Here is a 126,604-nt window from a genome sequence, read left to right as displayed (position 1 = left end):
GTCATGAATGTCATGAAAATAATATGAAGTTAATAACTCCTTTCATCAAAATGGTGCCAGTGAGCAGTGCTGTTGTTATACTTTAATAAAATGATATGTTGCAATGACTTTAATGCACAAACTTCCTGACAATATAAGTGACAAAACCTGAAAGACGAATCAATCTCTGCTTCTAGCCGAGTACAAATATAATTACACATAAAAATCGACTCCCTTTTAAATTAAGTAGACCAGCCACGTATTAAAACAAAATTCTCACCATTAACTAGTAAAATGGTCTCTCAAACGTTTCAAAGTAACTTGGTCACTCAACTGTCACTGAAAAGAAAGAAACAAAAAACAAAAGAAAAGAAAGTGGCAATTGCAAAATTCTGAAAAACACTATTTCATGGAAAGATGACCAAGTCTGCGACTGCAGAGGAGCACCCACAGGAAAGAAGTGATATTCAGAGGAGTAGAAACCCCTGGGGGTGGCAGATAAAATTAAATAGTGGACTGTAGTGTTGTGGGCCAGGTAGGAAAGGTCATTATGAGACAAAACTTGCTCAAGGGATTTCACTGACCAAAACAGAAGGTCATGTAAGTAACTAGGAGGCAGTGGTGCTGAAGAACGTTCTTCATCTGATGACTGCTAGTTTCTTGCTCATGACCGTCATGACACCTGCGCAAGAAGCCAGACATACAAGCAGCTTTTGGAACAAGAAAATGAATCATTTGGCTTTGTTTCTAAAACATTTTGGACCAAAAGAAAAGAGGTAGTTACAGTAATATCACTACCCTTTTTCCTGAGGTGCTTCCCCTCTACAAATATTGTAAATGTATAGGTAAGATGTCACAATCTAAACAATGAAAACTTAACTATAAAATAAATTTAAAAAATCTGACAAAAACTGGACTATCCTGTACTTTTGAAGTAATCTGACTCTTAAGAGCTTTAAAGTGAACTCAGCACACACACACACACACACACACACACACACACACACACACACACACACACACACACACACACACACACACACACACACACACACACACACACACACACACACACACACTAGATTAGGTTGTCTGCGCATAATGCCTGAAAATTTTAAACACACCAAAACTTGGCCAGAGCATGGAGGTACAAAGCAGATGTTCTCTGCTCCCATCAGCTGCTTTGGAGAACTTTGGAGAAGCTGGATATCATTGTGTATTAGTGTTACATATTCATTGCAAGCAGTTGGTGAAACAATCAACAGTATTGCAAAAAATGTTCCTAAAATATATTCAGAAACAATGTCAGAATCAGTTTTACGAGGGGTTAAACACGATGTTCATGTTGTAGAACTAAACACTTCTACAGAATTTACAAATTGCTTCAGGTAATTTCTCAGAACACTTAATTCAACTTCCAAAGAAACTTTCATAATTTCATGCCAGTAGCTATTAATGAAGTCTGCCAGGCACATTAGCTCATTAATAATATTACAGATTAAACTATGATGAATTGGTAGACAGTACAATGGACTGTTCTGGCCCTGGTGTGACCAGTCTCTTATCTGACCTTTACAGATACAAGCTGTGGAAAACACGGGAGACACAGAGATCCTCGTGGGGCAGGACTAAGATAGCAGATGTACAGAAGCCTTCTTAATAATGCAGAGGTCCATGGACCTTTTTACAATGTGTCAGTATCCAATAATAGATTATTTTAATTTCTACAGACACTTTAGGGAATATGGGTCTTGAAACACGTAATGACTGAAAAGATAGATTTCTTTAGGCTTGTGAAACTGACTTAAATGACTGGCTTGTTTCCTCTACACTGTGTTTTTGCATAGTGCAGACATGATGAGACATACAGTATATTCTGTAAATGTGCATTTGAGGTGTTGGCTTTTGCATCTTGAGCACTACGCAGGACAAATGTGTAGCAACAGTTATCTTACAATATTTTGAATGTTAAATTCAGTAACAAGTGAGTGAATAATTAGAATTATTAAGACATTTCCTGGAACAATTAACTAGAGGGAGACTTCTCTGCAGATTAGATTAAAAAGGATCATGTTATGATTATATATGGAGGAAGCTGTAATGATATAGATGATCATGTCAAAAAAGAAAAAGAATGTTGAAGTTTTAGAGTATATATAAATAAACAATGAACAGTGAATATACTGAATATACTGTCCTTACCGACAGATATTACTGATTTAACTGTCCAGCTACAAAGCAATAGCTGAGTCTAAATGTCAGTTTCCCTTTTTTTTAAATTGAGCAGCCCTCACGCATGTCATGAGATCTCCTAACCCATATTATTGATATCCACGGCTAATAAACCACACACTTTGATGCCCTCTTACTAATGGCAAGAGCCAATTAGGCAAAATATCAGGCCACTTGTAGACAGCGTTTCTCTCAACAGGCAGAAACTCTCACCCTCCGAACAAAAGAGGCAAAGCCATCCAACCTCTTCTCCCTCCCACTGGCATTGAATAAACAACAGGGTAAACAGCAACGTGGGGAGAAAGATGAATGATCCTGTCTGGCACAGAGGACCCTTCAGAATCTTAAAGGGAAAATCCACCCTAAAGCACAATTTAGTGTATGGATCATTTGTAGGAAGTTAGACTATTCACAAATAAATGAAACATGGAGACATTTTTTCTCTAAAATTTGAAATAAGTCAAGTCCCAAATCTATGACATCATTAGGACACAAAACTGAATTGATTAACAAAGTCTATACAGCCACGCCAGTGGCTCAATTAAGCTATTCTTAGGCAAAGCCACGTTTGGACTGAATGCTAACATGTTCACAATGTTCTCTCTGTGACTTTAGTATGTTAGGGGATCAAAGTGATTACAATTGATCCTGAAGGGAGCATGAATGTCTCATGGCAATCCATCCCATAATTTTTTAGATAGAGGTTGAAGGTTTGTTTTCCTAACCCTCAACAACTTTACTATAAACATCAACTAAGAAAGAACAGGTTAAAACACTTTTGCACAATTGGATAAATTAATCTTTGATTAATGCCTATATTTCTGATTGGGGAATGTTCTGTGTATTATATCTTAATTAAATTATCCACCATGATTGGTCTTCATGAGTTAAAGATTTTGTTCAGGTGAGCTGTTTAAAGCAATTGTGAACTTTAGTCATTCTGTGTTAGGATACATTTCACCTTAAACACAGCATGATATGACATTGCTACTGACACCCGCTGAGCTGAGCTCTGTATGGGACCAAGAGCGGAACTGGTTCTCTTATAAAAGCACAAATGGAGCAATGATTTAAGGCTATTTATCTAAGTCAAGAGAATAAATAAAGCTAGTTAGGATGAGACAAATTAGAAAGTCATGCTACGCCAGCAGGATCATGAGTTGACAAAGAATAATGATTTTGAGTGTTGTGTTGTCCGTTACTTCTTACTTCGTCTTCACACACACACAAACATACACACAGGCTACAGCACATTTGCTCAGTTATGCATCAGCTGTTCTCAGCACACACTTGGACAGTACAAATTTAAAAATTAGAAATCAATGTATAGACGCATACAACAACAATAATACCTCTCAATCATCACTAATGACCCACTAGAAGTGTGTGGCTGTGTATATATCTGCAGAGAGTGCCCTCTGCCTGTATATTTTAATTGTATTATTATTTTGCTGCGTTCGGGACGTTTTTGGCCATCAACTTTTGGGCAGTGGGTTTGTAGCCCCCAGCCAATAACAGCATGCAGGGTGTGAGGTCGGGACTATAAAAAATTTAGGGACCAGGTTACATCACTGTCTCAATCTCTCTCTTCTGCTCTGCTCTGCTCTGCTCTCTGTCTGTGTCATGGATGTATGAACAAAACAGGTCTGTGTCTGTTTGACCGAGGGCAGGGCCGAGCTACGCACACACACAAGCATGCACTTTGGCTGCATTCACACCAAATTGGGCATTGCGGCACCTTTCCACAGGGTTGTGTTGACGTGTGAGCGTGTTTAATTGTGCTTTAGAACGTAACTGTCATGAAACAATCACACAATAACATTTTATTTGTCTTATTCACTCACTAGCTCGCTCAACCACCGCTGCTCTCTCGCTCGCTCTGGTGTCGTTGAGCTGGGGAGGAGGGGCCAACTTTGAATGTTGTGTTTAAAAACAGCAAATGACAAATCCTGTATAGTATGCCTTTAAGTTGTGGTGGTCATGGGTAATAATCAATTTATGCTGTTTCACAAAAAGGATTAACATAGTGCTCTGTATATATGTAAAACGGACGCTCTATAGTCGGCATTGTGCATGTGTGTTTGTGTGCATCTGCATGTCAGTGTGCGTCTGTGTTCAGCATTCAGAGTGACCAGGGTCAGAGCCACCTCAACGCTAGCAGTGTCTGAGTGAATAAAGATCATTATTGTAGAAATGGAGACAGAAATCAAGGAAGCAGCAAAACACAATTCTTACTGAAATGAGAAAATATCTAAATAGAAAAGGCATGAACAGGAATGAAGTGTAATGTACAGAGTATATGTCCTACAAACTGTTTAGTTCTTCACTGAGCTTCCTTATTGAAACTATGAATTTCTGGCATGTGGAAATCCAATCAAGGCTGATCAGATCAGTGTTGTAAACTCTACTTACTCAGCATTAGCCATGTTGCTGGGTGATGGAGAGGAGCGATGTAGCTGTAGTGGTGGTTATCACAAGGTTTCCACTCAGTTCTGCCTGTTTTAGTGCTGCACTTCACCTTTTCACCCGATAGATGCTGCTTTCATGTTGAACCTGGGAAGAACATGGTCAGGAATGTAAGGGATGAATTTATAAAGTAATTTGGTCATTACATAGTGGCACAAATATGCTCATTTGCCAGTTGGGTCATTTGGGTACAGCTACTTTACATTAAACTAATGTCTAAATACAACCCTGCAATAAATCCTACGTTCATGAAGGCTGTAATGTTCCGTTTTTGATGAACATCTTTTAGAGAGGTGTTGATTCATATCATTTGGGAGGCTGTGGTTTGTAATGGTGTTGAAATGTATCAATCACTATCAATTGAAGCCGCCTGCTGACTTTTGAAACACAATGTGACAACTTCAATTAGGGACATTTGATGGAGTAGTTTTAAGAAAACTGGCCACCCAGGTGAAGCTTCTTCACAGCTGCAGCTCATAAATAAGCCTTCCAAGTGGATTGATCTAGTTTATTCAGTTATGACAAATATGAGCAAGGCTTACAGCTTTCTTCACACCTTGTCCTCATATTGTTCAAAGTAAAGTGACTGTAACACACATCAAACTTAAAGAAACCCCACACTACAGTTTCCCAAGTTTTGTCACGTTTTGAAAAGTCTAACTCAATGAAAATGTAAGACAATGGACTAAACTGAAAAGAATAACTAAGTATGGAGCCTTTTCTCCAAGTAGTCACCAAAAGGCTGTAACCCCACGTACAAACTGACTTTTACAACCAAAACTTTTAATCACACCACTAAAACATGGAACTGCTCATGGTTGTAAGAGTCAGCACTCTGCTGACTTTGACATCACTACCATCAAAGTAATAATCGCACTGGGGGAATACAATACTTGCTGTTCTATCCGATTCCTGAGTAGTGAAACTAAATTAAAGTTGTGGGTGAAACTGCTGAGAGCTCCTTGCTGCACATAGAGTAGAATGAATTATTTATTAGGAGCAAAACACCTACCTGTGTGAGATTTACATTGTTGACGGGTAATTGTGCTTTCCGCTGCCCCCTGGCTGATAGTAATGTCTCCCTCGGTGGTGATCAGAGTAAGTGAAGCAGCAGCAGGCTCGCAGTGTGTGTGTAGGCTGCAGCTATCCTTAGCACTTTTGCATTGAACGAGCACCACTACCACCACCACCGCCGCCGACGCCGCTGCTGTTGCTTGGATTTCAGTACAAAACCAAACGAGGGGATGGAGTTCAAATGCAAGAAGCATCGTCACTGGGCAAGATCATATTAGCCTCTAAGTGTATCAGAGCGATCAAACGGCGACCTCTCAGTGCAATCTCCTCCTTTCTGGCTGAAGGGGTTGAGTGGGAGCTGCTCCAGATCCAGATCCAGGTCCGCTCCTCAGCAGAGGGCTTCCCCGGCGAGCGCAGCGGGGAACCCGAGCGAGAGGAGCTGTCCAGGTGCTGAAACGAGCCCGACGAAGCCTCTGCTCTCCAGCGGAGCCCTTTCCACAGCAGCAGCCGGGCAACACAGGGCCAGTTTCAGCCAAACGCCATAAAAACATTGACGTTTTCGTGCCGGAGACTGACAGTAGCCAATGAATCGTGTGACATTTGCATCGCTCCGGTCACGACATAGCAGTATAAAAAATGTTGGCCGTGGGGTGGACGCGCGCGCGTGTTTGTGTGTGTGTGTGATAGAGAGAGAGAGAGAGAGTGAGAGTGGAAGAGAGAGAGAGGGAGAAACAGAGAGAGAGAAAAAGCCAGTGAATAGATTTCTCAGTTATTGATTGAGGCCAATTTGAGAGCAGATTATCGCCACAGATGATTTTATTAGCTTTACGCCTGGTAGGTCGTCCCTCTCCGTGTCATGAGCGTTTTTTATTGTTTCCCAAAATAAAGATACTATGGGAATATTGCCTTTACAGCAATTGGCTTAACCGTTTGTCATTCATCGGGATTAGCCAGTCGATGGTTACAGCGTACATCAATCAATCTCAAGCGTCTCTTCCTTCATTTAAACACGCCTGGACGTGGGCTGCTGAGGATGTTATAGGCTGAGGATCAGATTTCAGAGTTTGCACAAATAACGAATAGTGGTGATGTGAATTAGCTGGAGTGGGCCTGTAGTTACAACCGAGTAAGTATGCGTAACGCCCAGTGGGTACAGGGACAGCGCGCGGGGGGGGGGGGGGGGGGGGGGGGGACGCTACTGTAGTGGACTTCAGTTGTGGGCTTTGAAAAAACAAACTGTAAAAGTAAAGTCAAGCACATACGAATCTACATATTGAAAGCTTTTGATTTATTGATGAAAAGGAGCAAAGTAGATATGATTTGGCACATCCTGTAGAAAAGTGCATTAGCACAACAATTTTGCTCAATGAGCCATAAACAATACTAACTTAAAATACAGGTAGCCTACATTTCCTCTTTAGTAACTATAAAGGGACATGTGTGTAATATGATTACGATACAAAGGAGGAAGATACTCTTGGCAAATAACGTCTAATTAATTCCTTAGAAAGAAAAATATTGGAGCTTTCAAGAAAAGAAAACAGCCTTGCAACAACTACTGTTGCACCTTTTATATAAAAGCTGAAATTACATCAGCTATTTTTAACATAACTGCAACTACATGACCAATAAACATACATATGCTGGAAATGTTACCTTTATCATATCAGGATATTCTTGATAGTAAGGAAAAAAACAAATGTGAATGAATGACAGGGCCATCTAGAAAATAATCTAAATATGAACTGTAGCATTCAATGGATTTGGTCAGACACAGATTCACAAAAGGCATCTGTTAGGTTTTGTTAGAGACATGTGTGCAACTACGTAGTTAGTCTCAGACAATACTATCAAGATTTCAAATAAAACCTTTCCTATTTATGACTTCAGGAAAGAATACCAAGAACTTATTCTTTAATATCAAATCAAAATTTTCAGATCTTGGACGGTTCATCTTCAGTTTCCAAATACTAACAACTGTCTCCTAAATTCAGTCAATTGTAGAAAAGCTGAGTAAGGTGGGTGAAACAGAGGTTCTAGTTTTTAGAATGAATGTTGTTTTTTTCTTTTTAAGCTGGAGAAGCTACAGAGATGAAGTGACCATTAAGCCCAACCATTTAACAGTTAGTAGGTAGTAGTAGATAAATCATGTGAATAAAAAGAGGCACTCTAAAATTCTGACTGGCTACCCTGTGCCCAACTGAAAAAAGGTAGATAGACATGTTGCCTAATGTTATTAATTTGCAGGCTAACAAGGTTTATTTTTTACAATGGTAAGACAAAAGTGTAAAAACACCTCAAGTGTAAAACTTATATTACCATTATATTACCATTCATCATTTAAATCAAGATCGCCTTGATTCTGTGGAAAAAGGACCTCACTCCTCTTACTTACATGAATAAAAAGTGCCTTTGCTGAATCAACAACTTTAACAATAGCTTGGGACACAAGTGTGTATAATTTACTAATCTGCAAAGCAACCAGACCAAAAGGTTGATGTCAGGGGGTAAGATATGCCTTAAATGTGTGCGGAAATTGGGGAAAAATATATACACATATTTTACAAGAGCGCTATATCACAATTGAATGTTAAAAGAGATGATCAGTATTGTCCTATCTTTACTTTGTGAGACGCACTAGTTTTAATATAAATCTGTGTTTACACACAGGCTCCAACAGATATAATTTCCCTAATCTTGCCATTATATTAATGGCTGAAGGGATCATTTTCCTGCTTTAGGAGCAGAAATGACAGCAATATTCTGAGTCGTGATTCGAGTAACACGCTGCACAGAATATCTGTAGTTCCTGACTGCTGTTCCAAAGAGGATCATGATGGGTCTTCTTTGTTCCTGCCATTGTCATTGTGGATCAGTCAACCTAGGTGGACCAAGGTCATGACTGTCGTGTACTCATGCTGCAGACCGTCAATGTCAGAGTCGCACAGCGTGTAGTCATCTTTAACAATTCGGTCGCAGCCGATTTCACCGTTGCCAAACAGGCCAAAGAGCGGGGTGTTAGGGAACACCTTGCGGAAGGCGTCAGCCTCCACGTTGGACTGGTTGTTGTAGTAATGCTGGCCTCTCCCCACACAAGCGAACATGAACCCTAAGGTGTTCCTCTCAGGAATTTTGGCTGCCTTCAGCCTCCGGATCATGGCTTCAGCCGTCTTTGAGTTGCTTACGTCTTGTTCCAAGAGCACAGATGCCCCCTGCACCTTAGGGCCACTCAGGGCCAGGCCCACCACGCCGTATGCACCTTGGCTACAGCTACAGAGAGATGATGGAAAAAGCAACATTGCGTCAGAGTGAGCAGTAACATATCCACCAATATTTCAACTCTGAACATATTGGGGACATATTGGTGGTGACATGAGTGGCACAAGTTACAGAGAAATGCAGGAATTCAATTTAAATATGAAGTGAGGTTAAACTAAAAGGTTCAGTTTTAAATGCTTATTTTCAGAAGCCAGAGTTTACCCTCAAAGTTATGCTCAAAGCAAATACTGGGTTGAATCTGACTCAAACCCTTTAAACAGGATGTTTCTTATTGTCTATGAAAACTTCTCAAAACTATAATTAAGAAAGCCTCAAAATATTTGCAGGAAATCACTTACAACTATTAACTATGTATTAAACAACCCTCCTTTCATAGATTGCTGATCATTAACCTTGATTTAAGCACAGGATCCTAACTCACCAGTGTCTGGCAGGAGAAAAGACACTTTCTACCAGTCCTCCAGCGATGAGAGCTTTGCTCTTGGCCAGAGGCTCCAGTATCTGGTTGAGGAAAGGTCCAGATTTATATGCCTCATAGACAAACAATAGTACCACACGCAGCTCTGGGTTGTCAACAAGTCCTGTAGAGAGAAAGCACAATGAATGAGGGTCTGATACGAGAGCAAGTTCTGGAGGAAATTACAAGCATTGCATCTTTCAGTTTAGATAACTGAATAATTGTTGTGGGCCTTCACTCGCCTGCTTCTTTCAGTGCTGTTGGGGAGATGGACTTCTTGCAAAAATGAAAGGGCTTGATGTGGACACCATCCATGCTGGGGAACATGATTGCAAAGCCTGCCTCCCCTTCCTGGTACTCCTGGGGAGGGCTGGAGCAAGAGCCACTGGGAGTCACTGCACAGAGAGACAATCATGAAGTATCAGTATCATAGGATGGTAAGTTACATGCAGTCACATGAGGAGTCTTCTCTTGATTTTGACATATTAAGTTTCCAGGAGTCAGCATCTAGTGGCCATTAGAGGAACTGCAGCTCAAAGTACTGGGCACTTTATCCACCAGTCAACAGTGGTGGTGGCTGCTGCTGGGTTGGGACTTAACAAATCTTGGCAGAATAAAATAACTTTTTATCACAAGAGGACCCACAACATTGACCTGAACATTTGACATGGTATTTGCACAACATCACAAATTGCAGCCTTAGAAAAGAGCAGCAAATTACATAAACATTAGAGAAATCACCACAAAAGTATAATTTCACTTCTCTCAGTCAAGGGCATAATCATAGGCGCTTATTCATGCTTTGTATGTACATAGTTTAGCAGATGATTGTGCTACTATGCAAATGAAAGAACATGAAGCTGTGTCATCATAAATATACAGGATCTTAAGACAGGCAGCCCCTCATTAACCACTTCCACATTTAACATTTCAGGGTTTAAATTTTTTTCTGTGCTAAACCCCCGTTGTGCAACAGAATTGAAACATCACAAAAAAACCTTTCATAGTATTCAAAATGAGCAAATAGTGCACATAAGTATCTCATTTATTCCCATCCTGCACTGCGTGTCTGTTTATGGAATTCATGCAGGATTATGCAGGAAAAAAACAACTATGTCTTGTAATACTGTGCAGTCCACTGCCAACATGCATAAATAACTAGTTGTACTCTAGGCTGCATGAAAACCTGTTACAAGTAATCAATACATTTCACCCTTATCCAATCAAAGATTTCATTCAATTGAATTAGAGCTGCATGGTGACCCTGTGGTGACCCTCAGCTGCAATATCACAAAATGAGTGTTATAACAAACAGCATAGGCTGCCATTAAACCTGATAGATGATGGGAGGCTTGACAAGCCATCATCTTGAGGAAAGGGAACATGGCTGATGGAGAGTCACTCCTCTAGAGGGTTGTGATTATACAGAGAAATGGGGAGCACAGCACCAGGAAGACTAGGCAATATATCAGAGGGAGAGGCAGGGGGGGGGGGGGGGTGCCAGCCACCAGTAGTGCTTTCCAACGAGGCAGCAACGGTGGGGATTAATGCAAAGCCCTGTCTGTTGAAAAGTGAACTACTCCTCTTAGATATGCTCAAGACACCTGGTTCGCTTTTATTTTCTCTACAGCATCTGAGTAGTTCTATATGTTAAACATGCATATTCATTACCGTTGGAGCTGTAGTTTTAAGGCTCTATTAAAAAATGTTTTTTATGATAGTATTTAACTAAGTGACTCCTGTAATGTGAAATCGCTGTGGCTTATTTTGGATGATGAGGGGATTCATTTTTAATATATTGTATATAAATGAGGAATAGAAGTGAGACATGAAAGAGGAAAACTTACAGACTATGCCTGGTGTAGTAATGCCCATGATGTCACAGCCTTTGGGGAAAAGCAGGTTTATTTCTTCAGTGTCTGGACTGTTGCGACTCTTCTTTGCTTTGGAGTTAAAACAAAAAAAAGCAAAAAAACATGTTAACCCTTTGCATGGTCATCATTTTAATCATAAACTAAGAATATATTACCAGGATTATGTTACAATTTTAGATTCAGATACTTTATACCAACAACGTACAATTCTATTAGCAATGAGACTTACTTACTTTTCTTAGAGTTGCAAAAAACTTCAAACACTTTGTGCACATAGTGAATATCAAAATGTAAGTGAAATCTATATAAAAGCCTGAATTTCATGTTTTTCATTGGCTGGCAGAGTCTGTTAGTTCTAGTCAATTGTTTAACCACAGTTCTAAACTGCAGGTAAGCCTTGCAATTTTGATTATGTTTTACACTATGTTATAAAACAATTCTCAGTGCGTCACTAGTGAAATAAACCAAATAAACCAACTGATTAAACACATTTGAACATATCCGGCTTCGCTTTTATCTAAGTACTGGCCATGCTAATTGTGCAATAATACTATGAGATGTCCTGATTTTTTTTAAAAGGTCACAAGCTCTAAAGTGCAAGTGGCCAGTCAAAACAAAAATAAAAATGACAGAATTGATTGTGCAGTGACAAGAGAAACTTCACCCACAAGTTGAAACAGACCAACAAGGAAAAGATAGGTTAAAATTAATGCTAACTGGCCTGCAACCTCATATGACCCAATTCTGCATGCTTGGTGTTTAAAATGATTAACATAGTTTTCAATGCTTTACTATACTTGGTCAACTTTGCCCATATGAATATAATAAACTAGCAGGTAGTGTGAGGTAGTTTGCAGTTAATAGGGTAGTACCTGTATTTTTAATTATACATTTTTCATCAAATAAGCAAAGGTTGGAGTCTAACAACACACGGATTAGTAGCACAAATGCATCTTACACAAAGTCGCTTGTTTTGTAACAGCAACTATACCATCTGTTTGATTTACTTGTTCAAAATGCTAGAAGAGGTCAAAAGGACCTAATAAGCATTCTTCTAAAAAAAAAAAAAAGGTCACCTAAGCATATATTGTAATGTTTACACCTTTTATTCTTCAACAAAAAACATTGCACATAGACTTACTAGTATAACTAGTTCAGGCTGCCTCTGTTTCAGTTATATTAACTCAAACTTTTTACAACATTCCTTTTAAAGATTACTTGTAGATCATCTTACACCAATTTCCTAATACAGGATATGTCTCTCTGCTACCACGATCATAGCAATAATGTATGAGATATACATTATAATGAACATAACACACTTAAGTACAAAAGCAATGTGTTATAATATCTATTACCAACCTTTATTTTGCCTGTTGCAATAAGCTCCCCAGAAGGTCTCACAGTCTACCATTGCTAGAACGGTTTTGGGCAGGAGAAATACTTTCTGCAAATAATCAACAGCAAAGCGCATGTGTTAAAACAGTGTTAAAACATGCAGTTGGTGATTTCTAATCTGATTTCTAAGTGGCTACAACACATTGTACAATAGTATACCACATTTTTATTGCCGGGTTTCTCACAAGATGTGTCTGAATGGCGAAAAACATGGACTTTTGCAAGTAACTTTAAACTGTTAAAATAATCATATTCCTAATATCTGCATTACAGTATCATATACACTCACCACCACTTCATTAGTACACCTATACAATACAACAGCTCTGCCATAAATTTTGAAGTGTATAGATTTTCAGGTTTAGTCAGAAAGGTAGGTCTATGTATTTTATTGAGGTCATAGTGGGTGGTTGTGGTGTAATGGGGTGCGTTATAATGAAAAGTCTTCCTAATATTTTGCCCCCATAAAGTATGTTAATGGAGTGGACAAAATATTAGGAACACCATTCAATGCATTAATGCATTCCAACACACTACCAGCAGCTGTATTGGTTTGCATTAGATTGCACAGGTGTAACTAATGAAGTTGCCAGAGGGTGTATATTGTTCCAGCTCTGTATTGAAGCTTTAAAGTTTATTTTTCAGTTCCTAGTGACACATATTTCAGATTTTCGCTTGAAAAACATATCTAGCTGGGTGTGTGTATTACAGAACTCACCCTACAATTACTACTTAAGAGGATTTTTGCCATAAATGGCATTATGTTCTATTTGTTCTTGTTCTATTTACCATTATCCAATGTGTATTTTTCAAACAGCATCCTCCTAGACAAAGTTCCTCTACATTTGACTGTCCAAAACAGACCCTTTTTGCCCACTATTTACCTCCACCTCCTCGGCCAAGATGCTGCAGAGAGCATGGACCTCACTGTTGGAAAACCCACTGGCTGACACCCAGGTCAGCTGCTGCTGAGTCCTCAGCACCCTGCGGGCACAGTTCCTCCACAGCCTGCACACACTAGAGAGACACACAAACACATTCAGCATCACCTGCTATTACCAACTTAGCACAATAATACGTTCGCGCTACTATCAAATAACACGACTGAGCACCTGCAAACTATCACACACTAAGTACGCGGACTATAGAACTACTCGAGCTGGGACATTAACTTCCTATCTTCCCTGAATGTCTTTTAAGAGCAGTTTCACTTCTGCTCGACAGCCATTAGCGTTAGCCGAGCTCACTGTTTAGCAGACAAACACACCTTGCGATCCGTAGAAGTGATTTGGTCGGTACGAAGGTGAGAATCCGCTCAACCACTTCAGCGACATTGCTGAGCACATACGCAGCTTTGCTGTCTTGTAAAGACATGTCAAAAACCGAATTTTCACACATATTTCCCTCTCTGGTCGTGGGTTTCCTAGCACGGCTGCCCAGCTGCGAACTTTCACCTCTGTACCTCCTCTGCTGCAGATGATCTGCGCTGAGTTTACACACTGCCCCCTGTGGCGAGGAAAGGCTACAGCAGGTACAGCCTCTGCGGGTGAAGTGCCCCTCATAATCCATTAATACACACAACCCTGTAATTTATACTATATGAAATGTGGCTTACACTAAAATGTGATACTATTGCCTTTTAAATTCACTCATGTGCAGTAACTTAAAAGAAAAAAATATGTAAAATACTCTTTTTAAAAAAGAAAAAAAATTAAGCCACTGTCACTGTCCTTAATCAACAAAGGGTGGATTTTTTTCTTCTTCTTTAAAGTCTAACCAATTAGCCTCTTCCATCCACCCCCTTTTAAAGCCTCACCAAGTGGTTCCCAACCCTGAGTCAGAATATTCTAAGATATTCCTATCAAACAAAGCGCTTATTTCACATTTGCCATCATACATTTTCCTCCCTACTCTCTTTCGCACTACTGACTGGTACCAAGGAGCCATTTTCAAAATCATTATTCTATCAGAGCACGGGGAACCTTTTTAATAAAGACAGTCATTGAGTAAATTATACTTGATTCAACCATTTATTTATGATCTTTACATTTCCATGATAAAATGGGAGACAAAAATCAAATGCATTTTATGAGGAAAAAGAAAATCTAAATGATGAACAGAAGAGTACAGTGTGCAAACATTTCTTTCACTTAGCTGGAACAATACAGTACATTCAAGCAACAGTGCCAAGAATTACTTCCTTGCTAAACTGGAAGTAAACATAATTGACTGAAAAAATGTTAATACAGGAGAAACAAAGACATACAAGCAACTTTACAAAAGTACACATAATAAAAGTCCCTTTTTATATAACATTGGCTTAACTTACAGTATGGCTTTGTTCATGATGATTATATGCAGTATTTTTCCCAAAAAAGTGCAAATTTTCCCAACATATACAAACAAACTTATTAAAGTTATACAGTGAATTGTATCCGCATTTTGGTTATAGTGTATAACAAAACAGTGTAGTTTAACTACCTTTTATAGAGCTTGTTTCTTCAGGACAAGGTCAGAGGAGACATGAACACAAAGTCCTACATTATTTGTAGCACCCATGTATAGGAGCCGGCCATATTCAGAGCAGATGAGGCAATGTGGGAAGAGGATCAGAGCTGAGTCAAAGGTTACACAAATCCGTTAGAGTCTGATCCAGCATCTGCTTTACGCGCAGGTTCTCTTCTTTAGTACGTGTGAGTTTATCTGTTAATATATCATTGCATTGGTTAAAATCATAAAAACAAAACAGCGTAGAGATGCACAGAATATAAAAAAACAGACAAAGCTCTAGTCCAGGTTAGGAAAGAGTGTTAGACATGTGCTGGATATTGTTACAAACCTTATAAGTGTTGGAAATTTTGCTGTGCTGTACTTTTTGATAACAGAAGTTGACATTCATTAGGTAAGCACATATCCTACATTAAGATACTGTCTGAGCCAACTTTTACAAACTCAAGTTTCATTTTGATATTTAACATTTAGAATCAGACCGTAAATATTATACTCAAGCTATAGACAGAGCTGTAGTCACCACTGAATGAGCTGGGTTTAGCATTAAAAAAATGGGTCTAGACAAGACAAGGCAAATAATTTAAATTATGCTTATGACCTACAGTAATCAAGTCTAAGTGAACCCTCCAAGCAGCTTCAGGTCGATCAATAATAATTTGGCCTAAAAACACAAAAGTGAGCACCAATTTCACCTCAAATTAGACACCCACATGAAAAACTCTCCTCTTTCACGTCACCAAAACTGTCCCCAACATGATCCTGAAAGTCTTGCATAAGGTAACAGATTTTTGTTTGCAACAGTCCTTTTTATTTATCTTCAAAGCTCTAAATTAGTTTGGTTTTCCCTTTACAAAAACTGCACTAAGTGACAGTATTCAGAAATTGAGCCTTGCAGTGGTTCAGGCAAGAATCTCTGTCATTTAACAAGCAGATGTTCTCCCCAACATGACCAAAATCAAAAACCTATAAACAACTCCATATGGGAAGATTTGGTACAAATTCTCCCTGCATGCACGAATAGTCAGAGCCATATCATTACCAAATTTTACTCCCTTCCTTTATATCTAAGTGAACTCAGAAGATTTGTTTATTTAAAGTTTACACTAATTGAGAATGTTACTCATTATGTTATTTATGGTCCAAACAGTGATACAAGTGTCTTGACTGAACTGAAAAAACTCCAATTGCAAAAAACCAGAGCAAATCAAGCCTGCATTAAAACTAAAATAATTGGTAGTTTGATTATTTCTGTTGAAACTTGTCCTTCTGCCTTAGTCGCCATTACAAGATTAGAGGTGGAGTCAGGAGTGAAGGGAGTTCTAGACCCCATGCAGCATTTCATGAGCCTGTGGGCCACAAGACTCATCACCGGCTTTCATCCAATGAGAAACAGCACCATGTAGAATTCAATGAATTTGTGCTACAGCCCTGACAATAACCAAGAAAAAATATCAGATGATTTTGATGTTTCATGACCTAGAGTTGTCTGACCATCCATCCGAAACTGTAGTTTGAGCATGCATAATGTTGAAAGTCTTACAGTTTGGCTCCTGTTTGTTGAAAGCATTACTTGGTTTAAGTTGTGTCATAGACACAGTTGCCTATACTCTTTACACATCACAGCATTAGACAATATGTCTGGACATTTGAGTTACAGAAGAATGAAAGCATACAAGAGGCCATTCCAGTTCACGCCTCATTTAAGGCTACTCTCAGTTCATTGGTCAGAAGACGGTTTTTCTCAAGCTGCTTGTATAGATGATCTTGACCGTCAGAAAGCGGGTAAGAGAAAAGGAAAAGAGGCAGTTAGTACAGAAGACAAAGAGCAACTGTTGCTTTGAAGCGAATCATGAACTGCTGACCTCAGGAACATATCAAACTAAAGCAATAACTATCATTCAGTAACATTTCCGAAAAGATCTAACAAGCTGTTGCCAATACTTGCTGTCCTTGTTAGCCATAGCAACAGCACTCATACTTTTGTTGGTATGAAAATTGTTTTTTCCCCCGGAGCCACTTCGAACAGCATGAAATGACCCTATACGATCATAAATGCTTAATTCAGAAGAAGCATCCATGGCTTTTAGTACCTAACACAGCACAGTACCCAACATACACACTGATACTTCTTTAAAAAAGGAGGCCAGAGACCTTAAAGATGATTGTTTCAATACTTTTCAAATTAAAATCTCTAGTGATGCAGTAGATCCTCTTTAGCGGCAACAACACAAACAGTTGAATAAACTGACTATCAAAGCAGGTAACCTGTCATGAATATTATATTCCAGTATTCTTCTAGTTGAAGTGGAAAATGGAGAACTATGCATTTTATGTGAGGACTAGTTCATTAAGTAGAATGAATTAGCACCCAGAAATACTGTTGTATCAAATAATTGTCCTCCCAAACAGAAAAAGCAACAGTAAATGGGAGAGGAGCTTTAGAGTTTATTCGAAAGCTACTCGACAAAATAAATTAAACACATAGAAGACAAACATCAACAACAAAAAAAAGAAGACAAAGAAAAAAAAAAAAAAAGGATGGGATAAATGGAAATGAAGAAACATCTCAGGAGAAAGGGGGAAGGGTTGACATAGTTGGAAGAATGTTTATTTTACAGAGAGCAATATGGCTCCGAGGTCTAGACGAGAGATGAACAAAACGATGACGGCAGCAATGGTCCAATGTGCAGTAGTGGAAAGGTAGTAAAGAAACACAGAGACAGAGCAGACAGAAAATTGGGCAGTGCTGCACAGGAAAGAGATGAAGACGCTCAACCAGCGGGTGGCTTCTGGGGGTGAAGGGGTGTAAAAATTTAGCTGTGAAAAAAGGAGAAAATAAAAAATGTTGGATGGAGAAATTAAAAGAAGAATGGAAGATAAATGACATGCAGAAGCAAAAAGGGAAATACAGGATGAATCTCTAAGCCAGAAAAGCTAAAAGATGAGAATGAAATTGATGCAATGTGGCTGTGGTGCGAAAAATTATCCAACTATTATTGAATGCTGTTTCCTACATAAAGAGATTTGTGAAATGTAGCCTTAAATGTTGTTAAAAATACCTACAAATACTTCATTCACACACAAACCAAGCAGTGGAAGGATTAAAAAACTCAAACATGCCACAAGAGGGAGCTATGCTACTATTGTGAGAGTTAGGGATGCTGAAGGCTAAGGCACAAAGCAAACACAAGGGTGTGGTGAATTACATGGAAGTCATGTCGTTGAGGGCGTGGTCCAGCTCCTCGCTGATGGCCTTGTACTTCAGTTTCTGGGCATACAGCTCATCTATTGTATGGTAGTTATTATGGAGGTGGCAGTGAAGGATTTGCAATTTTAAAAAATGGGAAGACAAAAGAAAACATAAGGAGTCAGAACATAAGAAGGTAAAATGCAAACAGAGAAATTGAAAAAAGCAGGCAGGACAGAAATAGGAAGGGTGCAAGCAACAGCTGCCGATATTGTGTCAAATTCCAAAGGAGTCACTGAGAAACTGCCTCACATGTTCCATGACCATGAGGAGGGCTGATTGGGACTAGCTGGCCCTTGAAAACTCAGTGTACAGGAATGCCAAAAAGCATTGTGGTGAGAAATGTTGCTGCTAATGTGAATATTATCACGCCAGCCTCTGTGGATCGCTGCTTTGCCCCCCCCCCCCCCCGTAGATAACTGACAGTGCAGATATTTGTCCTGAGGACTATTGAACACCTTGCTGACCAGATAAATAAGCAAAGACTGTGCAAATGTTTACATAAAAGAGGTACTCCCTTTTAGGATTTTGAGAAATTTGGGAAAAGCGGTGTACATCACAGTTGCTCTGTTACGAACAGGTGCTTACATTTTGTGAAACAAACTCTGCTGTTCCTTAAAAAGCAAATGTAAAAGATTCATACCCTCCAAGTCATCAATAGTCTTCTCAAGCTTGGCGACTGATCTCTCAGCAAACTCAGCACGAGTCTCAGCCTAAGTGGAAGAATGCAGTCAAACATTTAGCAGCTTACATTATGAGGTTAAGAGAACATGAATGTGTTTCTGGACAGGGCCCCACTGGACATTTAAAGCACTCAAGTGCAGTAAAGGAAAACTAAGTATCCTTTCTAATTAATAAATACAGTCAATTCAGTTCTTTGAAGTAACTGATGAGTCAAAATTCAATCAAAAAGCTTATTAAAAAATGCAACAGGATGGATAACTCATATTTAAAATGAGTCACTGGAGATTTAGGCAACTCACCTCCTTCAGCTTGTCTGTAAGAACCTTGATCTCCTCCTCGTACTTGTCCTCCTTCTGTGAATACTGTAGTCACATACAAAGGCCAGAGTTAGGCAAATATCACTACTGTGTTAACACAAGATAGTTTCAAACAGATTTCCAGGGTTTATTTATGTGGATTATCTGTTGTGCATCATCTTCGGTTTTACCTTCTCTGCCTGAGCCTCCAGAGACTTCAGGTTGTTCTGCACGGTTTTCAGCTCCTCCTCAAGCTCAGAGCATTTGCTGATGTGTTACATTTTGGTTCACCAAGCGGGAAGAGACATGAGACAAAACAATATATTATAACAGATTACAATGGAACGTGTAGTCGTTTCAAGTTGTGAGTTGGTGGAGCAATTGAAGGGGAAGGGAAGAATGACAAAAAAGGAAGGAAGTTCTTACCTCTCAGACAGCTCAGCACGTTCCTCTGTACGTTCCAGATCACTCTCAATGATCACCAGCTTACGGGCCACCTGAAGTCACAACGTACTGACGTTTAGTCCCACACAGCACACTAGTTGGATACATCAATGCACATACCTAAAGTAAACATCTAACAGAAAGTGGACATTGATGTCATCTGTCACATTAAAAGGAAAAGAGCTAAGAAACTCGCCTCTTCGTATTTGCGGTCAGCCTCCTCAGCAATGTGTTTGGCCTCCTTCAGCTGGATCTCCTGAAGCTCCATCTTCTCCTCATCCTTCATCGCTCTGTTCTCAATAACCTTCATGCCTCTGGAGGGGGAGGAAATTACCATTGGTGGAAGAAAACGAACTAGGCTTCCACGTGTGCTTTATTTGACTATCCAGACAAACATCCGAGTACTTCAAATTCACTTGAATACTATGGTGGACAGCACACTCAGTAGAAAATTATGTCCTTGTAATACTAAAAAAACAATAATTTAAGCTTTAAGTAAAACGCTACAGGTGTGCCACTTGTACTTTTGGTCATGAATGAAATTTGCATTCAAAACAATCTGTGAAAAATGATTTTCTATCAGTATTCTATGTGTTACACACTTCTCTTCTTAACACTGTTGCAATATAACTTCCAGCCACCAGTGGCAGCATTAAGGTAAATGTTGAGGAGTGGTACTCTAACTCTAACAGCATGGATTATGACTAATCCTCTTTTTATGCAGGAACTCTAGACTTATGGCATAGAAGTTTAAAAAAAAAAAAAAAAAAAAAAAATCATACTGCACTCATTTCAGCCACTGCATAAACCCCAGACTAAAAGCATGGATGTATGAGTGGAGTATGCCCACCTCTCGCTCTCATCAGCAGCCTTCTCAGCCTCCTCCAGCTTGGTCAGAGCTGTGGCCAGACGTTCCTGAGCACGGTCCAACTCCTCCTCAACCAGCTGGATACGTCTGTTCAGGGAAGCTACATCGCTCTCAGCCTAGAGGAGTACAAACACTGCATTAAGTTTATTTGTAGGACCGGCCATAATATACCAGCCATTACAGCATCTTCAACCAGACTCTCTGAGGAGCTTGGTCTGGGGTTAGGAACACACCCTAGGGAGGGAGGGAGGTTGGAATGTAGTCTGTAAAGTCAGACCTGCCATATCCTGCCTAACGACCATTTAATCATCTTGCACCAAAAATGAGCTACAGACACATGGCAATAAACTATTAAGTTATTTTGGAAGGGGAAAAGCAGCTCTATTGTGCTCCACTTAGGGGAATTGAACACAGGAGAGGATTTTCTCTCAGAGCACCCGTACTGCTACTGTCGCTGCTGTAACGATAGCCTAGCCTACTTGTTACAAGAGTGCTTGTTTATCCGGGATGAGTCGGGTGGAGTCTTTTCATCTCTCCATCATTACGCACGTCTACAGTGTGCTCATTTCAAACACATGCACCTGCTACCTGTCTTTAGCTATTCGAGCACAAACCGCCGCTGTCTGGGCCTAGCAGCCACGCTTTTTGACCAGATTTGCGCCTCTAATTCCGCCGGCAATCTGCGGACTAATTGCCTTAAGCCATTAGCAGCAGCTTACTGCTTCCCTGGAGCTCCTCTCCAGGTTCAGGTCCCGCTGCAGTGCCGCCGCCCGGTCCTCCGCCTCGTCGGCCTGCTCCTGCAACGACTTGATTTTCTTCTTCACAGCTTCCAGAGAGCTCCCACCGGCCATTTTTTGCTCTTTTCTTTCTTTCTTTTTTTTTTACCCCCCTTTCTATCTCTCTCACTCTCTCTCAGCTAGGCTAGTTTCCTCTCAGCACCGTGCAGGCAGCCTCCGTGCAAACACACACCGACACACATACACTCTTTGATCCCTGCCCCCACCGCCTTTAATCAAGCGCTGATGAGGATTGGGATGTGCCATCAAGTCCGGAAGTCACGCGTTGGGCACGCAAATAATAAAATGTATCAACTGGATATAAAAAAAACGAATTATATTGGTTTACAATGTTCTTTCCCATTACAAATGGTCGTTTAAAGAAAATACTTTTTAGAAGACATACAACCTACCCAACTCATAAATTGTTTTAAGTGCATCCCCTACTGGTAAATTGAGCTCACCCAATAAAATCACAGCAGCAATATAAACAACCTGGTACAAATAATTAATATTAGGCTAATTAAAGCACTAAATGATGACTTGCTATTATTATTAGTCTTAATAGTATTTTTATTACCATTATACTCTTCAACTTTATAAACTTCTGCACCTTGGGGCTTCCACTAATTAGACCTTACCATTTTTGTTTCACTGCTACAAGTGCAATATCTATTAGACTATATGCTGTTAACACCCTCATGCAAGCTCAAGACATGTGTTGTTTGTGTTTGTTTTGTATGTATTCATTGTGATTAACTGTGTCGTGATTTTATGTTGTGATTTTCTGTTATTCACAAATACACACTACTTTAGTTGTGTATGGTGTAGCCTAAAAACCACCAGAGTAGGGGCCTCCCTCTCTGTCTTTAAGAAGCACTTGAAGACCCAGCTCTTCAGAGGGTACCTCCTCTCTTAACTTACAATTACTTAGCACTCTTAACTTACAACTACTTAACACTACTTAGCACTACTTAGCAGAATTTATTTATTGTCACACTAATGTCTCTGTTGCAATGTAGCTTGAATGTTATTCTCCCTTGTAAGTCGCTTTGGATAAAAGCGTCTGCTAAATGACTAAATGTAAATGTAAATGTAAATGTAACCTTATAAAAAGCGTCTATTTATTGTTTTCACATATTGTATAACAATCTCATGTATGTATTCGTATGTTTTAGGCTACTTCCCTTCTGGGGATGAAGGTTATCTAATCTTATATCATCCTTACTTATGTACCTTCTTGTTGATGTCGCTGACTGTGACGTCATCAATTGGGCTTAATTGGTGTGACATTTAATACTGGCAGTAATTTAATCGGGGTTTTGACATAACTGCAGACAGAGAACCAACTGAAACCAACCAGAACAAGCACAAATCTGTTGAAGATTGTACTGGTAAAAATATGCCTGTAAAATGCGCGACTGAAACCCTACACTGGTCCTCAGAATGCATCAGTAAGCCTGTAAGCGGTGGCCTTACCATATACAGCACGTGTTAAATGTAACTCTTTGATATATTCATCCTATATAACTCAAGAGTCTCTTCTGCTTTACTGACTAATTATTGCATAACTTGATCATTAGAGTAAGTCATTAAGTAATCAAGTAATGGGTGGGAGAAGGGGGGGGGGGTAATCTCGCCCTGCTAAGGAGATCAGAGGGGGTGGTTCAAGGTCAAACCATTAGGCAATGGGCGTCTGGGGTGCTGTCAGCTTAAACTCACATCTGTGGCTTTCTTCTCAGCAAGCTCCAGTTTCTCCTGGGCATCCTTCAGGGATTCAGAGTACTTGTCCAACTCATCCTCAGTTCCCTTCAGCTTCTTCTGCAGTGCCACCAGGTCATCCTCAAGCTGGCACACAGAGAAGCGAGAGATTTATTTACACTGAAAGCAGACACCATCGGGATGTATTATGTACAGCATCAAGTACTCGACACCTCGTAGTGTCTGCAAACAGACATAATAATAAACAGAACATCAACCATTTAGAAACGATGACAGCTAGGCTACTATTAACTACTACTACATTTACTATTAAATTCAACAGTAAATGGTAATGTTCCTCATTGTTGCCAACTTCAACTTTTTCCCTTATTTTGTTTCATATAAAGCACAATGAGGGAAAAAGCAAAGACATTATGATTCGTCAAAACTTTTTCGATCCTATGAAATACACATTAATCCTCACTGTCAGAACAATGGGCAGTGCCGTGCAATTGGCACCGGTGCGTAAAAGCACCAGAGTGAAATTCACACTGGATGCCGACCTGTTTGCTCCTGTCCTCGGCTGCCTTCTTGTCTGACTCGGCCTGCTCAGCTCTGTCCAAGGCGGTCTCCTTGTCGAGCTTGAGCATCTGCATCTTCTTCTTGATGGCATCCATGGCTGCTTATTGTCCGGGGGGCGGGTCCGTGCAAGCCAAAAACAAAAGCAATTGTAGGGAAAGGATCGGAGCGTCTGGACCACACTGTTCGCCCAAGCTGGAGTGCGAGCTCGTCCAAGCTGTGGTGAGTCAAATAAGTATTTTGGCAATGCAGTACTGGATACCCATTACTTTTTTGGAAACAACTGCAGCTGTTTGCCAACCCTTCTTTTTTCTGAATCTCTTCAGTGATTCGCTCTTCCAAGACATTTGACCGCTTCTGTGACTATACATGGGATATAGACGTCAGAAAGGCACTCCCTCCTTCACACCAAGACGTCTACTCCTATTTCTAACACCCTCCAAGTGAGAGCCAGGTAGCCCCAAGCAGGGGGAGTTATTTGGGAAGAACATGCTGATAATGATGAATTGGCTAATTATCACCCAGAAACCACGAGAAAAGACAAAAAAGACAGTATGACACATATTGTGAAACCCCACTGTGCTTTTAACATCTAGCTGTGCCAAAAGAAGAAAATTGTTTAATGAACTGTGACCTCAGGGGTAATACATTTATTGTTCTTTTTTCTATAAACCCAGCAATATTTCAACAGAGATCAGCAAAAGAATGCATTTTTACAGCAAAAAGTAAATATGTGTGATTGAATAAGCCCCTGTGAAAGTTCCTCTCCCTTCAAGGGGTGTCATGTTAGCCAGCACAGCTTGTTTGTCTTCCAGGGATCATTTCAGCAGCTCCCTCACGGCATAGTTCAACATCCGAACAGCAATCAGATAGGCTTTGCTCTCTGTAGAGGTATATCATCAAGCTTGTCCAACTCCTCTCTCAGCTAATACATGCCTGAGAGTTATATCTCAAATGGGCCGCAGTGGATACTGTGGCGTGTACAGTGGAGGATACAGAGGCTTTGGCATTTCAACAGCCCCCTCTGTGCCTCTGTGATAATTCACAGGGCCATTGGCACAGACACAGCTGTCACACACAAACCTGTGGTCTGGACTGGAGGAGGGTTGAGTATTAAAGGTTTACTGTCAACTACAGTAATTAATTTTTGTACATGCCAGGGAAATTAGACCTAGAGAATAATAAGAAATCTCAAAATATTGTGAAATGTTAGATGAATGGGTGGAATTAGGAACTAGTGTCGTAGTATGGGTATTGGATATATATTGCTGTTATGTAATACTATACTGCATACTGTATGTAATACTATATAAACAGCACTGTCTTGTTGGCCTAAAGCCAGATCGACCGCAATAAGCCTTTGGACTTAATCCTCCTCTCTTTCCCCCCTTGTCCCCAATGTTCTGCTTGTGTTTTGTTGAGTGTATATTTTTGGGGTCTTACTCCTTGAATAGCAACTGCTTGACTCTGTCCTCTCGGCCCTTTGTGAATACGCTTACTGAGCCTGACTTTTAGAACAAAGGCCATTCGATCCCCTTTAAACTGGATTTTGGTGCCTTTGTGAAAGGAAGTGGTAACCAAAAAAGTCAATAATGAGTCATACCAAAAAACTCTTGTTTTGGTAAATACTGTATATAGAGGGCTGGATAAATCTTGATAGTATTAGTGTAAATGCTTCTTGGTTTGAACAGGTGAAGAGAAAAAAGTTTGCAGAGGATTCAACAAACTGGTACTTTTAGCTGAATTTTTTACCCCTATATTTTGTCACTTTGGTGGTCCACCCTGATGGGATGCTGGACTTTTTTAGGGCGGTCAGCTGTCACTGTGTTGTCATCCCACCATGTGTTTTGTGGACTGTAGCAGCCAGCCAGGCATGCCTGTCATATACAGAGATCAGAGAGGCTCATGGTGCAATCCATGTCACCCTAGCACTGCGGACAGATAGAGACGAATATTACCACCCTGTACCTGTCCAACAATTAATGATTTACTCATGTCAAGTTAGGGGCTCTATTCAGGGGTCTGAAAAAAAGTCCAAATTACTTTAAAAGTTCAGATAGATGTATTTTTGACACAACACTGTTTGAGAAATGTATACTTGCAGCAAAACTGTGAATTTTATATATATAAATTTTTGCCTTCTGCAACAATGAAGTGTCATCTTCACAATTCTGTGGAACATGTCACGTTGTTTTATTCACACCAGTGCTACAGACCTTCACAATATAAAGTATATTTAAAATGTACACACATTTTCTTTCACTGCGCTATTCCTGACCTGTGTACATATGCTAAAAAGATCTTATTTCTCAAATATAGAGGTCTCAAACCACACTTCTTCTTGATTATTCAATGGAAATCAACATCTTATTTTTACACAAAACGTCTCCTGTAATTGGTATGTTTGCCAAAAAAATATTTATATCAAATTACTGCTAAAATATAAAGATAAAGTCTTTCAAAGTCTTTCATCCTTTCAAAGTCTTTCATCCTGGCAGTGGAGAAAATGTTTCATTGTGTGGCAGAGACTCTGCTAAAGCCATCAGTCAGACAGCTGTCATAAATGAAACACCCCACAGTATTCCAACAATTCCCATCATGCATGGAAGCATGTAGGCCTATAACAATGATGTTATGGCTTTTTAAGAGATGAATGTGAAGTTTAAAGACCTCTGGATTTGATTAGGTGACCATTGTCACCATTGTATGCATCACTGATTTACTGTTGTAAAAACTCATAAATCTAAACACTGAGTCTTTGTAATCTCCTCTGTAAATGGGGGCCTTCTATAATGTTGTACTGCCAAGAAGAATTTAACAATTTGTGGGTGTGATGGGAAAATGGCCATCGGCAAGCAAGCAAAAGCAGTTTAATCAGACTACAGTGTGAGCCAGACATACTCATACAGTTCATCATAGATGAGGGGAGACAGCTGGTGAGCTACTCGTGGACAAAAAAAGAGAGTATGACGATGATTTCATAGTGAGCGTCTAGACTGGAATTTCTCACTTCCTCCTCAGTTAAAAGTATTGAGAGAATACATTTGTGTTCTACTCAACCCCTCTGAGTCACCCTCATCTCTTGCTGTGATTTAAACTAATTAAGCTTGTCATATCGGTGTAGATGTGCAGGGTTCATGTGTGAGGTCATGTTAATATATCAGTGTGATGAGTGTGTTTACCTTTGTGTGAACAGTCTGTAGGCTCCCGGCCCTGTGGCTCATTACAGTAATGTCATTGGTGTGTCATTTTCGTCAGTGGAGTAACAGCAGCCAATAACCTGATATGACACTGATCATTTCATTGAGAGGAAAATGTAAAATAATAAGCTGTGGCTGAGACAAATAAATAAATTAAGAAACTGTTTGTGCCTGTGATACTTTCAAATCAGGGCAGGTAATCTTAGAGTGAAAACAACTGTCTTCAGTTGATGAAGCTTTTAACCTTGCTATATAGAATGCTGCAGTCATCAGTAACTGTACCCGCGTTCTGACTTTTATTATAATTAGATTTAGGACAAAAATAATTGATGAGCTCTCTTCTATCAGCTGCTTGGCCACATTAGGTTCAATGCTCTTAATCCTTAAGCCAAGCTCTCTGACACAGGGGTTTTGTTGTCTCTTTCTCAGCCAAGTCAGTTTAACAGGGCCTCTTGTTACATAGCAGATGCTACAGAAAAAAGAAAGAAGAAAAAGAGCCACTGAATGTTTGTTTCTGTGACTTGCATAGGCAGTAGTGTTTAAGAAGTGACTTAAGGAGAATGTGGCAGAAAACGGATTCCAGGACTTAAAAGAAGTGCTGTGAGCAGCTGTGCCACTGTAATTGACATTGCCTCCTCATATTGTAGAGCTGGACAAATTTAGCATGGGTCTCACTGCATAGCCTGGACTCAATTTAGCTTCAGGTTTTTTGCTGACTTAGAAATACCATTCTGATTCCTGACACTAAACTAACAGACACTTAGAGGACCTTGTTCGTTTGCCAGAACTCATCACTGTTATTCGCTTACGTACAGTTGTGGTTGTGCATTGTGTTAGTACTGCTTTTGAAACAGTGTGCAGACATGAAGAAAATATACAGAATGATGTTTTCAACTCTGTATGACTTACTATTGACGTGCAGGATGTGAAGAAGGGTGAGATGATTACAGAGCTGAATAATTTTGATTAATTTATGTGGTGTATTAAAAAAAATACATTTTTAATTGAGTATGCTAACTGGTCCAGATTTTCAATTGGAGCAATGAAAGTCTCATTTTTTCCCTTGCTCAAGCTTATTTCAGAAAATTTCTTCAAAGCCAGGTTGGATGCAAATAGTTTTATAGTCAGATGCTAAAATGTGAGAGACTACCACACCTCTCAAATCTGAAAAATGTGTGTTCGTACACCTGAAGGTGAGGATATGAAGCATAAAATCAAATAGCACACACAAAATAAACCATGAGAAAATTAAGAAACACTTACATTGAAATGCTTTATTTTCAGTGAATACAAAAAATAGTTGTATCGAGGCCAGATAAATATCTTTTATATTGTATGTTATCTTTATTGTAGTAACTCTAGTAATTTTTTAATTTCTGTTTAGGGTAAAACATACGGAACAACTTCACTTACTCCACATCTTTGAAATGCGTCACAACATCTTAATGGTGACAGATATATCGAAAAGTTCAAATCACATTTATCTTTCATAGAAGCTTAAGAGCACGAGGAGAAAAAAAAGCCCATTCATAAAATTTCTGTGACTTCACAACATACAATAAATCAGTTGACAGGCCCAAATTTCCAGTCTGTTGTAGTTTAGAAGCACTGTGGTACATGCCCATGGAATGCAGTACAAAACATATTCATATATATATATATATATATATATATATATATATATATATATATATATATATATATACATACATACTGATGGCAAACTCTAACCAGCAACACATTTTGTGATTGGCGAACAGTTCCTCTGTCATCCCCAAAAGGCCTTACATGTGGCTGAGAGATAAAGAGAGAAGGTAGAGGGGATGCAGCTGGTTCAGCACTTGGAGGAACAGTGTGTTAACAAATGTTAGAAAACCCACAGACATGAACCTCCATTCCCAAACAATTGCTTGTCAATACCTTCTATTAACTGATGAGGTGAAGCTGTCACTTGAGCAGACCAGACACTGTATGGGCTACGGACTAAGGCACTAATAATAACACTACAGACTTGACTGATGAGCAGTGGACCCCCCCCCCCCCCCCCCTCCCTTCACACAAAATACAATGCCAGAAAACACTTCTTAATTCCAGACCTGACTAAAAAGTGACGGTCTGTCTGTAGCTATTTGCAGCTGTATACTGTCTGTACTGTATGTGGAGGTCACAATCAATCACTCAATGCATCCTTAAAAGTTTCATTCTATGGCCGTATGAGCAGAGATGCATCTGAAGCGCAAAGCCATGCATTTTCACAGCAGGACCTAATCTTACAACATACTGTAGTTTAATATTGAAAGACAGCCCGTATAATAAGACAAAGGAACCAAACGCACTACAATCAAATTCGGTAAACAAAAGGTTCTTCTATTGCAGCAAGTAGTATATTCAGTAAAGTCGCACCGAAGAAGCACCCTTAAATTCAAAGACTGGGGGACGACAAAAAAGGATAGACATGATTAGTGTCACAGTCATTTCATTTCAAATGTACCATGGATCTGCAAATTGCAAAACCTCAAGTTTGTCATTTTCTATTTTTTTAGAATGAGATTATTGCTATACTTATTATTTTAATATTTTTGAATTTTGATTTTGGTTCCTGAATTGGACAGATTGGAGGTGAATTGACTCACATTAATCGTTGGCAATGATTGAGTATTGCTGAAAACATGTGGTCAGGTTAATGAAGAGCAGGGCCAAAGTAAATCTGCTTGGAGACAAAGCACACAGAGTGCATATAATCAAAGAATTCAAGATGTCTGAGGTATTTCCAGGTATTCCTATCTTGCATGTTGTTGTAGCCAAATTCAACCTGCCTGGTTACCCAAAACTATACTTTATACTGAAAGCAAGCACCCAATTATACAATATCTCCTACTCTTACTTTGGATTGTGCATGGTATAAGAGAAACCAATACTGCCCCCTAAAGCACCATCCATGTAATTGCATCATGGTCAAATTCAGTTTATACTGTTTGTATGCATGTCTCAATACCTGAAATGTTCAGAGAAAAAAAAGAAAGAAAAAAAAGAGGCCTTAAGGATTGGGATTGGTTTTCGAGCCTGGAAGCTACCTGTAGCACCACAGCCTCTGCTAGTGACAGTAATTAACTGCCCCTGAAAGACCCCTCTCTGCTAAAAATACTCTGAAGTAATAAATATTCCTTCTATGGTAATATGTTGTCCTGTGTAGAAAAGCATTCACATGATAACGTAAATTAACGCATCCTGCAGGGGTCTCAGCAGCTGCACACAATGACTGACTATATTCAAGGGCTTTTTAGACCAATATAAAGAATTGGTTGTATCTTAAAAAAACCGATGGTGATTTAGCATGTAGAGCCTGTCGATAACAGCATAAAAAAGTCAAATAAGAAAGTTTGATGCTCATATTACTGTCTACATTTCAGATATTTCCAAAAAAACTAACTTCCATTATTGAAAATTACAGTATGGTCCAAGAAACACCAGTATGCAAAACATCTTTCATATTAGGGTTAATGACCACTGAATTACAGTCAACAAGACACACCACAGTCATGTGATTTACACGATTCAAACAGATATTAAGGTGCCGGACTGGACGTGAACACGTTTCACAGGCCCACATTCATACAATATCAGAGTACCGAGCTGAAATGCTTTTGCTATGTGACAAGGACAGCGATACAATCAGTTCTTCATCTTAAAGAGTTTATGAACTACAGCTGCAATTTGTAAAACAAAGGAGTAGCTTCTGTGCAAACATGAGAGCATATGAGCTGTACTGTTTGTCCCAAGCATGTCACATTCTCTTTCAGGTTAGTCAAAGCAGTTTATGTTGAGTTGTTTCCTTGAAGTAGTCAGTTCCACGCAGTAGTATTTCGACCTTTGCAGCAGTTGACTTTTAGTCCTCCCCATATGATGTGGACGGCGTTCACTGCAGACTTGGGCATTCCTGGTTTGTTAAAAATCAGTTACAACATATCTGAAGTTGCTGTACTGTAGGCAACATACCTGTCCACATGCGTTATTAAAAAGGACGCAAATCTGCACACAAACACAGCTGTGCTCCTCACACTGAGTTCAAGCATACGCAGCAGAGAGGGCTGCTTTGCTTCGTTAGTTGTTGTCTTCTCGTAGCTCGCTGGGCAGGAACTTGTACTGCTGCTGCCTGATCTGAGCCAGTTTCTTCCTGGCTTCTTCCAGCTCTCTCTCCTTCCTTAGCATCTCCTCCTGGGCTGCAATGATCTGGACAAACAGACAGGAAAGAGGAAACATTTACTTTACTTCACCGCATGTAAACATTTCAACCGTTGGATTTTTTGTTCAAAACCAAACACATCGATTATAGTAAATATTGACACATGCACATTTTTTCAAATTTTAACCAATTCCCTATCAAGTTCACTCATTCCTCACCTATGGTACTAAAAAAAAAAAAGGTCAATAGGGGCAGAATGTGCAAGTCATTGCAGGTATAGAAGTTTGTTTTAGAGGATTGGAATAGATCTGTAATTAGCTAACAGAAAACTTAATGACACACTGTCACTAAGTGAAAAAAGAGACAAATTCCTATCTTGACAGCAGAAGTTTATAAAATTCCCTGCTGTTTACCTGTGCAATTCCACCCACAAACTTCGTCTTGACCACCACGCTGTCTTCATCTGATTTGTCGAATGCTGCCTTTTGAGCCGCTCGCACCAGGTTGTCTGATGCCTTCTTAACTGCATTCCCGGCAATCTGTTGGAAGAAGAGAACATCAGCAAAGAACAGTATGAAAAGGCAAAGAACACCTATGATTATGACCTGATTGATATAATTGTGCAGCCTAAAAGATAGCTATAGTAGATATGAACACTGTCTCTCTCCATGTTCACAGGTGACTGCTACAGGAAGTGAACTATACTGTGGTCTTGTTTGGAGCGTGTCAGTACCTGCAGTCTCCTCATGGCCTCAGAGTCTTGGTCAGCTTTCACCTTACAGGCCACCAGCAGCTGTGCAGTGGAGGCCGCCACCTGTTTTGCTGAGGAGATGAGTTTCTCCTCGCTGGCGTGGCCTTGCACAGAGGCGTTGGCTGCCTCGCACAGGTTGCTGGTTGCTGCTGCGACCATACGAGCCTGACACACAGAAAAGCAGGCGAAAAAAGTTTAAGTTATCTTTCTGGCAAAATTATGAATGCATGAAATGGACTTTCATACTTACAGCAGAGATAAGCCCCTGGGACCACTGTCCATCATCCACAGCATTGGCTGGGATGGAGCCCACTTTGCCCTGAGCCACCAGCTCTCGCTGGGCAGCTGAAGCCGATTTGACCAAAGCGCTAGTGGCTGCAGCGATGGATTTGGCTGCTTCCAGAATCTGCTCCTCAAAGTTCAACGTCTCATCTGCTAGCTGTGGGAGAAGGAGACCAATCAGTTAAACAGACTTGAGTTTGCGCGTTTTACTGACAAACATGAATCTAGTGTATTTACATTCATTTCAGTGAGTCACACTTGAAGTCATGAAGGTAAATATACTACTCAAGTGAAATGTAACCATAGTCCAATACACTATCAATTTATCACTAAAATGATGAGTGCAAAAGTTTATACTTTCCAAAAAAACAGGTAAGTCTGGATTTTTGCATTGAAATGAAATTGATTTGATTCAGAACCTTTATGAACCATCGCCCATTTAAGAGCGACTTTTGTTTGTGGTAGAACATTTTACATCTGATTTGTTTTCTTATTAATACTGATGCTGTTTGTGACCAAGAAAAACAAGGATGGTCCCCAAAAGCTTCATTTGACCAAATACAAAACATCTAATTAACAAGCAACAGCTGATAAGAAGCTACTGTAGGTGCAAACAAAGAAGAAGAAACAAGACTCAGTATTACTGTACACATCCAATTCTACTCAAGTCTGCCACACACACACACACACACACACACACACACACACACACACACACACACACACACACACACACACACACACACACACACACACACACACACACACACACACACACACACACACACACACACACACACACACACACACACACACACACACACACACAGTCTGTAGACAGAGCGGGACACTGTAGGAATATGTTTGATATATAGTTGGGACTGAATAACAACCTAATATATCAAACATATCAGACAGAGCCCTGCAGAGAAGGCCTCCGGTGCTGGGGGCAGGCAGGGAGGGAAGGAGGGAGGGAGGGAAGGGGTTAACTGGGAGCCAGAGAACATACAGTTAACTGGGACAGGCTTTGGCTAGCACTACCACACATGGATGGATGAGTGGAGGAGGAGACGGGGTGGCCGATGTGTTGTATGGAAGAAGATATGACCAAAGATAATCTAATGTGGATGTGTTGCAGGAGGTGGGGTTTCAATTTGAAACACATAACTATCAGCTACAATGAGAAAAATGAAAAGGGTAAAATTTTGATGGACAAAACTGATGGTAAAAAAAGTGAACATTTTAGATCATTATGGGAAGTTCAAATTAAGAGACTCTGATCAAGTCGGTCTGAAATTGAGGTCATAGAAACTTGAGTAAGTGAACAAGGAGGAGACAGCACAAGAGACAGAGCACTCTTTCTGTGAATGTCACAACAAAACGTGTCATTTTGTTAGTGTGAAATCACACTAGCTCCCAAAATTAACACTGAAACTTAAAGGTGCCCTGCAGATGTTTCTAGTAAACAAAACCAAAAAAAAAAAAATACATTCAGTGTCACTCACCGAAACACATTGTCTGTATATTAAAAAGCCATAAAAAACGTATAGTTTAAACTAATTTTTACTAGTTTGCAGTGATCGTAGTCCCTGCCTTTGCTGACATGTTGCGTTGTATCTTGACGCTTGACTGTTGATCAATGGAATAATGTGTGGGCATTAGCAGGACTATGTATTGTGTCACTGAACGAGGAGCCGTTCATGAAAACCTGCTCCATTGTGTTACTAGAGGTCAAAAACTCCACAGGGTACCTTTAAATTAACCACAGAAAACAACACGGATGCTAACACACAGGCATAGAATGGGTTAAAAAAGAAAAGACTGCTTGTAAACTTTGCTCAGAAAATGTTTAGTCTCAAATTATAAAATGAGAAAAAGTGACATTGCCCACTTTAAATGCCATGTGAATTTTTTATTGGCTATCTAGGCATTGTGACATATATAAAGCATTGCTGTGAAAAATCCTGTTTTTTAAAGTCATACTGTCCTGTGTCTGATTTAACTAGAAAAACCTCTCACACAGGCCTGGTAACATGAAAACATAACATAGAAACCAGTACAAAACCATCTTTTCTACGGTGCTGTAGCTGTGCTAGAATAACTCCCTGGTGATAAAATTATCTCTGTATTCACCTCTCCATACACTGAAAAAGTCCTAGTGACATGTCATCCATCTAGTCACTCACCTTGGGCTTGGCTCGAGGTTTGAGCTGCTCCAGCTTCTTAGCTGCCGCTTCGATGGATGCTGCCGCTCCGAGCAGCTCAGTTTCTGCAATCACAGTCGGGTCCTCGGGGTCCACCCACTCCGAACCTGAAGCATGCATGCACACACATGCAATTAAGTTACAACATTTTAAAAAAATATGATTTTGGAAAAATACTTCGAAAAGCAGTCTATCAAAAGATCATGCCTCAAAACAACAACAGCACCAACACTGTGATCACACAGAAAAATGAGTGCCACGTATCACCACATCCCATGCATAGCCATTCGCTGCAACAAAGATGGAGTGATGTTTCTTATTAAATAAGATGGCAAGTAAAAACAAAGCGTGATGGATGGTGCTGGTTGTATGTGCTCGATATGAAGCTGGATTCCAAGATGGGATTAAATGGTTTGATGTTAGCGCTGAGAAGAGAAGGTGTTGAGCAGCTCACAACTGGTGAAATCAGTCACAGTACAGAAAACAATGCTAACTTACCTCCATCTGTGGCAAGAGAAGGATGACAGGGATATTACCAAAAGTTTCTTTAAAGGAATGTATCTGTTTCTTAGTTGTTTGGGAAATTAAAATGTTTGTCTTTGGCACAAAGAATGATCTGGCAAAGAAAATAGACGTAGCAGCCTCCTACTGAGGAATATAAGCAATTTGTACCTCCACATTCACTAAATGAACCACAAATCAACCTATACGACTAAATATGGTTTGACACATTTTGTTGGAAGCAAGGAAATAAAAGTTACCACATTACATGTAACATTGTAAAATGAGTCAGTATGCTCATTGTGTGTGTGCATGTGTGTGTTCTGGCCATTACCTTTCATGGCCTCCGCGGTCTGGATTAGCTCTGTGACGGCTCCTGCCACACATTTAGAGCGTGCCGCCAGATGCTGCTTCTGGTCTGCAGTGGGCTTCTGCAGCACCTGCATGCACACATTAAACACTGTAACACTTGAAAGGAAACCACATTGTCCTGGTTGCAACCATAACCCTCTACCAAAAATTAGCTAATGGTCTTCAATGAATTTTTTAAAATCATGTGAATTATGGCGCCGCAAAAAACAATGTGCAACCTACCATTAGCACTTGTTCCAGTAGATCAATGTATCCAGTTGTGCACTCTGATCCATATGACAGCGCTCTCTTCTTCACCTCAGCACTGACCTCTGGATGATAGGCTGCTTGCTGAAAGACAGCAAGACGAGGAATATTTACCTTTATTTTTATAAGTAAATCGCTGAGGCAAAACACTTTGACAGATAATTTACAAGTTTAAATTCTGGTTAAAAACTTTTACAGGGAATAACCAAGGCAAGTCAGTTCATATTTACACACAGTATCTTGTATCATAACAACATTAAGAAATTATAGATAAGGTTAAAAAGAGAACCTTGCAGGTAGTAAGCATGTCTGAAATAGCTTTGCGGCTGAGGTTGGCTGTATGGATGATGTCCTCCTGCCGGGCAGAGTTCCCTGCAGCCACTGCCTTAGCCGTTGCCATGGTGATGCCTTTAGTCATGCGAATGAACTCCTCAGGTGTGGTAGTCTGGTTGGGAGCATCCTTGGATTGAAACACCTGGAAGGAACAAGGACAACTTTTATTGGGATACTGATAAAAGCTGAATCCCCTCCTTATTACAAAACAAACAGAGTGTTCGACTGTGTCTGCCCCTTAACGCTACCAAGGGCACATGGGAAAGTGTTTGTTTTAATATACTGAGCAAGTATTATCTGTGTTCACCGTATAGATATAGGTGATTGTATACACAGACATTAAACTGATATGACAGTCACATATCACTGTTGTGCAACATCCATCCATGTACATGCTTTCTCACCGCCAATTCCTGTTTGATACACTCAATTGTGGCCTCCAGTGCTCTGGTGCCTCGCGTGGCCTCATCCTCCACAGCCTTGACTGTCTTCAGCAAGGAGGTCACATTTGTTACCATCACCTGGCAGAAAAACACAACACAAAATATGGAGAATCAACAGTCATTTAGTCAAATCTATATTTCTTAACAGCACTAAAACATTGTTTTTATGTCATAACTGACAAATATTAAGAGGTTCAATGACAAACCACATCTGGGTCTCTCAGCCTGTACACACATAATATAATTTGATGCATCTCAACTAAATAGAAATAATGAAAATTTAAATAAAGGATTGACATAACTAAGAGTAAAAAGTTATGATATCAGTCATGATTCACTGTACAATCTCTGACCGCTTGCATTATACATGACTTAGCCCTACTTCTACATTACAATATTGTACATGCTTTACATTATAAGTATATATTGCCCTGTATTTATGATCATGTGTAAGGGAGCTCAATAGAAGTGGCTTCTAACTGTGAGGGTGTACTACATCAAGCTTAAAGATAGAGGGCGCACAGCACCCATATATTCCTACAAGACTTTTTTACCTCAGGACCTAGAACTGCATGCGAGATATGTTATTATCTAAAAGACTCCATGACACACTTTGCTGTCACAGACTGTGAACTCTCAGCTCGAGGTGATAATGAGCAGTGAACAGTCATGAGGAGACTATAAACTCCGGCTCTGAAAATCTTCACAGTGTATGTGTTGAAGCCGAGCATTCAGCTGATTTATCTGGGTTAGAAATATCCCACTTTCCTGTTATCCGGAGCATCCATTCACTGGCTATTTACATTACTGACACAGTCTTAAGCTGAACTTGCGTGAAGACAGTTTCATAATAGCAGGAGGGGTGTTGGGACTGATTAATGGCAACACCTGTAGAAGGAGGATGTCTGCTACAGTATAAAATACATATGTACAACATATCTTCCACTTGGAATTCGGCATTAAATCTTACAGGCCAAGGCTGGATTAGTACCCATAGGGGCCCCTGGGTACTGAACCTCATGTACCCTGCTGGGTTACTGCTGTCGCTGTCCACTTTATACTAGTTGAATTTTTCCCACACACTCGCCGCTACAACCTAACAACAGTGTAATGTGGCTTGCTAACCAATCATCACTTGCCCAGTCATCAAACTGACAAATAAAACAGTCAATCATGAGACTTCATTTTCTTGAAAACTTTTATTTTATTCCAATTGGATAATGTTGCTGTCGGGTGGAAACCTTGTAACTCCATATTTCGTTTTGGACATACATTTCCAACAGCGACAATAATTATCAACATCAAAAGAATGGGTCAGTCCTTTCTATGGAGCCTGACAAAAAGAAAAAAAGTGCACACGTTTTTTTCTCCCATCACGGAAGGCCCCTTTCTACTCAAGGACCTGATTGCCCATATGGTAGATCTGGCCATGTTAGAGGCACATATTAGTGATAATATTGTATTTCAGGTTCTTATGTTGGACAGTGCAAATTTGCAGGATGGGCAGGGGAATAAAGACAGGGTACTGGTAATGGAAAATAAGCCACTGATAAAAGACAATGTGTTTCTGTAACTGGTTTGATTTCTTACAAAAACACAATACCAAGAAATCTCAGCATTTTACCCTCTATAATATGTCAAACCAAATAAAGACATAAAGTCAATTGTATATTTAACTATATTAAAGCTGGTTTCAGGACTTGCAGCCACCCTGGTCCCCTCACCTTGGCAGCGCTCTTCAGCTGGTACATAGATGGATCATCTGCTGCCTTGCCAGAGGCACACTTGGTGGCACTAATAAGCTCAGCCAGTGCCTTGGCCACATCTTTCACAGCATTTATCAGGACCACCTAGAGAAAGGACAACGTTAGACAAAGATTTATCAGCGAGCAGCCTGGGTAAAGGACAAAACAATGAAAGGTTATTACCATTCACAACTAAGTTTTCCATTTCTTTTTGATAACAGACACACTGAATAATAGGACAAACACAACAGAGGAAAATAATTAGATTTAAAAATTAGTATATTATGGCACTTCTAATGGCACCGGAACCACCTGAGGTGTAGTTTGGACCATCCAACTTGCAGTAGAAACACTAAAACAAATGCACTAAAGTGACTTTTTAGTTTTAAGTGCATTCAGACTATTTAGTCAAAAAGACCCACTAGATTCCCGCCTGACTAACCTGTGTCTCAGGGTCATCAGAACCAATGCTGGTAGCTCCCAGTTTGACCACATCTGTGAGCTGTGTAATAGTCTTGGCAGAAGATTGTGCAGCCTGAGCCAACTTGTCCTGACCTGAAGCCGCACCAGACACCAACATCTTTGTGTCTTCAACCAGAGCTTTGGCTGTCTTTAAAATGTTTTCCCTGAGAAAGAAGATTACGAGGTAGTAATAGAAGGAAGGGAAGAATGATATGAGAGAGAAAGAAAGTAATTATTTAAACGGAAAGACACAAGCAAAGCTGACAATGATCAATAATTCACCGGAGCTCGTATGTGCCAAAGCTTATTGTAGAAGAAAGTGTACAATGATTGAAGCTGATCTAGAAGTCTTCAGCAGAGATTAAATGTACATATGCTTGAACTGCAAGCATCAAATGCTGCACACTGGCACACATATCTTTTCAAATCAAAGGCATTTGTACATCAAAGCTGGTGCAAACACAAGGAGAATAGGTAAAATTATGTCACGAGTCAAGACAGCAATTGTTCTAAAATTGACAAGGGAATCTGTAGGAAGCTACTCTAACGTTTTTTCTTGATTTGTCAGGGAGCTGCATGAAATAAATTGAGTTAAAAAGTGATTCCATTCCCTTTCATCCTACCCTGACAGGGCTTATCTACATTCTCTACAATTTCACTAACCATTATCTGTAAAATGTAGTTTATTAATCATTTTTAGTCATCACATGTAACATGGCAGGTCCTGCCTTGGATCATTAAATAGCTCTCTCTTTGAAGTCCACGCCTATGAAAACATGTTTAACACAAGCCAAACCCTTGAATAACACATGTTCACAACAATGAGGCATTTCATAGAAAGTTACCAGAATAACTGCTAACTTTTAAATAGTGTTTTTTATGTCAGCACCACCGCAACTCTTCAAGTGGAGCCTTTAGACTGAGAGCAAGAACAGTGAGAAATGTGACACTTCCTCCATCTTTCAAACCCTGAGGGGTAATTTGTAGTCTCTAGCTCAAGAGATTTCCTCTCCTTGTTCACCAGCTAATATGTCATCCTGTCAGTTTCAGATGAAAGATAACCGGAGGGAGGACTTTAGACTCCAGTCAGGTCTTGTACTTGTAGACTTAGTGATGTCTTGACACACTTGGATATGCATACAGACACAATCAGGCACATTTCCAACTCTCACCTGTGGTCGGCGAAGGACTCTTCGTTCTCTGCATTGAGGGTGCCGGCAGAGGCAAACATGATGGTGGTGTCCAGATCTGCGATAATGCCGGACACAGCGCTGGCCGCTGTGATGCAGGCCTGTGTGCCCTTGTTGCCTGCCTGGAGGGCAGAGAGCACCAAGGACACCTGAGGATACACAAAGACATCACAACCTTTAATCAAAAGAGATGAGGGGGTGAAGATGTCTGGACATTTGGCAGAAACTGGATGTAGCTGAACACACCTTTGCTGGTCCAAACAGCACAGAAAAAAAGCACTGATAAGAATTCTGGTGAACACTTCCAGTTCGGGTTGCTTGTCATATACATCTCTTTAGAAAATTATAAATAATGCCTTCAAGTGAGGAGCCCAAAACAGTATTCACAGAGAGTTTAAAAATGTATGTGACAGCAAAATGCCGTGCTGGCGCAAAGGCAGCATGCAACATCACTCACTCAGTTAAATGAGCACATGTCAAACTAGTTCCGGCTTCATTTATTTGCCTGAGTGACATTGTAAATGAATTAACCGATGTTTTCTGGACTCTTGCTACAACAAAAAGGTTACTGACACTTTCTTACATTAAAGACATGATAGATGTGGGGGTTAAAGTTAAGGTGATCAAATCAAAGAACAGAAGAGAACAAGCGTAACATGTTGCAGAGAGAAATCACTTCTTTACTTATAATAAATATGGTCATCAAAAGAATAAACTAACAATATAACATACCTTTAGAATCAAAATGATTTAAATGGTCATAATTTTGGGAGCACATAGGACTTTGTTTGCTTTTACAGGCCACAGCTGCACATCTGTACATTGTTGCTGGACTGGTTCAATATGATCTGTACAATACTCAAGCTTGAATTATTAAACCAGACTGCAGAGAAATGTATTCTGCCAAGGAATATCAATTAAACAGTCGGCCTTTGAAGCATAAACATGCCTGTAGCAAAGGCTTTCTTCAAAAATTCTCTAATTTAGGAGGCATGTGATAAAATGGTTTATAGCACCAACTCTCTTAAATTGTTGATACTGTGACATCAGAATAACTTGGCTGAACTACACAGCTAGAAAATAATACATTATTATTACAATAAAGAACAATCCATTGTGTTGATTTGGCCCCAGAGATAGCCTAATGTGGATCAAAGAAAATCAGAAAGATCTGTAGTCCTGAATGACTTCATGACATAATTAACACTGATGTACTTGATGAAGGAAGTAGAAAAGTGATCACCTGGGTTAATGTACAGGGCAACTTACATAAACAATAAAACTTGAGTAGTAGTGTGGGTCCTTAATGAGATGATGTCGTACCTTCTCCGTAACTGCGCGGGCACAGTCGATGAGCTCTCGTTTGGTGATGCTGTCAGAAGGAGTGATCTGCAGTGCTCCGGCCTTCTGGACTAGGAAAATACAGCCATGACCAAGCTCCTGCACTCGATTCTTAATCTGGAAACCAATCTGGATAACACAGAGCACAATAACAGAACAATAGAAACGTGCTGAGTAATTGTATTATATGCAGAAAATTCATACTAGACAGGTAGAAGACAATTTGGATAAAAATAGGAGTATGTAAATGATCTGTTTCCTGGATACTAGTTGTTCATGCACTGCTTTTTACATGCTTGCAGGTAGCAGTGTTCCTCCAGGCAGTAGACAGAAAAAAAAAATACATCTGTCACACTGATAGGGCAAAATTGTGTTATGAATGTGATGATTTGTCACCTCTTCTGGCTCAGCTGTGTGAGCAGCCAGTCGCCCCTCAACAGCCAGTTGGCTGTAGTCCACAGTCACCTGAGAGGCCAGGGTGCCAAGGTCGTCTGGACATGTCACCGATTTGGTCATCTGATTGGAAAAAACAAAAAAACAAAAAAAACACACACTGACTCAATCCAAACTAAAGAGACAAGTTTACCTCACATCAGAGAGGTGAATAGTGGAACATTCTTTGCAGGGACTTTTCTTTTTCAGCTCACTTGAATAGCTTGGAGCTGTTGGTACACAGAAAACACTGCCTATTATGCTGTTCCATTACGAAACAGAATATGTGTTTTCTTTTAAATATAAATTGAAGAATAATTAGGGAATATCTCCATCATTTAACATCTAACTTCAAATTCAACAGGATAAACTCAAACCTAGACTGAAGATTTAGATATTTCAGAGAGTTTGAAATACGTTAATTCCATTTCATGATATCAAGTGGAGTTACAATAAGGGAGTTATTACGTAATGTTTACATTAAATTTAGTTGTAACCTGGAAAGCTATGCCATAGTTAAGTTGTGCTGACATAAGAAAGAGAAGTCTTCATCAAAGCAGGAGATAATGAACAAAATTAACCATTAACTTAATAAGATATACTGTATTATATAAGCGTGCAAGTATGATTGTGTCTATATACTAAGTATAATTAGCATCAATCAACAGCCAAATGTACCAGGCATTAGATTTTCTAGTTGCTGCTAACCACATTTCAGAATCAGAATACTCTTAATTGTCGTTGTACATGTACAACGGAATTGAAATTTTAAAAAAGAAGAAAGGAGGTGCTTGTAAAGGAATAGATTAGTACTAAAATTAACTAAAGCGTAAACTAACTGAAACACATAATACACACACACACAAGACATTCCACTCGCTGCCATCAGTATTGCACAATTCCCCCTAATATTACACTCAAAAATTGCTGTTGCAGTTAAAACAGGATCAGGTTTTTGGAGCATTTATTGCTCTAGAATAAAAACTGTTTTTTAACCTGCTTGCCCTTTTTTTAACTGTCCTGTAACGTCACAGTTCAAACAGAGTGCGACCCGGGTGGGATGGGTCTTTGGGGATGGAGTACGCCTTATTGAAACAGTGGGAGCTGAAGAAATCTTCCAGGGAGGGGAGAGGGCACCCGACCCTTTCTGCTACTGTGCAGCTAGCAAACCACACACAGATACCGTAGGTCAGAACGCTCTTCACGGAGCAGCGATAGAAGGACACAAGAAGTTCCTGAGTGAGGTGGTTCTTTCTAAGGATCTTCAGGAAGTAGAGTCTATGCTGTGCCTTTTTAACCAATGCTGAAGTGTTAGCGCTCCAGGTCAGGTCGTCCTCTATTTGGATGCCCAGAAAGCGGAAGTCTGAGAAGCTCTCCACACACAGACACCACTGATGTGTAACGGCTGAATGTCTTTTATTTTTTCCTCCTATAGTTGATGATCAGCTTCTTGGTCTTGGTGGTGCTGAGGACCAGGTTGTTGTCCTTACACCACACATAAAGCCGCTCCACCTCTTCCCAGTATGCAGACTCACCCCCCCAGAGATGAGCCCCACCACCGTTGTATAGTCAGCAAACTGGACAATGGTGTTGTTGGAGTGGACGGGGTTGCAGTCGTGGATGTAGAAGCTGTAGAGTAGGGGGCTCAGGACACAGCCCTGTGGGCAGCCGTTGCTGAGGCTGAGAGCTGTGGAGATGTGGGGGCTTACTCTAACCCTCTGTGAGCGATCCGACAGGAAGTCTTTAATCCAGAGGCAGGTGGAATGTGAAAGTATTTCCAACTATTCAACAGTAATGAATTCACATTTCACAGTCACATTTCCACAATGGTTCACCATTTAAGCATAGTTATTGTGAAGTCTTACCATTTCCTGAGCAGTGACAGCAATAGCCTTGGAGTATTTCACCATACTAGTCTGGTAATCCACAAATGATCCCTCAGGTTCAGATGGTGTACCCTCATCCAGCTAAGGAAAGAGCACATGATTGCACACAAACACAGTCTGTTAGGATGGCACAGCAATTTTCATTTTAGGCGTGATTGGTTTGCCCTTTAAAAAAGCTACAAAAATCAGCAAACATGAAAACAATCATTCAGCTCCTTAGTTGCACTGACATGTTAAATCAAATCTACCCTTCAATTAAAATAATCTTCCAGGTGCGCAAGCAGCATTTAATCTGCAAACCAACATAATGCAATTTTATATTCAGATAAACACTCATTGTAAATTATCCACCACATCTAGTCTGTGATTACAGGTTTAAAATAACTACAAAAAAACATTTCATCAGCAGCTTGCAATGAATTCATTACGATTCTGGCATTTCTGATAAATTAGACCGTGCTCAACACATCATGGCAAAGCCTTTAGAAACAAGAGAGAGATGGCACCATGTGGGAAAAGCGTGCTGGTGCTGAAATGAATCTGTAATCGCAAGTACATGATGTTCACTCTGCCCGCTGAACGAAGCAACACCTTAAAATCTGCAGTCTGCGACTAAGTGAGTAAAAATTGAGCCTTTAAAAAACCTCAGCTAAAGCCACAGCAGAGAGTGACCATCATGTTGATTGATCATCTAAGAGGATTATTTCCATTTAATCACTACCGACATGCACCTATAAAATTAACCACTTTCATGAATTATTCACAACATGCACGAACAACACTACCGTGGGGCAAAGATGCTGTGGCCTACTGTGAACTTTTTCACCTTTGTAATTACTCTCTCTCACAAATGCAAGCAGGGATGTTAATTAGTTGATGCTATTCTCTGTCTGTATTTGAGATAAAAGGATTCTTGCTTTGCACCTTATGTGTTACTTAACAGTTTGACTATTAATTGGAAAGATAGTCCAAATCCCAAACACTGGCTGAGATAGGATGTGTCAACAGTCAGTGCTGCTCTGCTTAAGAGGCTTGTATTTTCTAATATGTTAATCTGTGCCTTTTTTTTGGTTCCTAGGAGATGCAGGGGTTTTAATCAAGATGTTACATGCAGTACAGGAAAACGTGGGTCAAAACAGAAGAAAAGGAAATCGCAATTAGAAAATGATGTCAGAATACCAGAACATTCTGGAAAAATGTTTAAAAAGTATACTATAAAGGATTTTCCTAAAAAACAATATATACTCTACTACAAAAATAATCCCTTTCAATCATCACTTATGACCCACAACAAGTGTGTGACAGAGAGACCACAGCAGACAGGATGAAGCTCTGCATTCACACTAAATCCGGCAACGTGACACCTTCCCACAGGGTTGTGCAGATATGTGCTGAGGTGTGGGTGTCATTATTTGTGCTTTAGAACATAACCACCATGAAATGATCACAAAATAACATTTTAGTTATCTGATTCAAGGCTTTGTTCTCACCAGTGCTGCTCACTTCAATCACTCTCCAACCCTGCCTCCCTCCCTCCCTTAGTATAGATAAGAACATTTTCTTTACTGCCAGTTCTCCTACACTTACTATTGACTTGTTTTCTTTGCACCACTTTGGCTTTTACCATTGTGATTCTTGTCCAAACAACATATTTTCCACTATAATATTTTGATCACAGATTATGCTGAAATGGCAATTTGTTGTGTAGTGTCAGGCAGCCACATTAGAGTTGCATTAGATCAAGTTGTAACCAAACTCCCTGTCCTTTAGCAGAGGTGTTCAGGGTGAGAAGTATTGGAATAGGGTGCAAAACACCATTATGACCCCTTGATTCAGTGGGGCCATCATGATCACCTTAGGGTAAAGACAGACATTCCTTTTATCAGATTTGTGGTCATGATGTCTTTAGTCTCATGATACCAGATAATCGCAGATCTCTGCCTCAAAGTCTAGGTTTTTAAAAATACTGTCCCAATAAAAAGGGTCACTCTCAAAACTCTTGTTTCCACCCAGTTTCAACAATGAAACATGGGGATTGTCCTCAGTCTCTATGAGTGAAGCGTTTAGCAATGTCTGCTTACTGCTGATGGATGAGGGCTGGAGAAAAAGTTCAGAAAGGAGTGGACTGTCTTTAGCTGCTTTAAAGATTCAGAGTGTCAATTTAAGTAACTAATCACATTTCAAGCATCCAGGCAAAATTAAATCAGATAAAAATTGTACTGTGTGTTATAATCACCACTTTTTAGCAAACATCAAACATCTTGTAAGCCCCACCATGCACAGCAGCACTCACCTTGGCCATGGCATCTGCGATAGAGTCCACCATACCTCCAACCATGCCGACTTCACTGGCAGCCTCATTCAGTGTCACCATAATGTCATCTACTGCCTCTTTCATGAGCTGAGCTGCCTCTGCTATGGCATCATGGGTATGGGATGCCTGTGAGCAGAGACAAAAAAGATAAACATTAATAGATGGATTTGTGCAGCAAAAAAAAACACCTTTAAAATTTAAAATGAGTCATAGTTGTGGTGGCATCCCAGTGTCTGGCACATGCACAGTAGCGTGTCATTACTGAGCCATGTGAGAGATTACATAATACTGCTTTCCAGGGGTGGAGAAGCAAGGAAAGAGCATGTAAAGTACAACAGTCTTACCTTTGGGTTTCCTCCACCCTCCTTGGCAGCGTAGAGCATCTGCAGAGCAGACTCAGCCAGGGTCTTGGTCTGGTCCAAGAAAGTCATCTGCTGCTGGTGGTCATTTAGCTTCGATGCCACACCCACTGAGGCCTTGATCAGTGGTTCAAAGTATCGAGCCAACTGAGTTACCTGAGATGAAGGGTACACATTTTTTTGAGTTCTGTGACAAAAGTAAAAAAAATTGGATCTTTTTCCTCAATTAAAGTGAATGCCATATTTTCAAGCTGATAAGAAGAGTTACAGTGAGTGAAGTGGAGAAAGCGAATATAATAACATTGTAAGATATTGAAAGAAATGATGTTAATTGTATTCATATCACCCACTCCTAACATTTGTAAATATGTTACATTGCTACCCTTTTTTTAAATAAAAAAGTACTACTTTGTTGCTCCACAATAACAGTATTAAAATAAAGTCATTAACTCCCTGCCCCACATACCTTGTGTCCTAGTTGGGAAGCTTCGCCTCTAGCAGCGGTAGAAACAGGGTCAATTAAGTGGCCAATTTCCTGCACGGTGGACGTCAGCTGCTCTTGTAGGGCCTGGAGAGAGGAAATAAAAAGAACTTTGTTTTTTGTGTTGCTATTTTATGGGAGACAGAGGTCCATTCAAATGAAGTCAGCTGGAACCTGCTAAAGAGCACTACGCAGGGGACTTAAAGATATTTGCCCCAAGCGATTGTAGGTTCTGCTATGTAGACTTAAATTCTTCATGATTCAACAAAACTAGCCCCAGCGCCAACACCTGTTTTATAATGAGTTCTGCCCCAAAATGTATAATAAATTCCTGATTTACCTCATTAAAATCACAGATATTACATATTTAATGTAACAAAAAGGCACAAAAAGCAACAGAAGGACAAGCAAAAAAAAAACCAACAACAAAAAACAAAAAAAACTGAAATATGACAATAAAGCTGACAGAGAGACAGAAAGTGAGTGATGGAGATAAACAACCAGAAAAGGATAAAGCAAGTAAAAACAGATGCAAAAAAAGAAAAAAAAAACAAAAAAAAAAAACAACACATCAGTCATTGTCTGTGGTTAATGCGGTTTCTGATGGTTACTTACCTCCAGTGAGATGTCGTCCCTGCTGGGTAAGTTCTGGCTGACTGCTGCCAGAGAGGCCTGCTCAATGTCCCGGATACATTTGTTGATGTTATCAATTGACGAGTCGCACTCCCGCTGGCCTGGGGCCTTGTCCCTGAGAATAAATCGGGAACAGGAAAATAGCAGCAACAGAAAGCAATAAAATGGTGGAAACAAAAAAATGATAGCAAAGTAGAAAGATGATGTATAGGGAGGAAAAAAGGACAGAGAGGACGAGGAAGAAAGGATAAAAACAGAAAGACATCACAAGACAGGAAGAGAGAATTGCAAATGTTAACATAACTAACACTTATTACAACATAGACAGGTTCCAGGATGTCTTTGTAACATCTTTTCTCCTGGATCCCTCATCTCATTGCTGCTCAGCTCACATCTACTGAATTGGGGCCTGGGGGGTCTCGCCACTACACAGGGAGATCAAGCTGAGCAGCCAAATTAGATTTGAAGCCTCTGAGTGGTCTGGGGCACAGGCCACACGGGCAGAGTAAGTTAGTTAAACATCAATTTCCATGCATGATGGCACTCTGAAAGTGAAACTAAAATAAATCCCTCATTTTTGCATGTAATGAGAACAACAAAGTAATGAGGTTGGGTTTTAGAGAATGGTGTCCATTCCTGTTTGTGTTCTTTGGTGTATCACTGAATACTATTAAAAGCCTGCGCTAAACTCCCAGCACTCAATTTGCAGTCTGAAAAGGAATACTGTGATAAGGGCATTAGAATTGAAAGAGATGCTAAGCCGGCAGCGCATGAATGCTAATGTGCAGATGTTCTGAGCCGAGCGAGAACCTTAAAATTCAGAGCATTTGACACTGGGAATTGGTTCCTCATGGGCATCGGTTTTGTTCTGATCAAGGTCAGGTACAAAAGGTGTGAAAGAGGAGATTAAAAATGAAAGCTGTTGAGGTGTGAGAACAAGTATTTGTCAAACTGTAGTATGCCATTTGGGCAATGTTTCTCAAGGATGCTGCATTAGTCTCACAGGTGCTTTAAAGAGCTATGTATGAAGGAGTATTTGATAAATGGAAGAAAAGGCTGTACACTGAAAAATGAATTCTGCTTTCCTTTAACCTATGTTGTAAATTTAACAACATCTCTGCAGAGAAATAGAGTACAGAGGTGTAAAATAAACTGTTTTCTGTCTGCTTTTCTGTTCGGGGTCTTGTGTATTCTCTCACTCACCGGATGGCTGTGATGAGACTCTTGATGGAGTCCGAGACTGTGCGAGAGTGACCAGCCAAAACAGACCAGGTGGGTGGGTCTTTAGGGTTGATAACCAATGAGCGTGCGGTCTTGAGAAGGTGGGTCGAGCTGTCGAGCATAGATCGTGCTGATTGGAGGATGGGCTCCTGTGCTGCAGAGCCCTACAAAAAAAGTAAATTGAACTTTAGTCCCAATGTATTTACCAGCATTCATTATAACATCCATCTTAGACAGTATAATGCACAACTTGTTATAATAAAGTACTTGAATACAACAAACACTAATGTTCAAATGGCCGTACTTCGTTGCTGATTTGAGCGGGGATGCTGGCAAACTCTGGGTTGGAAGCAAACGTTGTCAGATTTTCCACCGCCTCGATTAGCGGAGCTGTGGCGACTCGACACTTGTTCCTGTTCTCATCTGAGAAATCCCCATCTAGAGCCTAGAGAGGCAGAGAGACAGAACATCAAATCTGAGAAGAGTGTACAAAGTAATCTAACCAAGAATCAAGAATGAAACTAATCACTGACAGAAGTTTGAAGAAAACTACATTTTTTGGAACAACTATGAGCTGATATGAATGAATCAAAAAATGTTTCAGAATTGCATGACATTAGAAAGAAAGGACATTACTGTCAGTAATAAATCCGCATTCACACTGTTTAATGCCACCTACCTTGATGGTTTTGACCAGGTTGGCAGTGCTGTTGGCTACCTCCTTGGCAGACTGGACAAAGTGCCTCTTGGCAACTGGATTGGTTGTTTTAGAGGAAGCCAAACGGCAGGCGTTGCACAGTGCTGAGGTGTGCTTAGCAACAATTGTGGCTGCTGAGAGAACCTGCAGCATTATAAAAAATGAAAATGTTCACTGAGGTTTGAGTATTTCAAAGAACATCTCTGCAGCACTCATCAAAGTTGGAGGACTGTAGTTGTTATTCTACAAGCTTGCATCACCCCTCAAAACCTTTGCTATAGACTGGAGTACTAGAAACCTAACAGTTCTGTGGAGGGCAACCACCAGGCAACAAAACAGTTGAATACATGATAAAATTATACAACCATGCAAGCTATAAAAATATCTCTTTTCTGTATAAAAACTCAATGAGGTTCTTGATGATATGACTGAAATTGCCTTTTTTTCCTGAAGATGGCTTTGTTTAAACATAAAAAATATCAACATACTGTAAGCATTCAGGAATATTTTTTCAATGTGAGCAGTAAAACAACCAATAATTGAAGCCATATTTTAAAAAAATGTAACGCTCATTTATGCGCTCATTCTGTGACAGTGATTCTGTGATTGCAGTAAAGCGAAGATATCCTTCATGTTTCTAACACCTAAGGGTGCTATAATGAATGGACAGTACTCATAAATGGACTGTACTTATATAGCGCTTTTCTAGTCGTTATGACCACTCAAAGTGCTTTTACACTATGTCTCATTCACCCATTCACACACATTCATACACTGATGACAGGGGCTACCACGCAGGCTGCCAACCTGCTCATCAGAGGGAAACTAACCATTCACACACCGTTGGCACAGCAACGGTTGCAATTTGGGGTTAAGTGTCTTGCCCAAGGACACATCGACATGTGGACCAATTGGTGGACGACCGCTCTACCTCCTGAGCCACAGCCGTCCCTATTATATATTGTAGGTGTATGTACCTGGGAGGGGCTGCTGTCAGGGTCAACAAGATTCTGGCAGGCCATCTGGATTGCCTGGTTGGCTTTGGCAAACTGAATGGGATCCACCAACCCCTGGTGCCCTGCGTGACTGTTTGGATCAGACACACCCACCAGGTAAGAGGACTGTGGAGAGAAAAAACCCACCATCAACCTTCAGCACCATCACTAAAAGACAAAATGACCCATTTAAGAGCTCCTATAGAATCATAGATGTATATCTCCAAATGCTGTACCTGTCCAGCAGCTTCAGTAAGGCCACACAGGGCCTTTGAGGCTGATCCCACACAGTCTCCAAATGCGGTCACATCTCCCGTCTTACAGTTCTGAGAAATACCGGCCATGGACTCTCCCAGGACCTGGACAGGGCACCAAAAAGAAACAATAAGGGAAGAAGTAGAGGAATGCTAAGCTCTGTCTGTGTGGACAGGTCTTGGGGTTTTGATCGGTCTGTTGGTTGATTTGAAGGTCTACCTTGGAGTTCTCCATCACACTCTCGATGCAGTCGAAGTACGAGAGGTCACTGACTGGCTCGTTGGGGTTGTCTAGCATTCCTCTGACAGCCTGAGAGACAAATGAGCAGCATCACTCTTAGATCAGCAATTTATTTTCACGACATTTGCTCTGGTTGATGCCAGAGAGAATAACTATATTAAAACGTATTTTTCTTGTTGGCTACGACTCAGCTGGACCATGGTATATAAACCTAGATTACAACTCCCATCAAGCCTTTGTTGATATGAATGTTGCTGCTCCATCACAAGATGGTTATGTTTTGTTTACCTCCAACTCTCTCAGGGCGTTGTCACACTCCTTCTGGCCAGGAGCCTGCTGTGTACACAGCGTGATCAACTGGTTGATACTGTCAGTCACAGCTCTGAAACACAGAAATAAACAGAAGGAAAAAAAATCACAAATTAATCCTCGATGTGTGTGGTAATAAGTGTTTGTGAGCATTCTGGCTTTCACATGCATGAGTATATTTACTGTAGGTTTGTGTGTGTGTAAATAAAGCCTATGAATGCATTTGAATTTGAAACCCCAAATATTTATTTCACCATGTCTTTAGAAGGTTTGTTATTTTTATTTTTTGAATTACAAGTGAGATTGGCAGCTACAATCAGCAACATTAAAGCCTTTTATGACTAAGGTATGACTTTAATGCTGAGCAGATGTCTGAATGCATTTTGGATATTATAAAGAATCAGACTTGGATAATTAACCATGTTGTAAGAAGTTGAATAGTAACTGACTGCTTAGTGATTTGAAAACAACAATATCAAACATTAGGGTTCAAATATAATGTTAAGATTGTCTTAGCAAAGCAAATCAGTAGCTTGTTTTTCATACTGAAAGGAATAATTCTGCCTTGATTTGGACAGCAATTTCAATAACTATTGTTTTGCTACCAGGTCTAGGATGCTCAGACCTTAAGATATGTCATAAAAAAATTTAAAAGGCAACAACATCACACTGGCTGAATCAAGATTAGTAATTACTCCCTTTCTTGAGAAGACAAAATGAACATAATTCAATTAAATGCTTATTATGCAATCAGACTGCATCTTAACAATTTAAAAAAGAAATAGTAACACATAGAGCTTATACGAAAATATTATAACAATATATAAACACTTTGACTATTAGCATTAACCAAACACTATGTTTAAATGTGTGGTGGCTATTTGTGGTACCGTGCAGCAGCTGCTAGCAGGTTCTTGGCATTTGCTGCTGCAGGGTCTACAGATAGACTCTTAGCAGCCAGCAGCAGCTTGCTAGAAGCCATGGAAATGTTCTTCAGGTTACCGATCACCTGCACCTGGTCATCCTTCTTCTGTAATGGTAAGTCATAACATCAAAACACACATCAACATGTGGAAATGTTTCCAAAATAATGTAAACTTCCAATGTGCCCAGTGATATATATTTTAAAAGTGCTACATTTAGAATATCTCAACTGAATGAAAACATCTAGGTATATATTCTAAAGATTTTGATATTCATGTGAAACTGATACACAGTACAACAAGACTAACCTGAGTGTGCCCAGCCATCTCGATGCCAGCATCAAGGAACTCATCAAAGTCATGGCTGAACTTCCCAGAGGCCACCGCCAGCTGGCTGCTGGAACCTCTAGAGGCGTGGACCACATCGCCTGCTGACTGGTTCAGGTCTGCTGCTGTTTGGTTCAGCTCACTCTGAGCCTCCTGAAATGATTTGGAGGCTAGAGGGATCTGAATGGAGGACACAGAGAAGAGGTTAGCTGACAGAACATCTGAATGATCACACATCATATCAAAGAAACAACTAATATTTCTTGAACCTCTAAGCTGTAATATATCAGTATGATGGCCCATGTGTGATGTAATTTTATACTGGCAGAGCGCTGGTGAGTCACAGTACTCACAGTTTCTATCAGAAGCTTCTTGCTGGCCTCCCCGATGCTCTTGAGAGCCATGTCCACATCCTTCTGGCCAGGCAGACAGTTGACGCAGTTATTCAGGGAATGAGACACAGCCTTGGCCACCTGGAACACACAGCAGGTTCAAGAGAAATTGGGTTAGAAAGTGTTAACTATACACAAGAGCGTGTACAGGTGACCAGGTGTAGCAATACATCTGAATTTAAAATGTAAATTAGCAAGGCAGTCATGCAGATGAACTGATGTCACTATTTGGAAGTTTACTTTATCTCTTCTTTCACAAATATGAACAAATATGTCTGTGTGTTCAACGAAATGCAAACTGGGCTGTCATATCATGGAGGCCAAAACAGATGCACATGACAATTAGAAATGGAGCAGAGAGAGGCAGTTTATGTTCAATTTCAGATGACAAAATATTATTATATTAGACACATTTTTCAAGACGGCCTCATCTATCTTTTTGCTTATTTATCTATCTGTACTATTATGTCTATTGAAAAACATAGTTTATTTATTTTGTGGAGAAGATACGAGAGGGACAAGGCATAAATAATTAAGCTACTGGGTCTATAAATATGGCACCAGGTTTATTATAGGGGTCCCTTGCTATAATTGACAGGTGGTCCGTTCCATGTGTTACTGAGCAGATGGAGATATTTACCTGGCTCAGACCATAAGAAAATATAGCAAAAGGAAAAAGTACTGTAGGGCAAAAAATAGCTGATATTGTTTTCAGTTCTACATGGCTGCATGTTTCATTTCTCACAAATAAACAGATTTTGTTTAGCCATCTTTAAGAGTCATGTTCATTGGGTAATGTAAAACACAAGTTCAAAGAAATAAAACAACAACAATATGTATAATAATAAATATTGTCTAATAATTGTCTTTGCTGTGACATGTAGTGCATTTAGCTTGCTGACACAAGTGCTGTAGTCTGACAGAAAGATGCTAGATGATGATGCTTGCACTGAATCTTCCAGCATGCAGCTTCAGGAGTCACTCGTGGTGTTAAGCACAGACAAGCACACCCCTAACCCTCCATACCCTCCAGCAATCCCACAACATCTCACCTGCGCCAGTCTCTGCTGACTCTCAGCATCTCCCGGGGAAATCAGTGCCTGCTTGGCCTCATGAATCAGAAGTGCTGAGCCCTCCATGACATCACGAGCAGAGTCCAGCATGGCGGCAGCCGCCTTGGGGTCCGTGGTGGAGGCAGCCACGCCGCGGGCTGCCTGGGCCAGTGTTTTCAGGGCCTGCGCTGTCTCCCTGGCTGCTATTCCTACACATAGTTAAGATTTGACAGACGACAGCTACAGTCGGACAAAGTATTGCAAAAGCATTGCAGATTATTTATACAGCTATCATACTTCATGACAAGATAATGTCACTATCAAGCATTCATTTGCCAATCTGGCTACTTTTTGGTACAGATTGTTTGAAAAAAGTATGAAACATAATTTCTCTGTCTGGACAAATGTTTTGCAGCCAGCAAGACAAGCAATTTGGTCCAAGAGTTATTTGCTTCATAGGCATGAACAATACGACTCTCAGTCCCATATCATATAGTTAACAAGATTGCTTAAGGGAAGAAAACAGGTTCCAGCCAAAAGGAGCATTTATCCTCAGGCTCTATGGAGAACTATAGGAACACTAAAACAGAGGGACACTGTAAGGGTAAAGAAAAGTCTCCTGGAAATACTTAAGAGACCAAACATAAGCTAAGATTAGTATGTTTTAAGAACATCTTTACCCCACTGCTTCATACAAAGCAGTAAAACACTACCTGAGATCAGTCAAAATACTAATTTACTTGTAATGGTGTATTATTGTGTAATTGGATTGAATTATTCAATCATATCTCATTCAGTTTAATATTTTAAAGTCATGTGAAAAAAAGAAAGTAGCCTGTGGTACAAACAGTGCTGGTAACTGCAAAGAAAACCAGTCAAGCCCATACAAGTTTATCATTAATTGACAATGGCATTAATTCTCATGGTAATACCAGGTCACCAAAATGTATATGTTTTCTGATGGAATGAGGGGATTAAATAACATCCACTCCTCCACGCACATTTTTGCAGAAGTAAGCAGTACCAACCTGTGTAGTGTTCATTTCCTTGTGCAGCGCAGGTGAGCAGCTGAGCCATAGAGGATCCTACTGACTTGGAGGTGCTGCCCAGATCCTGAGCACACTTCTCCAACTGAAAAACAAAAACAGCAGCATCATGAATAAAGCAACTAGAAACTATATATTAGGATGTGAAACCGCTGCTTGTGGTCTATACCTTTCGTATGTCTAGATCAAACTTTATACGAGTCAAAATCAAGCTTAGGGGTGTAAAAGTTCTCTTACGGATTCTCCAGGTAGTGGTTTCAGTTGGGCATTAACAGCAGCTTGCATGGCATCTTGCAGCTCACTCCTCAAGGTCTGGACGGCAGTAAGGGCAGAGTCGATCTCCATGGGGCCGCAAGCTTCATGAGCCTGGAAAATAAAGTAGGTCTTGCTGTACTTTTGCTCACAGTTCACTTGGTTTCAAAGGTTATTACTCACAGTATGTTTTGCTCCTGTAAGTAGTCACCCTTTGACAAAGATATATTCTGTTGTTAGTTTCTGTTATAATGTCTCTACTTCGGTCCGTTTCATGATTTTATGCATTAAGCTTATTATAAATGATCCAGACAGGTAAAGTATATTTCTGGAATTATGCAAGAGTGTCAAGTTTTTGCATGCAAGCTATTGTGTCTAACTGGCAGTGACTTCCTGCATGCCCTGTTTTAAGTATGATATCTTCTATGCCTCCGAGTATTTGTACCTTCTGTGCAGACGTCCTCAGCTCAGCCAGGCAGGTGGCCAGGTTCTTGGCACACTGACCCAGTTGCATGGCCGCAGCCTGATCAGTCACTGTGGGAACAGACGACTTGGCCGAGGTCACCATTTTACTACCAGGCTGCAGAGAGGGGAAAAAAGTAAAATGGCTAAAATGTTCAATAAAAACATATTTATTCCTTGGACCAGTAAGGGACCATTTAGAAAACCAAATGTTGCTCCAGGTAGCAGTGAACATTGTAAATTATATGGTGGCAATTTCACCAATAGGTACATGTATTTATGCTCCTGCATCAGCTGTAAAGTGCTACTGAGACTCATAAATTCACCACCACAGTGTGTCTTTAGCTGTTACACCAAATGGGTCCCCACATGGAAGAAACACTATTTATACTTTATTCAGCCTCATTCTCAAGGCAGGAGAGTTATTAAGTTTGAGTATAGGGACATAAAAGTTTCACCAATCCCTTCACAAAGGTAAGAAATGGTGTGGACATTGTGTGTTTTTGTATGTGTGTGTGTGTGTTTTTGTACCTGTAGGAAGTTCTGGCTGGCGATGATAAGGGCTAGTTGTGCACAGAGGTCTTCTGGTTTGGCCTGACTGCCACGCACCCCCTGGACAAGCTGTGGGATGTGGTCAGCCACTGCCTATACACACAAAAAACACATACACAAGCATAAATACACAGTCAAGACTGAGACTGTATCCTTTTTTTTTTATCATACTGGCCTATGAACAAGTAAGCAATTAAGATTTGCATGCTATAGTGACAATAACTTGCTGATAAGGATATGGAAAAGTGGTGTGAGAAAAACGGTTTCATTAATATATAAAGGAAACCTAAAACACCTTACCTTACAGCTCTGCACCAGCTGCTGGTGAGCAGCAGTGTTCTTGTTGGAGGCGGCAGCATTCTGAGCAGCAGCGATGGTCTGTGTGGCTGCAGCTGCAGCCTGCTTGGCAGCATTCTGATGAATATTAAGACATGTACACATTTAAACTATAGTAACTATCGTGCTTGTATCAGTTCATTTTCAAGCATCTATTCAAATACCTCTAAGGTCACATCTCTTTATGGATGTTAAAAGATTTGTTTGTATTTGCTTACTACACAATGGTAAACTAAAAGCATGTCTGGCTATACAAGCTGCACTAAATACTTAAATTATTAAACATCCATGCATTAGAGTGTAAATGCAGCACAGTAAAAGGGTCTGTTCTTAAAGACTAATGTTCAAATTAATGTCTCATACCTTGTTTATTCAAAACTAAGAAGTTATTGAGGATGTTGATAATAAAAATCCCAATATTACATATGGGTCAATGACGTATAAGGATTTAGAACAACTCAATTGTAGAATAATAAAAACAAGCATATCTAATGCAGTAGTTCAAACATTCAGAATGTTGTGTACCTGAAGGTCCATATTATACATTTGAAATTAAGTGATTTTAGTGGGTTTTTCAAGATTAATTGGCACTGGCCTTTAAAAAGAGTCATGTGGTGCGACCATGATTCATCTTGAAATAAATTAATTTACTTAACACGCTTCACATCTTTTTTTACAAGTTTTCAGTAATATAAAGTGTTTGGAAACAAAGTATTTGCATTTTTTTTTTAAATCTTTGTAAATGATGGTCTTTTATTTATATAAGACATTTCAAGATGAATCATGGTCGCACCAAATGACTTTTTTTTCAGGCCAGTGCCAATTAATCTTGAAAAACCCACTAAAATCACTTTCAAATTGTAATATGAATTGTCAGGTACACAACATTCTGAATGTTTGAACTACTGCATTAGATATGCTTGTTTTTATTATTTAAAATTGAGTTGTTGAAAATCCTTATACGTCATTGACCCATATAACTCATAACAATGAAGTAAAATATGTACACCACTGCAAATTGTAACAGAATATGAAGTGATGAGGGATGACCCAGCCTGTAAATTTAGTAACAAACACTGTGAAAGTCTGTTAATGAGTTAAATTTGAATCAACGAGCATCACCATTTTTCCAAGGAGTGTTTTAAAAAGTGACAAACCTAAATTAAAGGTTCATTCTAAGGTAACGAAATCATGATTCTTATTTTCAGGTGATTATATACTGATTAAAACATATTTTTGAATATCATATTCCTCTTCTCCCAAGTCTGTTCTGCCACATACCACCAAATTCTACACACTGCACCTTTAAATTCAGTGGGGGGGTGGAAATCGCCTCTTTCTGAAGTTGGCATTTCACTCAGGTCAAAGTGTGGTAAAGCAGATGTAGCAAAAAAGTGTTTGCAAGTCATCACTGACCTCCAATCTGTTGATCAGCTTCTTCTTTATTGCATTCTGAGCAGCAGCGTTGGTGGCCACACGGAGCCCCTCTGCAGCTTCCCTCAGTCTCTGCTGCTGATCCTCGTTTTCTGGGTATGCTGCTGCACCCTGAGAACCCACACGCACATATGAACATTGATCAGCACATACAACTTGTGAGCCGGCTGGACCAACAGCTGTTATAACGCAGGGAAGACAAAAACAAATACATTCAGCTATATTCTTCAATAATCCAATTCCAATATTCCCTGAGTTTTAAAAAAGCTATTTCATGGTGATTTTTAAATCACTCCTTATTTTAGAAAAGCATTAACATTTCTGACTGTTTGCATTACACACACACGCACGCACGCGCACGCACACACACGCACACACACGCACGCACACACACACACACACACACACACACACACACACACACACACACACACACACACACACACACACACACACACACACACACACACACACACACACACACACACACACACACACACACACACACACACACACACACACACCAATGAGTTCAGCTGCAGCTCCTCTTTGCTTGAACAATCCGTGCTTTGTTAATGGCTCCCCGTGTCAAGAGATGCTTGTTAATTCACATTAGCAAGCAGACCTTTTTCATCTTGCTGTTTATATATCTAGCAGTACCAGAGTTAACTGGGTTGTGTGTGTGGACGCCAATATCACTTAGCACCTCGGTGTCTCCCGCTGTTGGAGAGAAAGCTAAGCCTGATGCCATTAGGTTAATTAACTGGGAACTCGGTAGCTTCACCTGCAGCTACACAGAGAGGTGGGTGTTTATGCAACTGAAAATCCATGTCATTAAGGTTATTTTTAACCCCACAGCTGCTGGTGGCAGAAGTCACACAGGTATTGCTATCAACAAGGCACACAAGTGGGCAAACAGAAAAAAAGGTTGTTTTCCTGTTAATTAGTTGCATATTTTGTAAAATGATGTTAGTGACCAGCTTCAAGTCAGTGGAGTCTGCAGCTGTCATCTGCCTGTTGGCAACAGTTGACACCACTTAAATAGAACAGCTATTTTGCATAATTATTAAAAAAGAGCTGATTGCCAAAGGGACTAACAAGATATCACATGTGAGAATTCATCATAGGACACTAGCCTTCAAAAAGCAGGGTCTGTTTTACACTGATACAGTACATGCACAAGAAGTAAACTAAAGCAAATCATTCCCCAATTTAAACACCATCCGTACATACACAACACAAGCTCAATTAATCAGTTACCAAGGCAACAACTGGCTAAGATCTCAGCATCCACTGACACAGATAAATATACAGCTGTGTGACGGGTGATAAGTCTGGCATCGAAGTCGACTAACCAGCTGGAAGGCGTCATTTAATTTTCATGGTGGAAGTGGAGAGCTATTAATATCAGTCTGAGATTCGGTAGACAGATAATGAGAGTGATAGGAGATAAAGAGTTGGGATAGAGGAAGATGGGGGTCAGTGGCAAAGCTAAACCTCCTCTGGAGCAGTCTGGGATGGAAAAGTTTGATGTTGTCTTAGTCTTAATCATGTTTCACTGAAAACTTACGCATAAAGACTAAATTGATGATAGATCTCAATGCTGCTCTAACATATTATCGTACAGTTCAAACCAAAGAGTCATATCAGACCCTGCATAAATAAATGTTTTAAAAAAAAATGTGCAGGTTGTCGAGCTTCAGTTCATTAAAATGCATTCAGTGTTGAAGGTTTAACATATTTCATAATGTGAGTAAATTGGTATTGCGATTTTGTCATCAGGTTTCACTTATTTTACTGAGAGAAATTATTGCCTGAGGGGACAACATGTTGCCTTCATTATCTACTAGTTTTACTGTAACTCTACAGTAATTATTGTGGAAAACAAACGGCATCAGAGCCACATTAAATCTAGTTCAGGAACAGAGTCACAAAGCCTAAACAAAATGCTGGAGCTGCTGAATAGAGGTGAAGACAAAATGAGAGCACATCTGTTTTTTGCAGATTCATAATTTAAATTGCATATTTGAAACTTAAATTCTACACACCCACAAATTTAGTCAGAAATTTCAACTTTCCATTTTGGAAGGATGTTTGTATATTTTGACTTTACCAAATAAGAACAATTATAAGTACTAAGTACTATAAGTATTAAAAGTACTTTCAGAAACACAAACTGAGATTCAGGTGTTTAAATATGAAAGATCAGGCCATGCATTCAGTTATTATTAAAGGAAGTTTTAAAGGTTTTTTTTCAGTAAAAAAGCACCTAACAAAGAAAGCTGAGCAGAATCATTTCCCACACTGTCATCCTTTCTCTTTTTTGCAAACACACACACACATACACACACCAGCCTGCACGCACACCACTCTTTCCCCTCTGCTGTCATCGAAAAGGTCACCTTGTAGTGCAGTGAAACCCAGCGCTGTAGATCTTTATCTGTTCTTAAACGTTTTAAGCTTTAAATTGGTAAACTATACTGCACTACACTGCCAACTACATGACATACTGGTTTTTATTGTTTAAAGTGGCGCTGTGAATGAAAAATAATCAAAAACCAAGCCCCGGAAATATGATATCCTTTATGTTTCATAGCCTGGTTACCTTTGCTGCCTCCACCATCCTTGCAGTTGCGTCAGCCAGAAGTTTTGCAGCTGCCAACAGCTTCTTAGAATTGTCAACATCCACCTCAGCTTCAGCATCAGACCTCATGGCGTTCACCAGGTCTGAGGTGGCCTGAGCCAACACCCGAGCCTGACGGACCATCTCTCCTGAGATGAAGAACAGTGAGTGAGACAAGACAAAGTTGGGGAGGGGTGAGAGGAAGGAGGCACAGAGACAGAGAGAGAGATGAGTAAAGTGTGAATATATGAGTCATGCTCATTAGAGATTATTCAGGTGACACCAGTAAATTTAAAACTTCTGAAAGTAATTGCTTAACACTTTCATTTTGTAGCATATTCTCCTGAGTCGATAGTCAAGAACAATTCAGACTAAAAATAAGGAATCATAAATCCATCTTCATTTCCTCATCTACTTGTAATATAGGACACAATAATGTATTGTTGATAACCTTTTTAGAAATAATGATGCAAGTAATAAGAGTGCCGGCAAACCTTAATGAAGCAGATAAATATTTTAACAAGACTGCACTGACTTTAATTTGATACCCTTTAATTTTGTATCAGTAAGATAAATTCACAATTTACTTGTTGAAAAGGCTAACAGTGTGTTGACTCATAGTGGGACTGTTAGAAGCAGTAAGCAAAAGCTAGCAGTTAAACATGAAGGGTTTGAATGTCACCTGGTGACAAGAAAAGGAAACAAGACACAAAAGAAACAAACAATGTGGCTGAATGTCTCACACTGTTGTAATGGCCACCCTGATTAGACCAGTATGACACCAGTAGCTGACTGACAGAAACAATTGGATGTAGCTATTCCGCCAGCTGCAGTGTGTTGACTCCTTCTGAAAATGTTCTTTGAATCAGACTAATGAGGTAAGACAAAAGGGATGTAAAGACACAGTGTCTAATATCTCTCTGTCAAAGCAGAACACAAAACCTATTCAGCAGCATGCTGCTATAATTCATGTTAATATTTCAGCTGATGTGCCAACGCTCAACTACAGAACTCACTCTTTAATTCCTCTAGTCATTTTTGTGCCCGACAGCCTGGTGTGACCTAACCTGACAAATCTGACACCAGTTCAAAGGCAGTATTCTCCAACTAGCTGTGTGTATTCAGCCCTCAGCAGAGCAAACAGTTATTCTATGTGTCTATCAAACCAATTAATCCAGCCGAGCTGACTACTGGGCCGGGACATCCTCTCTGCATCTCTTTCTATCTACCTGTCTTTCACTGCTGTCAGACTTGTTAACATCACTGTCAGCTTCTCTCTGTGGCTGCACCAGAGCTGACAGCTGTCCATTCAAACCAACATCATACCAGTCTTACAGAGGAGAAGATGGGATGAAACAGATACTGATAACACAATAGACATACTGAGAATCTAAAACTTTAGAGCTGTAGTGGAATGCAAGTTTTGTGGCTTAGATATAGTTTGTGCTTTTTTTAAAATCACTTTTTAAACCACAATATATGGATAAGATTGGTTAAATTTAGCTAGTTTTTATTTAATTTCCAAGCACAACTGGGGCTAAAATTATACCATGTTTAAATTAATTGGATTTTAATTTTGTCCAGATTATTGTTAATTCTTTAAATCATTTGTTTGTGAATACCAGATGAGTTTAAAACTATGCTAGCGGGTTTGTTAGGCTGTACTTAACCAAAAGAGGCGCTTTCAGCTAAATGCTAACATCAGCATGCTAACAAAGACAATGCTACAATGCTGAGGTTGAGCAGGTTATGTTTACCATGTTCGGTTAAGCATGTTAGTGTGCTAATATTTATAACATGCTGTATTTTATAACTATAATTATTATTAAAGTAGTATTGGACAAATTGTTTACCAAATGTCAGGACAAATGATACAGTAGTAAAGACATTTCACTCAAAACTAGAAATGTAAACCTCTGATGTCCTCTGGAGACCATGATTATCAGTACTGTAGTGTATGGAATTTCATGCAATAGGTGCTGAAATAATATAAATATAATAATTCAGTCTGAACCAAAGTGGAAGACCAATTGACTGACTGACCAAAACAAACATTAAAACCTCACTGAAAGTAGCTGGCTGCAGGTTGTGCTTTCCTGCTCAAAAATACATTTTCTCTAAAAGGGAAATGCATTCAGCTGTTCCACAACCTAAGTACCTTACATCATTACTTAATAACAAACAAAAACGCATTAAGTCAAATTCAGTACTGGATTCACCTGCGTCTCCCATTGAGCTGAAGATACTCTCAGTGACGGTCATAATGGTGTCTGTGGCCTGATCGTAGCGCCCGATTGGCTCTCCTCTTGAGGTGTACTGCCGGACGTGTTGCAGGAGATCTCCCAGAGCCTGACTCACCACGCTGGCTGCTGCGCTCACCTTCAACACAGGAGATGCACATCATCCACATTAGTGCTGTGTTTCTTAAGCTGCCTTATTCCCTACTTCTTATTCCAGCAGGTTGGGGAGAGGCACACTTGACTCATTATCTTCATTGCTTCTTAAGCTGTGTGTTTGTACACAAACAGAATCCCATTAATAAACTAGAACTACTGCCTTGTGGTTGTATGCCCCCCGACTTCAGTATTCTAGAAAACACACCAGTCAATTCATTTGCTCTTAGATAATGTTTTCTGTTCTGTACTCGTCACAATTTGTTACAGTATTATCTGAAAAAAAACCCAACAAAAATCATACATGGAAGACCACATAAAATGCTTCATTGGTCCACACAGCAGTCAAATTTACCTGTTTTAGGAGCTCACCATCCTCTGTGGCTGACAGGCAGGCCTGGACACAGCTCTCTACTGAGCGATCCACCAGCTTTCCAGCTTCAATTAATTGCTCCTGGCAAACAGGGGAACTGATAGTGGGACTCACCACCTACAACAACATGGAGAGAAATGAAGGTGAAGAGTTGAAGAAAAAAAAAACCCAAAGAAAAATAATAATGGCATCATATGGGATAAAAATGATCCAACTTGAAAAACCCCAAACTATGCAGTTAACTATCATAGAAGACAAATAAAAAACCTTTAAAATTACTCAATATCATTAATCTAATATAATGAATATAACCTAAAATTATTAATTGTTGCAGATTAATTTAGTCAATTTACAAATGCATTAATCAGTTAATCATTTCAGCTCTAGTAATCTGCATTTAACTTGGCTAATGTGACTCAAACACAAACCATAAATACACTGCTATAACAGTGTTAAACACTCTTTTCATCAATCAATTACAGATCACATTTCCCAAAGATCAGAGGAAACAAAGATTAGAGAAAAGTCTATTTGAAAGGGATTCAGCAGATGGTTTTTAGAGGTGAGGATTTATTTAGCAAATGCAACTATTCAGATTGGGAGCCAGGAGGGCATTTTAACTAATTAGCAGCATGTTGGTTTTACAATTACGGATGCACGAATATGACTGGGTATTACCAGTGCCTTAGTGCATCCCGATATATTCACACAGAAGCTACAGACAAGTCTTAGGTTATTCAATTGAGGAAATAAATCTCTCTTTACCAAACCTCACTGCACTGTCTGCTAATGAGAAATGGTGAAATTATTGTAATGCCCTTAACCAAATAGCTTCCCAACTAATATATTCAAATTCGAGACAGATCTGAAATAGTGAATTTAAAAAACGCAGTACATCGTTTCTAGGTATTTGCAGATATGCTACATTTATCTTTTTCAGAGTGGATAGCATATTATATATACTGTATACTCATGTGATGTGAGCCATTTAGTACAATGAGCCTCACATTTCATGCTTGGCAGCATTGGTAAATGCTCAGCATTAAACGGTTATTCCCAATCACTCTTGTTTTATGTTCCTGTACCTTGGCGCATGCCACCAGCTGGGAGGTGGACAGGGCACACTGGGTGGCTGCAGCAATGACTCGGTTTTGAAGAACTGTGTCCTCTGCAACTTGGGCCACGTTCTTTGCCTTCAGCACCAACATGGCTGCAGCGTTGGCCACCGCTTTGGCCAGATTCATCAGGATATCCTGCACAACACATTACAAAGCAGGAAGAAAAGAAAAACACTAAACACAAAACATCTCATCAGCAACTTTATACACCATATATATATATATTTTTTTTTTGTATATCACGCTCAGATTAAGCACAATTATGGAATTAGCATTTGGATAGAGCAGGTCAAGATAAATGATCTATACCACAGGGTTATATTTGCAGTTCAATACTCTATTCAAACGAAGACATCCTGGCTAAATAATGAAAAACATTTACTAGCATTCATTCCATATTCCTCTAGTAGTTCCTAGATACTCAGCTTTTCTCTGAACATTACACTAAGAGCAGTGATTATGACAAATGGATGAAGTGCAGTGTTACCTGGAACCTCTCATCTGTCTCGCTCTCTCCAATCTGGCGCAGGAGGTCTCCACTGGCCTGGCCGATGCTGCCCGCTGCCGTCAGCACAGTCTGTCTGGGCTGTGCGAACGCACACACACACACACACACACACACACACACACACACACACACACACAAAAAGTCATAAGGATCCGAGACTGCATTGAGATGCCTGGTTTGAAACAGCATCATCTTGCATCTTGAGATGGGTGGGTTCTACTTAACCTGCAAAGTGTTTTAATGTGCTGTATACTGCATAAGCGCTGGTATGATTCATAATATTCCATACAAAAAGACACAGCAAATACAAAGAACCTACATGTCTTCATCTAAGGAGCCTACAGCCTACATATTATCTGTCCAACAACCAGTATCCATAATGCACATGTTAATAAAGCTCAGGATTCTCTCTATGTTAGATAAACCTGTACATAATGCAGATTACCAGCCCAACACTGTACAGTTCATTAACTCCTGAATGTTTCTTTCACATAAAAAAACAAACAAACTCTTCATGGACAACAGTGAGAACATTAAAGTACTGCAACAAAAGCAGATACAGAGACTGTGCAGAAGTGTGCTTTGCAGTATATTTAAGCTAGCTGTGTTTCCATTAAAAACAGAACATGCCTGCCAATCAGCTCACCCTCAGTCAGAGGACAATTCGGTTAGCTGAAGTTGGCCAGCAGTGCAGGATGTTAATATAATTAGGTGTAGTTCAGAAGACCAAGAGAGATACTGTATTATTAAGAGACGATACATTGTTTCAGGGTAGAGCTGCTCCGTGGCAAATTTAATTAACTTTTAGGTTGTCGTTGTCAATTTGAAAGAACAAAGTATTTTGTGTGAGGGCAACATAATACACACTAAATCTGGCAAATCTAAATCTGGCTCAAATCCAAAGTCAGGCTCTTCATTTTCTGACTCTCAACAATTGACTCAGTCTATCCACCTCTGCTCCATTAGGTTTGGGTTCAATATATATTATTTCACATTTCAGTTTCTACTCTAATATCTCCCTTAATGTCCTTAACACTTTTTTTGCTGTGTTGGACTTGAACATGATTAAACTGCATCATTCATATGTCAGACCTGCAACATCTGTCCTGTCAGATGTGCAGATGGACACAGAAGGAGGAAAAGGTATGAATACACTTCTAAATGGACATTTTCAAGAGCAAAATGGGGAAGTATAACGACAAACTGATCATTTTAAGTTTGCTGTGTACTGTGCATCTATTAAGAAAGTGAATGTGACATGTCTGACTCATGAACTGATATTATAATCTCCTTTGCTCACCTCTCCAGAGGCTGGCTCCACAGCCTTCAGTAGGTCAGACACGGCCCCTGCTAGCGTCCGGGCAGCCTTCATCAGGTCGTTACCTCCGCCCACCTCATCCTCCATCAATGCAGCCAACAGCTTCACACCCTTTGACATTTCTGTCAGGTTGGAGGAGATGGTGGTGATGGCGCAGCCTACTGCTGTGTAGTCTGTGTCGGTCGGGTCGCCTGTTGAGGAGAGTAGGAGGAGGAATAAGAATAAGGAAGGCCACCAGAGAGACAGAGCCCTTTAATTCAAACCCCAGGAACCCCAGTGAGTCTTCTTAATTCACTAACACATATAAACGGACTCATCACTCAACCAAGGGTCAACATTTTGCTTTCAAGTATAATTAGAGACTCATAAATACATCAGTCTACCTAAGCACTGAGAAATACACTTGAGAAAGTACAGAAATTAGGCACAAGCTGTTATCCGTCTAAGATAAACACAAATAAACTGAAAGAACAACAAGTGAACTTTGAATGGTTCAGAATTCACTGTTCCATATTCACCAAAGCAAAGCAGGAGATGAGGGAACCATTAGACTTCATACAGGATCTACGATGCTGTTAATGAGTGACAGACTGATGGAAAGATTCTGCTTTAAAGTTGTTAATTGGCCAGATAATTTTACCTCTGCTAGAAAATGTCTCGTAAAAACTGTGAGCACAAGTCTTAAGACTTTCAATAGCTTCATTAAGGGCTCCTGAAAGACTTAAACCATTTTATTTACAATAAATGCCACAAAGGCTACGAGAATGCATAAAGTACTGCAGCCTTGCTCCACTGTCATGCTGTCAGAGTTTGATCACATTCTGCTGAGTCATGCCAGTGCCACTGACCAGCTGTGAGGTTGACGACAGAGGCTGTTCCTGCGGTGATGGCATCGACCTGAGAGTGAATCTCGTGTTTTGATTTGTCCATCTTGTTCTGGATCCACACCTTGGATGCCTGTGCACAAAGACAACAAACAACGAAAGTCATTATACTACATAAATAAAATGCACCAAAGTGATATATTACCATAATGTGTGTAAAGTATGAGTGTGTTCTTGTTGGTTTGATATTCATTGTCAGCCATGTGTAGCTTACCATGTCCTGTCCCAGTGGTGGCAGGTTGTCAACCTCGCCCAGGTCAATCTGAGCCTTCTGCACAGCTTGCATACTGGTGTTAATGGTTCCCATAAGAGCCTGCTGTGCTGAACTCTACACATACAGGAAAATAAAGAGACTGAGTTTCTTACACAATGTAGTCTGGAGTGATTTTAGAAGAAACCTCGCAAAAGAAGATTCTTATCCTTTGTGAAACTGTTAACATATGGAGAGAGCAGCCACAAGAAGGGTAAAAAGGTGACATAATGGAGGATGGATTTCTGTCCAGTTTTACCACCTGGACTTACTCGTGAAAGTGTAAGTGAAATATACTGAGAGCCATTCTTCTGTACTGTTCTTACCAGTGGTGGCATGTGTCCACGGTGCATCTGACCCATTGTGATCTGCTGCTGAGCAGATGGCATGGTGCCCATGGTGAGCGACTCTGTGCCAATGGAGCCAGATCGGATCACGCCTGGCAGCGCCACAGAGCCGTGCTCCACCCGACCCACGCGGTTAAACTGCTGCTGAAGGATGGTAGACCTGCACGTACAGGCAGACATTTAATATAGCAGACAATTAATAGAGCTGCTAAAAAGGTTTAGGGATGATCACGGTGTCACACAGTATGAGAACAATTCTGGAGTCGTGTTTTAAAGAGAAAATGTGGCAAGTTATATTCACTTGTAATTCTGTGCACTGAAATCACACCACAATTGAACTTGTCATCTCAAGCGGAGCAAATCTCAGTTTATATCTGCTTGCTTGATAACATTGTTTCAGTTGCGCATTTAGTAGCATCACGCTTGCTGTGCTTGGCACAAATTACCTAACAGCGAGGAAAAGCACTGTTCAAGGTTAGAAAATTACCAACTTGTCATAGAACTGTTTGCTCTAGTCTTTGTGCTGCCATGACAATGGACCACTTATAGTTCCTTCAAGTCAGTGAGACAGAAGAGTGTATTACACACACACACACACACACACACACACACACACACACACACACACACACACACACACACACACACACACACACACACACACACACACACACACACACACACACACACACACACACACACACACACACACACACACACACACACACACACACACACACACACACACACACACAGTATTTGAAATAACAAGAACAAGAACAAATGATATGATTAGAACTGTGAAAATGTCTTTCATTAAACTGCATCATATAGATGTAGAAACTGATGATTCAAAGGAAAAATAAATGCATACATAAAAAGTTGAAACTTTCATAGGAGAAAAACTAACTTAAGACAAAAAGAGCATGTTTCTGTTTCTTGGCTGTGTGTGTGAATGCGTTCTTGGGAGAGATTTAACACCAGGCAGCATGGCTGTGCACATTTGTGACAGTGGGGCACTAACACAAAGCAGACTGACACTGCAGAGTATTCTCACTGTGTACTTCTGGAAGACAAAGCTTTGTTTTGTTTTTCCTCAGATAAGGCCTTCCAGAGTTCGGCTTGCTATGTGTTTGCAGTATTAAAGACTTTTGCCTTCGGCCCAGTGCATCAGCCCAGATAAAAGGGAAAAAGAGAAATACAATAACAATTGCAGCAAATACTCTCTCAGTTGAGAGCAGGAAAGCAATATCAATTGAGGCAAGATGGGGTGGGGGGCTTCAGTTACAGACTGAGAGTCCACTGCAGATAAATGAGCTGATACACATCTAATCAGGAAGTGTTCGGATAGAGCCTTTGCTTGTCCAGTGCAGCAAAATTTCCTCACATAATGATTATCTCTCAGGATAAAGTCCAGCTAAGGAAGTGTTCATGTGGGGAAATGAGGTCCTGGAAGATGGATGTGTGAGCTGTGGTCGAGATCGGTATTGTGAAGGAAATTGAAAAAAGGGGCCAGTCTGATATTGTGTTTTGCTACAATAATATGCAATAACTTTGTGTGCTGCCATTGTGCTCATAGTCAAACCATCATCATACCACAATTTATACCGGTGTAACACAATAACACACTGTAGGAGCTGTGTGGGCACTGCTCTAAGGATTAATCTACATTTATAATCTATAAGTGTGTTGTCTAGTAGTTTCATTTTCTTGCTTTTGTAAAGCTTTCTCTGTTGTTACTATGACTACATGTGTTAGTACTAAACTTTTTTCTACAGCACCCGAAGCTTTTTGCTTTAAAGTTGCTCAAAGAGGGAATTTAGTAGAGGAGCTCTACTTGTGTAATGGTTAAAAGAAAAAGGGTTTAGTACATACTTTTTAGGTGATACAGATTCCTCAAGCATGGTTGATTCCTCATCACCTTCTAATCCAAAGCGATCCTTGCTTTGCTTCTGCAAAAAGAAAAAGAAATATTCTTTAAATAAAAAGGAGCCCACAGTGATTTTAGAGATGCTACCCTAATGCTTTCTTTGTTAAATGTCACATTTTTGTACGCCTCACAAAAGAAAACCTGGGCCCTAATTCATCAAGCCACTTTGAGTGGGGACTTTGGGCTCAGACTGACACATATTTGGTCCTATTTTTAGGGACCAGATGAAGGTCATTTAGACAGAAATGTCACATGAAATGAATATTAAATAAACCAGCAGTAAGCAACAAAGAGTGTGAAGGCTTTTTACTCTCATTGAAGCCACATATTCAGGTGTGCATATATGTTTTTTCAGTATTTTGCAGGCATTAAGCTTAGGAATGACTGTCTTCTCCTAGGAAAGAAAGAAGTGAGACTCAGTTGTCATAAGTGCAGGAAAGAACTGTTTTCTAATAAGCCAACACTTACTCAACTCATCATTTTAGGTCACTTGAACTCGTGATTATAGTTCTAATTCTCTAGAGGCGATAGTTGATTATAATTGGGATGAAATATGTGTGATGAGTTCTTACAGTACATTGCACCACATCAGCTGTCTTGTGCTTCTTTGTATTAAAGTGCAGCTGTAGCACACAGTAGCCAGGGTGCAGCAGGCGTCAACAGATCTGAGATGTTATTTTCCACAGGAGGATATCGATTCATTATGATTCATCTGTGTCAGAGATAAAAGGTCTCACCTTTTTGAGGATGATGTCGATGTAACCAGCAATGAGCTGGGAGATCTGTTCCCCTTCAGTGGTCTGAACCGAGTAGTAGCTCTCCTGGTACTCCCCAAAGTCCTACACACACACACACACACACACACATAACACACAGAGAGTAACATCAAACTGCTGCAAGACACAGAGAGCCTAATTAACCTTAGAACCATCTCAGGGCAGATTTTATGTTAAAAATTGAGCTTTTTTTTTTCTTTAATTAGCAGAAAAAAGTGTGAGATGGAGTGATCTGTACCCCTCATATTGGCATACTTGAAATGTAAATCAATCAACCCCTGCACCCATCTACCTGACATGAGATCAAAATATACAACTCCCTGCTGAAATAACAACGAGAAAGGGAGGCTGTGTTAATTTAATACAGACAGTGCATCTAACAGATCTGCAAGATTAAATCCATGTTTTTCATTGACTGTGGGTGCTGCCACAAAGGAGAAATATTGACAGGGGAGAAAAAAAAAAGAGTCTGTTCAATAACAGAAGTGCACGGAAAGAATGGGAGGACAGGCAGACTGAGCACTGCAACGATTGTTTTATGGCCACTGCGGAAGAGTTGGGTTTACTGGGAGCCTGTCGTACTTATTTACAGCTAGACACAGTGTGCCTAGTGTGGGCAGATTGGATGAAAGATAAAAATGGGTGCAAAAACAAAGCCAGCAGTACAAAAACATTGTGTATTCTTGTGAAAAAGAAAAGAAAGAAAAAAACTCTTCATTGTGATGCTCACTTGTAGTGTGAACCTAGACGAGCGTGCAGGCAAATCTTGCTGGTTTCTCATTAATTCATTGGTGTGCTTGAAATTCTGTGAACACTTTCTAAGAGCGTGCGAGTCTTACCAGGGTGAAGCTCTTGGGTGAAGCTGCCCACCTCTTCACAGTGGTAAGTGGCCACTCCTGAACCACGTCTTTGGTCTTCTCGTCCACTCTCATCACAGATTCTTTGGTGATCCCCAGGAGCCGCGGTGCCAGCTTGTTCTTACTCTTCATCTTTTCCTGCAAAACAAACACTTTATTTAATCCTCATGGACTTTCCAAACCTAACACAGACCCCTGACATTAAGCAGAAAACGTCATGCTGAATCAAACTGGACCACAGACCAAAGGTACTTTCTAATCCTATACTTGCCTGTTTCCCTCTATGACGGAAACCATCATATTATAAAGAATCTCTAACAAGTATATATTACGTTTGTTACGCAATCATAATTATCACTGACAACCCAATCATTTCTGACATACCTTTGTCTCCTTTAGTGAGCCTTATACTGAACAGGTTACATCCTACATGCTAAATAGGCAACAACTAGTTCATTTGACAATCATATTAGTACCAAAATGTGTTAATTAGTTTGACAAAGCACCACTGTGCTAACCTGAGATGGCTTTCCCTGATGAAAGACCTGCATTCTTTGCTAAATATTTATAGAGCCCAGTCTTTCAACCTCTCATCACTTATGCAGTAAAGGAAAGGAAGCCAACTGCTTGAAAAGACTGCACTTGAATGAACTTTGAAAGAACACGAAGCAACAAAAAGCCATTATACTCACATGAAATTAATTCAACAGGATGAAATTATTTCACTTTAGGTCTTTTACCGGTTTTAAAAATATTAATCAAATTCTACACTGATAACGCTTGTCCCTGCAATTGCTACATGTGTGGATATCTCACTGTATATTTACACCAGCCACATGTTGTATTTCATTTTTTATTACTGTTTTGATGTCTGCTTGTATCCTTTGAATCTGTACTTCAATTGAGCTTTGTGTGTTTTAATGTCATTTCCTCTTTTAATGGTATTGTATGTATTTATAACCATTTATAACTTATAGCAGCTCTGCTTTCATGGTCTTGTTGACTCTCATTGGACCACCCAGTATGAATGCAGTAAATGAAATCAGGCAATAAACCTTCAGGAAAAGAACCGCATGATCCAAACAAACCATGTAAATGTCCATTTCATTCCCTTCAATGAGCAATTTTTGCCCACATTAATTTAGCCTCATTTTCATATTCCCTTGCCTGCTGAAGGGATTACTTGAATAAAAAAGGCATTTGGAGAACAGGACAGATACACAATTCAAGACAGAAAACTCACAGGCCCAGCAGCATGAAACTCATTTTACTGTCACATTGATCCGCAGAGACATGTAGGCTATTCATCTGCTTAACCAATAAGAAAACCAAACTTTTCCCAGTTAGTCATTTAAATGTTATGTCTTAATCCATGTCTTTATCTGTAAACCTCTAATGTCAGACTCTCTCTGAGCCCACAGACGTCTTTTTCCTTTTCCCTTGCATGGAAAGAGCAAATGTCTCTTCAGGACCTGCAGTCTGTGAGCAAACGGACAGAACATGATGGGCTGTGACGGGAGGGCAAAGAGGTGAGTTGTGTAAATGTCCTGGAGGGCCTGGGGCCTCCTTGGGGTTATAGGTTAGGGACTACAGGCGTCATTTTCCTCCCCCCCACCCCCTTGGCTTATTTTTAAGATGTCTCTGCTCCACTGGATTATAGTCAAGGATGACTGAAACGACAAAGGTGAGCAGATAAGATGTCAAATTCATCAAGGGGAACGCAGATCCAAGGCCAGTAGGTGCATATTGGTTTAAGATTTGCGTGTTTTATGCTTAAAAAGGAATAAAAAAGCAGGGTGTGACTTGGATTTACTAGACTGTGGAATGTGTGAGAGACTTACCGCAAATGAAGACTTGATGAAGACGCTCCGATCTAATACAGCCTGTTTCAGGTTTTTTGGTTGTTTTTTTTTTAATCTTTGCCCTTATCCTCTAGTGCTGAAAGCCGCTGATGAAAAGCCAAAAGCTGTCTGGCAGAGAGTCAGCACAAGCAACTTTTATTTCAAGCAATTACCAGAAATTGTCTCATTTTCTATGAGAGCTCAGCAGCAAACGCAGAAAAGGTGACAACTGGAAAGCAATTTAATCGATTGGAGACGTGGACGATTCTCATGATTTATGCAGGATGTCAACATTTGCTTTCTTTCCAGGTACACACTGAACTCCCAGCAGACAAGGTGCTGCCAGCGAGTGTGTGTGCGCGTTCCTGTGTTTGTATGTGTGTGTTACTGAAAAGCTGAGAAAGAGATAGAGATGTATGGTATACAAGGGGGTCCCAGGGGTCTCCTCCTTTGTATGCTTTTGCTTCTATTTCTGTTTCCACATTTGTAGAGAGAAAATGGTTTTGCATATACTCATTTTCATCTAAATAATGCTTGCAAATAGTTACGCTTACCAATAATAAATTGTTTACTCTGAATTCATAATGAAATAATCTCAAAGTGCAGGGTAAAAACCTGATTCATTTAAGAGAAGAAAGATAGAATATTAACACAAAAAGACACAAAAAAAGAGCCAGTAAACATATTTAGCTGAAATGTTGCAAAAAAAGGCTTTAAGGGAGTAGCTTTATTTTCCTGCACAGGTACAAAACTTGCACTCTTGTTTTTTGTAGATTAGTCTCGTACATTTCAAGTATCATTGTTTATTAAAGCTGCATGAAGAATAATGATAGTTTTTGCCGGATATTTGTTAATTTGATTATATTACATAATATTTGTCTTATTTGTAGTATTTTTTTGTAGTGTGCATAAAGGAAATGGCCAGCAGGAGCTCTCTTTGGTTTGGGTGACATGAAAAGCTTTGAAAGTTCAGGTGGACCCCGAACAATTACCCCACCTGCTGGGTATTTTCCTTCAACTCCCTTATCCAGTTAACACCGAGCCCAGAGAGCAGATTTCACACTCAAGAGATAAAAAGGCTCCAACTACATGTGCAACTAATTCCAAAATCTACCTCACCTTTTCTAAAGAATTCAATTTAAACACAAGGAGAGAAGAACTCCAGGCTAGGCTTATCACTTTAAGAGTGGAAGATCTCTTGAATAACATGGTGCAGTGGTACTTACTTTGACCAGGAAGAAAGATACTCCATATGTCCGCAGAGACCTTGCAAGTTTCACATATTTCACTTTTGCTTCAATCTCCGTCATCTCTCCACAGTCTTTGTGATCCTGTCAGTGAAGTCAAACATGCATTCAGCTGTCTGGACATTTGGTGCACAATTGTCAAATTAGTTGAATTAAAAAATGTTTTAAAAATCAAGGTATATTTATCAAGAGAAATCCTGACAGCACCTGGAATACTTTCCTCTCAGCTCCTCGATGCTTTATGTATTCTTTGGGCAGAAACTCCTTCAGGCTAGAAAAAAAATGAAAAGCAGAAAGAGACTGAACTTCATACAAAAAGTAAGAGTTCTTCAATTTTCTGTTATAGCCTTAAAACTCTCGAGAAATATCAATTTCATGTACTGCCAGTGCAGGATTTGTAATATGAACACAAATATTTCTATCAGTATAACCATGGAGGACTGTTTTTGTGTTTTTTCTTATTTCTTTTTCTTTTAGTCAGCATTATTCTGATGAAATGAGTGCTACACTAAATGTCTGGGGAAAAATCTAGTGAAAATTCATTATTTACTTATGATACAAGTTTAAAATGGAGAAACAAAACACATTTTGAAAGTAAAAAGGTCTTGGATGACTCATAGCTTTTATTTCTTTTTTTGTTTTGTTTTCTTGAAAATGCTGCTCTAGTCAGTATGAAATGACACACTGCACCACTGGGAAATGAGTGAGTTAGATGCTTACTCTAAGAATCCAGGTTTGTGTTTGTGCTCTATGTGAGGTCCGAACTGGATCTGGGCCTGAATGCCTCCAAACTCGCAGGCCTTGTCAAATGATACAGGGTGAGAACCGTTCAGGATGTCATCTCGGGCCTGAAAGACAAATGAATCCTTCCATTAGTTATGAAAAGTTAGAAGAATTTAGCTGTTGGCATTTTCTTCTGTGAACTTCTACCAAACGTACTTAGTATGTTTACTCAAATACTGTACTTAAAAACAAACCTGTGCTTTACTTGGCCATTTCCTTTTTATGCTGCTTTATACCCCCACTCCACTGCATTTCAGAGGCACATAACACTTTCTACTCCCCAACATTCAGTTGACTGCTCTGGTTTCTTTTTAGGTAAAGACTTGAAGCAATGGCCCGATCCTTCACTAACTAACTGTATATAAAGTAGTTGAAACTAGCTCCACCTCCAGTAACATGCTGCTTACCTTGATGCTTCAGTATATCTAATGATGTCATACGTAATAATATATCAGTCAGAGAGACCAAACCACTACTTTTTATTGCTGTAAGCTGCTAATACTTATGTACTTAAATGAGTCTTTTTTGTATGCAACACATACAGTCCCCTCCAAAAGTATTGGAACAGTGAGGCCAATTCCTTTATTTTTGCTGTAGACTGAAAACATTTGGGTTTGACATCAAAAGATGAATATGAGACAAGAGATCAACATCTCAGCTTTTATATCCAGGTATTTACATCTAGATCTGATACACAACTTAGAAGATAGCATTATTTGTAACGGAACACCACATTTTTAGATGAGCAAAAGTATTGGAACATGTGAGTGACAAGTGTGTTTTGTTGCCCAGTTGTGTCCTACTACATTGCTTATTCAAACAATAAATAGTGCTGAATGTCTACGCTCAGTTTAATATTTGGGTTTTACCTGTGCAGACTTAGTTAATTATAGTTAGATGTGTAACCAACATGAAAACCAGAGAGCTGTCTATGGGTGAAAAAAAATTGTGCAATTGTGAAGCTGAGAGAAAATGGAAAATCAATCAGAGCCATTGCACAAACATTGGCCATAGCCAGTACAACTATTTGGAATATCCTGAAGAAGAAAGAAACCACTGGTGTACTAAATAACAGACGTCTAACGGGTAGACCAAGGAAAACCGCAGCAGTTGATGACAGAAACATTGTGATAGCTGTAAAGAAAGATCCTAAAACAACTGTTAGTGACATCAGCAACAGCCTCCAGAGGGCAGGAGTGAAGGTATCAGAATCTACTGTTTGCAGAAGACTTCATGAACAAAAGTACAGTGGCTACACCAGAAGATGCAAACCACTCATTAGCAACAAGAATAGGAAGGCCAGGCTGGATTTTGCCAGAAAGTACAGAGACGAGCCTCAAAAATTCTGGGACAACGTTTTATGGACTGATGAGACAAAGATTAACCTTTACAAAAGTGATAGAAAGGCTAAAGTTTGGAGAAAGAAAGGATCTGCTCATGATCCCAAACATACAAGCTCATCTGTGAAACACGGTGGAGGTAATGTCATGGCTTCTGCTTGCATGGCTTCTTCTGGGACGGGCTCATTAATCTTCATTGATGATGTAACACATGATGGCAGCAGCAAAATTAACTCAGAAGTCTACAGAAACATTTTGTCTGCCAATTTAAAGAAAGATGCAACCAAACTGATTGAGAGATCCTTCATCATGGAGCAAGATAATGACCCAAAACACACTACAAAAACATCAAAGGAGTTCATCAGGGGCAAGAAGTGGAAGGTTTTAGACTGGCCAAATCAATCTCCAGACTTAAACCCTATAGAGCATGTATTTTACCTGCTAAAGAGGAGACTTAAGGGAGTAACCCCCCAAAACAAACAACAACCGAAAGAGGCTGTGGTGAAAGCCCGGAAAAGCATCACAAAAGAAGAATGCAAAAGTTTGGTGATGTTAATGGGTCACAGGCTTGATGCAGTTATTGCAAGCAAAGGATTTGCAACTAAATATTAAGTCTTATACATTTTAATCTATTTTAAGTCTTTCTGTTCCAATACTTTTGCTCACCTAAAAATGTGGTGTTCCGTTACAAATAATGCTATCTTCTAAGTTGTGTATCAGATCTAGATGTAAATACCTGGAAATAAAAGCTGAGATGTTGATCTCTTGTCTCATATTCATCTTTTGATGTCAAACCCAAATGTTTTCAGTCTACAGCAAAAATAAAGGAATTGGCCTCACTGTTCCAATACTTTTGGAGGGGACTGTAGTTAAAGATGAAACCAGTGATTTCCAACCTTTTTGGCTTTTGATGTCTTACAAAAAGCAGAATATATAGTTGGGGTCACATTTCAGATGTTTATCAGTTGTTAACAGCTCCACCAAATAGTGATTTTTCCCTATAATTTCATTTCTTTTCAATACATTTTCAAATGATCCAATATTTCAGCAAAAATCAAAGGTTAGAGGAAAAGTCCAAAATCTGAAAACAGATTTGTGTACCAAAACTTTTTTTCTTCTTTCCTCTCCTATTAATCATCTCACAACCCATCAAATGTATCTGGAGGCCCTTTAGAGGGGCCCAATCCTTAGGAAACTAGCCAACTGTAAAAAACATGGTCTCAGACTTTTGGACCCCACTGTACGATAATAATAATAATAATAATAACAACAACAATAATAATAATAATGATAAGAAGACGATGTATCAGTCAGAGACAAAACCACTACTTTTACTCTAATACTTTAACTACATTTTGCAGCTAATACTTTTTTTTTTTACCTGATCATTTTACTTTAATGCAGGGTTATTGTACTGGAGTATTTTTACATTGCTGTATTGGTACATTTAAGTAAAGGATCTGAGTACATCTTCCACTGCTCCTCTTTATACAAAAATGAGACAGCGCTGGTTTGTTACTTAATGAAGATGAACCACACATTTCTCAATTCACAAGCCATCTGTCACTGCACGTATTGGTAGCTGCTTTTCGCCATTAGGAGACTATTGGAAAAAACTGTAGAGTATATCGTCTGCTTTGTCCATTCTCTTGCAGAAGGGGGAGGGGAGACTTCAGCCAAAAGTCTGTATGTTAGAACTGGTTGGAGTGATGAGCTGTCGACTCCACTATACATATCTGATTTGGCTTGAGGCACAAAAATTGCACCACAGTGCTTCTGTTCTTGAGACTGTCAACTTGCTGCTATGAGAGTCAGTTGGTTTTAGTAGACAGCGAATAAAGAGAAGCTTTACAAAATCAAACAGAGGAATTAATATGGCGGATTGAGGGTCAGACCTGTACGTAAAGCAGGTTGAGTTGGACCGGGTCTCGGGAGTCCACGTTCTGGTCCGAGTAGAAGAACTTGCGTCTGAGTAGAAGCGTCTCGTTCTCATCCACGCCCTGCTCTCTGAAGGTTCTGCTGTGGTCCAACCAGTTCACTGACAAGACAAAAAACAGACGCAGGAATCAAATCATACCAGACGCTTCTACAAAAAGCCAAACAAATAGCCTAAAACTTGGTGTTAGATACAAGCTTGTTTTCTAATATGTATGGTTACAGCAAACACAATTCATGATGAGATTCACTGGTGTGTATCAGATGGTCTTTGTGGCTAGAGAATGTTGAGGAGAAATGGAGGAAAGATGGGAAAGGAGAGGGTTAATCTGACAGTGGGTTTCATACGCAGCTGATAATTACACTGTGTGCTGACAGTTTTATTTATGATTAAAGAGCATTACGTTTTTGTGAAGAGGGGAAAATCAAGACACCCAATTAGGGCAGATTCACAGTCCTTCTTTAGTACAAATGCTTTAATGAGAAACAGATGACCACTATCAACTACACCATCAGGTCACATGTAATTCTACTGCGCTCCTTTTCCTGAACTCACAGTCATCGTCTGTGTGTAGTTTGGCTTTCAGCTTCTCCATCTTCCTCTCGTCGCCTAGCAGCGTCCTGTCTTTCCTCAGCGTGCCCATCCCTTCGTCTTTCTTGTCCTCCACTATCTCCTGGATCAGAGAGTATTCCTCATAGTTGGTGATGCCTGTAAATCAAACAGTGAAAAATATTATCTTTTTTTTATTAATTTTTACATGTTTACATCATATTCATTATCACCACATTTAAAAGGACATTTTAACATTTGTGAAAGGTTTTTTTCTGTATATATAAAGAATAAATAACAGTTCTAAAAATGTGAATTTGGCTAACAAAGTGCCCGTTGAGAGTACTGTACCTATTCTACTGCATATAGTCACAAGTAGCTCTCCCACTGTTTTGGAGTCGTCCACCATGATGGTTTTAACAGCCCCATCAAGCATTTTGATTTTCTGGGGCCTCTGCTTCTTCTTGTATTCGAGGATGTCCTGCTCAGGAAAGAAAGAAAGAAAAAAAGAATCAAAAAGAGAGGAATGCAGGAATCAAATTAAAGAGAGATGGAGACAGAGAGAGAATGAAAGTAACCAGTGAGAAAAATGATCAAATGCACACAGGTTCCATAGTGAGAGGGGAGAATATAGGCCAGAAAACCTCATTTAACGGCTGCCTATCACAGCCCGCTGCTCCCTTCCAATCAAAACAATGAGGAGAGATTTGGTTCAGAATAATTGGTCACAGTCATGCCTTCTACCTGGGTTGCCTTTGGTGGATTTCAAGAGGAGAAACCATTTAGAGCTGCAAAACTAAAAACCCACAGATATATGGAGTTGGTGGAGCCTTTGCCAGCAGAGATCAGACACTTTGAAACAAGCTGGAGAAAAAAAAGGTCTTCAGATGGCTGGAGCACATCCTTAAAACTCACTTTCTAGACATCCACTTTAAACCTCTACATTTATTTTTCTTGTTTTTCTTCACCGTTTCTTTTAGTAAGTAGCACTCCTTTGTATGATATGTATGAATTATTGTACACTGTCTTTTTTCTGATTTATTCAAATAGAGCATAACTATCATTATATTATACTTGATCCCATCAATTTGCATACAAGTTGTCAGGTTACTCCTACAATACATGATCTGAATAGATATAGATTAAAATGTTTTTAGGATATGAACCTTAAGTGTGTAAGTATGTGTGTGTGTGTGTGTGTGTGTGTGTGTGTGTGTGTGTGTGTGTGTGTGTGTGTGTGTGTGTGTGTGTGTGTGTGTGTGTGTGTGTGTGTGTGTGTGAGATGGACAACCACACACACACAAACGTTCTAACCTGTACTTGGGTTTGTCCAGGTCAATGTTATTCACACATCTCTATCCAGGGTCTCAGTCACACATAGCTCTCAAGGCAACTGGTGTGAGTGTGTGTGTGCTGGGTATAACAGGTTCATATATTTACCCCATTGCGGAGCATGTAGTAGTCCAAAGTCCTGCCAGACTCGAGCCAGATGCCTTTTCTGGGGTCTTCATCAGATAAAAACAGACCGTAGTCTGAAGCTGCAGCAGTGATAAGAAACATCAACATTTTAGGAGACTATTGTGAGTTATTTCTTATGCCGGTATCAGACTACATGATTTCAACTCAATAATGACCTGACCTCATAGACATGGGGTGCCAAAATATGAAAATAAGTGTCAGGTGCAGTAGTGGTGTGTCAGATGTGTAATATTGGAGGACAATCAAAAATGTTCCCCTCTTCTTGCCTAGTTTGACAACTTTATGACATGTGCTCTTCAGGCACATCTGTATGATGTTGCAATAAGGGGTCATGTGGCAAGTAGTGACAGACAGTATTATAGATCTGGGTTCAACAGGTGGGCTGTCATGTTGCTCAGCCAAGTCACAGCAAGAATTTATAACTCCATGATGTCCTGATCAGAGACACAGTGGCGATCTCAGAAGGAAAAATTATCAATTAGGAATGTAATGCTATTCCTTACAAAACATATTAACCTTATAAGGGGTGAAATGGCTGGGTTTTTTTTATCTTATTTATTTTTTATAAATGCTGTTGTTGATGACAATGTTATTGACAATCATTCTTCTAAATATGTAATATATAAATTATTTAAAAATAGAAAAGTAGGATCAAAGAAGGAAATGGGTTTGTTTAGTTTTTCTCTCTTTTTTTTTTTTTTTTAAAGATTTTCTCTGGCATAGACACCTTTATTTGAAAGTAGAGAGACAGGAAATTACGGGAGAGAGAGGGGGGTGTGACATGCAGAAAGGTCCGCCGGCCGGGAATCGAACCGGGGTCCGCTGCGTACATGGCATGCGCTCTAAACCACTCGACCACCTGCGCGCCCTTTTCTCTCATTTTTATGTGCTTTTCAAACATATATGTTGGAAAAATGATCATAAATATATTCTTGAAAAAAGAAAAACACAAAAGTATTTAGTAGTCTGATTCTGGCATAAGTTTCAAGGGAATCTGAGGAATCATGTCAGTATTTGAATAGTAAAGCTGCACAGAGATTTTACTATTCTTAAATCTTTATAATCAGTTATTTTATCATTCTCACCCTGTCCGGTTTGGGCCTCAGGAACCCTCTCTCTGATAATCCTACAGGCATCATAGATGGCTGTGCAGGGCTCAAACTGCATAGTCTTCACCACATTGCATTGGCGAACGCAGATTTTCAGCGACAACACCACCATCTTGGCGGGCGGCGTGTGTGGAAGCTGCAGCTACACCTGTATAAAGAAAGACAGAGAGGGACAGGTTATGTTTATTGCATGGCATGGCATAGGATCAGGTCTCAAGTTACGCACTTGTGACCAATCAGCATGAAGCCAGCTGCCTTGCAAGGTAAGGCGGTGACACACAGTGATGGACAGATGGTTCATCCAATCACCTGCCAAGTATTTTTTGAAAGTGCCACACACACACACACACACACACACACACACACACACACACACACACACACACACACACACACACACACACACACACACACACACACACACACACACACACACACACACACACACACACACACACACACACACACACACACACACACACACACACACACACACACACACACACACACACACACACACACACACACACACACACACACACACACACACACACACACACAGAAATGAAATCTACTTAATTTTTTTAATTTACATATTACTTCATCAAGAGGGATCTACTAGCTTTCCAAAATGTGCTAGTGTATGCTAGTGCATTTTAAAGTTATTACTCATATTTTATAGTTAGTAACTGAGTATTGCCCATATTATACTGAAATATCAATTCAAATAGTTTATTTACTTTGGAAATAATTAAAGCAGAAGTGTCATTCCAAAAGATCAGTATATGTTCTTTTTCAGTGAAAACAGTACATCATCTCTACTCAATGTCCTGATCACAAATCTTACACATTAACAGTTAATTCAGCTCTCACCAAGAGGCAATTAATTAACACTGAGGTCAAGTGGGACATGTGGCTAAACTAATATTGAGTCAGACAGATAAACACACAACAGCCTTATTGAGGTAAATTCTGTTTTGGGGAGTTTACAGACAACTGGGGCAAGAATGTCCAGTACACTAAAAACTTTAACTTAATTAAAAACGTGTGGAACCTGCGGCTCCCACTCCATAATTATGTTGGAGCAGAGTAAATAAAATCTGTTCATTGTTTGTTGTGTGAACTTAAGAAGACTGGCTGGGATTACGTAAACATCTTGTTGAGGACAAAATGTCTTGTGTTTTTAACAAATGCAGATTAACTTTAAAATTAGAAATATTCATGTAAAGATAATATTCTTTATTATTATAATAGAGCTGCATCAATTAGTTTCTAATGCCAGCTATTTTGATAATGGATTAATGGTTTTTAGTCTGGGAGTTCTGAATCCAGCCTCTCAAATGTGATTATTTTCTGGTTTCTTTAGTCTGACAATAACAGCAAACAATATTTTTGGGTTGTGGACTGTTACTGCAAATCAAGACATTTGAGGATGCCATCTTGGACTTTGGGAAACAGTGATTGACACTTTTTTTAACCATTTTCTGATATTTTATAGACCAAACAAATGATCAATTGATCAAGAAAGTAATGAAAATAATTGGCAGTCGCAGCCCTACCAACCACTGCTGAAAACATTACATTTCTGAAGACCTGGCTCTATTTTCCTCCTGTAGTGACAAAGAAAATCATGATGAGCCCAAACTAACATCATCATCTTCACATACACAGATGCAGCAAAGCAATTTCCAGCTTATTATCCCCTCAAGATAAAGTCACCATGGGTCCAGCTCTGTTAAACTAACAGCATGCCCCATATTCTCTCACTGCCTATAAAATCTACAGTTACACCACACAAATACCCTGAACGACAGATTCAACAGAACATCCACTACAACTACAGTTTACTAACATAAATGTAAACTTGTATTTTAGATATATTACAGAAATCTATCATTTATCAAAGACATCATGGGAGGCAACGCTGCTGTGATTCACAAAGATTAAATGCAGGAAGAAGAAGAGGAAAGCCGTGACCTTCCTAACAGAGCACCTCCTGTCCGGGAGCCTTGGCAGCACAGGGCTCCTCTGTGCCCAGGGTCAGAGGTGAGAGGTCAGTCCGGGCCACGGCTGAAGTGCACAGGCAGCAACCCCCACCCTCCCCACCCCCGATCTTTCACGCTGGCTTCTGACCCTGACTCATACACAGAGAATCTGATTCCTATGTGAAATATGTTCACACGCAGGGGTGAAGGTGTTTGTCTGGCACACAACTTTGACACTCTGCTGCAGTATCCTGAACCCAACCGAGGTAATACTACAACTAAACCTTGTTTAAAAGATGTATGACAAGCATTTAGCATTTATTTGTACTATAAAATACACAAATTAACAAACCAAATAAAGTTTATGCAGCATTCCATCATCACCTCCTCTTTCAATTTCATTTTCAATAGAATGAAATTTGATCTTGTTTTCGGATTAATAGCTGCCTTCAATGATGCACCACTTCTTAGCGCAGCCTGTAAATGAGTGGCAGTTATCGCTTTGGGCTCTGTCTGAGTCAGTCAAGCACCTCCACAAACCTGCTGTTGATGGTGGTTGGACCAAAGCCAAGAACTTTTCCGACAACTGGCTCACAAAGACAAAGTACAATATAATCACACACGCTGTCATAGCCTGACAGAACGGCATCCTAAAACCCATATAACCTGCAATTCTCCTCATTTGCCAGCATGAAGAGGTCTCTCCTAAAAAGGTGGGACCATGAGAGACAAAACTCTCAGTGGTGTCCTTAAAAGACCAAGTCCAAGATCTAATTCAGTGAATGAAAGCAACAAAAGCGACTTTGTGTAAACGCTGACGGGACTGATGGTGATTTACAAGAACATGGACACATTTTTGGAATAGTACAAATTCTGTATCGTTATATGAAGCCTCAGAGTCAGAGTTATCTTTATGTCCTCATCCTTCCTCGGTATGATTAGATCACAGACTGGAGCCTCGGATATATGTTTTTGTTTTTTTTTTACCTTTGGGTGGTATTTTTTCACCCCCACAAATACACCATGCAGAACCAAAGGAAGAATACAGTGCAGTTCCTCTTTTAGAGCATAATCGCTGCAGTATCAGCCTCTACAAGCCTGAAGAATGGTCAGGCACACAGCAGGAAGAAGTAAAGAGATAAGAGGGAGCGATGAGGACAGGGCATAATAAACTAATAATATGTTGATGTGGTTATTAGTGGACTCACCAGCTGGCTCAGCTGCAATACAGAGTGGGAACTAGATGGCTCATTTATAGCACTGAAATCTGCACCTCTGGATTTTTAAAGTATTTTAATGGATCATCATGTTTTAATATCACTATTGGTTTTAATTACAGTTTATCATGACAGTCCTAAACATAAACAACCTTTTTTTTGGCAAATCTGCCCCCCCTCCTACAGGGGCGGTTTCTACACACCGACTGTAGTGTATGTGATACCGGTATATAAGCCTGTTATCGGGTATCAAACTGTCATCTGATCTGATGTGTGCTGAAAGGAGGTGAGAATCAAGTGATCAGCTGTCCTGATGCTGATCCTGAGTCAAAGTGTATGCTGATAATACGTGCAGGTAGAATAGCGACTATCAAGATCATGTGCAATTCCTGTCACTGCTCTATCAAAAAACGTCAATTTCTCTCTAGAATTACTAAGTCAGTAACTGTTTTCAAAAAGTCATTTTGGTCTCAGTCGCTTAATTCAGGTCCTCTTATAAGAGTGCTGGTGGTCAGTTTGGAAATGATTGCTCATTTAATAAGATTTCAGGACTTATAGTAGCTTAGCTGTCAATCAGTACTCACAAGGCAGACATCAGTGATTGACAGTTTGCTCACCTGCTGCTCTCCCTGTCTCTGGGAGTCACTGAGTTGGACTATAGTCGCAATATTTCTGTAAGTTTAATGTTACTCAATTATGATACCAGTCCAGTTGGAATAAAATCCTCTTTAGCCTTAGCAGAAATATGGAAATTGGTGTGTCAGACACTGTGGTTTAATTTATCCTTCCTTAAACCATGTTGAGCCCTGATGTGAATCCCCTGAATTATAATATGTTTAAAAAGGTGCAGTGTGCAAAATTAAGTGGCATCTAGCAGACTTGGCCAAAATTGAATACACTATACATAAATATGTTTTAATTAGCGTAAAATCAACTGTTGTTTTTCCTGTTACCTTAGAATGAGCCCTTTATATCTATATAGGGAGCAGTTCCTCTTCCACATAGTCTGCCATGCTGCACCGCCATGTTTCTACAGTAGCCCAGAAGGGACAAACCAAACACTGACTCCAGAGAGGACCTTTTGCACTTTTCTGTGAGTTTTGCAGACACCATAGGTTCACCTACACACTTGGAAGGGGAGGGGAAGGGGAAGGGTATCCAGTACCCCTTCAGCACTAGATGCCACTAAATCCTACACACTGGTCCTTTAACTTCACATAAACGGAATGATTAAATGCATAAACAAACAACTGAAAATAATGTTTTCAACTTGTTTAACATCAAACTTGTTAACTGATTAAGAATAAATCATTCATAACAAATAATGAGCTACATGGTTAGCTGGACACTCATAAATCACCTTTTAAAAAAAACTAATGATGGTAAATCTCTCCTTCAGAAGCTGAATTACCACTAAAGTCATACATTTTCCCTTCCCTGCGATGAGAAAGGATTTGCTGAGATCAAATGTGATTGTGCAGGCCCCAAAACACTTGAGTACAACCAACTCATTAGGTTGCTACCAAATCCAGTGTGGGAATGTGACTCCACTGTGCAGCAGTGACAAAACCCCCACAGTAATCATGTATGGTCCTAATGCAATTCAAGACACAGCTCTGTCTGTGTGGAAAAAATAACCCTGATCTTTTTGTGCAACAGAGTGTAAAATGTGTCAAAGGAATGACATTATGAGTGCTACATATATTTCATTAAGGAGGATATTGTCTACAGTATTTAAAAGTACTGGTGGTGTTATTACCAGTGCAGTACCATCTATAGCAGGGATTCCCACAGGATGGGGTCTCAGGATAAATCTGATGTGTTACACAATTATGGACTAGATAGCATAGAAAAAAAAAATCAGGATCAGGAAATGATGTTCATTTATTATATATTTCAATAACCTTCGGTCTACTGGGTAATCATTTCTTTCACACCTTTAGAAATGACTGAAATTAAACAGTCTGAAAAGTGAATGTCACTCTTTGGTTGAACATGTTGTCAAAAGCACATATGGCTTTATTTTAAGGCAAAAACAAAGGTTGGGAACCATTGCTCTGCAACAATAACACAGGCATGATAAATCACTGTGTGATAGTTTTTAAATAGTTGTTTCTGAAAAGAATACAACACAAACTAAATTTGTGAAAAGTTTTGCCTGAATGACATATTGTTATATAGCCATACTCAAATCTTAATTAAAAAGTAAAAATGTGGAAAGGAGAAAATTCATTAAATCCAATAACTCAAAATATATAAAGTTGGTTCCATTATCCAAATTATGGATTTGGCATTTTACAATGAATAAAATAGCTTGAACAGCCATTTCAGGTCAATAAAGACTAATCAGTATAATTTTGGAATCAACTGATCGTACACAGCAAGGAGCAAATAAAACCAGCAGAAATACTACATGAGAATAGTTGGCTGATGAATCATACAGTTGCAACTTGAGAGCAGAGATGCCCTCCACACCAATGAGAGGAGTCTGCAGTCATTTGAAACTGATGCAATTTTTACTCCTGAAATTGCTCTAAAATACTCTAAAATTAGAAATGACACAATAAGTAGACACTTGAAGCAGACAGAGAGGACCAGCTGGCCTCACAGTGTGTTGCATGGGGAAAAAAACAACACACACAAACACAGACAGAGTACATACAAATCCATAATCATTAATACACTGTACACTCCCACACTGTAATACATAAGCACAAAGCATCCCTCCCCCTACTGACTTTAAACCTAACTGCACCAGTTACACCTACACTCCTTTGATCTACTGCAGGCTCGCATAACAAAGAATATTCAACAGTGCTGCTCTGCTGTGAGCAACATTTTCATGTAGTTTACACCACTGACAGCAGTCATGCAGGGCAGTTGTATTCTGAGCAGACTGGCCTTTTAAATTATTAGTTTTAGTTCAATAATTAATTTATTCATAATAATTAAGAAGAGATTACAGTACCTGCTGACCAGGACCTATGAAATGTTTAAAGATGCTTCATCCTATAATAAAACATTTGGATTGCTACACAAAGTTAGGAGTCACTAATTATGTTATGCTGGAAACAATATACTGCTCGACAAGTCTTTATCAATGGATTGAGTTATGTCATGATCAATGTTTGTCACATGGTGACTACTGAAACAGTAAGCTCCATCTGCTGATGAAAACCATGCGATATAGTTGAAGTGTGAGGAAAAACCAGTTAGTCATTAGTGTATTTTAATTGTGGGATTTCAAAGTGGAGACTGAGCAGCAAAGTTCCAAAATTCTTCACAAATTTGTGCTTAATTTAAAAAAAAAAAAAAAATCATTTAATCCCTTACTGTCATTAAAAAACAATCAGGAACATTATAAGTAAGTGTTTCAGAGGACAAAAACCCAGTGAACCCAGAAAGCCAGCAATATGTTTCACTGCCATATAAGTAGAGCTAGCAAATGGCATTCAAGTAGCCGAGACATGGAGGTGGCTTTTGCCCTCGTATCAGATTCACTGCACAAAAAAAGCACACACCGAACATTGACTTCTACCTGCTGCCAAAGACGCTCTGACAGTGAGACTGCTGTGTAAGTTGATACAGGACTATTCTTCAACAACAGAGCAGCCCGGAGCACAAGTGAAGGGAGCCAATGAAGCAAGTCACTGAACTTATATTGATATGACATGATATGATGGTACTTTTTTATTGTTGAGACAAACTTTAAAATACAGCAAACAGGAAGTAATTGAACTCTATATGAAATCCTACTAAGAAGTCATTGAATCTTCAATTCAGTACTCAAATAGTTCACAGTATACTACAGTGTTAAATATGGCGTCAGTTCTGTCATTCCCAGTTGGATGTATGTATACTGTGCATGGGCAGAGTGTGCACACTAGACTGAGCCAGCTAGCTTTTGTTAGCTCTCTGCTCGAATGCATCAAATTCTTATAGTGAAACAAAGTCATTTCATGGGCGTTGTATGACACTCAAAACAATGTAGCCACCATTTTACAGCCATAACATTAGCGACAGAGTGGGCTACAGCAGAGCCTATGGCGTAAGCGCATGTCAACAGTGTTTTTGTAGTTACTCTCACTGCCAGAAGGGGGGAACAAAAATCTCAGTTTTTGAATCAGTAACTTTGACACAGATGGATACATCACACCAGAGAAGGACAGAGTGAGAGGAAAGCAGGTTACATTTGTGAGCACAGAAGCCAAATTTGATTTCATTTGGAGAAAACCGCCGGCCTTAGAGTCAGACAAAAGCTCATGAGATAAAAAGGAAAATGAGACCAAGCACTGGAACATGTAGCTATTGTTCAATAGATCAATGAGGCAGAGCGGTGCCTGCTGGGAATGCCCAGGCCCTATTACAGTAACATGGCCTCTAATCCAATAATAGAACGGCCCACAAGTCAAACAGGCCAATCCTAGAGGAGTTCTGGACCAGAGAACATATTCAATATTTGGCCTGAGCATGTCGGCAGACTAGTTTCAACATCAGGGCCAAAATGGGCTAGCAGGGGCATGGTAATTAGTCCATCTGCTTTCTTTGGTTTACCCTTGAGCAGCATTTCTGTGTTTAATTTAGCGACTAGTTGCCTTCAAAGAAAAAACACTGTTTTCTAATTTGCAGTTAAAAGAATATTGTTCCTGGCTTTAGGTGATGCCACTTAACCTTGGAAAGGAAAAGACGGCACATGTTGACACTGAGCACTATAAAGCCTTATCGTATGACAGCGGCTTTCACTCTGACACCACACATGGCCCCCAGGAGATGCACAGAGGACGAGGCCTGCTGGAAACTCAATCCTGCTGTTTTCAAAATGAACCAGAGTGAAGAGAAACTCCTTTTCAAATGCTTTATTGCTTTATTAAATGTTAAAACCAAAACTAAGATGCAACGTTTAAATTAGACATGTCTGTTACTAAAAGCTGTGGAATACAAAAAACTAAATATTTTCCTCTGGGGTGCTACTGTGACACAAGCTTTCTTAACGTTATTCCTGACTAACAAGTGCACAGGGAGGGGGCTAATTTGCTCCAGGAGCATGTCGCATATTATGATCCATGTATTTTATATGCACTGCCTCTGAATAACAATTAAGCTGTGCAATGCGCCATTTTACCAGACTTCATTGTTATCATCCTGAGTGGGTCTAGTTGAGATATTATGAGGGAAATCTGTTTGTTAGGACCTGGTTGCAACAGCATTTATGACGGCAAAATTTCACAACTGATTACATTCATTTAAACAGAATCATTACAGTGGTGATGAAAGAGCTCTTTTGGCCATGTTGACCTTTTTCTGTACAAACCTGTGTTGTTCTTATACTGAAAAAAAAGTGCATCTGTCTTGGCTGCTTTAGTTTTACAGTGTGTAAAACTACTGAGTTACGTTTCTTATCTTATCACCACTCACAGAGTCATAATAACTTTCACCTGACAGCTTTATGGCCTCTTCTATTGTTTCTTTATTGGCCTTTCAAGTATTTCAGTGTGTTTTCTCAACTGCACACCCTCCCACATACACACAGGGTTGGAAGTCTTCATTGTTCTGTGCTGAATTAGTTTCCAACTGTTTACCTATTCAATGCATTTTTTTAATATACTTCCAGCTGTGAATGGACCAGTGTTCATCATCCCTGCTGTCATATCCATGCAAAGGCAGCGCAAACAGGACATTTGAAACTTGCTCTGACTAGTCTTCAGGCAGAAATGGAACTGATCTAAAGCATACAGTCTTAGTCACACACGAGTGAGCCGGCACAGTTCAGAATGAGGTCATGATCCAGCAGGCTGAATGGAGGCAGCGGTGGCCAGTAGGTTAAAAGAGTACACTTGTGACTCCAGAGCCACTGGAAAATGCAGGGCGAGGAAATTCACACGAGCATCAATTACAGTTCAGTTTAATTATTTTGTTAAAATGGTTTCTTTGTGTCAATGAAGCCTCAAGAGGCCATTTGTGGAACTGCAGTTTTTGGCACTTCCAGCGCCAGCATTGGCTTTATTTTTCAGCCCCGGAGGTTGCCGCTTGTTAATTACTCTTCACTGTGGCACAGTTATCACCAGACAAACACGTACACACAGACATGAGAGTAAAAACACAAGCACACCTCTACTTGCAAAGGAGGCTAGGAAGCTGAGAAATAAAGCCTAATTATCCACCTGGTTGGTGGTGGGGTCAGGTGACAGACTGCATACCTCCCCAGTGACAGAAACAGCACGTCTGTTGTCTGCCTGTGTGTTTTTGCATGTGCACATTTGTGTGTGTGTGTGTGTGCGTGTGTGTCTGTGTGTGTCTGTGAGCAAGCGAGCCTGGCAAACGGCTGAGGCAGACAGGTGATGCGTCTCTGTCGGCAGCAGCACCAGCACAGGTGTTGAGTTTCATGGAGAGGAGAGACTTCCAACACTGCCTCTAATCTAACACACAGCTTGTTGCTAATGCTTCATTCAACGTCATTTAAAATACATTCACATTCGATTTGGCCTCTCAACAAGAAGAGAGAATTAATTTGATATTTGAAGCCTAACTGCGGTCACCCCCCATCCTTTTAGCACATGTAAATTTGTCAGAGATACCAACTTTTATGGGTACTTGAGAAGAGGGGGTGTACATGACACGACCCATTTATGAGCCACCAATAAGTTAATCTTCTATCACAATTTTCATTCACTCTTACATTTCAGTCATTTTTCTACTTGAGGACATGTTCAAACACAAGTTGCCATGGTTACAGAGGCTGCTTGCGTCCTGACTCAGATCTGATCTGTTTTACAGGAAATGAAATGAGAAAACACAAGAGTTGAGCTGGCATGTGCAGTCTGATATGTGGATCAAAGCTGCTGCTATCAGATCTATAAAACTGACAAATTTCATTATGAAAAAGTTGCGTTATTCAATGTTTACTTGAGACATTTGTCCTGATCAGTGTGAAAAGCCTCTGAGGCTGTATTCAGAACATAACAGGACACTAAAACATCCCACTAAAAGTAGACAAAAACATTTTCAGTTAGGTTTTTAGCTCCTAAAGCCGATGTGGAAGCAGATTTCAATGTCTGTTACACAGACTGACATGCGGCTGTGAAGTCCATTATGAAACCTTTTCTCAGGTCGCCATACCTAACTTAATTAAGAAACTGAGAATGCATACATTCATTACTAAATCAATTCCTTAATTGTTATTAGAGAAGGACCTCCACACTTTCATAACTGGCAGGGTATTAATCAACCTGCTCTCGTGTATGAAAAAAAAAGACATACAAGGAAGTCATTCAAACTCCAAAACACACTATGAAGAGCAACACACAAAACATGACAAATAGTTGTTTAACAGATTTTTAAAAATGAGAGCTTAAGGGAAAAGTTACATCTCTGGCTCCTTACCTCTGTACAGCTGGCCGATCACAGCGTCAAGTAAGTGTGAATGTCAGATTGAAGGTTTTGGAAAGTTACAAAAATAAATCGGATGTAGTCGCCAGAAAAAAGTGGAGTGGGGTTACAGAAGCTGTTCAACCAATTGACCAGCACTTCTGTGTAAAAGTATACAGGCACTTAAGCAGTAAGGCAGAACTCTTAATCAAAGTTAATGCGAAAAAAAATCCATAAAGAAATTCACAGGTATTAACAGCATTGCCAAAATCCATTTTTTTGTTCCAAAATGACTCTTACTTGCTGCATCTGGCCATGATAGAGGATCAAAACATCACACGTCCACTTTTCAAGGACATCATGAAAAAGAGCTCTGTGTGTGGCACCAAAAAATATACACAGTGTATCAACTGAGACATATTTTCCAAGTGCAAACCTGCAGTCAGCTCCAAGTGGTTCATCATCCACACACATCAACACTTTTGTCACAACAGCATTCCAACATCAACAAAAAGATTGAAAAAAAGAGACCATAGTGGATGAAAACAACTGGTAAAGAGCCGAGTTGGGCCCGCTTTCATAAAATACATAAAACAAAGTAGATTAACTTCTGCCTTTGATGCATTAAATGTTTCAGTCTCTGCTGTTGCATCTTCACTGCCTCTCAGGAATCTCCAGGGCTCCATCATGCAGGAACAGCGCTCTGCTCTTCTCTGTCACGTGTTGTTCTTAAGTGCTGATAATGTGGAATGTGCGACCTATTAAAGTAACAAGTTGTGCTGTAATATATCCACGTCAAGTCTGTTCTACCTCGATGCTTTGGACCTGCAAGATGCTGACATGAGTGCACTGTGGAGCTATAGCTGCAGCAACGCATTACAGATTAATTGTAAGCCCGTCTTATTCATTTTGTGATCCTGTTTTTCCTTGCAATTCTGTGTCACATCCCATATTAGGTATTATAGATAATTTCATTAGTCAGTTGTTTGTAAAGCACTTTGTCTTAGATGAATACTCTGATACAGAACTCACATGACAACACCACTATGTTGCATTGTACCAAAACTGACTACATGTGCATCCTTCAATGAATTCCCATACAGTGCCCCCCCCCATTCCAAAAAAACCCCCCAAAACTATGATTTGACTCTAACCCAAGATCTGCAATTTTTGTTATGAAGAATGGGTTATGGGTGAAGTTATTAAAAGGACTAATCCTCCAAAAGTGTGTATGACAACAACAAAAATAAATTAATGGACCTACTCAAACAGTCCTCCAGCTTATCCAGTATGCATTTCAGTGCCTTTGGGACTGAAACGGTAGAAATATGCATCCCAGCAAGCATGATCTCTGGTCAGAAACTGTGGCATTTTTGGTCATCTGTACTCATGTCACATAAACACTCCTAAGCCCTAAAGTTGCATGGGCAAATCATAAGGAGATGGGGAATCAATAAAACCTGCCATGTACTAAAGGTCTACATAATCTCTATGCTTTGGTCTGCTTTTAATGGTTATTATGGGGTTTGTGCTTCTTATGGGACACTCTGCTTTAGTTAAAGGCCGGGGATAATTCTTGCTGTCAGGCCGACATTTAGTCTGAGCCGTTTCCTCAGTAATATTCCACTGGTCTCTGCAGTGTGAGGATACCTTTGATCTGAATACTGTATGTGTGAATCATATTTGCTATGAAATCTATATCATTTTATTGCAATTTTATAATGAGGGCACTGGTTGGACAGTGCTGCTGCTACATAAAAGTATCCACATTCTTGCATGACTACGGGTTAAAAGGGACAAAAAAGGGAAATGTGGTATAATCAATATCAGGAAAATATCAGGCAATTATTAAGAACTAGATATACGTTTATGATTGCCCACGGCTTTTCAGAGGCTTGTACGTGTATAAGGCTGAAAGGGGTTAAAAGTATTGAACAGCATCACATGTATAACAGCCGCTCTGCCTTCTATACAAAAATATCAGGGCCAGTAAACAGATCTGAAGGGGAGACCCATGAAAGCCGCCTACATATGAATGCCAAGGAGGCCAAAAGTTTTCCGGACACCAGGGCCTGTCCTATTTGGCAGTGATGCAGTTTGGGATTACACAACGCTCCCGATGGCACAGCCACTCTGCCTGGAAAAACAGGTGATTCACTACATTGGGTGCCGGCCAACTGCTGTGGCGACAGCCTCGGTCACCCCACCAGGAGCCATGATCACTGCTTAACAGTAAAATGTCTGACAGCAGAAGGAATGCGGTGAGAGCGTGGACGAGTCAGTGTAAGATGTGGTCAGGAGCCAGTCATCTTCCAGGCTTAGAAAGACAGACTCAGACCACTCATCTTAAAATAAGTGAACAGCAAGCTGACAAACTGAATGATTAGCCACATTGCAGCCCTGAGGTGTGCATTTCAGCTCCAGCTAGAGCATGCACTAAATGGTTTACCAGGTGAAGCAGAATTAAATAACTGTTTCTCATGATTAATTGGGAAAGCTGCACATACTTAAAGTGATACAATATCTAACTGAGGAAACACGTTCTTTATGCTTGGAAAATAGCTTAAGAGTGTGACCATCTCATTAACACGAGACATTTTAGTCAGCGTCTTGGACTCATGATGGTGACAATGGATTAAACAATGGTGGCGCACCATCATTTTACCTCTAAAAATGGAAAAAATGGCACTGATTGTATATTCTTGAGCAACATATTTTTAGTTGCTCTGGTGACTTCCACAACATCTGGTCAGAGTCAAATGTGACCACTGCCATTACAATCACCCTGGTGAATCGGTGTTAGCCATGACTGCAAAGTACAGGACACAGAGCATCATAATGCACAACAAACAGACATTGGTATAACTGGCATTAAAATACCAATACAGACCCACAGATGTTCCATCCAAAGATAATTGAAATCTGATTTTATGTTCTGTCTTAAATGTCATTTATGTCAATAGTCAAGGTTACAGAATGCTATCATGAAACATATGAATTTGCAATGATCTGTTACACTGATCACAATCCATCTGCAACAATCTGAGTTTGAAACTGGTTGCAGTTCAGAGGAATACAACTTTGTGAAGAACATCTAAACATGTGATTCAGGCTGGAAATGGACTCTTTTAGTCATCTTCAGCACAGACATTTCTCTCTTTAAAAACACATGGTTGAATTGTTCAGTTCACTTAAATTTTACAACTGAGAAAGTAGCTGACAGTACACCACCACAAAGAAAACAAAATCTAATCACCACTCAAGGCTATGCCATGTGGAAAAGTAAGGATCTTTAAAATGTAATAAACCTACTCTCATAGTAATTAGAGTCGCCATGACTAGGAAAACAAAGACGTGCCAGTTCCAATTAAATGTTTTATTCCTCTTGGCGGAGGAAGTTAACCTAAAATCATTCCTCCAACAAAAAAAGTATTGTTAATAAATAACAAAATTAGATTTGCAGATGTCCAATCAAATAGCAGCACTTGTACTCATTTATTAACAGAAAAAAAATGTGTTTTGCTACAACATATGTAGTGACGTCACATAAAAAGCAGTTGATTACTATAAACAGAACGTCATGATTTACTTTCAGTGTTTTGTCCCGCCACCGTTTCATAAACTCAGCCCACACTTGACTAATCAACCGTGAGCAAACAGCTGAGATTTGTCAACAGACTGGACAGTGAACAGCTGGCTGAGGCTGCAGTGACACTGGTTGAGGACAGCCATCACAGATACAGGAACCCATCAAAATGTGTGTACAAGACAACAACAAAAACATACTTTCTCCCCCGATAATCCCATATGCGGAATTTAAATACAATGTTTAGAAATCCTTAAAGCACCCAAACCACACATCAAACACCAACGTTGTCAGAGTTAAGGGTGTTTCTAACCTTGAACTTTGTATGAAAACAGGCAGAATTTGGATTCACAGCACGACACTGATTTGTTTTCTGTCCTGTGCCTGTCAGACCTCCTGCAGCAGTACTAAACGCAGTCAGAGACAAAAGGAAAAAGGAGCACATGAAAGGAAAAAGGAGCACATGTCAGCAGTTAAACTTTGTCAGACGAGCCAAAGGATCATTTGCAATCTCAAACTTCCAAAAAACTATTTAATGTGTAGTTTTATTGTACTTATTAATGCGCCTCAGATTAGGTTCAGATCTGGCTGCTCATTGAAGCATGGCATGAGACAAATCCACATTAGAGCTCATTAATTGTTGGAAACTAAAACACACAGCGACCATAACCTCATTTGTAGAGTTGAGTATGATTACAGTGAGTGGCTGGGCACCAGATGCTGCCAGTTAATTGCCCTCTGCAAGCAGCTCGTTGACTCTGCTTGAAAATGTACATTATTACATATGCTGGCATGCAGTGATGCATAACATGCAGGCAGGCATCCTTTTGACTTCTAATAATAAAAGTGATGCGAATAAGCACCAATTAGCAACTTTTGTGTCAAGACAGAGAAGATGTCACATGGTATTTCTTGCAGTGCACCTGGCAAGTGGCTTTAAACCAAGTATGTTTGGCATACACACACACTGTGTATCACTCACACATACACACTTAACCTTGCTAGGTGAACACAAGCAGGGAGGGATGGATCATTTAGATTCAGCACCTCCCAGATTGATAGGATATTTAATGTGAGTGAGTTATCACAGTCACACAGGAGATGTTCATCTAACACAAGCCCAACACCCTGCATTTATGGCAGCCTGCTGTCAGAGTATTTCTCAGATTATGAAAATGTAGAGAGTGAATCATGGAGACAGAAAAAAAGACAAAAAAGCAAACTATAAGTTGGTGAGAATACAGATAAACTGAACCTGCTGCTACTATTATGAGCAGCAGAGAAAAGAGCCTGCAAGGCAAAAACTAAGACAATTAAGACAGCTTCTCAGTTTTAACTATTTCACACTCTTGTTTCCATATGACGCACTGGAAGACAGCGCTGAGGAAACTGCTCCTTATCTGATGTAAGACAAACACATAGCACTCATGTTGGAGCCTACACCTCCGATTATACACCACTGACACTGACACAAGCTTGCACCTGTAAATCAATTACTAACAATGTAATACAATTCACGTGAATTTAAATGAGAGCAGAATGTGAAAGAACAGTGTCATTACAAGAAATGTTACTGGCAAATAGGATGAAATCATTGGCTCAGAGTCAAACACCGGCACAATTGCTTGAGTGTGCCGGCACGAGATAGTACCTTTGCATGGCAACTTTCAAAAGTGTACCGTTTCCATTGCATTCATTAAGATTTCACAGTTTAACTCAACTTCATTAAATCCCAAATCACACGTTTTCAGCAATTTCTCTTTCATGCGTTAAGTGATGTTGCACACCATCTGTGGTGATGAAAATACACACATGCTGCATGCTGCAGCATCCAGAGCAACTGAAGCCTCTCCTGAGGGGAGAACTACAGTGAAACTAACGGTTCATGACATTTTCTAGTCTGCCTTCATGCTCTCGTGTCTCCGTGTTTATCAGCTGCTTACCTTATTGCTGAGGAAAACGCAGCCTTTGACGTCTGCTGATCTTCACAGCTGAAAAGACAAACGGTGGACATTTATGAGACAGACGTACAGAATATGTAAATGTGGGTTTACATGTTAAAAAAAAATTCATAGGATCTCCAGGCATAAATTGCTCAGTGCTATATTTATAGATATTTTTTAACGGGCCACACCATATGTCATAACACGAGAGGATAAGATACACCAGAGCAATATGCAAATAATTAGAAGCTTGCTTTCAAGAATAAGGAGGCACCACAGCTGTTTAAGTGGATCAGTGCACATTTCAAAGTTCATCACAGCAACACAACAAAAGATATTACAATTCATAGGCTTTCACCCAGATTATTTTCTATGCCAGTAACCCTTGTGATGCTAAGATCTCCATCAATAAACACAGACTGACAACTAATTATAAAAGAGCAGACATTTAAGAGGAATATATGAATATATGAATGCAAGTTTGCATTGTTAGATAAATAATTAAACACATAAAATATGATCAATGTTGTTTCCGTGTCACAAGGTCTGGTAGGAGATACGTCTGTCTGGGCAACAGGCCGTTTTCTAAACTGTTCCAACTTGATTGGAGTGTTTGTCTACTTGGTGGTGCCCTGAGCAAATATTTAGAAAGAGATTTTGCAGAAAGAGATTGGAACAGAGTTGTTATCACGGCCACTAAGGGCAATTTTTTCAGTTGATCGTAACAGCTACATTTAGCTCAATCAAACTCAAATGTTCGTTTTTTGGTAACTCACTGCACCTCAGGTACAGCACAACAGCTTTGAGAAACACCCCGACGTGCTCTGAAACATTGAGACTTGCTGCAATCACATGATGATGTAACAACCACAGAGCGCCATGAACAAATAAACAGCAGTCAGCAGGTTTGATTGATTATAACTAGCTGACAACATGAAATCAGGTCAGCTTCATGGGTCATGTATACTGAAAATTTTAAACAACCATTATACAATCATTTTAAATTTAATAGTTTTGGAAGCTGTTGCTATCAATAATATGAATAAATCACTGTACCAACACTCACCATTATAATTGTCATGAAGTAACAATAGATAAACAGATAAATAAAGTTTTAAATGACTCACTATGTCTAATTATGTGACACAGCAACAATAATGATGTTAAGATGCGCTTAAAATTTCAACCACAAGATTCAGCATCCTGTTCACTAAAAGCCAGCTGTGGGTCATTTTACTAATGTGCTAACTGTAAATGAGGTGAGGTCATCAGCTCACCACTGTGTTGGTCTTTTTGAACAGCGAAAAAACAAAAAACACAACAAGTACAGTCCACACTGTTATCTTTCCAAAAACCTAAAACTATTGAGTTTTAGGTTAAACGAAACCACCTTTGGCTGATAGTAGAGCACATTAACCAGACATCAGCCATTTGTGAGAGTGCCATTTAGTAGATTGGTCAACTTCCAAGAATGAATGTTAATTACCTACAGCTGACTGAACTTGTAGCGATGGTTGTCATTTTTTAAGCTGTCAAAATTTTACCTCCCCCTTAAAATAGTGATTTCAACTTCAATTCCTCAGCCCATGAGCAGGATCAAACAAGACTGTATCTTAAATCTCTTTCCAGCACATTACAGTATCTTATGGAAACAATAATTAACTATAAAAACCACAAACATCCCATTCTGCAACAACAGTGATGATGTCACATGTAGTCATAGTCTGTGGTCGGTTTAGCATTTTGCTGCAGTTCAAGTTTCTAAACGCTGTGGACCACAACAGTCAATACTAGGATAACTAGAATATATCACAATAGGCAGTGTGGGTTATTCTACCTGTCCAGACTGTACAGTATAATGCCCAGAGCCAGAGTTAATGGCTTGGGCTGCAGCCGCTCCTCTGACAGGCTGGAGACGGATGGGGGACAAATGAGACACGATCTCAAGGTGGATCACTGGACAGAAAACACTCTGCAGGCTTTCACCACTGTGCAAGTCTCCTCTCCCAAGAGAGGTTTTGCACGCACTGCAGTTACAGCAACATACTCAACAAGACTGTGTAAGCAATAGTGCATCAGCAATGAAGTAGTTTGTTTTCATACACAACACGGGTAGTGTTGATAGGATAAAGAATTTTCACGAAAAAAACAATATTGCTGCATCTAAACTCACAAATGAATCATTCCAACAGCAAAGATATCATGTAATGTTGGAGGGTCAAATGTGATGTCATAAGAATGCAGCTGTTCAAACGCTGGCTCGCACCACTAACCACTGTTAACAATCTCTATCCGGCTTCTGATTACCTGCTTACTCATCAGACTCCCTCAGAGCTCCAGCAGCTAGCAGCACCAACCTGTCCCTCGAGCGTCACTGACTTACTGACACTGACACTGGCAGGGGAGCAGGAAGAGGTTTTAGGTTTCCTACCAGGAGGTAACTGATTCATACAATGACTAAGATTTCAAATTCCAAGGAGGTCAAAAAAAAAAGGTTGGTTCTCTTTAATATCTGTCCATTATAGAATGATAATTAAAAGGAAAGAGATTGAGGAAAGTGGCACAAAGTACAGTCATGCGTCTAGGTCTGTTCTCATGCAATTGTTCATTACCTTTAATTTGTTTTTAAGTTCAACCCAGCCAGTTTGCAAGATGTGTGTTACTTTAACATTTACACTATGACATAAAACATTATGTCAAATTTTAATTCTGGTTCAACAATGTTTATATTCCATAATAATAAATGGTTATTATGGTGCAAAATAACACAGCCTCAGGTTATTTTAAAACAACAGCACAATAGCAAAAGGAATCCCTGGAAAGAGCTGAAAATAATGTGATAATGGGAACATGCTGAGCCTTTTGCATCCAGGAAAGTAAACGTGAGTGACCACATTAAACAAAACATGCTTGAATAGAAACCTTATCTCAACAAGAACTAAAGAGACATTTACATTCCTGTGATTGTCTTTTCTATGCCTAAAGGGGGTTGCAAAACTCAACATTCTTAGTTTTTGAGACACCACCTAGAGGTGTGACAAATCTAAGAGGCCAGGTCTTAAAAAAAAAAAAACACTACATAAACTATTGGAATTTGTTGATAAATTTACACTTAAGATTTTGAGATAACCAAATCTGTCATGACCGAAACAAATGACAGGATGTGAGGCTGATGAAAAATTGAATGAGTCGGGAAAACTTCTCTGGTCCCCTGGGGTTTCCAGAGGTGGGGCACAGGGGTACATCGCCAGTGGCGATCTTAGGAAGCACAATGTGCCACTCGAGAATTCATTGTTCCGTCCATCCTGCGGTTTCCTTAATCTCACGCTGCAGAGGAGGACAGAGGGCTCAGACAATATGGTGCCAGGGAAACACCTTGCTCTGGCCCCAAAAATGAAGCTTTAATAAAGCTGCCTGCTGTGACTTCTCAACATCTCACATCATCAACACAGCTGGATTACACCGTAATATTAACAAAACACCGGTGCACAGGTCAAAGTGGCGAGTCACTATTTACCGAAGGTGTGTGTGGCGATAAAAATACAGCACGTTGGCACGTTAAATATAAACCTTTCAGCCATCAAGCAAAAATGTGTATCTGAATCAATCATATTATCCTTTACACACACACGCTGAGCAGCTCCACTAAAACTGATGGGTGCTGGGAGTCAAGTTCCTTGCTGTAGGCCACCTCAAAGATCAGTGGAAGCTGTTCAGTGAGGGTGAAGCATTACTCATCCCATCCACATCCCCGCCTTTAGAGTCTTTAGAGATTTGCACAAACAACCTCTTAAATACAAACTAGCTTCTCTAAACTTTTTGACTCTCAGTGCCCTGATTATAACATCAAAACGAAACAAATTGTAAATTGTCTTAAAAAAGATCTCAAACTGATGCACAGACTCAGCTGAATAACTCAGAAAGTTACACATGTACCACTTTTCTATTTCAAATACTTTGCAGCTTACCGTCCTTTAGGGAGCCATCCAAAATGTGGATCTGCTCCAACATTCTTTAATTTAGTACACATTACTTTGACAACTGGCTCGGCGCAGTCGTTCTGCTGGGACATAACTGTCTCCGCAGCCACGTCCTCGGGGCATTAAACTCTAACATCAAGGACAGTCCAATCATTTCGTTCCGCCAACATCAGCAGCAAACCTCTCCTCCATCAGCTCGGCAACAGTGTATCAATGAAACCAAACACTACAGCTTAAAAATCCCTAAAAACGCAAGTGAGTGACCTCATTCTGTTCCATAAACAACTCCTAAACCACAGAAAGGTCACGGCAAGAGTTGAGCAGGGTCAGCTGTAACAGAAAAAACAGAGTGAAATTTCAGGAGCAGCACAGAGAGGAAAGAGTCTAGATGCTGCTGCTTTCTAGTTGTCTGCAGCAGGGGAATAGAGGTCCTAAATCATAGCAAACATCACAGCTCAGCCCGGCAGCGCAGACTGACTGACTGGCCCACTAACTAATTGTCTGGTGTCTTCCACCACTCCCATGGATAAGTAGCAGACCCAGATATGTAATTAGCTAAATGGGTCCATGGGATCTGGGCCTAATACATGCAGGTGGGGGGGTGGGAGGGGGTTCCTTGTGTGGTAGGGGACTCATTACCCACCGCCCTCTCATTGGGAGCCACCTGTCTAGCATTGCACTCATCATATAGCACTTATTAGCCTCTAAAAAAAGCCCTGTAAAAATATAGAGACAGGACAAGAATTAAACTTTACTGTTAAACATGGTGCTGTTCATGAAGCTTCATAACACCTGGCAAACCTGCTGAATATAAACAGTTCAAGTATGAATAAGCAGTGTTAATTTTGTCAGCTATTTTTTAAATTAGTTTTACTCTTAGTCCTGTGTCAAATGCCCTTATTCGTTTTTGTCATATCTAGTCCACCGTATATTTTTTTGGTTACATGTTAGTCGCCTAAAAGTCTTGTCTAGTCTGATTTTAGTCAAAAGAAAACCCAAAGTATATTAGTGTAGTTTTAGCCCATGAAACTCATTTAGTCTTTTGATAGTCCTTTTTAGTCTTTGAAAGCAGATTTATTGTAATTAACATTTCAGTCAATCTAGTCTAACCACAGATGTCATTTTATTCTTTTTCTCACTCATCTCACAAGATTTATGTTATTACCTGATGAAGTACACTTGTTGAATGATTAGGAATGCAACTTTGCTAAAGGAGCCTAGTCTGATAGTCAAAGAAATACATCCAGATGTTGATGTTCTGATTTGCATATTTATAAAATGGGACCAAGTATCCTGGGTTTTTTTCTTCTTCTTCCTAGCATACTGTTGCTGTCATCAGAGAGATGATGCATTCAGCTCAACAGAGCCGAATGCACCGGACAGGAAGTCATTCACAGAATCAGCATAAAACTTCCGGTCGACTTTTAAAATAAAACAATCCGTGCAGACTCCTGATGATATTTCAGCAACAAACAAAAATAAAACAGACACATGAAGACACAATTTTTCTACATAGCCTACTGATCCACAATAGAAGCACAATAATCAAAGAAAATGACCAAATCAACTAAATTTGAACAAGTTAACAAAATCGGACTGTGTAGTGCTACTGCAGTAATTACGGTAGCCTAAAGACACTCGTTCAGATTTGATTGGGCTGCCGTAATTACTGTATTAACGGTGCAACTTAATTTAAAAAGGTGGATTGCTTCTTAGTGTTTAAGGACATTGGTGCCGTCCTATCATCGTCTCATCTTATTCATCGTCGTATTTAGTTTAGTCTCGTCTGACGAAAATAATACCGTGAGTAAGCAAACATATTTCCTACCACCTGTGTGACGCAGATAACCTTTCGGTGCAAGTGCCAGATAGAATTTCCCTTATTCCACAGACAGAGGAAGAGATCTAATGAATTAAAGTTAATGATGCTGCCTTTCACCAGAACCCAACAGCACGCCCAATAACAATAATGCCTCCATCTTTATAAACACAAACCATCTGCTCTCACTGGGTTTGTATGAGTGAGCAATACATTTTCTACCACTATAATAGAGACTGTGGGAAATGCAGAAAGTTTTTGGTTCAACCCTGAAGACAATCAATCGGTGACCAGCAAGGATAAAGTTTTTTTTTTTTTTTTTTAAATGAATATCTGTTAATCAATACTCGATGGCAGAAATATGCAAGTATCATATACGCTTGTAGTTTTGTTTTATCTGCAGATTTCTTTTTAGATATCCGGCTCTGACATTTCTGCTGCTCCACCAACAAGGGGGGGATCAGTGGAATTTCATTTCTTGTGCTCAAATCTAAATGTTAGCCTGCTCATAAATAAATATAAACATTCCCTGAGCCGCATCTATACCTCTTTGGGGTATAGACTCTCTTTCATTAGTTCTCTTTTTTTTTCTTTTTTTTTTTGGTGGTGGGGGGTGTTGAGGACATCTGGAGAGCAGCTGTTGCTTTGCCTCACACACACACACACACATACACACAGTTGTTACATAGATGCCTCATCAGAGGTTAAGGGGTCAGGAACCCTGTGTCCAGACACACCATTTAATCTGCTCAAGGTATAGACAATCTCTGGAAATCAAACACCACGCAGCCACATGTACTCACCGAAATAGGCCCGGATCCACACACAAACGGACACATACACACACGGAGCAGACAGAGCCCCTCTCGTCTCTCTTCTATACAAGGCAAAAATTCGACACTCTCTTTCTGGATGGTGGAGAGCCTCAATGATTAGTCCTGCCCTTCCAGAGAAAGAGGGAGGGTATGGCTTCTAATTCAATTACACAGATCCTCATCCCTGTTCAACCCGACTCCCAGTTCCATGAATGGAATCAAACCAACCCTGCCAACTGGAGGGGGGGGGGGGGGGGGGGGGGGGGGGGAGATGCAATTTGTTTACATTTGTGATTTACATTTGGTTTACACTTGTGATTGTGACTGCGTGTGTCCATTTGCTCTTTGGCAGAAGAAACTGTAAACTAGCACCAAACAAGATGAATGAGAGAGTTTCATGATGCTGCTCGGCTGTCAGACAAGCAAATATAAAAAAGGTGAAAAAACACAATTTTTCAAGGTTTGCTGGAAGACACTTGCTATTAGAGCAGAACATCAGCGCTAGAATTTAGTATGAAAAGATATTCATCTGGGCAACCTATTTCCATACCACGAGGTCAGGGAGGACTGTCATTGGCATAAACCGTGACAGCAAAGATTCAGCAGTATGAGAGACAAAATAGACCAAGACTGCAAGGAAAAAAATCGAAAAAGGAAAACACAAAATTGGAAATCAAGGGATTATATGAGCTGTTCTTTGTAGCCTTAAAACAAATCCCCATGCCACTTCAAGTGATTGCTTTCTGAAGCCTATATTCTGCAATAATAATGCAAGGGAATTGCATTAACAACGTTCCTATCCAGAAATAAATAAAACGGTGGCAAGTCTGTCCCAGTTACAACCCTCTGAGCAGCAACCATAACCAGCTGAGAAAAGCGGAACAGACAATTAAATTGTAACAAAAAGCCTACATGAAGCGTTACAGTTATGGAGGGAATTGATCATTAAGATAATTCACTCACTGATGAGAGTTCATTATGTTCATAGAACTGGATTTTTAGGCATTTGACAATCTTACCAGCTGCTATGGCCAGCATTTCCAGCCTGAAGCTTTTACTTGTGCATTGTCACTCATTTCCTTTTCGTTGCTTATTAAACATCACCAATCCCTCAAAGTAAATGTATTACCCTGTCAAAATGCTCCTTCCTCCTTCACCATCTTCAGAGCTGAACACAGCCATCTTGGCAGAAAACAGAGAGCTGAGAGACAGAGAGGCTTTAAACTGTCACTGCCATCATGGGCGAGGCTGTCAAGCACCAAACAGGGTTTAAATGACACTGAACACCAACACACAATTGCACAATCAATGGGGTCAAACAGGATAAAGCCCATCGCCTCTTCAATATCTCGCTAATAGAAAATCCTACAATAATGTAATTTAACAATAAGTAAAAAGGAAGATGACATGTATACAACACGCTTACATGCAACTTATATAAGGATTTCAAGCTTTTCCATTGCTGATTTCATATGATACACGTCGTGCTGATTGGGGGAGACACCAGCTGCCAAGCGGTCATTGCATAGCAGAGCAGCTTGAATCAAATACCACTTTCGCACTGCATGGTAGAGTATGATAGATATTGTTCTCTGGTTACAGCACTTGGTCACTTTGCTGAACCCCTAACATCTCAGCACTGAAGCTAAGATCTCAACTCTGATAAAAAATAAAAAATAAAAAGTAAACCATGCTGTAAACTAAGCATTTGAAGTTGATACTAAATTATATCCATGTGAATAGTTGGGGGAAAATGTGAAAAATCATTATTAAATGCATATAGCTGTATTGTGTAGGAACAATGCCTTTTCAGTTCTTTACTGTGGAGCACAACTGAGTGACTGAGCTCTGGATGTATCTCATTACTGCTAACAAACACCCCACTAGAAATATTAGAACTGCATGGACCGAAATTACACCAAACCTAATGAGAATGCTGCAGAAGTTTCTTAAGTGAAAGTACCATTAACTTGTTTGATGAAAGAAACTTATTCTGCACAAGCCTTTATTATGCTGGCCAGTACAACAGCGCTGCACTCTTAAACTCATCCAAAGAAAATGATCCATACAAAAATGCACAAGCTGCTACAGAAGTAAGGACATCATTTACAAGACACAATGAATCATCAAAGTGCAGTCTAAAAGGCAGCGTCTCACTCTGGCAGGCTTGCAGATTACCAACCTAATCTTCTTTTGCATCTTAGCCATAGAGATATGGCAGTCCTCTAATCCGCTCTATGAGTGGACAGCTGTGAGCAGACTGTCTGCTACTGTAGCTCAAGCAGCTCTGGCCTTCAAAACCCAATTTAGTCAACAGCTATATGGATTGACATACATTTTAATTAGGATAAGCACTGCTCTACCATCTCTTATCTTTTCCATTAGCAGCTTTTCCATTAAAGGGATGAGTGCTTTTCTAGGTGTGACACTGTCCTAAAGACCGTTGAAAAGTCCACTGCAATTCCATCGCAAGTTGATGTAATAAACAATTCCAGGCAGGTAAAGCAACCGCCAGGCAGGAGAACCAATTAAAAAAAGCAGGCTGGTGGCTGGGCAGTGGCTCGGGGACACTGAAGGAGAAGACAAACATGACACGAGAGTTAAACTGCCTTACAGGGCTGCGGCTGCCTATTGTGGGTGAACAATCCAACTATTCCGAGCCCAGTTTTTTCGTGCTGTCTGCAAAGTGAAAGGCTGGCCCCTTTTGCTTGTCAGTTCTATTGTTAGGAGCAAGCAGGAGCCGCTCCCAATCCACCTCATACACATTAAATACTCTGCATTGTTTGGAGAGTCAGATGCTCAGAGACATCAGAGCTCACAGAGGAAGCACCATCACATTCTCTTAAATCCAATGAAAGAGCTGAGTTTTTGTAGCTGTAAAACATGGTTTAACATTTAACAGTTCTTTCAGTCACTGTCAAACTATTATGTTTTTGCAAAAGATTATTGTATATACCCTCCCATTGTGAATCTGTTTCAGCTGTCCTTTTCAGCTTCTAGCCTAAAACATGAATATAATAATTCTGTTGGAAATCCAACTGGTCCCCTCGCATCATGTAACCTAACACACTTTCTATTTGTGGAAAATCCCTCCTGAAAATCAGGTCTTGGTCAGACATTTTAATATCTTAAAACTGGTTTATAGGCTAAACCACATGACAAGTTATCTGTGTCAAATGCCTAATAATCTAATGTACCAAAGTGTAATTGAGAAAAACAGATGGCACAAGATGGTTATAGCATTTTCCAGCAAATCCTCTTCAGGTTGATCTTTCTCTTTTGGTACTGTAGTAAATCTTCTAACTACACATGTACAATTATGCCCCATGATGTGTCCTTGCAGGAAAGTAACATTGATACTAAACTCCAACTAAATGAATGTCAAGTGACCTATTTCCAGAAATCTCAAATCATGCAGCGGATGTTTCCTCCTCACACCAGGAGTCCTTTTTTTGCCCAGACACATGCAATGAAAAATAATTCCAAATGTCACTCAGGCATCAGTACACCCTTCATTTACCAGATGTGTTCATTTGCTGATTTACAACCAAGCAAAGCCACCTGTGTCATTTCATCCCTGTGACTACGTTGCAGCTGAGGTGTTGACATGCTTGCTAGCCAACGGGTTGAGGAGTAAACGGGCGGGGTGGTGAAATGGAGATAGGAGCAGAGAGGAACTAAGAGAGGGATAGATTCTGGTGGCAGAAAAAGAAAGTGAGTGAGATAAAGAGGGAAAGTGAGGTTGTAGGCTGAGCTGAGGTCTGGGGCTGGGGGGTTTGCGGAAGGAGGGGGTGGCTGCTAATGTTTCCTGCTCAGTCAGCAGACTGGGGCTGATTCCAGGATGGCTTATCTTTCAGCAGGAATACCACAACTACACCAAAGGCAGGGACAAGACTGAAGGAGGAGACCAGCGCAAGGGTAGGCAAGAGAGAAGAGGTGTGTTTTGAGGTGCTTTTGGAACTGTGTCAGAGAAGTAGCAGAACGGATAGGAGGGGGCAGGGTGTTCCAAAGGGTAGGGGCAATTGCACAGAAAGCCCTGTCACCAAAGGTCTTGAGTCTGGTGCGGGGAGTGGAGAGTAAGTCCTTGCTGGTGGAGCGCAGGGACCGTGACTGGGTGTACGGGTGGAGGAGGTCAGTGATGTACTTGGGTGCCAGTGAGTGAAGTGATTTGTAGGTGAGGAGGAGGATTTTGTAGCTGATGCGTTGTTTGATTGGCAGCCAGTGGAGTTTCTTGAGGATGGGGGTGATGTGCTGCCAGGGCTTGGTGTGGGTTAACACCCTGGCAGCTGAGTTCTGGACATACTGCAATCTGTCTAGGGCTTTGTTGGGCAGCCCAGACAGGACACCATTGCAGTAGTCCAGACGGGAGGTGACAAATGCATGAATGAGGGTTTCGGTGACTGAGTCGGTGAGTGACGGCCGGAGTCTTGAAATGTTACGGAGGTGAAAGAAGGCAGATTTGGTGATGCTCTGGATGTGGAAACTGAATGAGAGTGTGGGGTCCAGGATGACGCCCAGGTTCCGCACTTTGGGAGATGGGGAGGTGGGACAGCCGTCGATGACCAGGGTGAGGTCTCCAACCTTCCTGAGCAGTGGTGCTGGGGCCACCACCATGAGCTCTGTCTTGTTGGTGTTGAGTTTCAGAAGGTTGTTGGTCATCCAGGTTTTGATATCGTGCAGACAGTTGTTGAGTTGTATTGGTGGGAGTTGTGAGGAGGGCTTGGTGCTGACGTACAGTTGGGTGTCGTCTGCATAACAGTGGAAACTGAGTCCATGGTTGCGGATGATCTGACCGAGGGGGAGCAAGTAGATGGTAAAGAGGAGGGGGCCAAGGACAGATCCCTGGGGGACGCCATGGTTAACTGTTGCAGTGGTGGAGTAGGAGCCTTGCAGAGTGATGTATTGTTTACGGTTGGAGATGTAAGACTGGAACCAGGAGAGAGCAGTGTTGGTAAGGCCAATGAGCTCAGAGAGATGGGAGAGCAGGATGGAGTGGGAAATGGTATCGAAGGCAGCAGAGAGGTCAAGGGGGATGAGGATGGAAACAAGGCCGTTGTCTGCAGCAATCAGGAGGTCGTTTGCAATGTCGAGCTAAGCCAAGTTAATTGCCCACTGCCTCTAACTTCATGCTTAAATCTGAAGTAACATCATTTTCAGATGTTAAGGAAAGAAAGAAAAACAGCTGTAAACATTTATTGACATTTTCAGTTTATATTGCAAACTTGAAAACAGGAAACATTTGCCTACTTAGACAAATACGTTAGCATAAGCATATATTAGCATTCATTTGGAGTCATATTTGGGTCCGCCTGATGAATTCAAGTCCTATTGTCTTTTTTTTAGCTCCATTTTTGGTCTCCACCACCTCCTAAGGGAAAATATCTGTCTCTTTAGGTACTAAATAACCCACTACGTTAGCCAGCTACTCGCTAAAGGTGTTTTTCGTTTGGTGCTAGCAGGTAGCAACAGTGGGTTTTTAACTGATGCTTGCTGGGACCAAAAATAACATAGATCGTAGAGCATAGAGCGAATCAAAACAGTGTTTTGTTGTTGTCCAGAAAACCATGTGTGGCTTTCACATTACATCATTTGATGTATCAATCTTCTTTCACATCTAGCTGTCAGCAAGAAAGCAAATAAGAATATTTCCACAAATGTTTACAATTTCTTTCAAATCTTTGTGTCCACCTGCGAATTAACACCATACCAAACACAACATGCCAAGTGACACCTCTGCATCCACTCCCATAAAAATGTGTATTTTTCCTTCATGTAAGCACAGCCAGCTTTAATAACAGCCCTGTAGGGTCAAAGAAAGCTCAGGAATGCGTGGCAGTCCAAAGCACGTAGGGATGCCAGGTTGTTCAGGAGGGCTCACCTGCTCCTGCAGCTGCATGAAAGTAAAAGGCTTGGCAGCACAGTTCACAAAGCTCCAATCAGGGAACAAGCTGCACTTGACAGCGAGGAAAACAGATCAAAAACAAAAATCCCATTTCCCCATCTGCCACTTGTAACTGCCATTTAAATCCACCATCCTAGCAGTGCATGTTGCCAATTCAAATCAGCACTCAGTGTCTCCATGAACATTCACTTAAGAGCAGCCAGCAATAAATTTCCCACCTGGTGTTTGCCTACCAGCCTTACGAACAGAGATAATATTCCAACTAATAGAGAGGATGCCTTGCTTTAACAGTAACAAACAAGGAACTCAGTCCTTAAAAGGGAGAGACATCATTCAATACTGTTGTCAAGGAGGTGGAGGAGTAGGTGGGGATGCCCCCCCCCCCTCCAAGTAATTTCCCCTGAGGGTGTGCTCTGCTCTGGGGAGATAACCCTACTGAGGACAAGGCTGGCATTCTACACCGAGTCCAAAAGACAAAACGCCCGAGTCCATCTAAAGAGAGGAATCTGACAATGCAGCATTTGTCTTGTTGCCAGCTGGAGAACAAGCTCCCCATAGACACGTCAATATGAAACACTGTGCACACACAAACTTAAAGTTCAGAAGATTACAGTAAACAATCTTGTTTTAAATTGGCAAAGCAGAAAATACTGACATTGGATTATCTCAATTAAATTCCAGCTGGGAACAGAAGAGATTATGCGACTGTTTGCAAACAGCGACCTCAGAAAATAAGCATATAGTGCTTATGAATCATCACATCCCATGCTTTTAATTAATCCCACACAACGCAATGCGCCAACAAGCTGAAGGTAAGTCCTTATGCATCCAGTTCATGTGGAGTGCATTCACTGAGCAGTATAATTCAGCTGCAAACTGCACAGCCATGGTGATTATAAAAAGATGACAACCAAATGTGAGCATTGCAACTCATGACTTAGCACCACCTCAACTACAATGTTCCACCACCCAAACAACAGCTATACTCCTAATACACCTAAACCTTGTTAGTTAATATAATGTGTCCTACTGACATATAGAAGTTCTGTTTTCTGAAATCTCTTAAGCAATCCAAGTCTTTCCTTTGGACACATTTCACAAAGTGTGTCATTGGAGACAGAGTGCCACTCAACATATTGTTTTCTAATGCAGATTGTAGAAATCCAACACCTTAAACTGCAAATTAAGAATTACACATGTACATCCTTGAACTACTTAACAGCCATCTAACAGCTGACACCTACAAAAATCAAACCTCAATTAGGGCTGAGCAATATATCAATATTATATCAATATCGTGATATGAGCCTAGATATTAGGTTTTGAATATCATAATATGGTCCTGTTTTTGCTGGTTTTAAAAGCTGCATTACAGTAAAGTGATGTCATTTGCTTAACTTATGAAACAGTTCTAGCTGTTCTATTGCATTTTCCCACTTAATCATTACATTCACATTACTTATGGTTACTAAATATATGTGTACATTTTTGTGAAATCATCAATAGTGATCACTACAATATTGTCACAATATTCATATTTAAAGGTATTTGGTCAAAAATATTACTGGCACATACTCTAGCAACCATCTTACCCAAATGTAGTGGCTGTAATGTCTTATTAGCTGATCTTGTTAAATAGCAACAAAGCTTACATGAGAATCAAACAACTAAGATACACCTACTACTTCTACTACTACTACTGCTGCTGCTGCTGCTAAACTATAAGTCATACTAGAAGACAGGCTGCCTGCAGCAGGTGGATGGCCTCTCTCCAACAGTCTCCACCCGGCTCATAACTCTACTGACAGCGACCACCAGACTGGAAGTCATTGTGAAGCTAACATAACCACTGTATGCTTGTGGCTAGTGGCATTAGTGGGCACTGCCCATGGCACAGTGCACAAATAAAAGGCTATTTTCAGCCACTTGGTTAGCACTAAGCTTTCCACACGTAATGTAAGCCAGCTGCCATGCTCATAAGATACAAAAAGGGGCGATGTTTACAGCTCTACATAGCAGAGTACACTCTGTTTGAGTGGTGTTTCATCTTCCTTCTTTCTGTCCCCGTTTTCTACTCTGAGAGGCCTGGCAGCTCTCCCATGTACTCTCCCTTAACTAATAAACAAAGAATGGTTTCCCTTATATAGCTTTATTCACTCTACAACCTCCAAAAGCAACATCAGAGGCTTGCAGGAGGGTGGTAGGAGAGGGACAGCGTGGGGGGTACAAACAAGTGTGTTCCAGACAGAAAGGTTTCGGCCAAGGGCAAGGAGCACTTACAGTATGATTGTGTAACAGTCATACATTAACAGCCACTTAAAGTGCTATTTCTGGTGTCATCCATCTGCAGAATGTTGCAGTGTCAGGTTTTTATGCTTGAGAGGGAGACACATTAAACACAAAAGTTAAATGAAATAAGTAGATCATCACAAGGTTAAGAGAAGTAAAGAATTGTTTTCTTGTAGTGGGTAAAAAAAGGAAATAATGTATTATATCACAGGAGAAATGAGAGATGACTTTCATCCTGCCATTGTGCCAAGTGGGTTAAACATTTTCACCTACGTATGGTTAGATGTCACTATGTGTGATGGAGCCATATTAGTCAACATGGATCTTGCACCCTGATACCGTCTATGACAAAATCATCTCGGGGGAGAAAGACAAATGAGGCACAAATGGAAATGGATGCAAAGTACAATCAGCGAGCATCTGTCAGATCTGTCATGTCAAATCTGTATGGGATCACAGCAGACGCTGACATCTGGCTCAACCATCTCTTCACAGGACAATACACTTAATACTTACAGTTTTAACCAACTGTTTTCAGTCCTCACTTATATTATTACCTGACACACAAATTAGAATTCCTGAGAATTTAAAAAATCTTGGAAGGGAATCTTGCAGTTGTACGTAATGTCTGACAGAGGGATTTGAAGATGAATTAGATTAACATCCATGCATGCAATATATGCATGCACAATTTATTTGTTTGGTCTATAAATGTCAGATAATAATGACAAAATACCAATTACAAGTTCCAAAAGTCCAAGATGATATCTTCAAATGTCTTGTTTTGCCCAACCAACAGTACCAAACTCCAATATTTCCAGTTTACATTAAAATAAAACAGAAGCTGGATCCAGTAATGTATTTTTTGTTAAAATAAAGGACCTATAAAAAGACCTGCTTCTTAATTTTCTGTCAATTCATGAATTGTTTCAGCCCAGGTTTTACACATGAAGATTAGTTTACAAGTTACGGAGAATAATACACAGACTGAAAAGAGTTGTATATAATAATAATATAATATAATATAATATAATATAATAGAATATATTCCACAGCTCTGGAGAAAAATGTTTGTAATCTGAGAAAATAACATTATAATAATACTGGCCTGAGCTTTTGCAGCTTAGATTTTGACCATTTTTTAACATTTGTCTCTTACAAGTCGATATTAAAATACGTGAAGTGCCCCTTTAAGTCTTGTCTGCATTGTGATTAGTTAACTAAAGGACATAAGTAGCACTTATTATATTTAGCTGGAAATGAACAGTCCCACCTGAACATAGTGTGGTAAACTTTTAAATTCTGTGGTTATATATCTGCAAATAGCCAGAGTCACATCAATTTAAGCCATCAATTTTGACACTGGTACCTTGTTTCTTTGTTAGGATTTGATATATTATGGTGTAAATGATTAACCCAGAACATCAAGCTATTTATTGATAAGTGACTAAGGTCAATCAAGTGCCAAGCCCAGGGAAAATACACATTTCACAATAACAAGCAAATAACCGGAAAATAATCCGTCAAGACTAAACGATATTAGTGCGAAAGTAAATCTCAAACAAGTTATCCATCACCCTCACATTCGTCCTTTCTATTCTGCAACACTGGGGACCATTTCAGCCCCCCTGCCAGCAGGGTGGCCTTATACAGTGGGGTTACTCTCCATGCAAGTTGGCAGCCAAACATTTGGAGCAAGAATTTATCCTTATGGGAAAACCAAGAATAGATGCCCCACAGGCTGCAGGAGGGCTGAGGAGCAGTGAAGGGGTGGAATACATTTCCAGCACTCCCAGAATGTTCACTCACCCCTGCTCAACAAAGCTGTGAGCTGCTCCGCACTCACTTCCAGGGGAATTCCAGCGCAGGATTATTTTCCACAAACCGTAACGTCACAGGGACAAAAATAATTTGATGAGTGCTACAAATGTTGAAATTTGTCAACAAACAAGGAACATGTTGAGTAATGAGAGCACCATTTGTTCATGACTTAGGGACTTGATATAGTTACAGCCAACTGCTGAGGGATCTTCCTGCTTGTGCTCATCTTTAAAATAAAAACGTTGGGTTATCCCCTTTTTCATATTTCTTTGGTACTCATCTCATTTGCTCCTCTCTTACTGTGATTGTTAACTACTGTTTACACATGGTCTTAGGCACATAATGCATGTTAAGACTACAACCTTCAATAAAAAGACAACTTGCAATAGAAATATACCTCTAAACATGGATAAAATAATGTTTTCTCATCAGTTACAAACACATCTCAGATATGAAGACAGAATTAATGACAACTAGTAGAATCTGGAGCACTTGTTGTAGTGGATAAGAGTAATACATAGTTCACTTCCTCACTGCAGGCTTTCTGACTCAGTCTGGCAATGTAAACCTGCAATCTCCATGTAATAGGTATGCTTCTGTAACCAGTAGGCAACCACTGCATTTTGTGGTAACTTTGGCGAGATCAAATAGCTCCCGAGAAGTAGTAAGTGGTAAAGGAATTTTACAGCCTGGGGCAAAATAAGGATTGATAAGGGATTCCATGTAAAATGTGAAAAATACAGGCTGTCACATAGTATGATGGTTCACAAGGGTGCCTGGCCTACACGTGGTTCTGTACAAGTCAGCCAATCTACACTCGCATCTGTTCGCAGCGCGGTGTGCTTATGTACTGGCAGCAGCGGACACCTGATTAGGTTACATTTCTGCCCTGGTGACTAAGAGGCATGAGCCTTGAGGTTGCAACCATGGCAGCAGGGATTTCTGCCAGAGATGCAGTCCAGTAATAGCAGAAGAGCTCAGCTGCAACCTGAAACACATTTCAGAGCAGGTCCACTCTCAGCCAGGGGGACGAGATGACAGTTCCTTTTTGGCCAAAACAAAATACATGACAAGCTGAAGTTTTATACTGAAATTGGATTTGAGCCATCTTACAGATGTTTGTGTGACTCAGAGAATTATTTGATTATGTTTAATAATAAGATCAGAACACAACTCACTAATGTTGTATGTTAAAGTGGGTCCAAATGAGAAAGACAAAACAATTAAACAGTTTCATCCTTCAGGTGAAAAAAAAAAATCAGCACCAAAAAGATTTGAGGGTTTTAGTGCAATATTAGCACAATATAAAAGAACACCACCAGAACCAAATGAAAAGACTATACATAATTATTACAATTACCTGAATAAGAGAGGAAACTAAATACCAAGGGTCATTTTAACATCAACAGCAGACAATTAGGCAATTTTAGTTTGTGTTTACATATTTATGGCCAAACAGCTGTAACAGACCCCATGACAAACTGTTCAGGAAAGCTAATAAAGAAGACACTTAAATTCAGAAATAGCTGGTATTCATTTCAACAAGCCAAACTTAACCAGGGGGACTTTACCTCATTTCAACACAAGGCTCTTTCAATTTTCATTTCACGCCATATTTAACCTGGCATTATCTTTTAATTGACCATCTGATCAACACATTATACACACACACACTATTTAAAACTCTCATGTCACATAATGTAAGCTTGAGTGTCCTCAACAGCACACAACTGGGTGGCAGGACTCTTAGCTCCTGTTTCACCACATGACTGGCTAACTCATGAGGGTAGCTCATACAACATGCTTAATTCTATGAAATATAAATATGAAAAAACTACCCCAGTCCATGAAAAGTGTCATGATTGTGCTCCATGTCCACCTTAATTTTGCATTTCACTGTACTGGGGTACCAGTCCAAATGTTCAAAACATCTAAGTTGTGGGCAGCATGAGTCTTCATCCCCCCCGTCACTATGACAACCACTGCTGCTCAATACTGCTCAGCCTAACAAAAACATTTTTTTTTTATTTTTAAACCAGACTGGGGGGTCTGCAGACTTACATCTCAGCGTGTAGTACCACATATGGAGACTGCTGCAAGGCACTGGTTGCTCAAACAGACTACTCCTCCTGAAACATACTTCATGTTTAATTATAGACTGAAAAAAAAAACCCACACTGCAAATGTTTCCTATCCTCGAGTCATGCTAAGAATTTAAAAGCAATTAGCAAAGGCCACTTGTGCAGAAATTGTTCTTCATGTTATTGGCAGGGAACCAGTGTACTGGCTTATTTCTGAGACAATTTCCATTGGATAGTGGATTGAGTAGGAAGCAGGCAACCAGAACTCAGTAGGAGGTGGAGGAAAAAAAACAAAAAAGATGGTATGTGTCAATAAGGCAGCCTCTCCTTCATACATCCAACAATGACATCCTCAATCACAACTTTGGTTGCACACTTCAGTGCTGATGGGATTTTCTAATTATTTCATGGTCATTGATCTTTACAAAATGTAACTTTGGCTCAAACCTGTGACAGTTGAATGTTTTGTGAGCTGGTTGCATGTTGCCAGTTATAATTCTCTAATACGAGACCACAGAGCATGGAAAGTGATACAACGCTTTCTCTGTCTGGAACTATCAAACACTAAGCGAGTATTATACACTTAGTAGGGCCAGACACAGGGGCCCCTTTTTCTAGAGGAAGTCCTCCTTGGAATCTTGTGATTTGACTCTTATGTTTAAGGTTACGCATGCCTTGGCTTGGTCACAACCAAGTGTGAAATTCTGTGATATTGTTAACTTGAACTAGGCCAGACCTTCCTCAGCCTCCATTCAGACCCTTTATCTCCCCCTCAAATGTGACAGAAAACTTCGACAGTGGGGCGGCAAATGATGATTATTTTCTGTCCATTCATTTCTCGAGTAATCAATTAGTTGTTTGGTCCATAAAATGTCAAAAGATGGTGACAAATGCCAATCGCTCTTTACCAAAGCCTACGATGCCATCCTCAAATACCTTTGTTTGTCCCAACCACCAGTTCACAACCAAAAATGTTTTAAAGAAGATTAAAGAAGCCAGAAAATAGTTTTCACTATGTTGGGGCAGTATATAGACCAAACAACAAATCAATTAGTTCAGAAAATAACTGACAGATTGATTGAAAATGAAAATAATCATTATTTGTGGTATAACTGAGAAGGCAGGTAATCTTATCCTTGAGGGTGCATCATGGTTACACAAGGTTGAAATCACAGAAGAGGAACGCTTCAAAACATGAATACAAAAAAAATGGTATATCCTAGCTGAACATTTTAAAACCATTCAAATCGTCATTCACTGCAGAGACTGACAAACCAAAGCATGTGATTATGCCTGCGTAAGGTCATTATTTAGCGTTTTAATGTTTACCTGCTAATTAATGTGCTGTACCTTACAAGCATTTAATCTATTAAATGTACATAATCAGACCAAAATGATGGCAATTATTCTTGCCAGATTTTGGCAACCAGTCACTGATGCCTAGCTACCAACCTGGCAACCCGTTTGTTTCAGGCCCTGAGATCCATTAAAAAAAACACAGAATGAATTCCAGGTGATCAGCTGAGAGCTGCGCTGGGAAACAAGCAGAATAGAAACTGATTTTTCACAGTTCATGCTGCATTAACTGTAACAAGGGTCAATGCCTACTGCTAGTTTGTAACGGTGCAAATAATATGTTAAAAGTTTAACATATGTCATTTAACTAGGCATTCCCTCACATGGTCCCACACATTAACATTGTGCCCCCTCTGATTAAAATGTCATTATGGGTTGCTCATTATTTCCTCTCTGTGGTTACCAGTGACAGCGAAGCCTGTTTTCATGCAGAAAAAAACGGGCACAAATCAATAAATTAGCCATATGCTGCTGATGAGTAACCCCTGCTTTACCAGATAAGATTGGCCTCGGAGCTCTTTACAAGCCAGAGGCACGCGACCATTGATAATTAGTCCCTCAAGGCTATAGACCAAACATGGCTGTCAGAATTAGTCAGAAAATTGTTTGCTTTATCATGTGAATCAAAAACACGCTATGCACTACAAAGTTCTGTTAAAAGTCATTTAAAGATGGAAATTTCTCCCTCACATGCAAGGCATAAGTTCATAAGGAGTAGAATCATCATCTCATGAATAACTTATGTAATTTACAACACTTTCAACTCCTTTCATTCCACTGATATCAGCACTAAATATTAGAACAGTCGAAACATTAAAAGAGTGTATTTGCTGATGACTCTGCTTGAGAAAATGAGGTCCCAAATTCTAATAGCATGATTGGTGCTTAAACACGTTCTCCACAAAAGGTCAGAGCAGTTGCTCTTATAATGAAAAAGCTTTTGATTGGTGCTTTTATGTCGGGGAAGCCAGATAGACTTTGGTCAGTTTAATAAATGATCTGCGCTGTCGCTGGGTGGCCGAGCTGCATACTAAACACTAGTGGCAGCAGCTGATACTAACAGTTAACTAGGAGGCAGGAGGAGAAAATGACATTTTCACAGGAGATGAAGCGGCAGAATAACTGATCAGCACCGAAGAAAGAAAGGGGGCCTGGCTCATTAAGACAAGATCTGCCATTTTGATTTTTACGTGGTGCAACTTGAGGAGATCAGTGACACTCTTTTTTTCACACCTCTATATTGAGGGAAAGATATTTAATAATACTGCCAACCGTTCCCATGAGAAATGCTGCCACAAATGGATCTCAAACCCAGACTGGTGTTGGGACATAGCTTGAGGATATGTAACAAAACCAGTCAGAGGAGAGCACTCGTTTATGAGGCATTACACACACACATACACACACATTGGAGCTTGCAGCCTATAAGGCCATGTGTCTTTTTCTTTTCTGACAAGCCAAGGTCTAAGCAGCCAGTAGGGGAGCAGGGAAGGGAGTTAAGGGAAGAGAGGAGACGATTTACTTTTGCACATTAAACTGCCAGAGAAACTCAGTTGCACATCAAACATTTCAGGCATCTCCTGCTCCATCTGTGCCGTGGCTCATATGACCCTATCACGTCTGTCTCCTAAGCAGCTCACAGTCACCACACTAGTGCTCTGGACCACTGAAAATGCATTGGCTGCTGACTGATCCACTCACTGCCATACTAGTATCGATCCTTGAGCGCAAACTTGGCACACGCACAAGTGATCAGTCAACTCACTGACACACAGGACACATTAGATATTATTTTTGGAGGTAACCCTACAATGATGATACAAGGCAAATCATCGGTATTGACTGTGCCTCGGCTTTCTATGAAGGGGTGTGGCAGCTGTGCCGACACAGGCGGACATGCTCACATCTTCAGAAAACATAACATGTATGGATAGCTGCTGTTGCTGCGGTGAATCCATACATTACATGTTTCGCACTTTGCGTTTGGATTTTTTTCCCCCCCACGCTGTTCTAGTTATCACCTTAACCGTGAGGCGCGTGTGGGTGCAGGGAAAAATGCAGTCATATGCACCTCGACGTGGACAAAACACACTGGGAATGAACACCCACGCCTGAAAACATAGACCCCCCACCCGCCACCACCACCATCCAACCTCCTTGCAAGCTGTATAATGTCCAACTGTATGGTGAAGCTGTAATTTCTTGACTGGGAAATTCACAACCTGGCTCCACGCTTGCACAGGTGGCCGCCCTTTCATGTGTTTGAGATGCTGCATTCTCGCATCAGGAGAGAAAAAAAAAGTTGGAAACAATTCCTTGTGGTACATTATTGTTGCAGCTTGACTGGAGGTGGTAACTTAACATGGCGGAGGCTGGTTTTCTCCTGACTGGTGCAATCTAACTTGCAGCCCCATCCGTGAACTCTCCATGCCTGTTTGACTCCGCACACCCACTCACACACTCACACACAACTAGCGCCTCAGGCTGAGTCCTGCAGCTCCAAAAACAAGAGCTTTGCCAAAAACGGGAAGAATAAAGAAGATCCTCACCAGGCGACCCAAGCGACACCCCCTCCTCCACCCACCCCCCTTGCAGCAGCAGCCCTGTGGTCTGTAAAGTCGCCACAAACCAACCAACCGATGCCAGAGTCGACCATTTAAAAGGCTCCACAAGTTTGGTTGATTGAAAGGAGCATCGCAGCCTCTGAGACACAATTTAGCGGCGATCCATTCAAAAGAACCCGAGCCGAGGTGCTGAAATGCGGTGCAGCCACAGAGAGGCTGGGATACACACGCACACAAACACAAACACACGTACGTACGTACACTCACACACGCACAAATTCACACAAGAGGCGTGCAGTGTTATTATAAAGCTTGGTCGGAAGGAAGGTCAGACAGATTTTCTTGCGGCTGCTGCTGCGGGGGGGAAGATGAGCAGCAGAATAAAGCCGATTAAAGGGTAGCACACCTACCTTCAGGTCCTCTACTGGGGCATTTCAAGCAGTCAGCCCGGAGAAGATGCACATTTGCCGACAGTCAGTAAAATATCCTCCGCGTTGAGGGAAATTTCCAAGTGGACGGACAGTGTGTGAGCAGCAGCAGCAGCGGCTCTCCCTGTCTCTCTCTGTGTGCATGTGTGTGTAAATGGGGAGGGGGGAGATAATCCTACCGTGGGTCCAAAAGGAAATGCGTCATTATTAATGGACCAAGCGCGTTGTAGTCCAACACCTATGCTGTCCACTGGGACTACACATGGGGGTTCATATTTAAAAAAAAAAAAAAAAAAAAAAAAAAAAAAAAACATTTTCTAATGTGGGATCTTTTTAAGACTGAACATGCACCTGAACAGTTTTTTTTCAATAGCAGTGGTGCATTTTATTTATTTATTTTTATTAATGAACACCTGTAGGGGACTATCATGTCAAATCTGGGTGATGTTTTGGTCCCAAGTCAAAAACAAAGATCAAGGTGAATCCCTGTGAAAGACATCCAGACATGCACAACCTGCTCAAATATTTGAGAGGAAGTCGACAAATGTTGTTTGTTTGTCTGTTAGGCTAGGAGTGAGGAGCAGGTGCCCTCAGGTCATCTTTAGGCTTCTCCCTTGCTTTGTTTAACCAACCAGACTGAAACTGTAGAAGATATCCACTTTATTTAATTAATTCAGACAGCTAAGGCCTCATATTATCTTCAAATAAACTTTCCCCAAAAACAAGGACTGTAGGCTAGATATTTTCCTCCATCACTTACATTGTACAATACAAACTCATCACATTCAAAGCAGCAGAGGTTGATATATCCAGACTTTATGTTTCCCATAATGCGTGGGACCTCCCTGCCTGGTAAATGCCCACATCTTTCAAACTTCACACCCCCAGTTTGTAATGCAGGCTCGGTTTATTAAGTTGTTGTTTAGTATTATCCCAAGCTGGTACCACCCTGATGAAATCACTGTGATCTCATCAGGGGTTATTTCCTTAACCTCGATAAAGTCCCTCCAGAGCCACAGAAGGCATTAAATAACTGTTTTTACTGGCTGTGTAGTATTCAGATGAGTAGAAGTCACTGGACATCATGTGTGAAGTCAGTGGAGTGGACCTTTGAGGCCCTTAAGATTTTATATTTAATTTGAGTATTTGATCATTTCATTTTTTTCTGGGGTCAGTTGGGTGGAGGAAGGGGGCATTCCTCTTCTCATGCTATAAGTGGATACTGAGCTCCTTGTTGTCAGGGTACAGTTGGATGAAATGTGAACCTGGAGGGGGCAGAGGGGGGGGGGGGGGGGGGGTCATGCTTAAAGATGTTGACCCCAGCCGGGGAAGGACAACCGCAGCTAAATTCCAGGCATTCTGATGGAAACCCCTTGTTACTGTCCGAGCCGTTGACACGTCTGTCTGTCTGCCTCACGCTGAGATATGTGTGCTCCAATAATCTCTACACTTCCACAATCACTTGAGCATTATTATTATTTATTGTGATATGTGCATAATCCATGAAAACTATTTACATCATGATTAAAATAACACCCAGTTGAACTAGTTTCCGTAACATCGGGGTCACAGGAAAAGTTATTACCTTTGAAATATGATCTTGAAAGATTTTCTTCACTCTGGCAGATTTTCATGTTTACACTTTTTTTGCGGTTTCCTTTCAACAAGCACTCACAAGCATGGAAGAAGGGGAAAAAATCCTTTCAAGTGCAGCAGACCTACCACATCAACAGTGGAGATGTCAGGTTTTGGCCTGTGTTCAACTCAACCAGATTCATGGTTACTGCTGTTTAAATTGTGTCTGTACGGCAAACATGAGAGGGAGGTACAGGAGTTCATAAAACGTTTCAGAAACTAGCCGGTGGGCTTTTGACTGTTTCTAGTCCATTTGTGGCCATGTGCCAAATAACCTGTCCTAATCAAAAAAGAACAAAAATCTGTTTACATGTTTCACTCAGCAGAATCAGCAGAGCAATCAAGGCACATATGCTGGAATAAGACAAATGGCGTCCTCTTGTGGCCAAACATTTTCAGTGCATGTTACTATGCTGAAAAATATTATGGGTCACTACTTACAATCATATCATGGAAGATGAAGTTGAGTCTCCATAAATTTCAAGAGAGATATTGAATGGCAGTTTCAGACAGGAATTGTCCACAGCATAATGTTTATGAAACTTGAATCATATTTAAAATGTCTAAATGGTTTAGGCAACAGCTCAAACAAACTATAAGATATTTGTCCAATTTACTGTGCTTTTCAGTTTAGTGCAGGAAAAAATAAAGACAAATTAAATATGAAAAAAAAGTATAAAGAATATGCAAATTTGAAGTGAAACTATTTTAATATAAATTTTACATCAGATGATTAGTAATAATAATAATAATAACAACAACAACACTATATTTAGTCCAAATACAGCACTGATGAGCAGACTCATTACTTTAAACAAACATTTACATCAGGAAATAAAGGCAACTGACATTTGCTTCATGATGGCAGCAGTACATTACATTTAAATAAAAAGATCACGCTGGGTGTTTTCCATATTTTCCCCAATACTGTTTTACAGTATTTTAGTCCTTTGAATGTATTAGCACTTAAAGCTAAGCAATTTCAACCCCTTTACGTGAAAAAACCCCAATGTAATTTCAATTAATCTCCCAATCATATTATTCCAGCTTGAAATGTGTAAACTGATGTACCCCTATCATAATAGAATCTCTATCCAAACCAGGATCAAGCACAACTGGTTTATTTTATCTTTCAAAAAACTCTTTTTGTCATTTTGGTAAGTGACAGTACTGGGAAGAATGAACGGAGTAGTGACCTGTCAACTTCAGTTTCACTGTTTAGGGCAATTAGTGCAAATCATGCTGAAAAAAAAAAATCAAACCTGTTTTTCACATTCAGAGTGTGGCAACCCAACATCACCCATAAAGTAACAAACTCCGCAGGCTGCTTTCCACACACACAAACACAACACTTCTACTCCTCTTTCTGTGCTATTTTGGGTTTTGGCTCATGTATTTGAGATTCCATTCCAGGCAAACTAGTTCTCCTACGTGCAGCAGTCTCAATTTTCTGCACCAGCTCCACATCCCAGGCGTGAGTGACGAAGCTGAGCACCTCCCCATCCACAATCCCACCTGCTCTTCCCACCCGCCCTGCTCTGTGGATGTAGTCTGTGTGAGATTCTGGGAAGTCGTAGTTGACAACCAAGCGCACCCGAGATGTGTCCAGGCCACGTGAGGCAATGTCTGTGCATATCAATACATCTGTCATGCCCTTCTGGAAGGAGCGGAAGATTCCCGCACGCAAGGCACCGGGCATCTCCCCTTGCAGACGTGTGTGCTGCACCCCCATCTCCTCCATTGAGTACCCCAACCAGTTGACAGTGGCCGACTTGTTGCAGAACACCACAGCAGCACCTCCTCCTTTTTCCTGCTGAAGCAGTTTCAAGGCTTGGTGGAGCTCCAGGACCTTGTCAGCACCCTTCACCTTCAGGAATGTCTGCTTGACATGCGGCATGAGGAAGTGCAGCATTTTACTCTTGATAACCACCATTTTGCCAAGGTCTGTCACCTTGCTGAGGACTTCCCCGACACCACCGGGGAAGGTGGCCCCCACAACCAGCAGCTGGGCTTTATGGCCGGGGCCCTGTGTTTCTTTAGGATCACTTGCAATGTGCGACTGGAGCAGGATGCTTTCTAACATGTCAGAAAAGCTGGGGTCAAACATGGTGTCAGCCTCGTCTACCACCAAGAATCTAAGCTCACTCATGTCCAGGCAGCGTCTCCGCAGGGCCTTGACCAGAGCGCCTGGCGTGGCCACTAAAATGTCTGGGGAACCTCTCTTGAAGACCATCTTGATCCGTCCTACACCTCGTCCACCACCCACAGTGCTTGTCCGCAGGCCAAATGGAGCGCACACAGTCTTAGAAACAGCTGCCACTTGCTCAGCTAGCTCTCTGGAGGGCACAAGAACCACAGTGTGAATCTTTGCACTTTCATCGGATATGTCTGACGCCCTTTCAGTCTGTAATTTGTGAACAACAGGCAGGAGGTAACTCAGTGTTTTTCCACTGCCAGTCTCTGCTGCAACAAGGATGTTGTGACCTCTCATAACCTTTGGTATGGTCTGCAGTTGCACAGTAGTGGGTTTAGTAATGTTGATACTGTCCAAAGTCTCCACCAGCTCCTTGCAGATGCGCAGATTATCAAACGTCACCGGCGTTTTCCCCTCAGCATCCTCTTTATGCTCCTCAACAAGGAAAGGTGCAACAGCCTTGATGTTGTTCACGGTGAAATGGTCACCGAGTGATCTGTTGTGTTTCCATCCTTTCGAGCAGAGAACAGGCTCCTCGAACTTCCCCAGGATGTATCCCACAGACTGGTTCAGCTCGGGGTTCCTGCTCTGGATAAGGAGTCTTCCAGCTTTGATGGTGTTGATCTTGTTTTTGCCTCGTGTCTGCTTCACGTTCTCCACGCGCTTCTGCATGTGCTGAGGGACACGAATAACTGTGGCCACTGTTTGACAAAAGCGAGTTTGGCTGACGGGGAAGTGGACCCGACAGCAGGCCGACACTTTAATATCACCTGGGCAGCAAACCCTGCTGGAGCGGAGAGCTCTGGACGCAACTAAAGCAAAGTGTCCGACCTTCACACACTGCATGTTGCTGCTGGAAAGGCCTGCTGGCAGCTCAGAGTTAGCAAAAACAAGAGCGCAAATGAACGACTAAAACATGGAGATGAAACCAGTTGCGATTATTTAACAACAATCACTCTATATATCCCAAAAACATCGTGAGTGTGTCAGCATGTTTATCCGCAGAATCGCCATGCTCACTGGACGAGCGTTGATTACGTCACAAGGGCGTGAAGTGATGATGTTTGTAGAAGATCAGCCGGTTTATTTCACCCTACCCGCATTCCGTGAGGACCCGCCTTACTATGGCTCTAATTGGTTAATATCGTTACCTTTGTTGATTGGGTTGGTTAGAGATGAGGCTCATCTCCAATCAGAGGCAGAGTAGGGCGGATCTTCACAAAATGCGGGTTGGAAAAAATAACGCAAAAGGGCACCTTTAGATTTAAGATTATGCCAATATATTATTTCTCACTTTAGATAAGTTTATCCTGTTCTCCCTCTTTTTAGCCAACAATCCTCTGTAAATAACACCTGAATTGATTTCATTTGAACTGGATCATTAAATTAGAAACCCACTATGGGCTTATCTTAAAACACAAGTGATAAAACACAATAAAGATGCAAAGTAAAATATCAAAATAAACATAAACATCATTAACTTAATTAATATTACATACAAACAACTTTAGGACACTTCAGGGAAATGGGAGGCTTACAATGGGCCTACATATTATTACTATGATACTTTAGGGATATGGGAGACTTATATGGCATATTGCTATGAAATTATAATTAGACAAAATCAATAGGTTCTTACAGCAGTAAAGTATCCTCTGTCAACATCTCCCCCACGAAAAAAAAAAAAATGGGAGCACAATTAGCACATGACCAGAAAGAATATATCCGTATATTTTTAACCCTATATTTGTAACATTGGATTTGACAGGTACATAATCTTTCTTGCAGACTTACATAATGATGAACCTCAAATTCTCAGAAATTTGTCAGATCTGTGCTATTACCTCCTTCCTTCAGCCACTCTAAGAGGCAAGAGTTACAGGAATTGGAACGTACATACCTTCTATGTTAATGGAATAAATATTAAAACTCACAAACTGAAAGTTTGTCTCAAGATTTGAGGATGTCAATAACTAATGTGATTTTTTGTAAAAAATAAAGAAGACACAACTGATGAATGTACATCAGGGACATTCTGGGACAAAATTAAGATTATTTTGACACCAAACCAACCATTTAATTATTTTGTAATTTTATTGGGGAAATTTCACATCCATAAATCCATGTTATCTAAGAAAAGAGCACATAGTTAGAAATGTCTTTCTACAAACAAAGATATAATGGAAACCTTGTCATTATAACCAGTTTATAAAAAGATTATGCATAGTGTAGCAACTCAATGTAGCAATTAATTTGATTATATATATATACAGTACACACTGGAGAACAGTCAAATTAATTGCCACA

The 126,604-nt window shown here is 40.2% G+C and overlaps 4 protein-coding genes across 11 annotated transcripts; all 4 read right to left on the bottom strand.

Moving 5' to 3' along the window:
- Positions 1-7,922: 7,922 nt before the first annotated feature.
- Positions 7,923-14,147, bottom strand: fbxo22 (F-box protein 22). The gene is made up of 7 exons (XM_062444350.1): positions 13,967-14,147; positions 13,584-13,716; positions 12,664-12,748; positions 11,275-11,370; positions 9,670-9,822; positions 9,392-9,551; positions 7,923-8,961 (listed from the first exon to the last, which is right to left on the bottom strand). Exons 1-7 carry the CDS (start codon positions 14,095-14,097, stop codon positions 8,568-8,570), a joined length of 1,152 nt encoding a protein of 383 aa, XP_062300334.1. The 5' UTR covers positions 14,098-14,147; the 3' UTR covers positions 7,923-8,567.
- A 1,118-nt stretch (positions 14,148-15,265) lies between these two features.
- On the bottom strand, positions 15,266-23,909 carry LOC133982152 (tropomyosin alpha-1 chain-like). 6 transcript variants are annotated; one of them, XM_062421089.1, is made up of 9 exons: positions 23,790-23,909; positions 23,248-23,373; positions 20,732-20,865; positions 20,078-20,195; positions 19,864-19,934; positions 19,629-19,704; positions 19,441-19,503; positions 19,101-19,170; positions 15,266-15,402 (listed from the first exon to the last, which is right to left on the bottom strand). In XM_062421089.1, exons 1-9 carry the CDS (start codon positions 23,901-23,903, stop codon positions 15,320-15,322), a joined length of 855 nt encoding a protein of 284 aa, XP_062277073.1. In that variant the 5' UTR covers positions 23,904-23,909; the 3' UTR covers positions 15,266-15,319. The 6 variants fall into 6 exon arrangements, with proteins under 6 accessions (XP_062277073.1, XP_062277089.1, XP_062277113.1 ...); XM_062421096.1 differs by lacking the exon at positions 15,266-15,402 and adding an exon at positions 18,413-18,495; XM_062421105.1 differs by lacking the exons at positions 23,248-23,373; positions 23,790-23,909 and adding an exon at positions 21,469-21,600.
- Positions 23,910-28,253: 4,344 nt separating this feature from the next.
- Positions 28,254-120,585, bottom strand: tln2a (talin 2a). Of its 3 annotated transcripts, none has more exons than XM_062421057.1 (59): positions 120,451-120,585; positions 97,414-97,461; positions 95,784-95,877; positions 81,294-81,465; positions 80,170-80,267; positions 79,081-79,210; positions 78,736-78,888; positions 78,140-78,282; positions 74,842-74,969; positions 74,329-74,392; positions 74,101-74,205; positions 71,016-71,171; positions 70,138-70,239; positions 69,346-69,422; positions 67,450-67,630; positions 67,088-67,201; positions 66,838-66,946; positions 65,972-66,180; positions 64,651-64,749; positions 64,131-64,298; positions 63,028-63,162; positions 62,499-62,658; positions 60,262-60,428; positions 57,639-57,767; positions 56,187-56,300; positions 55,866-55,979; positions 55,318-55,452; positions 54,858-54,986; positions 54,603-54,705; positions 53,575-53,783; positions 52,484-52,603; positions 52,113-52,310; positions 51,771-51,910; positions 50,860-50,953; positions 50,551-50,640; positions 50,313-50,435; positions 50,059-50,202; positions 49,064-49,225; positions 48,689-48,829; positions 48,367-48,548; positions 47,146-47,278; positions 46,516-46,617; positions 46,035-46,205; positions 45,670-45,816; positions 43,356-43,457; positions 41,455-41,574; positions 41,041-41,187; positions 39,700-39,866; positions 38,508-38,691; positions 38,045-38,170; positions 36,282-36,398; positions 35,834-36,019; positions 35,521-35,628; positions 35,261-35,366; positions 34,408-34,532; positions 32,190-32,378; positions 31,922-32,104; positions 31,602-31,727; positions 28,254-31,235 (listed from the first exon to the last, which is right to left on the bottom strand). In XM_062421057.1, the coding sequence occupies exons 4-59, from the start codon at positions 81,427-81,429 to the stop codon at positions 31,107-31,109; spliced, it is 7,629 nt and encodes a 2,542-aa protein (XP_062277041.1). In that variant the 5' UTR covers positions 81,430-81,465; positions 95,784-95,877; positions 97,414-97,461; positions 120,451-120,585; the 3' UTR covers positions 28,254-31,106. The 3 variants fall into 3 exon arrangements, with proteins under 3 accessions (XP_062277041.1, XP_062277048.1, XP_062277033.1); XM_062421064.1 differs by lacking the exon at positions 120,451-120,585 and adding an exon at positions 98,900-98,954; XM_062421049.1 differs by lacking the exon at positions 95,784-95,877.
- Positions 120,586-122,808: 2,223 nt separating this feature from the next.
- On the bottom strand, positions 122,809-125,303 carry ddx28 (DEAD (Asp-Glu-Ala-Asp) box polypeptide 28). Its single transcript, XM_062417584.1, has one exon. It carries the CDS (start codon positions 125,141-125,143, stop codon positions 123,458-123,460), a length of 1,686 nt encoding a protein of 561 aa, XP_062273568.1. The 5' UTR covers positions 125,144-125,303; the 3' UTR covers positions 122,809-123,457.
- Between the last annotated feature and the right edge of the window lie 1,301 nt (positions 125,304-126,604).

Source organism: Scomber scombrus, chromosome 1, assembly GCF_963691925.1.
Source record: "Scomber scombrus chromosome 1, fScoSco1.1, whole genome shotgun sequence".
Lineage (NCBI taxonomy): Eukaryota > Metazoa > Chordata > Actinopteri > Scombriformes > Scombridae > Scomber > Scomber scombrus.
This window is presented reverse-complemented; position numbering and strand designations above follow the sequence as displayed.

Excerpts from the sequence above, each read along its gene's own strand:
- LOC133982152 (XM_062421089.1), bottom strand. The coding sequence starts at position 23,903 with ATGGATGCCATCAAGAAGAAGATGCAGATGCTCAAGCTCGACAAGGAG. Across the intron at positions 23,374-23,789 it reads CCGAGGACAGGAGCAAACAG|CTTGAGGATGACCTGGTGGC; the intron begins GTCGGCATCCAG and ends TCTGTGTGCCAG. Across the intron at positions 19,171-19,440 it reads TTACAGACAAGCTGAAGGAG|GCTGAGACTCGTGCTGAGTT; the intron begins GTGAGTTGCCTA and ends TCTTCCACTTAG.
- fbxo22 (XM_062444350.1), bottom strand. The coding sequence starts at position 14,097 with ATGTGTGAAAATTCGGTTTTTGACATGTCTTTACAAGACAGCAAAGCT. Across the intron at positions 9,823-11,274 it reads TACTACACCAGGCATAGTCT|TGACTCCCAGTGGCTCTTGC; the intron begins GTAAGTTTTCCT and ends CTCTCTGTGCAG. Across the intron at positions 9,552-9,669 it reads AACAGCACTGAAAGAAGCAG|GACTTGTTGACAACCCAGAG; the intron begins GCGAGTGAAGGC and ends TTCTCTCTACAG.
- ddx28 (XM_062417584.1), bottom strand. The coding sequence starts at position 125,143 with ATGCAGTGTGTGAAGGTCGGACACTTTGCTTTAGTTGCGTCCAGAGCT.
- tln2a (XM_062421057.1), bottom strand. The coding sequence starts at position 81,429 with ATGGTGGTGTTGTCGCTGAAAATCTGCGTTCGCCAATGCAATGTGGTG. Across the intron at positions 79,211-80,169 it reads ACTACATGCTCCGCAATGGG|GACATCCTCGAATACAAGAA; the intron begins GTAAATATATGA and ends TTTCCTGAGCAG. Across the intron at positions 43,458-45,669 it reads TCGCAGATGCCATGGCCAAG|CTGGATGAGGGTACACCATC; the intron begins GTGAGTGCTGCT and ends CTCTTTCCTTAG.